Genomic DNA, 128,554 nt, shown 5'->3' on the forward strand with positions numbered 1-128,554 from the left:
CATCCGAACGTCTACACGTTGTCCCATGCCAGGCTATCTATCCTGCACAAATTGCAAGTGGAAGGGGGGGGGGACCACGCCGGAAAATCCAGATGACCATTCTCAGCTTAAGCCAGAATCGAACATGGTACTATCAGATTGTGTGTGTGTGTGTGTGTGTGTGTGGCTGGGGGGTGGTAAAAAATATGGCCTTTGAATTGACTGCACACTAAAATATGGCCTTGGATTTGACTGCACATTTAATACCTTCATCACGAAGAGCATTATATACATAATACTTAATCCTAAATGATTCCAGTTGCATATACAAATCACTGTAAGAATAAGTACCACTGTTTGTATTAGGTAATTTGAATGTAAACAATACTATAAATACGTGTTGATATACAGTAAATGGCGACAATAGATCTATGTTTCCTATCAATGCCGTGTTTTGATTGTAATTTTAATTGTCTTATTAAAGTCATTCTCTTCTTATTTTATCTTTGGGAAGCGGCGTGCTTGCGTCACGGTTTTTGCTTCAATGCGTCTTAAATAAGAATTGTGACATGTCGTGACCTTTGGTCGATGATATCTGCGTATGTAAATAGCCGTAAAGCCAAACTCGGGCCATTCTGAAAGGGTATATATAGATGAGAGGCCTGTCATTTACTTTAAAACAGAATCAGAAGGATACATAACTTGTTTTTTACGAATAATTCTAGCAAGGTAGGATACTTATTTTAATTTTTATTACAAATGTTCGTTTTCATTCGATTTTACAAAATATAAACTTTCCTAACAATCCTCGTAATTTTTTTCAATGGCATTTAGTAACTGAACTGGTGTATACAGGTCACAATTCTATGCATTGCTTGATAAAGACTAGATAAGCCTAGTCGAAACGTCACTTAGTAATAAGCAGTATTGTGACCTGTATATTTCTCGTAATCTGAATCATCCAAAGTTATAAGACGTCAAATGTTGCTTTCAGCGCGGTTTCGTGTTTTTGATTATATGTGTTATTATGTTTGTTTGGCGTAGGGTTTTCCTTTCCATCCGCATCGGCTCCACAATTGCTATTCAGAAAAAGAATAAATAAATAAAATACCTACGATCTATAAAATACCACTGAAAGTATTTTGAGGACATGATCTACATATAAAATGAAGCCCGGCCAAAGCCAAAGCCCGTGTATTTAGGTTGTTATATTCAAACTTCACTTTTTATATAGTTTCTATGGAGGTTCGTCGTTGACCCTTTTTCGGCATTCATGTTTGATGTGACTCCCATTTTTGTGTCAATATTTTATTGCTGTTGAAGATTTTGTCTTACTCATTGGTTTAAATCTTAAACCCCTAACTCTGAATTTATAGGTTTTAATCTTAAATACCTGACCCTGACCCTAACCCTAAAATGTAAAAGTGATGGAAATAGAAAAGGGAGTCGGATCAAACATGATCGCCCCTCTTTCTTCATAATAATATTGCTAACCTAACCCTATTAAAGATTCATTCTGTAAGAGCTAAATCTGTCAGTTTCGGGTCTGTTTTTTCTGACTTCAAATGGTATATAAATTATTTATTCACATGTCAAGCCCATAATCAACCCTGTAGTCCATCGAATTGAATGGATTAGACCAACTACACGATATAATCGGTTATCGTTAAATGGACGTCACTCAATAAAATGACTGACAATCCAGACATCGTTTATTATCGTGGCAACATCACTTGACAATCGGTAATTCTTGTCATAACTTCGCTAAGAATAATGAAATTTGACTGAAAACTTTAATATATTCATTTTTCATTGAACTATTATAGCAAGAACGACAATCTCTTTATCCAAATCTTACATAATGCATCTTTAATATATATATTTTCACATTTCATATATGTCGGTCGTCTTCCTACATGTCATCACATTTCCGAAGCAGTGCATGTCAAAGAGCATTATCACCTCCTTTGACAACACATTTCATATTTGCCATGCATACTAATCACAATAGTCGTTGGGATTAAAAACCTTTGGTCCCGAGTCCACAAAGCATTCTCAAACTTAAGTTAAGAATTTACTCAAAATTGTTCACTTATTTTATCTGCAATATAACCCTTTATAAAACTTTTGCTGTTTTAATGTATCAAATACATCAAAAAGAAACTATGTGCAAAGTTTTGTGTTTCTGGATGAAAGATATTCCTTATAAACAGTGATTGAAAATTGAGTAAATTCTCAACTTAAGTCTGAGAATGCTTTGTGAACTTGGGGCCTGGTGTATTAATTGACAATAAACCAATAAATATCACATATCCCTCAAATGGGCATCGACTAAGGTGAATATTAGTAATCGGACACACCACTGTTCTAGTATTTAGCAATGGTTAATAAGCTGAAAATGCTCGTAGCCCTTCCTTCGGGTATGAGGCAGGTCATCGACATTTTTTTTATTTTCTATAATAAATTGACACCTAATTAATTAACCCAATTAAATAATACTTATTATTACCTATATATATCTGTCCTGTCAATCATTGATTGATGGGTGTAACATTACAGGTACTTATTACACATCGTGAATATAGAAAAAACCTGGCGGCCATTCGTCAGATTTGCATGACAACGTATCACAGATTGATCGGCTCATTAAAGGATCAATATAATATACGATCAGGTAATAGTTATCTGTTTGTTTACAGGTAATGATAATGAAGAATGTGTTAATAGTTAGTGTATTATCTATATGGGTATCTACAGTAACTGCTCAAGGTAAGTAGACTTCAGTTGAAACATTATTATAATAAGACGTGAATTGCGTTTCGGTTTATATTTGATGTCTCATTACCTTGTGTAAAAATCAGAAAACGAAACAAAATTATCTAATAAAAATCAGATGTGAATTGCGTTTCGTTTCATATTTGATGTTTCACTATGTTAAAATTTGTAGACTAAGAACAAACAGTCAACGGAACGAAATCGTCCAATTAGAATCTTTAAGTTTCGTTTTATTTTTGATGTATTATTACATCGAGGTGTAAAAATCAGAATAACGAAATCAAATTGTAATTTAATTTTAATTAGATTGCTTATTAGTCTTAAAAATTAGAGACTTGATACGGAATGTAGAAACTTTAAACCTACTAATTTGTGAGCCCCTTTAATCTATCTATGTATAAATTGGAATCAAAACGATTATGAATGTTAGAAAAATGGAGGGCTTTCACCATTGCGACGCGGTATGATGAGACTGAATTATCTTTATTACTTATATTCACTATTATTGAAATGAAATGAATTTGGTTTAACGTCCGACTGTTCTGCTCCGACTGGGGCTAATAAAGAGGGGCATGTGCCAGGCAGTGTGCTATGAGGGAGAGAAGGCGCTATAATATGGCTTACTCAAGGCTTCTTTTACGTACACGCTATTGTGAACACGAGATCTCGGTTTTTCGTCTCATCCGACTATTCGTTGTCACTTGCCAGACTCTAAATCCTACACCACTGACACTTTCACGACCAATACCGGGATCTAACCTCCTTGTTAGCGAGCCAACGTCTTACTCACTGAACCACCGTGACTCCCTTCACAATTACTTTAAATTGCTCACCACCAACGGCAATCTGTTTCACAGAGGATTACGAAAGTCGTCTAATATCTCTGTAAAAGATAACTGCCTTTAAATAGCACGTGACGTCACACCACGCGGCGTCAACCATTGGTTCAATTCCGCGTGCATTGTTTACATAAGACGTTACTGGTTCGGGCAGAATGGTGCCTTTTACTCATATTAATGCCCATTTACACTGAATAGGAAATAATGTTTACTTACAAATACTTCAAACGTCTTATTTTTCTAATACATGTACATAAAAATAAAAATGTTTTAGAATTAAATTTGTCGGAGGAAAAAAGTTAATATTTGGGGCTCATTAAGTCGCATCGATGTAATTCTTATCAGTGATTGTAGCGGCCTAGCGAATATTCACCGCTGATCAGTGTGCACCAACGGTAACCTGAACGTGTGAATGTTAAAATGGAACTGGGACATGAGTATAGTTAAAACAACGATATAAGTATAAAAATGTTTACATTACAAACATATTTTCTGAACTAAAACACAAAATATGAGATAGATTTTGGAAAGTTTAATTGAATTTGCAAATTTACATTATACCCGGTATGTATGAAAATATGGAAAGCCTTCTGAATTTTAAAAAGTTTTGATGATTCCCATTTTTCTTTCAGTTCGAGATATCGGATGTTTGTCACAATGTCAATATGGGCGAATGCCTGGGTCCTGTAATTGTAACCCCCCACCACCTAACGCTGATAGACTTGCTTGTATGATTGATTGTCCTAATAATGAACTGGTTCCAGGAATGTGCCAATGTAAACTTCCTGTTAGTAACATACAACAACAGGGTGAAATCAGTTGTATGCTAGACTGTGGAATCAATGGCGTAGTACCCGGACAATGTAAATGCGCAGAACCATCATCTTTAATTCAACAAAATTATCCATCAAGCAACCCGTGTTCAGTAAGTTTAAGAATATTCTTATAGTGTATATGTACATACAGGAAACGTTTTCCCTTTCCAAGCGCATTCATTCTTCATATTATTCCCCTGGGGCCTAGCTGTTTCACGAAATTTTAACTAAGATAAAATCCATTTGATTGGATAATATTAGATTGATTTTAGTGCTTAGCCAATCAAAATTGAAGTATCTACTAAAATTTGGATTTTATCTTTAGTTATGATTTCGAGAAACAGGGCCCAGATACATAATTACATTTTATCTACTGGTTCACTGAGCAGATACAGGTTGGCGTAATGATTAAAATATATACCTTATGAAAATGTTTAGTTTCATTAGGATAATAAATTCAATCGATTATGGTTTACAAAGCAAGAATCACTCGTTTAATAAAGATGCATTATGTAAAATTACACGAAGAGCTACCGGTCCTAATTTACTAGTTCAAAAATAGATAATGAAAAATAAATGAATATATTAAAATGAATATATTAAAAATTTCTTTCAAATTGCTTTCTTCTGAGCGAAAGTTATCATTAGTGTTTGAAGTTGTGACAAAATGTAGCATATATAGTTGATGATCGTGGCTACGGTAATTGACAATCGAGACTAGGTCTCGTTTTTCCAAATTATTAAATGGTGATTGTGTTTCAATCCAAATCCCGGCGATGCGATGGACTAGAGAGTTTATTATAGATTTACCATGTGAATAAATGTCTTAATAATGGAGACGCATAGTTTGTATAATATTTGCGGACAGAGTAAAAACCCGCAATAGTCATATTTAGCTCTTACATGCATTATGCATCTTTAATCCGTATATCTATAAAGTTAATATAAGATATGACGGTATACGTGGGTTTAATTAAATGAAATTTAACCAATAAACAAAATCAGTTAAAGGTTGTAATTCATGACTCCCCGAGGCTATTTTGAAATAAAATGCCTATACGTGCCACTTAACGCAAGGATGTAACGAACACGTTGTAAATTTGTATAGCAATTAATATAATTTACGGAATACTTTAATGTTGCTACTAACGGATTGTCGGGTTTGGAGTATCAATAATTGAGGGGCCTTGCCGGTCAAATACCAATTGATCCCAAAGGAAAAAGAAACCAACCCCAGCAGTCAGGGCCGAATAAGGCTTTCCGAGGACCAATTTCCACTGTGGTCTCTATTTACGGTAATATTTGGTACCCTTGGCTTCATTCCATGCATCCAGTACCACGTCCTTAATGCCGGTCGTGCCAACAGTAGCCTAGTTTATACCAATGCCTGGTTTTATTTTATGTTATTGTATAACTGAAGTATTTTCAGTACAATTTAATGTATTTTTCAGTATATGTTACACGATTTAATGTATTTTTCAGTATATGTTACACAATTTAATGTATTTTTCAGTATATGTTACACAATTTAATGTATTTTTCAGTATATGTTATACAATTTAATGTATTTTTCAGTATATGTTACACAATTTAATGTATTTTTCAGTATATGTTATACAATTTAATGTATTTTTCAGTACATGTTATTTTATATATTTTGATGTATTTTTCAGTATATGAAATGTGCAACGTTTCAAAAGTGTCATCTAATAAATGGTCGTGGTTTGTGTATACTCTCTCTATTCCCTTCTCTAAATAACTGGGTTCGCGATAACGCCAATACTAATGGTTCGTATGTTAATTTCACTTTTTAAATTGGGTGGATGGGCATTCTTGTCTTCATATGGGGAGGGACAATGCGTTGGGAGGGACAACATATAGTCGATTGGATGGGACAAAAATCCGAATTTCTGTGCACATTGGTATGCATGTAAAAGAACCCTTGATATTTGGAATTCGAAATAAGCGTACATTATAGCGCCGCTGTTCGGCAAAATTTCCCTCATAGCACACTGCATGGCGTATATGCCCGTCTTCATTTGTTCAGTCGGTGCAGAAAAGTAGGACGTTAAAGTCCATTTCATTTCTGTTTTCATTGCTACAAGATGTGGTGGGTGACGCATCGATCTTCTGCTGAAACGTCCTATAGCTGCTATCCACGTGTATGTACCCGTAACTAACGGTCCGGATTTAGTGTTGGCAGTACCCTGACTGTTCTCTGTTATGCCGTCTTCCTGCACTGACTATTTTAGTTGACATGTTTAGCTATTTTATCGACACGCAGCTAACTATTCAATGTATATGTGGGGCTTTCCTTTTATTTTAAAAGACAGATTTATTTGATCGTTTTGGGCGATTTTTTTAATTTCAGTAATTACAAGACAATGCGATCAACCTAGAATTAGTGGTAACTGCAAGGCATTCTTTAATAGATATTATTACGATTCACGGACAGGAAGATGTAACCGCTTTGTGTATAGTGGATGTGGTGCCAACCAAAATAATTTCCGTACTTTAAGAGCTTGTTTAACATCGTGCAGTGGACATTGAGCGAACTCCTAATGGCAGGATAACAATTATTACAATGTAATTTAAGGGTTTAAAAGGTATAACGTAATATGAAAATAGAGTGTTTCATGGCACATGGACCAAGAATTTCAAGACATGGTGATTAATCAACGCAGACGGTTTAAAAGTTCAAATGAATCAATGTGGGGTCAAATATTTATTATAACAACTTAAAGTAACGAGGCGATTTGGATTTTTCGACAAATATCAAATTTCTCACGGTTGGTGATACGGGCTAAAAACAATAGAGTCGATCGGTTAACCGGAAACACGGGCATTTGTGTTTTTTGTAATTTGGCCTTAAATAATTCAACAACTGAGAAGCTGTTTAATGGCGGGAAATGAGATTTTTGAATATCACTGCTTTTAACGCTTTATCACCACTTTATTATCTTTTACACGTATTTGTTAATGATGTAACCTCTCAGGTTCTATGTTTGTAAATCTTGTTTTATATATATTTTAATTCGAATATGTATATTGTTTGTTCTTTTGTTTTATAATACAATTATATAAACATTATTGAATTAAAATAATTGGATTTTGAATTATTCAAAGTGTGTTGGGGGTTTATTAAAAGTTGTATAATTTTCCAAGGAACCACGGTTACTGGTAAATAAGACGCTACATCATTACCAAGAGGTCTTGGGCTCGTTCCCGCTGTGTCGACCGAGAAAGTTGTTCTGGAATTGTTGGGGTGTTTGCCCCTTGCCTGGCAAGGATAGTGTCTAGTCATTCAGGTGGTAAGAAAAACCGAGGTGCTTTTACACATCGGCGTGCACCTAAAAGAACCTTTGACAGTTGGAATTCGATTCAAAAGTAGGCCGTATCTGCCGTGTCCGGGTAAAATGTCCCTCATAGCCTATTGTATTTAGTATGCTCGTCTTCGTCAGCACACATTGGCGTGCACGTAAAAGATCCCTTGACAGTTAGAATTCGATATAAGAGTAGGCCGTAGTGCCGCTGTCCGGGCAAAATTTCCCTCATGGCACACTGTATGGCGTATGCCCGTCTTCATTAGCCCAGTTCCGAGCAGAACAGTAGGACGTTAAACCCCATTTCATTTCATTTTCATTTTGTCTTCGTTAGCCCAGTCGTTGCAGAAAAGTAACATGTTAAACCCCATTTCCTTTCATTTCATATTGTTTCAAGGATAAAACTTCTTCCACGAAGTATAAATCATGCAGATAGGCCAATTTGATGTACCTACCACGAATTTCCCCTAGCTCTGAAAACAAACTAATTCGTGGTTCAACAAAATAGTCGAATAACGTTTCTAGCGATGACTGAAACTGTATCCATCAATAAATTAAAAACATAAAGCCCAAACCCACCCAACCATTCCAATCGAGTTTCGTGTCGGTAAATTAATATTTGGTTACGTTAGTGAGTTAAGAAACCAACCCAATTCTCACAGTTTTCCACACACAATGCAAATTTCAGGCGGCCAAGGGTTAACATTTGGTGATCGTCTTTAAAACATTACAAACAGGACGTCTTGATCTTTATCTTGTTTTGTAATTAGCGCACACAGGAAATTATTGTGTGCACAAAATAAAAGGTCATACAAAACAATTAGTCTGGTTCTTGAATACCGTCTCGTCAATTAAAAATGGCCTAATGCCCTCTTATTACTATCCAGTACAGTTTTATTATTCATAAGAGATACGCTGTGCCAAAATTATCTTTCAAGTTTACATTTTTTTTTTACAAATTTTGACATCTTGTGCACATGCTATAGCCACAGTAATAGAATTTACATACCATAAATATTTTGTACATATTGACTTTTAAAAATTGAAATATGCATTTTTTAAAAATTGTTCTATAGCATCAGTGTTGTGGACAATCTCAACACCCGTGAAATATATAATCATGGTGTAGTTAGACTCCCATCACCCGTGAAATACGTATATATTCATGATATAGTTAGGCTTACGTGTGTGTCCTATGTCTCGGCTGTGTAAATGTAATGTGTCACCGTGCCTATCAAAAGTATTGTTAATGACAACCTGTCAACTGATAATCGTGACTGACAGATGACAGGTGTTGACGTATGCACAGGGGGGAAGAACACATAAATTTTTAGATGTTGTCAGCTATGATTAATACTGTACACTAGATGTACTACAGCATGTTTTTAATACAGCATACATCTATGCAATAAAATTAATCCCCAAAGGAGCAATTATTATATTTTCAAACACGTACTATTTGTTTATCCAGTAATTACCTATACGGAGTTTTATACTATTCTTACTTAAAGGGCACGTGATTCTAATTCTTTGGAGCCTTGAAAAAGACGAAAATGAGTCTAAAAGCACATATTAATGTAATATGAATATAAAGTGATTTACCAAAAAATACGTTCGCTGAAATGAACAGTCCAAACTGAACGACAGTCGCGTGTGTCTACTTAGTCCATTATACGCGTTTTTTAATTATTATTTTAGCCATTTGTAATTACTTCCGCATTGTCTTGTAGGATATGTTATTCTTTGTTCATTACAAATTGCTTCCGAAACCACAGAATACAGCCATGACCCGTTTGCTGATTATATATGCTCATCGTGTCTTAAAAATTGGATATTACGATCCCATATTTTCACGATAGCAATATCAATATTGATTGAAATTGACCCATGTTGAATTCTAATTCGTGTATTTAAATTCGAAGATTATGGAAAATACGGAGTTCGAGATTTAGCTCCTTTATTTCTAGATTTATTATATCTACAATCTATCTATAGGGTCTATAACCCACAATTCGTATACAATTCACACCATATTCTCTATTCATATAGCAATTTTTGTAGAAAAGTGCTTATTTTTAAGCATAACAAACACAAATAGACATCCATGAGCTTCACACATTGGGGGGTCGAGGGGGGGGGAGGTCTGAATATACTTGGATCCCCCCCCCTCACCCCCAAATTTACACAGTAGGCCCTAACTCCTATTTATTTACAACAATTATTAGGATTAGTTAAGATTCTATCTGTATAAAACCTGTACATATCCCAATATGTTGGTGTGATGTTTTAGTTTAACCCCGTAAAATATGCCAAAAAACAGTGTTTACAGAAGACTGAAACTTTAAAAAATAATTTATGGGGATGGCCCCCATACCCTCCCAGTGGCCACACTCTTTCTATCGCGATACATCGGCTGCTGCGCAGCCTCGTGCCTCCAGCGCCACAGATTGTCAACATTTCATACAATTTCATTAGCGGACCCCCCCCCCCCCCTCCAAAATATATATCACGGCTACGCCCCTGTAAACATCTCTAAAAATGCCCCCAAAAAGTTGATAATTATAGAAAAATACCATTCCTTAAAAACTTGTATAATGTTTATCATTTACTCTCCAAAGAAAGCCTCTCAATCGGGTTGTGATTTCGTAGAGGTTTCACGTTGGGAGTTTTCCATCAAAGTATCCCGCCTCAATCTGGTTTAAAGTGTCATACTCAAGAAATCATGTACACCGGAAGTACACTTGGAATTGGAAGGTTTTTTAATTGATATCTATAACCTTTTTACGACCTTTATTTCATTCTTTTCATAATCAATATTGGTCAAACGAGATTTAAAAAGAAAACTAAAAAGCTGCGTTTGACAAGATATATGATCTTTCTTCCGGAAAAGGTTGAAAGGTTACAATATTTTTTTGTGAAACAAGAAGCTGGTGTCATTAATTTTTACAATAGTAATATATATCGTTCACTAATTATCATAAACTTTATAGGTTTTTTTGTTTGTTTTTTTCAAGACAATAAATTATATTTTTAGTCATTTTATATGAGAAATGAAATGAAATGAAATGGAGTTTAACGTCCTACTGTTCTGCTCCTAACCTGGGCTAATGAAGACGGGCATACGCCATACAGTGTGCTATGAGGGAAATTTTGCCCGGACAGCGGCACTACGGCCTACTCTTATATCGAATTCCAACTGCCAAGGGATCTTTTACGTGCACGCCAATGTGTACACGGGACCTCGGTTTTTCGTCCCATCCGAACGACTAGACAGCTTTCCTTGTCAGCCGGAAAATCTGAATGAACTTTCTCGGCTAATGCAGGGATCGAACACCCGACCTCCAGGCTAGCGAGCTAGCGTCTTACCCACTTAGCCACGTGATCCCATATGAGAGGAGAATGCCTAACATAGAGAAAGATTCGACTGTGACTTCCGGTTTACTTCTAGATGTAAATAAACCTTGTATTCAAGAACAGGGCCGGATTTGGCCTTGGACCGTGGGACATGTCTGATGACCCAAGAGGGATTAGGGGCCCTTTAGCCTCGATTGGAAAAAAATTGACATATATTTTTTTGCAAATAAATAAAATTCATCTTCACATACGCAGAAAAATGTAAGGCCTAAATCCGAGGAGAAAAGGTGAATCAAGCTATACAGTTGTTTCGTTACATCCCATTCAGATGTATCGTTTCGTTACATCCCGTAAAGATGTTTCGCCACATCCGATACAAATGTTCCGTCACATCCATAAATCGACACAAATTAGGTCATTTCTGGACTAACTTATGGTTCAATATTATTTCAATAATTCGCTTGTCTGTAGGGGCATATTTAGTGGGGGGAAACTTGGGGATCTGGAGAAAACCAGGCAGCCCTACTCCCTGTCACATACAACCGATAAATCGAAACCACACCACTTGACTCAATGACAGACCTTATGGCTTTATAGTTGTTTCAATGCATCCCAAACAGATATTTCGGTAAATTCCATATAGATGTTCGTCACACCCGATCGCTTAGACACATATCACATATTCCGATTTGACCATTCCTTTATATTCGATAGAAGATTTTATTACAAACGAATTATTTTATAAAATCTCATCAATAAAACGACAGCAGTAGAAAACCAATTAATATATAATCTAAACAAACAACGTAAATATCTATAAATGGAGAATATGACACGAAGTAGCCGGGTTATAAAAAGTTAAATTGGAGGGTGCTTGGTGACTTTCGGGCGTGTAAAAAATAACTGCTTTGTCATTGGGTTGGAGAGAGAGAGAGAGAGAGAGAGAGATATGGGGTTTAACGCCCACTCGACACAAACTAGGTCATTCGGGACTAACACATGCGCGTAGAGATCTTTAGCAGTGGGAGGTAGCTGGAGGACCCGGAGAAAACACACGAGGTTGGACTGGCGACCCTACTCCTTGTCACGTTCAACTGGGGATTCGAAACCACGCCAGTTGATTCAATGGCAGACCTTATAATACAGCGCGCACGCACTAACCATTCGGCTATCCAACCCTCCTCATTGGGTTGGCAAAACTGAAATGAAATGACATGGAGTTTAACGTCCTACTGTTCTGCTCAGAACTGGGCTAATGAAGACGGGCGTACGCCATACACTGTGCTATGGGGGAAAATTTGCCTGGACAGCGGCACTACGGCCTACTCTTATATCGAATTCCAACTGTCAAGGGATCTTTTACGTGCACGCCAATGTGTACTCGAGATCTCGTTTTTTCGTCCCATTCGAAAGACTAGACGGCTGTCATTGTCAGCCCCCTCCCCCCCCCCCCCCCCGGTTGGCATATATAAGTCGACAGAATCAAAAAAAGAAATCCCCGAACTGTACAACAACTAAATGAGAAAAGTCCAATCTGTGGAAAGTTTTGAGCTCAAAGGTATGCCGGAAGCCTCATCCTGGTTGCACAATATGAAAGACAGTCTTGTATAGTGAGAAAATTATTTTTCGTTCCACCACATCCTGAGTATGAAAAAGGAAGACATCTTCCGTTAGTTGTGTCAAAATAGAATCTTGTGACGACATCTTTGCATGATCCATAATCAATGTCCTGATCACAGGCTGAAATAAAAAGTACGGGCATAAAATTTATCATTAGGCATGAATAATTAATTCGTTACAAACAATCTTTTGTGTGTATTCCATTCACAGTTAATGAAAAAAACAATGTCAATTTACGTCCATGAAGGTGGCAACCCAGTGCAACTTACAACCTTCAGTGGTGTAAACTGATGAGCTATAGTCGGATCAGTGTTATTCCCAACATGGTGTAATATTACACCGAAATGCAGGTTTATTAGTTTAAGCCCGTCGTACACAAGCAAAGAAAATTTGACAAATTTCTTTGACGGTCTCTTCAAATTTTCTTTGACCGTGTGCGAAGCCAGCAAATAAATTTGACGATCACAACGCCACTTCACATGGCTGGTCGGAAATGTGAAGGAACCGCATTCATAGAACAAAAAGAAAGCCAACTTCTGTACAAAAAATTCAGAATAGTGATTTTAATTCCGAAAGAGCGCTTTTTTTCTTGTTCTCCTTACTTGAAGTGTTCCATAAGTTCTCGCGACTTCGCAGTCCATCTAGCAGGATTTCTACCGTTCGACCAGTCAAATTAATAGGCATATTTGCAATTTAATCAACGAGACGATAATCGAAAGTTCAACTACTTTTTCTTTGCACTTATCCGCCCCTGCGTCGAAAAATGAAAGTGAAATCATTAGATGCGTGCGCAGATTTGTGGCAAATTTATTTGGCGGCCTATCGTACACGAGCATAAAATCCAAATCTTTGACACATTTTTTTGACGAAAAGCTATGTATGCCAGCTTTTGTCAAATCTCATATGGCAAATGAAAATGTGGGAAATTTCCTCTCGTACACGACGGGCTTTTACTCTTACGAGTGTACATTAAAGGTGCATTATGTAAGAACTAAATCTTCTTATTGCAAGTCTCTCGTTTGGCCTCAAATATTATATAAATTATTAGACATTTTTCGAATGACAAACCCACAATCAATTCTCTAGATGATCGATTTTTAATGAATTGAATCACGATCGCCATTTAATAATTTAATTCAAAACTGGATAATCGAGACTTTGTTTATAATTACAGCAATGGTAGCAATGGCTACGCAATTCTTGTTAAAACTTCAAACACCGATAACAACGCTCAGAATAAAGTAATTTGACTGAAATTTTCAAATATTCCTTTCTTATTATCAATTTCTAATCTATAATACCGAGAAATTTCAGCTCTTTATCTAAATCATTCATAATGCATTTTTAACTATTACACCAATAGACAAGTTTTGATAATTCACATCTCTTTACACTTTAAGAAGGGGGTTGGATGGCCGAAAGGTTAGCACGTGCGTTCTGTATCATAAGGGTCGCCTGTCCAACCTCGTGGGTTTTCTCCGGGTCCTTCGGTTCCTCCCACTGCTAAAGACCCCAACGCGCAAGTTAATTACTGAAATAAAATTAAACCATATGTTAGTCCCGAAATGATCTAGTTTGTGTCGAGTGGACGTTAAAGCCTCTCTCTCTCTCTCTCTCTCTCTCTCTCTCTCTCTCTCTCACTTTAAGAAATATTTTGCTTGTAATAAATATACTCAAGTCTGTGTAGAATCGTATTAGAACAATGTTGTTACAATTGATGGAAGATTAGCCCCACCCAAATTACACACAGACCCTCGGGACTGTCTCGATTCTACTCAATTTTATAATCTTTGAGTTGCATTTAGCGATTGACCACAGTAAAACACAAGAAACACTGGTATGAAATACAATCACATATTTGTTATAGAAACTGTATTCTCTTGACAACTTGAGTACCCGAAGAAAACCCATGAGGTTGGACAGGCGACCCTACTCCTTGTCACGTCCAAGTGGGGAATCGAAACCACGCCACTTGGTTCAATGACAGACCTTATGGCATCACCCGCAGGCTTTAAGCCATTAGACCGACCAATCCAACATATAAATGTTACATAATATGAGGGGGATCACGTGGCTAAGTGGTAAGACGCTGGTTCGCTAGCCTGGAGGTCGGGTGTTCGATCCCTGTATTGGCCGAGAAAGTTCATCCAGATTTTCCGGCGTGGTTCCACTTGTCAGTGATGCAGGGCGAAGGGCCTGACAAGGACAGCTGTCTAGTCGTTCGGATGGGACGAAAAACCGAGGTCCCGTGTACACATTGGCGTGCACGTAAAAGATCCCTTGACAGTTGGAATTCAATATAAGAGTAGGCCGTAGTGCCGCTGTCCGCCCAAAACTTCCCTCATAGCACACTGTATGACGTATGCCCGTCTTCATTAGCCCAGTTAGGAGCAGAACAGTAGGACGTTAAACCCCATTTCATTTCATTTCATTTACATAATATGAGAGACAGTGGTAGTTAAAGTATAATTATATAGTTATCCAGTGACAGTACGTATAATTATCCCTCACACAAGTTACTTGTTAACTTTGTCTTAAGAAGAATAAATTGGCTGTTCCAGTTATAGGACAGAAGAATTCAATGGAATATTGGACGTTTTTGTGTAAACCATGTGACAATAATTTTGTGCATCCTCATGTTGTTGCTGTGGTGTATTTTTTAGTTAATTACAGCGCCATAGATAATTAGCGTGTAATATGAACTATTACTGTGCTAGAATTGAACCAACATTATGACAGTTTTACAGACGAACTTTTCAAATATGCCTTTCTTTTCATATCAATAATATTCATTAAGAACTGGGCGATTATAGTGTTGTTAGGTAGATGAACTCTTGAAGCTTTTTTGAGAAGGAATTGTCGTATATCTAGTACTTTAGTACTGTTTGTTATGCTAGAATAAAATGTTGAATCCAGCTTGTATTTTATTGCCGTCACCGCAAACTATGGTATATAAATATGTTGGTTCTGCTTTTAACTTACTTTTACTAATATCCACGAGATGTTTCCGCAATTAAACAACTTTATAGATACACACGAGACATAATCTTGATATACAATCACTTAAAATATAGTTGTATAATGTGGTTTATTTATCCATGCATGTCATAGGAATTCAGAATGATTGATTACGACAATACACGATACACTTCCTTAAACGTAAAAACACTAAAAATCGGTAATACTTGTGGTGTGATAACCGTTGCATCATATTGAAATTTTTAAAATAATAAATTGAGTACACAAAGACTTTTCAACACAATATTCGGTGTAAAATTGACACTGTTTTCCCTGGTAGAATATTAAGATAGACTGGCGCAGATGAGACCCCCTTTCAGTGAGAAAGTGGAACCGTTGACTATATTGTAGACTGACCTTTCAAGTTATGAGGCTGAAACTTGTTTGATCTATTTGTATACATGTTAATAGGATCAGACACAAAAAACAATACATGGCTGAAATATGACTCACTGAAAAGTACTAATGATTGAGCTATGCCTTGCAATATCTTCACAAATAGCTTCACAAATTTTATTCTTCTATATTTTCGCCAAATAACCATACTTACGGTCACGTTTGTTTTTCGGGATACACATCGGCTTCATTTTAAATTCCATGCAAAATTCATTCGACTTACACATCTTTTTCTGAAATTATTTAAAGACACATAATATAACATGTGATTGTTGTATTTTTTTGCTATATCTGCATGTTAAAAAGCAGCAGGGGAGGAGTGTTCGGACAAATGCGCTTCTGCATTGTCTTTTTTTTTAATTCCAACTGCTTCCTTACATGTATACTAAGCAGCAAAAGAAACGTCAGGTTGGTATGTTACTCTGAATAGACGCATTGCATAAAACCTGCCAAATGTTTTTATTGTATATTTGTGACCACCTCTCCAACTTTACCTGAGCAATAAGGCTCCTTCCCAAACACAGAATTGAACCCAGGAAATGTTCTCAAAAACGCAACCTGACTTCTGAGATAGTAATGTGTTCTCCATGATTTTCATGTAACGCATGCTGCACGTGCTGTTCACCGGGACCAGCCCTATGAAATGCACCTCCATACCTGTTTGAATCATTCACACTACAACGTCAGCAGCATGGCACGACTCACGACAGCTCAGAGGAACCAGGCACTTGGAAGACTCAACGCTGGCCACACTGTCCAAGCCGTTGCCAATCACTTCCAGGTCAATTTTTGGACCATCTACAGGTTTCAGCCGCGCTTTCGGGCCACCAACACCACGGATGATCGCCCCGAACTGGCAGACCAAGGGTACAGAATTCCTTCACAAAGGCATCCGAGACAGCACGTCAGACCGTGGGATCACACGGAAGACCCATCAGTACCGATACAGTGCGCCGACGTCTCACCATAGAGAACATCCATTGCCGTAGACCTTACCGTGGACCTATCCTCACCGCTCGCCATCGACGTGAACGTCTATATAGTTTGCCCAACAACACCAGAACTGGCGACACCGGCAATGGAGAACTGTTCTATTCACAGATGAGAGTCGGTATTGCGTATTAACTGCAGATGGCAGGACCAGAATATGGCGTCGACTTGACCAGCGTACTAAACTCTTTAAGTGCTTAGGGCCTCTGTGGGTTTTAATCCGGTACAAGTTCAGTAGGACACTGACCTCTCGTCATGAATATCCTGGAGAACAAGAACCTTGGGATTTGTCAACCCCGATTTTGACTTGTCAGAGGTGGCACTTGCGAGGCCGAGAACGAGACCCATGGGGAGGTCCAGGCATAATGGTTTGGGGTGGAATCAGAGAGTGGTTCCTGTGGTGTTCCAAAATCTTGGTCCAGGGAGAGGAGACGGCATCGGAGCAGTGCGCTACATCGATCAAGCTCTCAGACCCCACGTCATCCCACATTTCGCACGTCATCGAAACAACGTTTTCCAGCATGACAACGCCCATGCTCACACCGCCAGAGTTACCTGGGACTTTCGACAGCAGAACGGTGCCAACGTTATGCACTGGTCAGCCCTTAGTCCGGACTTAAACCCGATGAACATCTTTGGCATGAAATTCAGAGGAGACTTAATAACGTCGTACGGAGACCAAACACAGCCGATGGATCGCGCCAGGTTCTGAGGGTGTGGTTCCAGGTGCCAATGGCGTTCATCAATCGTTATTGACACTCGTGGTAGACACACCAGATACTGATGTATAAACTGTGTACAGACTCTAAACCTTCTCGTAATGTCGTGGAATTTCGATGAATTAATCACTAATGTGTCAACATACTGTTCACAAAAAATTGCTTTGATCCATTTAGTACGTCGTTTTCTAGAATTATTTGATTAAAGAGCCTCCCTGATTTTGAAATCGCACTGAAAGCACCGGAATTTACTGGAGAATGTCAATAGCGCTGCATCCTTTATGTTTTACTGGACAGTTACGTTTTATCGTCTTTTAGCTACTTCTAATATCATTTATGGATATAGAAAATAACAACATACCCTTTAAATAGAGATATTCATTATTAAAGCCTTACCAAAATGAAATGGGGTTTAACATCCTACTTTTTTGCACCGATTGGGCTAAGGAATGCGTGAAAACGCCATACAGTGTGCTATGAGTAATATTTTGCCCGGACAGCGGAACTACGACCTATTCTTATTTCAAATTCCAACTGTAAAGGGTTCTTTTCGTGCACACCAATATGTATACGGGGCCTAGCCTTTGCGATTTACCCGAAAGACTATAGATATTGTTCCTTGTCAGGGTCGCCGTCCTGCACCTCCAACAAGTGAAAACACACCTGAAAATCCGACAGAGAAAAGTCTTACCAAACAGGGTCTCTCTTTACTGGGATTCGGTAACCATGACATGTTACACCTGCATGTACTTCTAATACGTCCCCATGGACACCATTCTTTACACAATACGTCTATAGGTATCCTCCTAGATACACTCATTCCTGAAAACCAAACGGACCAGATATATTAAAATCGTCAAGGGAAACAAAATTATCATGCGGCAGTAAACGTTAAAATTTGTACTAACTGCCTACGTTACCAGCAGCGTGGCTGCTCTGAAAATAGTGGGGAAGGGTAGGGCCAGAGAAGATAATATTAAATTGCTGATGATGGATGTGCCTTAGAATTATTAAAATTATATGTGGATAAATATGTTTCAGACTACTGGAAGAAAATATGTTTCAAAGAAAGCTCACATAAAAATACTCATTACTTATCATCACTTTAGCCAGACCTGCATTTACTGCAAAAAATACTGGGCGCATCATCCATAATATTAAAAAATATATCAAAAACAAAGGACAATAACTTACTAATCTGACTTGACAAACACGTTGATATAACGCATGAAAGAATCAAAATTACAGCAAATCTGTCCATTTCTATTTTAAATCTGAAATCACAAGAAAATCACTCCATTGAGGGGAGTAAACATTTTCGAGGACCACGTTTGTCAAACATCAATATAAACGACACACATTTATGTATTTCTGCATGATACGACGAGAAACTTTTTTGTCATTTACCTGAAGACATCCAAGATTGAAGGTTCACGAAAAATGTCAGCCACACTATTGGCTATATTGTTATACTTCCGACATAAGTTTTTGATTTAAAATCATACACAAATGACAAGATTGTAATATTCGAATTAATGACGCATGGGCCTGGTTCCATAATTCCAAGAAATTTACCTGCCTGAGCGGAATGACCTACCTGTTACGTTACCTTGCAATACAATGCGACACAGAATACTGTTTTTATTTAGAATTTACTTTTGTTATAAGATAAATCATTTGATGATGTCATGAAATGTATGATCATAATGAAACAAATATTTATTCAATTTTTTTTATTTTTTTTTGCCTAAGGGGAGAATTTAGTCATTAAAACAAAAATAACGTCATCGGAGTAGATTCATCACTATCACAAATTACCAATCCTCACCAGGAAAAAAATCTCTGATCGAGTCTAGGAAGGTAGCCGAATAATGACTGTTAACGTCATTACGTTTTTTTTAAAAATAAAACAGGTATGGAACGTGGTGTTTAGCCCCCGTTAAAAACAGTTAAAGGTTTTCTTTCTTTCTAAATTAACTTGGGAACGACTACAGAATATTCTTTTCGCTTTTCTGACATGGAGTGTGAAAGTGATATCTAAAACAGTCTATGGCCGACTATTTATTCCTTCATTTTATTGCTGTGTCCTCGCCTGAAACTTTACCATAGTTACTATGATTCCCTCATTTTATTGGTGTGTCTCACCTGAAACTTTACAATAGTTACTATCGATTCCTTCATTTTATTGGTGTGGCTCACCTGAAACTTTACCATAGTTACTATGGTTCCTTCATTTTATTGATGTGTCCTTACCTGAAACTTTACCATAGTTACTATGGTTCCTTCATTTTATTGGTGTGTTTTTACCGGAAACTGTACCATAGTTACTACTGTTCCTTCATTTTATTGGTGTGTCCTTACCTGAAACTTTACCATAGTTACTATGGTTCCTTCATTTTATTGGTGTGTCTCACCTGAAACTTTACAATAGTTACTATGGTTCCTTCATTTCATTAGTGTGTCCTCACGTGAAACTTTACCATAGTTACTATGGTTCCCTCATTTTATTGGTGTGTCTCACCTGAAACTTTACAATAGTTACTATTGATTCCTTCATTTTATTGATGTGTCCTTACCTGAAACTTTACCATAGTTACTATGGTTCCCTCGTTTTATTGTTGTGTCTCGCCTGAATCTTTACAATAGTTACGATTGATTCCTTCATTTTATTGGTGTGCCCTCACCTGAAAATTTACTATAGTTACTACTGATTCCCGAAACTTTACCATAGTTACTATTGATTCATTCGTTTTATTTGTGAGTCCTCCCCTGAAACTTTTCGATAATTACTATTGATTCCTTGAATTTCCAATAAAACAGACGGATTACAGTTGCTATGGTTATGAGGTTATTCATAATTTTCAATATCTCGTGCCTATCTCATTAAGGTGCGATTTTAAGATTAATGAGTAATGGTTGTTTATATCTTGTGATTTACTACGCCACGTGATCCATTATACAACCTTCTATAATACGTCATGTTAAGTGTTTTAGAGGAGTCTATTCTGAACACAAGAAACAGCTATTTTATCTTTCCACAAATGCGTTCAATCGATTTTATAACACCAATGACAGTTATATTTAGAAAGTTAGAATCGTCATCCCTAATTGATCATAGTTCTATTGTTTAGTGATGGTTTGTAGCGTAGATACAGTAGGTTGAATGTGTGAAAAATCCAATATGGCGGCGGCAATGACTACGATATAATAGGCCTTCAGATATAATTTTTAGTGGTAACCATCTGAAATACTCTATGGGATGTCTGCGATAAGGAGGAAATGACCTTTCATATATCGAAACAATGGCGGGATCGATCTAAAGGGTACAAATCAAATCAAAGGGAGATAGACCCAAGAACTTTTCTTTCCTGCGTTCATTGGTTATGAAGTGTGCTATCAAATGTTTTATGTGAATTTATTATTTACATCAATGAGAGAAATGGGGTTTAACGTCCACTAAACACATAATGCACCTTTATGTTTGTTTTTGTTTAACTGTGCGCGCGCGCGTGCGTGTGTTTGTGTGTCTGTGTGTGTGGGGGGGGGGGGGGCGTGTGGTGTATACTGGATTCGGGGCCACATAACGTGGCAGACCTTACGACACCATCACCATCTTTTGAGAAAGATATCCTTGTGTATCGGGGCTCTTTAGTTTTGGGGCTTGCCTCTTTTTGAACTGGGCCCTGTGTCTCGAAATCTTAACTGAAGATAAAATCCAAATTTTAGTAGATAATTCAATTTTGATTGGCTAAGCACTAAAATTAATCAAATATTATCCAATCAAATGACTAAAATTTTGATTTTATCTTAGTTAAAATTTCGTGAAACAGGCCCCTGGTCTTTTTTTAACGAGGGTTCTTTTAGTTATTATCCGTAGATATCTAACAACAGGCTTCGAGGCTTTGTTTTCATTTCATTTATAAAATCCCAAATAACAGTTTTTCGTAATTACATTTAAAGTCCAAATTTTATTTTTATTTTTCTAAAGCTATCTTATGGACTTCGTTCCATTTACAAAATCCCAGATAACAGTTTTTCGTAATTACATTTAAAGTAGCTAAGTCTCTAACTCAATACCATCCAAAGTCTTGGACATTGAAAACACGATTTATTTTTCGGTTTAAATCAACATTGATGTTGTGATCTTACCGGGAAAAGATGGCCTTCTGATATCCAATATTTAAGACAAAATAAACATTTTACAATTGGTACGCAAATCGTGTACCATCATGCTTTTCAGCGCTATTTGTAATAAGGGACTCGAAACACGAGGCTAGGCATATTCCACAAGTCATGTCAAACGGTGACGCTATATTCTTATCTGGAGAGCATGCCCAATAAATACTATCGGCGTAGACTGGAATAACCAGACGCTAGAGATTGAAATTCGATTGAGAATACTGGCGTATTTCGCCGAACCTTACTGATTAGAAATTACAGTAAAAACAGAAACGATTGAATGTAAATCAATTTATATACATTTATATTACATTATTATATGCGTTGTGACCTATTTCTAGGCCCCAAATATTAGCGACTTAGCTCCTTTAAAGTTAAAATTTTATTTTTCTAAAGCTAACTTATAGACTTGATGTCATTAGAAGCTAATGTACGCTTTAGATTATAAGATTCCATGGCTTCCAGACAGGAAGCAGGATCGCCTGTCTAACTGCATGGGTTCTTCGTTAGTATGTTCTAATCATCCCGGCTGATGGGTTGATCATTTGTCATTAAACCCCATGGTGCTTTCAACGGGAAAATATCTACAATTAATTTGATATAAAAACATTGACCCAAAACACTGACCTGCTTATAATAAAATTGAACACATTATAAATCTCTATAGTCTACAAACCAACAAAGATCATTAAAACGCTGATGAGATGCATCTTTAAAAGTTATTTAAATTTTTAATCTGGCCAACTTCGTCACCTACTTTACGTGGATAGATAGATATTTCAAAGGAACATTACCCCCAAGCGGAATTTTTCCCATCCGTATCACGTATCCGTATCGTCACGACACGGTTAAATACCTATGTTGCGTCAATGGTGGTCGTTATCTACCAAGATCACCAGTAGTACTAGTCTAGTGCCCAGCTTATAAATTGGCGATTGGTGAGAGATAGAGTTAACGTCCACTCGACACAAACTAGGTCATATCGGGACTAACATATGGTTCAATTTTATTTCAATAATTCGCTTTTGGGTAGGAGTCTTTAGCAGTGGGAGGAAACCAGAGGACCCGGAGAAAACCCACGGTTTGACAGGCGTCCCTACTCCTTGTCACGTACAGTCGGGGAATCGAAATCACGCCAATTGACTCATTGACATACCTAATGATACAGCGCGCACGCGCTAACCATTCGACCCCACCCCAAACCCCTGAGTTTGATGAGAGCACCCGACACCCAACCCCCTGCTCCTCCATTCACACTTCCAATATTTGGTATTAATACTTATAACTAAAGTATGCTAGCTATCCAAATGATGACTACATGTACATTTTAAGTATAATATTGTGCTATGATCATGCTTGTGGCGCATACAAAACTTAGGCTGTCCACATGAGAACAGACACTAAGCTAGTTGACCGACGTTTTAAGTCATAAATCGATTATTTTAGTCGAAAAAACTCACATAAGTTAATTATCCTTCGAGAATTTGTTTAAGTGTTTAGGCTATTCTGTTTCCATTTCATAAAATTGAAAAAGTTTCTTCGGCCTTTGTATGACAGATGTGAAACGGAGTAGAACCACATTACAAAACAGTATACTAACTTTGGGAAATGGCGGCCATTTCAAGCAGAGATTTATTCCCGAAGTGTGAAATGAAATGAAATGAAATGAAATGGAGTTTAACGTCCTACTGTTTTGCTCCGAACTGGGCTAATGAAGACGGGCATACGCCATACAGTGTGCTATGAGGGAAATTTTGCCCGGACAGCGGCACTACGGCCTACTCTTATATCGAATTCCAACTGTCAAGGGATCTTTTACGTGCACGCCAATGTGTACACGGGACCTCGGTTTTTCGTCTCATCCGAATGACTAGACAGCTGTCCTTGTCAGGCCCTCCGTCCTGCATCACTGAAAAGGGGGAACCACGCCGGAAAATCTGGATGAACTTTCTCGGCCAATGCAGGGATCGAACACCCGACCTCCAGGGTAGCGAGCCAGCGCCTTACCCACTTAGCCACCGTGATCCCCCCCCCCCCACCGAAGTGTGAAGTAGATGGCTTGTATCAATATAGTATGGGGGATTCTGGATTGGGGAGAGCATCAGATACCCATTCCATTCAAACTTCCAATAACTGTTAATGAGGCAAACATATTTCTAAAATTAGTAAGCTGTCAAAATGGTAATTAAATATTACATTATGATTATAATATTGTCATATTAACAGATATAATATTATGATAGATAACATGACAGTGTTAATTAACTTGTTTACATACCAAAACCTGTAAATACGGACTATATACATTAATCATAATTGTACATAATTTTGCTCATATATCACTCTTTCGTTTGTAAATATCCTTGCCATGAAAATAATTACGCTGTTGGACGCCGTGTATATCAGCAGCACTTTTAAGGGTGGATTTGAAGTTGTCGGGCGAAAGGTAATGCTATTTGATGGGTGGGAGTTATTTTGGACACCGTTCTTCCTTATGATTTCTCGATTAATCCAATTAAATTTTAAATCAGTAAAGATGTACAACTTTGTAAAGTTTCAGTAAAAGGGGCAGCAACTCTGCGAAAATTTGCTTTCGATGGGACTCGATTTATCTAACAATTCCAGCGAATCGAAACAAAAAGGAAATTCATGTTTCGAAGAGGTGAAATAAAATAGAGCATCCGCCGTTCAGTGTACTACGAGGGAAATTATTTCCAGTTAGCGGCGCTACGGCCTACTCTTTATTCGACTTCCAATTGTCAAGGATACTTTAACGTGCACGTCCGTGTGTATATGGGAACTGGGGGTTTCGTCCAATTAGAACAAGTAGACACTGGTTTACCCCCACCCCACCCCCTCCTGCACCACTGACAAGGGAAAAAACATTGCGGAAGGCCCCGAAGAAATATCTCGGCCAACACTGGTTATGTAGAGAACGTCTTACTCACTGAGCCACCGTGAGTCCATTTTTATAGACATATATATATATTGGTCATAAACATGTGAAGGACGACGGCGAGACAAAACCCCTATGGAAAAGTACATATTTGGACGTCATGTCAAAAAGGTTTATGGGTTGATTTTGGCCATATCTTTTAATAAAGGCAGGGGCGGGTCCAGGAATTTTTGCAGGAGGGGGTTTGCCAGGTTCCCGAGACAATGTATCCCCCCCCCCTCCCGCATGGTCTCTATCGTCATTTTGGCGTACATACATATACATTGAGCTTTTTAAACAGAGAAATTGAACACCTGGTTTGACGTTAATTTTTATTATGAATTAATACAATGACATTGTGATTCAATTTGATGGATACAAAGCATTAATTGTGATATCACATAATGTCTATATCATTATCTCGTGCTTTGGGTGCCCATCCTGTTCCACATCTGACGATAAGCACACGGCCGAGAAACTTTTCTCAAAAAATGTATTGATTTACAATATTTTTTATGTAGCTGAGCATGGGGGGGGGGGGATCCGCCCCTGTAAGCGAAAATGTTTCTTTTCTGGAATAATGAGAACCGGTTTCCATATTCAGGGAAAAGTGTATTGGTTTGCATCAAACACAAAGCATTGCTGTTGTTAATCGTTTCGAGGCTGCCCAGGTTAGTTTCAAGACGCGGTGACTAACGACAACCAGTAAATTGGAATGAATGGCCCAGTCGACCCTTCCCAGCAACCAATAAGTAGCCATAGGTCCATAGGCTAACCATATAAAAGTCCATTTTTATATTAAGAAGAGCATCTTTGCCACGATAGAAGTCCAAGAGCTGTTGTGTACAAATATCTCAGCGAGTTAAAATAAGCATCATATTCTAGAAAATGCAGTATCCCGGGCGTGTCAAAGTCAACTACTACAGGTCATACAAACTTCGTGAAACATTTGTAACACAACGTGGTGATGGTTCTTGACCTATTATCTATGTTGAATCGAAGACTGAACAGACACGCAATTCTTTCCATTCTGTAAAATGAATCATAGACGTCCCTGCTATCTAGTTTCCCATCCTGCAGCAAACACAGCGTCACGTCTCTAACAGTGTTAAGAAATGATGTTCGAATCTTTCCACATATATTTGGGCGTGGTTTGACCTTTGTACTAATGAGAAGACACGATGGTTATTAGTTGTATACTTTATTAGTAGAAAAAAATGTTTCATACAAAAACAAACAATAAATAATTATATATTTTACAACAGTTTAATCCACGTATGATACACAAAATATTGAAATGCGAAATTACTCATCGTTCGTTGTCAATACCGATATATTTAATATACATTATTATATACACATGGTTACACCAGCTGAAACCTATGTATAATTCCCTTTTGTAACAACTTAAAAGGGGCATTTTATTTATTAAACCATAGAGAAATTGGAATTTCGATGAATAAAAGGTTTATTTCTGTTATTTATAATAATTGAAAATTATGCATAAAATCCGTCTGTAACAACTTTGAAAAAGACATTTTTTTAAAATTAAATTTGATATAATTTCGAATATTAGTGAGTAAATTTGGGGTTTTCCTGTTAGTTAAAATCCATGATCGTAAATTAATACCCGGTTTAATTAAGGGCTTGAAAGGTTTTTCTCGTTTGTACCAGTGTTAGTGGTGCGCCTATAACTTGGTCGCCTTCTGCGTCGATACCTTTGCCTACCAAACAAGTTACGGATCAAGGGCTGGAACAAACCCTGTAAACTGGTACTACCTTGGCCTGTGCGAGCTACCGGTAACTGAAATATGCTGGGCCCTGGGGTAATAGATGTCGTGTGACCGTGGCCATCAGAACCAAAAATCTTCGTTCGTCTAGGACCACGTCTGTATCCTTTATTAATGGCATATGTTCCTGATGTTTCAGCGAGTCCAGACCGGGGAGCGTTATGGCGTAGAACTGCACCATCAGTTATCCTTGTTTCTAAACAAAATGTCTCGCATCTTCTTCGGGTCATAAAACGGTTAGCATTCCCACCACAACCACTGAAACTAAATGATGTACAGCTCTGAGTTTCAGCATCAAAATAGTACCTGGGGCCCTCTCGACGTCGTTGTCGTTGTCGACGTCGTCGTCGTAAACAGCTTCCTATATCCTTGGGTAATCCACAAGCTGAAAATAAACACCAGTCGTTATATTTACTCTTTCTAATATTTTAATAAATTTTTGGAAAAAATGTTGCGCTCTCAACATGACATGCTCATTCTTTCCAGGTAACGTGATACCTCTTCACGATTCCCCTTCCTGGCGTAAAGAAGTATTGCTTCATTTAGATGTTAGCATTGGGCGCAATGCAGAATAGACCTAATATCTTGAAGGTTAGTAATAGAAAGTTAACAATAAACAGGTAGGCTCTACAGACAGGTATCTAGAAAGTTAGCCATAAACAGTGAAGCTCTATCGATATAACGGCAGGTATATCTAGAAAGTTAGCTATAAACATTGAAGCTCTATCGATATAACGGCAGGTATATCTAGAAAGTTAGCTATAAACAGTGAAGCTCTATCGATATAACGACAGGTATATCTAGAAAGTTAGCTATAAACAGTGAGCTTTATCGATATAACGGCAGGTATATCTAGAAAGTTAGCTATAAACAGTGAAGCTCTATCGATACAACGGCAGGTATATCTAGAAAGTTAGAAATAAACAACGGGGCTCTAAACAGAGTACGCCACCAGGTATCTAGAAAGTTAGCTATAAGCAGTAAGGAGCTATGGCGACCACGCTAGATATCTAGAAAGTTAGTAAGGAGCTATGGCCAATACCCCATTTATTTAAGCACCGAGGAGCTATGGCGAATATACCCGGTATTTAGAAAGTTAACTATAAACAGTGAAGAGCTATGGCGACTAAGCCAGGTGTCTATAAAGTTAGCTACAAACAGCGAGTACGCCAGGTGTTTGAAAGTAACTATCCCATGTTATAAATGTACATGGGGAAAATTGCCTTTGTCCTATTCGCGACACATGGCTTCATTCTCGGTTCATTAAAGCATACTGTACTTTAACTATACTGTGAAACAATGCTTTATCATTAAAGGTGCATTATGTAGGAGCTAAATCTGCCCATTTAAGGTCTTTTTTTCTCGCTTATTATAAAATACTTATTCACACGACAAGAACATAATCAACTTTCTAGATGGATTGGATATGAACTGGATTAGTTCATATGTGTCATTTAATCTATATGACAATCGAGAGAACATTATTCCTGTCAAAATATTCATAACTTATCTATTACAGCTCTTTATTCAAATCTTACATAATGCATCTTTGAAGTACACAGTGCATGAAATTATATTGTTTTTAGCCGTGAAACGTTGTCTTACCATTGCTTGGACGACCGCTATTTGGGCCGGAAACTGTGGTAGGAGGGACACACATAGCTTCAGCGAACCCTCCTGATCTCATCAACTTACAAACAGTATTACCTTCACATGTCTTATGCTAAAATGCAAGAAAAAAACATTTATAAACAAAAGAGGAATTTGAATCGGATATTTTCACTCTTGAACATACTGACTGAAGATACCTGATGGCTTAATCCAAACTTATATGTAGGCCTACGGCATATAGGGAATCTAACTCCTTGGCGATAGTCGCGTCACTAATTTCGTTTCAGGTACACTTTTAAATAAATTTTACGACTTACTTCACATAAGTAATCACTACATTGGCATCTTTCTGGGACGAGAGATTTCGTGCACAATAAAGTACAATCTGATGGATCATTGTTGGTCACTGGTAGTGGTGGGGGCGACATTACAACACCAACTGAAAGATAAATACATTACACCCATAGATTGATTCCAATGCTACTAGAACATCGTAGACGAATTCATAAGAAATCGTATTGGGTCGTTACAAAAGCGGACTATAGAAATCCAAGAAAATGAAATGGGATTTAACGTCCTACTGTTCTGGTCGAACAGGGCTAATAAAGAGGGACATACAAGGGAAAATGTGCCCGCACTGCGGCGCTACCATCTACTCTTATATTGAATTCCAACTGCCAAGGGATCTTGTATATGCACGCCAATGTTTACACGGGACCTCGATTTTTCCTCCCATCCGAACGACTAGACACCTGTCCTTGTCAGGCCCTAAGTCCTGCACCACTGACAAAGAGAAACCACGTCGGAAAATTCCGATGAACCTCCTTGGCCAGCACCGGGATCGAACCCGCGACTTCCAGGTTAGTAAGCCGTGTCTTACTCACTTAGCAACCGTGACTCAAGAAATCCACGAAAAACTCATTTGTCCGAGAATACAAAAAAGTCATTATTCAGCAAACACAAATACAACGTTGGTGGTTAGTAAACATACCGAATATAAGGTAACTGCGTTCGTATTTTATAAATAGGATAATTTAAGTTTTGCATACCCGAGATTGGTTCTATATGATCAACTACACCAGTACCATGAGATACTGTAGGAGCATTATGATGATCTATAATACCAGGTGTTATATGCTGCTGTGAACAAGTTTCTTCACATTCGTGTAGTGTTTTAAAATTATTACTATTTCCACCACAACCATTATAAACAAAGCTATCACACATATGTGTCATAACATCAAAATAGTACGCAGTAGTCGAAGGTCCTCCACATGGTATACCTTCATCCATTGCTAATCCACATCCTAGAAAGACAAGACATTTTAGTGTACTTAATACTATAATTTTTTCAACTACAGGAAATATTAGTTCTGCCAACTGTAAATTAGTTATGCCATCAAGGACTTAAGCGTTCATCTATGCGAACTGTGAAGTAATTATGGAATCAAATATTTAAGTGTGCATCTATGCCACATGGAATGTTTTGGCCAGCGATGATTTATGTGTAAAGTATAGCATAATAATAGCTAAACGCAGTAAGAACAACTAGATTTTCAAAATATTTTATATTAAAGTATTCACTGGTAAGCTGATACCGTTGACTTATGAATGGCAATATTTGTCATTAATTCATACAGGTGATCATTATTCTAAACTAATGTTTAGTTTTGTTTTGTTTGTTAGTTGTATTTTACGTCCGCTTCCACATACTAATGTTTAGTTCGTTCGTTCGTTGTTTCTGGAGTTTTACGTCCACTTCCACCTAAGGTGATATCGTAGACAATGTTTAGTGATGATGAGTTAGTTGTATTTTACGTCCGCTTCCACCGAGGTGATATCGCAGACAACAATGTTTAGTTAGTTAGTTAGTTGTTAGTTGTGTTTTACGTCCGCTTCCACCGAGGTGATATCGCAGACAAGCGAAAGTATGAAGCGAAAGTATTTATACAGTAGTCATTAATTATAGGTGTGTAACTAACTGTAGATGATGTCACTACTGGTGTAAAAGCATGACTAATTTATAACCGTCATCACTATTGAATAATACTCACCTGAACAATAGTGGTGTATATCATTCAATAGTCACGGATTTAACACCTTAGGGAATAACACCTATATATGACTTCTGATTGACTACTAACAATTTTAACTAACTAATAAACATTATGTATATAAAATGACGTCTTTGATCTGTTAGTGCCACATATTTTCATTTAAAAAAGTTATTTGTTGCTTAGTCAACTTTACGGTGAATAATAACAATATTTCATGTATTCGTACGTAAACAAGTACACGTACATCTTGGGTTTTGTTATATTGTTATATTTGTTATATCTCACATCAAATTGAAATCTCTGATATAAACAGCTTTTATCTTATCACCATTACTACCCAAATTAATATTTTGTGTATTAATGATATTTAATAAAATTCGGATTTTTTGATTGTATTAAAATGTATATATTTATGATACCATGTGACATTATCCCACTGCAAATATTGTACCATGGTATCAGTAATCTTACAGAAAAATCAGATGAAATAAATATATTACCTGTCGTGTGATGGATTCCATGACTTTGACCAGCAGCTTGACCAGTAACTGCATCAACAGGTAAACATAAAGCTTCCACCATACCTCTCTCCCTAACTAAACGACATACTTCAACACCATGACACTGTTGGATCTGAAAATAGTAGCACATAATATAATATCCAACCCTTTAAGGGACAATAAGTCAAATGATTCACAAGTAAAAAAACAAAAACAGTATTACGTTACTGTATAAGGGTTGTTATTGTAAGCATACTGTTATTATAAAGATTGTTATTATAATTATAAATATAAAGATTGTTACAATAATTATAAAGTTTGTTACAATAATTATAAAGATTGTTATTATAATTATAAAGATTGTTATTATAAGTATAAAGAGTGTTGCTATCAGAGTAAAAACTGTTGCTATAAGCATCACGAATATTACTATACCTAAAAAGAATATTCAAAAGTATAAAGACTGTTTTTCTAAGTATTATTGCAGTTACTATAATTATATCAACTAGAAAGAGTGGTACTATAATTATAAAAACTGCTATTATAAGTATAAAGTATGTTACTAAAAGTATAAAGAATGTTATTAAAAACTAAGCATGGGATATAAAACCTAGATATAGAATGTGGTTCCTCACTTACACCACTTATCATTAATTTAATTTTCTTCCAGTGCTCGGGCTTTAAATTAATGTAAATTCAAACGACAATAACTAAAGTTGGATTTATTCGTTTTAAAAAATCTTTTGGGTAATGTGTTATTTGAGAAGTGTACTTACATTTTGTACATTATGTGTGTTTTTTGTTGTAATTCATAAGAAAACAGTTTTCCATTTTCTTATTGTATCGAGTTATACGAGAAATTAAAATTTGACAACAATGATAATTTGTACTTACATCACATAAATGTTCAGCACAGTGACATTTTTCAGGTGCTATGTTGGTCTGACACATTTCTATACATTGTGGATCACTTTCTGCTGGTACTCCTGGAGAGGGACCGCCGGTGATTATAGCAGGTGGTTCAGGTTGTGGTAATGGACCTGTTAAACAATCAATATCATAAGGTACACGTGCTTCTGTGGTAGGTTCTGTGGAGCCCATCAGACATTGGGTGTTATACACAACCAATGTGCTTAGAGATATTCATATAATCAAAGCTGGTCAAAAAGGGAAAAGCTCTTTTCGAGTGTTCGCTAGCAGAACTGTGCTGTACCTAAGGGGCTCATATCTGGTAGTTAAATATACAATATGAAAAAAACAGAGTGGTGTGACTTTGTACACAGATCCACCTCTACGCACTGGGATATCTTATAAATGGCGAGATAACCGACAGAGTATCTAATCAAGTATTTCCAAGTGCAACCAATATTTGGTAGCTAAGTGAAATCCTTGAGTTGCATCATGTCTTTGGGAAAGAATAATTATTTAAATATTCGAGCATACATCAAATTGCCAGTTCCGTAATGTACAAGCATGTTATGTGAATGAGACTATAAGCTCGACTTGGATTAAGAAAACTCGTGCTAATGGATAATCCTCGTGCCATAGACAGCCCCATATACAGTAAAATGATACTGATTTTGTACTTGTGAACCATCTGATCATGACTTATAATCCCTTTGACGAGTTGGCTATTATATATTATGTGGTGCTATTTTCAGATACAACGGGGGCTACCGTAGCTAAGCAGGTAAGACGCTGGTTCGCTAGCCTGGAAGTCGGGTGCTAGATCCCTGCACTGGCCGAGGAAGTTCATCCGGATTTTCCGGCGTGATTCCCCCTTGTCATTGATGCAGGACGGAGGGCCTGACAAGGACAGCTGTCTAGTCGTTCGGATGGAACGAAAAACCGAGATCCCGTGTATACACGTAAAAGATCCCCTGGCAGTTGGAAATCGATATAAGAGTAGGCCGTAGCTCCGCTATCCGGGCAAAATTTCCCTCATAGCACACTGTATGGCGTATGCCCGTCTTCATTAGCCCAGTTCGGAGCAGAACAGTAGGACGTTTCATTTCATTTTCAGATACAACAGTGTCGTGATGTGGGAGTATGTCGTTTAGTTAGGGAGAGGAGTTTGGTAGAAGCTTTATGTTTACCTTTGTTATCAATATGGAATCCTCAAGGAGTATCCAGTCAGAATGTGTAAGGATTCGAATATCGCAATCGGGATACGTTACAAAATACACACATACTAGCACCGATGTGTATGGGGTTCAACGAATAAGTATAATCACCTGTATTTGTTGTTCCTATTGGTTCTATATGATCAACTACACCAGTACCATGAGAAATTGTAGGAGCATTATGATGATCTATAATACCAGGTGTTATATGCTGCTGTGAACATGTTTCTTCACATTCGTGTAGTGTTTTAAATTTATTACTATTTCCACCACAACCATTATAAACAAAACTATCACACATTTGGGTCATTACATCAAAATAGTACGCAGTAGTCGAAGGTCCTCCACATGGTATACCTACATCCATTGTTAATCCACAACCTAGAAAGACAAGACCTTGTATATGATAACAGGAAATACCAACTACTATGTCTAAAGTACAAGATAATAATATCTAGACGCAGTAAGAGCGACTATATTTTCTAAATCAACTATTTGATATTATGTGAACTGGCAAAACATGGTACCGGTAATCTTACAGAAAAATCAGATGAAATAAATATATTACCTGTCGTGTGATGGATTCCATGACTTTGACCAGCAGCTTGACCAGTAACTGCATCAACAGGTAAACACAAAGCTTCTACCATACCTCTCTCCCTAACTAAACGACATACTTCAACACCAAGACACTGTTGTACCTGAAAATAGTAGCACATAATATAATATCCAACCCTTTAAAGGGACAATAAGTCATAATCAGGTTGTTTATAACGTACAGAATCAGCATCACTTTACTGTATAAGAGCTGTCATTATACATATATTTGAGTAAAAAGAAATGAAATGAAATGGAGTTTAATGTCCTACTGTTCTGCTCCTAACCTGGGCTAATGACGACGGGTTGAGTAAAAAGACTTTTACATTAATTATAAAGACTGTGGCCATAAATATAAAGACTGTTAATGCATAATGAAGAGTTGATATATTTTATGCGCCATTATGAAAGAGCTAATTCTGCTTATTACTCCAAGTCTTTCCTTAGGTCTTAATTGGTACATAAATTACTAATATAACATTTTTAAATATTATGATAAGACCATAATCAACTCTCGATGTCATCTGATGGCTCCGATTTTAAGTATATTACAACCGTTCGGACATTTAATGATTTAATTTAAAAATGGAGATGCGAGGCTTAGTATCAAAATTACAAACATTGATAACTTAGCACAGAGTAGAGTAATTTGAATGAATGTTCGATATATTCATTTTGCATTATCTTTTTATGAACTATTACACCAAGAACGGCCAGTTCTTTATCTAATTCTTACACAATGCGCCTTTAACTAAGCACCCATAGGACATAAACCGAGATACAGAATATGGTTCCTCACATAGAACAATTATCATTAATTTAGGCTTGTTCCAGTGCATAAAGACTTACTACAGCTTTAAATTTATGTAAAATTCAAACGACAATAGCTCGAGTTAGATTTACTCGTTTTAAAAAGATCGTGATGTGATAAGTGTAATCTTGTTTAGCATATATTTAAAAATAACATGAACTACAACAAAAAACAGTTTTCCATTCTCTTATTGTATCGTTATGGACACAATTAAATCTTTTGTTTCGAGTTAAAATTAAAATTTGACACCAATGATAATCTATACTTACATCACATAAATGTTCAGCACAGTGACATTTTTCAGGTGCTATGTTAGTCTGACACATTTCTATACACTGTGGGTCAGTTTCTGCTGGTACTCCATGAGATGATCCACCGACGACTAGAACAGATGATACAGGGTTTTTAAAGAACGTTTTGAACAATCAATTTCATGATGTACGCGGGCTTTTCGGTAGGTTCTATGGACATCATCACACATTGTTTGTCAAACACGTCCAATGTGCTTAGAGATATACAAATACTAATGTCCAAAAGAAAGTATACACTGTGCATTTTGTGCTGCATCAACCAAAGTCGTTTTTCCATGGTATACTGTATTTGGGTAGAATGTCAGTTTGTTTCACATTTTTATTTTGCTTAGAAATGTTGAGTTTGGACGCAAGAGACAAACCCAGTAATGCTTCATCAAATGTTTTTAATCTAAACAAAACTTAGTCATACTTTTAGTGTGTATACTTTCTTTTGGACATCAGTAATCAAACCTGGTCAAAAAGAGAGACGTTGTTTTCGACTGTTCAATTTGGGCAGTGATCAGCTAGATCAGCGTTACTACAGCTATGGATAGTTTGTATCATATAGTTAATGCCTACTGTAGAATTCCAATTTAATATATAATATGATGGAACAGACAGAGGGTTATAACTTTGTACACTGATCAACCTACTCGCCATTCCCTTAATATATGTTATCCCCAGATCAGAGACAACCGACAGTATCAAGTCACTAACCCAGTGATTTAAAAATACAAACAACATTTGACAGCCATGTGAAATCCTTAAGTGGAATCATGTCTTCTAGAAAGAGTAACCAGTTCCTTAATATACAAGCATGAATGAGGCGATGGGTTCGATTTAGATTTAAGAAACTCAAGCCACCATAGACATAAGACATAATGTACAACCAACCTCTGTTAGCTATATAGAATCCTTAAAGAAAAAAACTACACCAATACTAGCATTGGTGTTGGGTTTAACGCATAGTATAATTACCAGCATTTGGTGTTCCTATTGGTTCTATATGATCAACTACACCAGTACCATGAGATACTGTAGGAGCATTATGATGATCTATAATACCAGGTGTTATATGCTGCTGTGAACAAGTTTCTTCACATTCATGTAGTGTTTTAAATTTATTATTATTTCCACCACAACCATTATAAACAAAACTATCACACATTTGGGTCATTACATCAAAATAGTACGCAGTAGTCGAAGGTCCTCCACATGGTATACCTTCATCCATTGGTAATCCACAGCCTAGAAAGACAAGACCTTGTATATGATAACTATGTCTAAGGTGTAAGATAATAATATCTAGACGCAATAAGAACGACTATATTTTCTAAATCATAACTATCTGATATTATGTGAACTGGCAAAACATGGTATCAGTAATCTTACAGAAAAATCAGATGAAATAAATATATTACCTGTCGTGTGATGGATTCCATGACTTTGACCAGCAGCTTGACCAGTAACTGCATCAACAGGTAAACACAAAGCTTCTACCATACCTCTCTCCCTAACTAAACGACATACTTCAACACCAAGACACTGTTGTATCTGAAAATAGTAGCACATAATATAATATCCAACCCTTTAAAGGGACAATAAGTCATAATCACGTTATAAACAAGTACAAAATCAGCAGCACTTTACTGTATAAGAACTGTTATTATATATATATTTGAGTACAAAGACTGTTACCATAATTATAAAGACTGTGACCATAAATATGAAAACTGTTAATGCATGATGTCTGTTTTTATGATTCAAGCAGGCATTATGAAAGAGCTAAATCTGCCTATTACAGGTATTTCTTTAGACAATAAATGTTATATAAATTATAAATTTGACATATATTAACATGACAATGCCATAATAAACGCTCAATGGCATCTGATGGCTCCGATTTAAAGTAAATTTAAACGGTTTGGCCATTTAATGATTTAATTTAAAAATAGAGAAGCAAGGCCATGCATTGAATGACTAGCACCGTAGTTACGATAATAAACAACCAATGCACACATCTTGTCAAAATTAAAAACATTGATAACTTCGCACAGAATAAAGTAATTTGAATGAATTTTCAATATATTAATTTTGCATATATTAAATTAATTTAAAATAGAGAAGCAACGCCATGCATTGGATAACTAACATCGTAGTTACCATAATAAACAATCAATGCACACATCTTTTAAAAATTAACTTCGCACAAAATACAGTAATTTGAATGAATTAAATTTGCATTATCCATTTTTAAACTGTTATAGCAAGAACAGCCAGTTCTATATCTAAATCGTAATGCCCATTTAACTAAGCACCCATAGGACATAAAATCGAGATATAGAATATGGTTCCTCACATAGAACAATTATCATTAATTTAGGCTTGTTCCAGTGCATAAAGACTACTCACTACAGCTTTAAATTAATGTAAAATTCAAACGACAATATATTAAGTTAGATTTAATCGTGATGTGTGATTCGATAAGTGTACTCTTGTACAGCATATAATAAAACATAACATGAATTATAACAAAATAGTTTTCCATTCTCTTATTGTATCGTTATGGACACAATTAAATCTTCTGTGCCGAGTTATACAAGAAATTAAAATTCGACATCAATGATAATTTGTACTTACATCACATAAATGTTCAGCACAGTGACATTTTTCAGGTGCTATGTTGGTCTGACACATTTCTATACATTGTGGATCAGTTTCTGTTGGTGCTCCTGGAGAGGGACCGCCGGTGATTATAGCAGGTGGTTCAGGTTGTGGTAATGGACCTGTTAAACAACCAATATCATGATGTACTCGGACTTCTTTTAGAAAGAGTAAAAATCTAAATATTCGACCATACAGCGAATTGTCAAGTCCTTAATGTACGAGCATGCCATGTTAATCAAATGATGGGTTCGACATCGATTTAAGAAGTACATGCTACTGGACAACATTCATGCCATAGACAAACCAGTGGTTTAAAAACTACAGCCTTTGATAGCTATATATAATCCTCAAGAGGTATTCATGCTTCTAGAAAGTGTAAGGATTCAAATAGTGCAAATGGGATACGTTACCAAAAAAGAAAATACACCAATACTGGCATTAATGTTTATGGGGTTCAATTACCTGCATTTGGTGTTCCTATTGGATCTATATGATCAACTACACCAGTACCATGAGATACTGTAGGAGCATTATGATGATCTATAATACCAGGTGTTATATGCTGCTGTGAACAAGTTTCTTCACATTCGTGTAGTGTTCTAAATTTATTACTATTTCCCCCACAACCATTAAAAACAAAACTATCACACATTTGGGTCATAACATCAAAATAGTACGCAGTAGTCGAAGGTCCTCCACATGGTATACCTACATCCATTGGTAATCCACAACCTAGAAAGACAAGACCTTGTATATGATAACAGGAAATACCAACTTCTATGTCTAAAATACAAGATAATAATATCTAGACGCAGTAAGAACGACTATATCTTCTAAATCATAACTATCTGATATTATGTGAACTGGCAAAACATGGTACTGGTAATCTTACAGAAAAATCAGATATTACCTGTCGTGTGATGGATTCCATGACTTTGGCCAGCAGCTTGACCAGTACCGGAATCAACTGGTAAACATAAAGCTTCCACCATACCTCTCTCCCTAACTAAACGGCATACTTCAACACCAAGACACTGTTGTATCTGAAAGTATGGGAATTTAACACCATTCGATCATTTACACTGAGATCAATATGAGACAATTATATATAGTTCGTTTTGTAAAATAAATTCCAAAACGGCAATACTATATACCGGAAAACACCGGAAAACACCGGAAAACAACCGGAAAACACCCGGAAAACAGCATTTTATACTGAATACCGGAAAACACCGGAAAAACACTAAATACCGGAAAACACACTAAATACCGGAAAACACCCTAAATAGGTAACCCGGAGCCTGGTCCTCTGTGTGCGGTTTTTGACCAAGTGAGCGGCGATGAAGGAAGGTCAAGGTCATTACGATGTTCGTTTTACAAATAGCCCCCCACCCCACCCCACCCCCCCAAAAAATTCCGATTTTTTTTCTCCAAAATTTTTTTGACGAAAAAAATTTTCTGTCACAAAACAAAAATTCGAAGTTTTCCGAAAAATTGGTTTTACAAAAAAACATTCCGTAGAAAATAATTTTACAGAGAAAAATACTGGAAACAAATTTGAATTTTTTTTTGAGAGAAATTTGGGAGAAGAAATTGTTAAAAAAAATCTGAAAAGGAATTTTTCTTTGACCGTAGGCGATCGCTCGCTTGTATGTTAATGAACTTATTTCATCAGCGCTTACCTGGTCCAAAACCACACACGAGGGCCAAACTCCGGGTTACTAAATAGCTACCGGAAAACTTAGAAGAGTAAACTGTGCCCGAGATTGTTTTAGAGAGCGCGCCGCGCCGCTCCGGGAGGGATCATCGTCAGGGTGGGACGGGGGTGGAATTTCCAGTCACGTGACGAACATAGATCTTCCGTTCCTCAACCTATATTATTTCCACAGTCATTGTCATTAATCACAAATTACGGGATGATATACGAAAATGCAGGTTTACTTTGAAATAGTGCAAATGATACTTTCCATCTACAATCTTCAGATAAAAGGATGCAAGTTCTTACACAGTGCAGCATAATTTGTGCAACAGAAGACATCTCGAATATCGATTGCCTGAAAAAAATTTTTCTCGGGGACATTTTTTTCCGAATACGCATTCTGTGTAAGTCTTCAGCCACCAGGATGTGGTTAACATAGTAATGTTTTATTACGATAGTAGTACATAAAACAAATTGGTTGCCTGAGGTTCTCGGGGGGAAAGTAGCCTCATCGGCTAGAGTCCTCTATTTCACAAACAAAAACAACAATTGCTTCCTTGAAAATTTATCGATCAACCCTTTTCAGAGACGTCCAGCTTACCACTTCCCGTCAGTGCAGTAAGATAGAATATGTAGTTTTCTCATGGACAATTGGGCAAAAGTTGGGGTTTTCTCAAGGAAAACTGGTCAACAAGTTGGGAAAAAAGATCGAAAAGTAATCCAGAAAAAAATCCTGTGTGTGGCCCTCGGAATATGATGGAATATGTTGAATATTATTATAGTTCAAGTGATTACTTAAAACACCTGTTAGAATCACAATTTCTGCATGTCCCTTACACGCTTCTGTACAATCGAAATCTTAATTCGTTCAAACGAGATACTAATTCGTTCAAACGAGATAATTAATTCGTTCAAACGAGATATTAATTCGTTCAAACGAGATACTAATTCGTTCAAACGAGATAATTAATTCGTTCAAACGAGATACTAATTCGTTCAAACGAGATACCAATTCGTTCAAACGAGATACTAATTCGTTCAAACGAGATAATTAATTCGTTTAAACGAGATACTAATTCGTTCAAACGAGATTCTAACTCGTTCAAACGGATTAATATTTTTTTTTTGTTTGGCACTAATGGGCGCCTTCGTAGATATCTGACAATTCATAAAAAGAATTGACTGCCACTAGATAAGAGAACACGTAATAAAAACAGAAAAAGTCCGTGCATTACCATGTTTTTATAAGGTATAGAATGAATACAAGCATTGAAATGTACGGACTATTTCTATTTTTCTCGTGTTCTCTTATCTAATGACATTCAATTACTTTATTGAATTGTCAGATATCCTCTTACAGTCCCATATAACAACTTTTGGTCTTGGAAGGAATTATTAGTGAGTAGAAATTCGGCCGTGTGTCTGTTATCACTCGTCGCTTCAGTCATTTATATAGAGCAGCGACTTGTGTTTTCCTTTGGCGTTCGTCACTTCCGATACGGGAAACCTGTATTACTCAGCTATCGTAGCAATGATCGCTCATCCCAAACTTAGGCTGCCTATTTACAGCTAGCTCCAGCTGAGAATAGGCCCTAAGCTAATTAACCGACATTTAAATTCCTACATCGACGATTTTAGTCGAAAACACTAAGTATGCTTTTAGAAATTTTTAAAAGTATTTATTTCTCTTCTATTGCCATATTGAATGAAATTAAATATGTTTATTTAGCCGCTGTGTATATGAAAAATGTCAAACTAATCAAAGCCGAATCACAAAATAGTCCTCTAATTATTCAATATGGCAGCGCCCATGAAACATAATTTCACAGAGGCGGTTTTATTTGCGAAAACAAATTTAGGAGTATCTAACCTTGTTTTGAAAGATAAACAGATTGAAACTCTAAAGACAGTTTACAATGGTAAAAAATTTATTGCAATATTACCAATAGCACATATTATATATCGCTTTTACGTGAGTGTCAGCGACATGCCGTGTTTACATAAAAAAAAACACGTGCGTGGGTTATTTTTACTCTGTTGTCTAAACAAAGCGGTCTCGAGTCGATAAGTCCCGCCCCAAAATGATCACATGAGCGTTTTAAATGGCGGATAATCAGTGCAGTGTCACATTCTGGGAAGTATGACGTAGATGGGTCGCTGCGTGCAGTATGTGATCTCTGTGTTAAAAATATATTTGGAATGTGTTTAACCAGCTCTAACACATATGTGATAATGACTGGCACCAATATTGTCCTTTAAAATGGCAATCCCTATATATTCCGATGAAAGCTACGAAGGTTTTCATCTTCTGGTTATATTCAGGATGCAGGGCCAAGGCTATGGTGACAAAAATGATTCCGATTTATAAAGTTTCGGAGCAAAATAACACCGACAGGAAGGTTCACAACCGTAACTCGAAAAATAATTGTAGAAACTGTGAATATATTTATAGTTATTTCACATAAATGTTACAACAATGATAATTTATACTTACATCACATAAATGTTCAGCACAGTGACATTTTTCAGGTGCTATGTTAGTCTGACACATTTCTATACATTGTGGATCAGTTTCTGCTGGTTGCAGTTCTACTGGATTTACTGGATGTGCCGGATGTATGGGATGTGCTGGATGTACAGGTAGAGATGGGAGTTCAGGACCAGCTACCAGAATGGGTGGGTTGTGTACATCAACTACTGGCGATGGAAGTCCCACAGTACCATGAAGATCTAAGATAAACAAATAGTGGGTTTTTGTTTTTATTTTTTTTTTAACATTGGTAGAATATTGAATGTTAAAATGGATCAGTACACATACGATGACGAGCTGCGACAAAACACATTTTTTAAACTAATAGTTCTCTATCGATAAGGTTTATATCTGTAAATTATTAATATACATATTTTTAAATGCGATATTTACACCGATGACTTTTCAAAAATACTTGATACTACTTCCCATTTGAGGAGTTCACATAGCTATAACAGTTTGGTTGCACTTTTGCATGTCCAGTCAAAGTGCTGCTTTGGATACCTATCCTATTCTATAAAGACTTGACAATGTCCACCAGTTTACTTTTCCTGGGTTAAGGAGAGAACACAGAGAGAGAGAGAGAGAGAGTTTAACGTCCACTCGACACAAACTAGGTCATTTCGGGACTAACATATGGTTTAATTTTATTTCAATAATTCGTTTGCGCGTAGGGGTCTTTAACAGTGGGAGGAAACCGGAGGACCCGGAGAAAACCCACGAGGTTGAACGGGCGACCCTACTCCTTGTCACGTACAACCGGGGATTCGAAACCACGCCAGTTGACTTAATGACAGGCCTTATGATACATTCGGCCATCCAACACGCCAAGAGAACACAGACAATGTCCAATAGGTATACTGTTAACGGGTTAGGAAGAGAACTTGGACAATGTCCACTAGTTTACTGTACCTGGGCTAAGAAGAGAACTTGGACCACCGACTGGATTTATTAAAGAATCTACAGGTCTAGTTCGTGGTCTCTGAGGCCGTCCGTATAATCTGTATCGATATTGTCTGTTACTGACAGGTAATGGTGCGGGATTTTGTGGTACTTGAATTTGTCGTGTAAAAGATGCATAAAGATTACTCAGCAGTGATTGTGGTTGCTGTTGTTGGTTAGTATTTGTGGCGCCATCATATCGGTTTCTTGTAAAACTTGAATCTGGCTGTGTACGGACTAAAACTGTGAACACAAAATACAAATATATACTATACATGTAGTATCTCGCTACTAATCAACTCTACAATCATTTCACAATAAATGAATTAGATATCTTTAAAGATAATAATCCATATATGTGTATGCTATATATACTATTTAAATGTAAAGAAGCACATTTATATTCACTGACAAATAAAGATGTTGGTTAGGAGACAATACAAATAAAAGAAGTCTTTAAATAACTCCATGTAAGAATTGGTCGATTTGGACCAAAATGTATTTTTTAAAATATAAGTACTTTTGATTGTGTATACCATTAATTTCTATATTTAACCTTTATTCCGAGATGTACGGTGAAATCACGGCCATGGAAAAAATTATTTGTAAACTGATACATCGAATTATTGTCAACTGATTTTAATAGCCTAGATTTAGATGTTATCTTTTCAGAGCTAAGGATATTCCGCGGTGTAGCTATTGAATAACACATGAAATTGTATATATTACGACTTTATCGCAACCGTAAGGCCACACCAGGTTGATTTTTTGTTCTTCGGGTAGAGAGAGAGAAATGGGGTTTAACGTCCACTCGACACAAACTAGGTCATTTCGGGACTAACATATGGTTTAATTTTATTTCAGTAATTAACTTGCGCGTTGGGGTCTTTAGCAGTGGGAGGAAACCGGAGGACCAGGAGAAAACCCACGAGGTTGGACAGGCGACCCTTATGACACAAACTAGGTCATTTCGGGACTAACATATGGTTTATTTTTTATTTCAATAATTCGCTTGCGCGTAGTGGTCTTTAGCAGTGGGAGGAAACTGGAGGACCCGGAGAAAACCCACGAGGTTGGGCAGGCGACCCTACTCCTTGTCACGTACAACCGGGGAATCGAAACCCCGCCAGTTGACCCAATGACAGACCGTATGATACAGCGCGTGCATGCTAACCATTCGGCCATCCACCCCCACCCTCCTTGTTCTTCGGGAACACCTGTATTGTTTCTTATTGCTTCGGGGAAAAGACTAATTTAAAAACCAAAAGTACCTGGTTGCACTGTTCAAAAGGTTTTCAAGTTTTAAACAAGAAGAAGAAGTGAAAATTAACTTGATTAATTACTTACATTGATGAGAATAATGGAAAGCAGCTGTTAAAGTGACTAATCCAAGAAAGAGATTCATTTCCTATGTAAAATAAAAGCAATATACTATTATACAAGACACACGATCTACATTCAAATAAATATCCTAGCTTTTAATCTTTCTTAATGGGGATATATAACCCATTTCTGTGATTGACGTCACGCTAATGCTAATGCGTATAACGTCATTATACTACTGTCAATATACTATTATACAAGACATACGATTTACATTCAAATAAATATCCTAGCTTTTAATATTTCTTAATGGGGATATATAACCCATTTCTGTGATTGACGTCACGCTAATGCTAATGCGTATAACGTCATCAAATCAGCTGCCCCCATCTTTTACTGTCAGCGTATCTTCGTCTAAGATGATCTATCATGTGTGAAAGCATACATTACATCTGCATAAAAATATGATCACTATGAGTTTCATTTGACGAATTTTCATTCCCCGAGATTTGATTTATAAATTCCTCGAAACAAATGTAATGGGGCTGCTAACACAATACTTCCGGTAATTTTAGACAAAATATACGTGTACAATACTAGAAGAGAATGTAAGCCTGCTAGGGGCGTTTCCGTCTATACTGTTTGCAAAGAATGTAAGAACACAATCTTTCTAATTACTGACTAGGTCCTCAAATGATTTTTCAATCAGGCTAACTCAATAATACACATTTTGTTCTCATTCCACGAAATCCCTACATTAAATTATGATACGATGAAAAAAATAATAATAATAATTGTTCCAATTAAAACTCTTCAAACAACCATTTCCTTCCATCTTGAATAATCTGTGATGGTCAATATATATATATCCCATTAATTTAAGAGACATTTAATTTTTCTAATTGAAAATATTTATAAAATATTTTGTGTAAGTTGCAATGTATTACTGTATACTTACTTAAGCTTTACAAAGCCCCAACACAGAAGGTCTTTGATTATATATTACCCAACCTGCAGTACAAGTATTGACTGAGATATTAATGTTATTGCTTCTAAGTTTATGTTTAAACCTATCGCTATGATTGATCGGCGATGACAAAATACCTACATTTATGGAAAGAAAACCCCATATCGAAGATGGATTATAATAGGCTTGTCATTTTCTTTCTGCATCCTAAAAGTTGTCGCTGATAAATATAATTAATCTCCCATGACCAATCAGATCATGGGATTGTTATTTTTCATATGTTTCCTATGACATATGAGGATTCACATTGCAATTCATCATAACAGTTATGTGAAGTATGAAGTCAATTGGATATTTTGACGTTAGTTGTTATGTGAACACCAACCTCAGCGGTTGAAGAAACTCCAAATAAATTAGAAATTAATCTGCATGGACTTTTTTTTTGTAAATACGTTTTGTTTTTACATCATTGAGAATACATATCACCTTTTCATAAAAATATATATGCACATTGCATTTATATTTAGAATACATTACAGCTTTAACATTATGCGGGTGTCAGACTGTCCTGAGGGCTGGCAAAAACATTGGCATGCCAAATATTTGCCGACAGACCTTGCAAAGGTTCATTTTCGTGTTGAATTCGTGTATCCATTTTGCCCTTCATAAGGCAATCATTGAGGGGGCATCGTGTCAAATCGTAACATCTTCGTCTTTACTTCGTGTGATCATCGGTGCTAATGTGCATTTTTCCCCTCACGAAGATAATACGAAGTAACCAAAGATTCTGCCCGATTGTCTTAGGGAGGCAACACATCGTAGTACTATGACATCAAGATGATGGGGCCACGGTGACGGCGAAGACAGCCGAATTTCAGTTGCTCAAGCGTGTCCCATATAAGGCTGGGCATATAAGGCTGAATTAATCTAATTTGAAATAATGTTGAAATGTACTGTGTTTTCTGTTCCCAATAATCTCCGATCAGCAATTGAATTTCCCACGGTCGGCCGAAGGTTTTTTACCATCCGGAAGTCAGGCGCGCGACGCCTTCGTGACCTACTTCGAACGCATCATAATCTCAATACGACGTCGTGTAGCCATCGTGTTATCTTCGTGTGTGGTTCGGAGCAAGCATGTGACATCCTGTAGGTATCGTCAAGGTCGCGAGATGTAAATAGGGTTAGGGTACGTGATTGTTGACATGATTGTGGGTTAGGTTTAGGTCTCCACATAAGCACTGACCTAGGATGATGAAAATTTAGTTCGTGATATTCCCTAGTTTTATATAAAACAAAAACATACGATGCGTTAGATTTGTATACAAAGTTGATTTGATGTTTGTTTGCTTTTGGTGGCACCGAAGTGCGTCCTTAGGTGGTACTTGTGGTATTCTGGTATTTTTGTTTCTGAAGAAAATTATATTTCTATAGGATCTGTTTGATGTGGCAGATCTTGGCTCCAGAATAGCTTTGTATCTTCCAAAGGATTAGAGGATCCAATAACTAGGGTCTTGGCCATCACAGGTGGTAGGTACTATGAACCCTTCTCATCTTTAACTTTGTAGCTGTGTGGTCTCTTCGTGGAAAGTCTGCAGCTGGTAGGAATGGTGGGCGATCTAGGCGACCACACAGTGGAGACATGGAAACCGAGAACGAAAGTGAGCGAGGCAAAACCTGGGGCGGACATCGTCATGAAGTTACTTTATATAGTACGCGGATGTACTTTTAAAAAACATTAAAATATTACATATTTTTAGGGCATATACCAAATATCTGGCTATTTGTGTCTTTAATGTTTCCGGTGTAATCTGACTACAGTAATAACTCCTTTATCGGTTCGGGGCCACGATGCCTCGCTAATCTGAATGTTCCGTGTTCGATCCCCGTGTTGGCCGGGAAAGTTCATTAGAATTGTCTGCCGTGTTCCCACCCTGTCAGTGGTGCCGCCTTAACGGAGGGCCTAGCAGGGAACAATATATACCCGTTCGGGTGGTATGTAAAAGAACTCTTGACAGCTGGAATTCGAAATGCCCGGATGGAACAGACAAGTAGGACTTTAACCCCATTTCATTTCCTGCACTGCTACAAACTTGAAATCTAACTCTGACTATTGGTGGTAATTCATGTGAACACCAGCCCAAATAAAATGGATATTGTTCATCGCAATATTTTTCTGAGACGGTAAAATAGAGTGCTTTTATTACTTCAGATCTTTCAAAATTATATTCTCAGTAACTAACAACTAACATTTAACATTAATAATTGATATTTAAAAATCGCCATTCCTTACAAATAGAGGAAGTTCCACCACTCACTCATTCAGCCATGTGCCACTCCAGTGATCCAATTATCCAGTCAACCAGAAAGCTTGTAACTTTGAGCTTTTTTGGATAGGGTGATGTAGCTTTTGGAATCAAATGTTATAATCGTGTCCAGTTATGTGTCAGAAATCACGCTTGACACCCCCCCCCCCGCTAAGCCAAATAACCAGGCATTTAAGATCATGATATTGAAGTGTTTTAGTGAAAATTCGCGACGCCGCCCACGAGAAGGGATTCAGGAGGTGTTTTCCACAAGATTTGAAAACATGGAACGCTGTAGATGCAACGCCCTGAACCCCTCCCCGTTCTCTTTATCCGCGGCTGTACATGATTATTGTTTGTTTTCGAAATACATAGCGGAAGTCGACTTGTTTGCTAATTTTAGTTTCTATTGTTGACTAATGTGTCAAAACTTGACTATTTAACGCTTGTCTCATCCCATAAGTTAGATATATTTATGGATATAATCCATTTAGCAAAGAATGAAAGAGATATATTTTTATAAGATGCCCTTTCATTTGGAGGTGAAATCTGTTTACGTCAAACTTAGCAATTCATCAAACACAGCGGTTATGGTACACGGAAGAACAACCGGAAGAACAAGCTCCGCTTGAGATCTAGCTCTCGAAGTAAATAGGTTTATGTATGAGGTATGACGGAAGAACTCACATTAAGATGCACGACCAGCTGGATGTTAGAAGGAAGATGATTTGTACTATTATAAAAGAAGGGGCAGACAAGGCAAAACATCAGTTTTTATTTGGCATAAATATTGTGCGGTTGGTTATATGTTTTCATTAATAACTTTTGGCCGGTATCTTGTCAAAGAATTTCCGTCGTAAAGACACAATGATGAGGCCACACCAATGTGAAATTTTGATGTTCGGGAACGTACATGTATATTAAAACTGTTGGTTCGATTTCTAGGGGAACCCATATTATTAAAATAAGAAAACACTTGATTGCTCTTCTTAAACGCTCTTTGTACCAATTCTAAATAAATACCTTGTCAAGAGACCCCGAAATGATTCGGCTTTAAAACCATGCCCGAGTTACGTAAGTACGCTTTCAGAGAAAGAAACCCAATGAAAGCTCTAATATCCGTACTGCATAACTGGTTTTGAGTTAGAAGTTTGGATAATAAGGAAGGTGGCGAATTCAAGGTTTTCTACTTGAAAAAATATTTTTTTTTGTTGGTTACGGATTCGCACCACATAACCGATCCAGGAGCCGACGGGGCTAGACTGACTGCTCTGTAGCGTTTTACAATGTAAATATGACTATTAAAAACATACATGTATGTATAACTAAACAAAAGACGACAATATAACTAAGTTTGGACTATTTTGAACTTCCAGTGGCAATTTGTTCCATTCTCTCACCATATTTTGACTTCTGTACTGGACATACAAGTTGGGGGTTTTTATGAGATGAACGGAAGGAACAAGAAGGTGCCTGTTGTTTAATCAAATCGGATAAATAGGATGGTGCCAAAGGATCGTTTAAACAATTGAAAGTGATTGTGTTAATTTTGAAAATGATGCGTTGATTAACCGGTGGTCAGTGTAACTGTTTTAGAACAGGTGTAATATGGTCAGATGGTTTAGTGAGTGATACAATTCAAGCTGCTGTATTCTGGATTTTATGTAGCTGACTTACAGGAGATTTAGGATTATAATGCAATAATGAATTACAATAATCTAAAGATGTTGTAGTATTTGGTAGTATGTGGTGATATTGGAGTGGTATTCGGGTGGTATTCGGGTGGTATTGGGTAGTATTGGGTAAATCGTCCCGCCGCATAATAAAAGCATTTATTAATATTTTAGTGGCTTTACGGTCAATACCGGGACGAATTTTGCCAATGTTATGCAGGTAAAAGTTCGCCTTTTTGCACAGCCTGGATACATGAGTTTTCATATCAAAGGAAGAGTAAAAGATCACACCAAGATTCCTGACACAGTTGGATGGAGTTTTATTCCCGATTGTTATATTTTCTGTTTATTCATCGTTCAATTTCAAACAGTTGCAGTGCATCCAGATTCTTATTTGTTCAAGGGGGGTTGGGTGGCCGAATAGTTAGCACTCGCGCGCTGTGTCATACGGTCGGTCATTGAGTCAACTGGCGTGGTTTCGATTCCCCGGTTGTACGTGACAAGGAGTTGGGTCGCCTGTCCAACCTCGTGGGTTTTCTCCGGGTCCTCCGCTTTCCTCCCACTGCTAAAGACCCCTACGCACAAGCGAATTATTGAAATATAGAAATTAAACCATATGTTAGTCCCTAAATGACCTAGTTTGTGTCGAGTGGACGTTAAACCCCATTTCTCTCTCTCTCTGTTTGTTTAATGCATACCTCAAGTTCTGATGTATTGGTATCAGGTAAAGGATCAAATTCAACATATAACTGGGTATCATCCGCATAGAGGTGGTAAATAAGACCCACCTCACAGATGATATCTCCAATTTGCGCAGTATATGCTGTGAAAAAACGGTCCAAATACATATCCCTGGGGAACACCAAAATCAAGAAATGAAATGAAATGGGGTTTAACGTCCTACTAACCAAAAACAAGAACTTTAGGCATTGATTGAGATACACCAATAGCAATACTCTGTTGTCTTCCACTCAGATAGGACGCAAACCACTTGAGTACGTCTCTTGACATACCGTATCTAGTTACTGTAAACACAACAGAGACCCACTTCCACTCGTTGAAAAGTCTACTTTTGATTTCTAATCTATAGTCTGTTGTCTTCCACTCAGATAGGACGCAAACCACTTGAGTACGTCTCTTGACATACCGTATCTAGTTACTGTAAACACAACAGAGACCCACTTCCACTCGTGGAAAAGTCTACTTTTGATTTCTAATCTACAGTCTGTATCAAAGTTGTACACATACGCTAACGCCCTCTGGTGTAATAATGTTGATTATTCGTTATATTTTTCTGGACATTTTCATTTCAAGATTTTAACTTCAAGACTTTTTGAAACGTAGAAAATATTTTCATAAGAGTTCAAATTCCAGATATTTTTTTAGATGCTTTCAGAAACCAATGAATTGATTTCTTTGTCGTGTAAAATTTAGAAATTATTTTTTAATTTTAATATTTAATAATATATATATAAAAGTTACCGATAAAACGCCGAAAATGAAACATAAAGTCAAATGTTGATTTTGTTCATGAAATGTTGACATAAGAATGTAGAAACAAGAATCATTAGTTTAGAATGTTGCGTTCATGTCTAAAATATTCAAACTGGAATGTAGAAACAAGAATCATGAATATTGTCCCATTTGGTCTTCCATAGGAATGTGCTTAAGCAGTTCTATGTAATATAGGTGAACATCAACATCATCGTTTAAACAGATTGTTGCTTATGAAAAAAAAACCGCTGTCTTCTAGGTTTCGAATCCCCGGTTGTACGTGACAAGGAGTTGGGTCGCCTGTCCAACCTCGTGGGTTTTCTCCGGGTCCTTCGGTTTCCTCCCACTGCTAAAGACCCCTACGCGCAAGCGAATTATGGAAATAAAATTGAACCACAAGTTAGTCCCGAAATGACCTAGTTTGTGTCGAGTGGACGTTAAACCCCATCTCTCTCTCTCTCTCTCTCTCTCTCTCTCTTGCTGTCTTCTAATGTTAAGTGTTTGAATGGATTAATATACTGATATATACTCGTATTAGAATTTGGGGTTGAACATTGTCCTCCTAGGAATTTGGATGGGCAAAACTCAGTCGGGGTGATCCCGGGCATCAAGTTATTAATTAGCTGATTGGTTGAATATACCCAATGACGCAAAGAATTAGTTAAACTGGGCTCGACGTGGCATTTTATTCACAATTTCTGTTGGTGGTCGCAGCGTCTACAAAACATCCTGTCTTAAATATAATTTGAAAACAAAGCAATTATGCTTTAAATAGACATGTATCGTAACAGATATCTATTTAGCTCTGACTCTTATCACATTCATATAACATTATACTTCAATGTAGTATAAATTTCCAATTATATTGCTCTTCAATAATATGACTATAATTAAAACCCATGTATTCGGTCGTACTCGATAAGATCCATTATTATAATACATTCATAACAAACAAGCTTCGAGTCTAGTAGTTTATACCTTGCTATCATGTTATGCATATATTTTAATAAGGTTAAAAGGTCCGCATCCAGGGTTGTTTTTTTTGGGGGGGGGGGGGCAAGAAAATCGCCAGATCTAAGGCAATAAGGACATGCGAAGTGTCATGGAACCATTGTTCCATGTTCAACCAGGTAACTACTATGTTACAATTATATGTATATTTACAGTTTCATGTATAAATATACTGTCGGGTTTGTCAGATCACGTGTAAGTACATATGAATACAAGGCTAATGCACGATTACATAAAACGTAATGTAGAAATACAACCATATTTGAGCTGTATATTAAATGCCATTTGAAATATTATTTTTAAAGAAAATTGTAAATTTACTATCAAATAGTGGTCACATCGGTTATTCCCCCTTTGACCACATGTCGAAATTTTGCTAATCTTTCAGTCAGTTTAGTCTATTTTTAGAGTAATGCGGTTATTGAAAATCTAGCTAATGAAGACAGGCATTATGCCATTCATTGTCTTGAGTGGGACATTTTATTCGGACAGTGTCATCCTACCTACCCTTTCCGTTGTCTAATGTTGTTTTACATATTCACCAAGATCGAACCCAGGACCACTTAGCCAAATGACAACAGCCACATTCCCTTTACTAATATTATATCTCGGCACATTACATAATAATTATGTAAATCCACACTAGAATGGTAAATTTACATGTAGAAACATTGCCATTTGTAACGAGGTATAATTACATAACATGTTTTGTTTTACAATGTTATTTTACCAACCTATGTAAATAAACTTCATAGTAATTTTACATGTCCTCCATTTACAGATAATATGTAAATTTACCTTGGATGTATAATAGCTAGAGGTAAAGTTACATTACAGACAGTGAAGTAACATTTAATGTTAAATTACAATATAATGAAGGCAACAGTTCTACCAGCTTAAAAGAGTATCCCCAGTGATCCCGTTCCGTTCTAACACTTAGAATGTATGGTCTCACATACGTCTACCAAAATGTGTAATATAAGTAGGGAAACGGAGGGAAATGGAGTTTAACGTCCACTCGACACAGACTAGGTCATTTCGTGACTAACATATGGTTTAATTTTATTTCAATAATTCGCTTGCGTGTAGGGGTCTTTAGCAGTAGGAGAAAACCCACGAGGTTGTACAGGCAACCCTACTCCTTGTCACGTGCAACCGGGGATTCGAAACCACACCAGCTGACTCAATGACAGGCCTTATGATACAGTGCGCACGTGCTAACCATTCGGCCATCCAACCCCCTTGTAATATAAGTAATTGTACAGCAATATGAAATATATTCGGGCATGTGATGCGGTCACGGATCAGATACATTAATGTATATTGATCAATGTGTGTGTTGACGATCTAAAGCTATCAAAGTGGGCGTGGTTCCATACAGAGGCATTATGCAAGAGCTAACTCTGCCAAATTGCAGGTCAATTCATTTGACAATGTCTGTTATAACAAGAACGATCATCTCTGTATCTAAATTTTGAATAATGTATCTTTGATATCTTTATATTACTGTTTGAAAAATATAATTACATGTACCACATAAGAAGAAAATAGTTAAACAGGCATTATGCAAGGGCTAAATCTGCCTATTGCGGGTCTTCTTTAGGCCTGGAATGTAATATTAATTAACTTACCAAAACCATAATCAACTCTTGATCCATCGGATCGCTGGGATATAACATATTGTAACGATCCCGTACGATGTCGGATGTGACAGAGTGCACTGTAGATTTAAATACGTTTTGTGGTCGTTGCGATTAGCGCAAAATAGACTTTGTTTATTATCGTAACAACGGTAGTAATGATAATCGAGGCTTGGATATAATTGTAACGCCGATATCTCGGCTTGGAGTGAAGTAATTTGACTGAAAGTTTCAGCATATTCTCTTTTCTCTTTTCATTATCTATGTTATCAACTATTGTAGAGAGAACTGAACTGTCAGCCATTTGTCTACTTTTACCTTATCCCACTTTAACAGATAAAATTAATGAATAAAATGAATATAAATAACTTTATTCCATTACCGTGTTTTCTTTCGTTCCAGATAAGTGAATTGAACTAACAAATTAGCGTTAGTATTGTTGTTATTCATTGTAAGTAATGAGTTATTTACGAAAATATTTTACTTGATTCACCGTAATTAAGATAATGGGCTCCCACACAAAGCTGTTAGATGGAGGAAGTTTTATTGTCAATGGTATTAAAGTGGTAACGTCCATTCGACACAAAGTAGGTCATTTCGGGACTAACATATGATTCAATTTTATTTCAATAATTCGCTTGCGCGTAAGGGGGTCATAACAGTGGGAGGAAACCGGAGGACCCGGAGAAAACCCACCAAGTTAGACTGGCGTCCCTACTCCTTGTTACATACAACCGGGGACGGGGAATCAAAACCACGACAGTTGACTCAATGTTAGATCTTATGATTAACCAATATAAAGATGAAAACAAAACTGTCCGCTGTGGCAAGTGGTTATATAATGTGTTTCAGGACATACCCACCTTGTGTATTACACCCATCCACCGCAACTTGCAGCCAGTTTATTAATGCACAATGTCCAATTAAATTTATAAATCAGTAGCATCGTACGTGTTTAAGAGTATTAGTTTTTAATTATATTTAAAGAGAGAGAGATGTTTAAGAGTATTAGTTTGTAATAACATTTAAAGAGAGATGTTTCTAGAACATCTGATATCACTTAAGATTCATTTTGGAATGCTGCATAGCTTCAGACGGTCCTATGTTGAACTTTTGTATCATTATATATTATGTATTGCAGGGCAGTAGCCTTTTGTATTATTAAAAGTCAATTAACCTGTGATGACCGTCCACACAGTAAGTCGCATCTAATTAAAAGAATAAAGAACAAACAAAATTCCATGTGGTTTTAATCGAAAGCGGGTAGGCTACCTCCTTTATGCAACTATTTTACAAGTATGGTTAAGGAAAACATTAGTCTCCAATATTACGGTCTCATATTTTACAAGGAAGGTTAAGGAATACATTAGTTTCCAATATTACGGTCTCTGTTAAAATTGGTTTATGGACAAGCGGCATTACACGAGTTTCTGGTTGTGAATCTGTTCTGGTTTCCACCACAACCACTGTAAAAAAATCTCACACAGGCTTGCCTTTTAGTATCATAGCCGTAACGAGCATAAATTCTAGAAGAACAGCTTCCTGGATCAAGTGTCTGAGCACATCCTTTAAAGAAATTAACATTAATTGGTTAGAAACATATTCAAGATTTCATCCGATGGACTTTTATTGTCGGTATCGTGCGTTCCGTGAATTTCAACCGTTTCCAGGAATATGTTTTACCGAAACATCAGTCTGAATATAAAGGAAATTTAATTCCTTGCCATAAATATGGCAATATGTCGTGTTAATTATAACCCTTGCCCCTAGACGTCATCAGTGGTGAACAGGCCCATGAAGCCCCGGGGCCCCATAAATAGATTGAATTGTATTAATCTCGGTATGGCCAGTATTCGTGCCGCAAAACCCCCGATCTCACCTCTGAGAGGAAGGGGGTAGTCCAAATTTGCTCCGGTACATACAAATTCGCTCGACAGTGGGTCTATATATCGTCTCTGATCGTCATTTGTGTGATTTCTAATTCCTTAGAAACTACAATATTATGATAAAAATATCAGTCCAACAATGATTCAATTCCGTTCAATATTTTCAAAGATATTTATCAACATTCGACATCATGTGCATGCGATATCAACGGAGTATGTTCAAAACCAGCAAGCGCCACCTATAATTAATATGATGCACGCACGTTGATACTTTGATTAAATGTTAAATTTGAGGGAGCCACGGTGGCTAAGCGGGTAATTTGGCCGAGGAAGTTCATCGGGATTTTCCGGCGTGGTTTCTCCTTGTCAGTGGTGCAGAGGTTCGGATGGTACGAAAAACCGAGGACCCCCTTATACATTAGTGTGCACATAAAAGATCTCTTGGCAGATGGAATTCGATATAAGAGTAGGTCATAGTGCCGCTGCCCGGGCAAAATTTCTCTCACAGCACACTGTATGACGGATGCTCGCCTTCATTAGCCCAGTAGGAGCAGAACAGTGGAACGTTAAACCCCATTTCGTTTCATTTCGTTAAATTTGAGTACATTATAGTGTATCTAGGTAATATTACAGACTAAACCAAATAAACATCTTTATAACAATATGTGTGAAATAGGCCATTCTGTTAATTGTCTATTAAATCTGTGAAAACCAACAAATGATTCTTACTTGGTAAAGCATTAGATGTCGTTTTGGGCATATGATACGGCCCACCTACAAACTGTTTACATGATGCTCGTATAAATTCACCTTCCCTTAATAATGTACAATTTGCTGAACATCCTTGATACTGAAACGAAACAACACATTTTCTATTGTATAATTATTAGTATACAATTATTAAGTACATAAATTAACTATAATTTATATTGTATTACCATAAGTATATAAGTATTAGTTGTATAAATTAAGTACAATTTATATTGATATTATACAAGTATTAAGGATATTGTATTATTATAAGTATTAAGTTGATGAATTAAATATATTAATTAAGTATATTATTGTACAAGTATTAAGTGTATAAATCAAGTATATTTTATATTGTATATTATTAGGTGTACAAGTATTAAATTAAATGTCGCACCTGTGTCTGATTGCATAAAAAGGCGTTGCGCATTTTTCGAACGAGATATCACTTTTGCCAGTGGTCCCTGGTATTTTAGATTTGTGAATCTCGCCAATAAGTTAAAAGTAATGACGTTTGAGATGCACGAACATATAGTTGAAAATCTTTATTCTTTTATTTTCACACCAAATGTAGACATATAATATTATTTATTTTTCTTAAAAATTAAACTTCAAACTTACAAGGCACAGATATCTTGCACAAAAACAAGAACGGGCTGCCCTACCGCTATGACATTGACTGTTACAGCTGGCACCTCCAGCCAGAGAATAGTTTGGAACCCGTTGGCGTCTTTGTGGTGAAGGTGGTGGTTGTGGGTCTCGGAATGTTTGCGATGGACGGCCTTGATTGGCCATATTTGTCTGCATTCGAGCGCCATTCACTGGTATAGGGCTTCTAAGTCTGTTTCCTTGAGATGGGGTCCTGACTATGTTCGGCGTTGGTGGGTTCTTAAATATATTTCTAAGATAAGGCGGAAGCTGCATAAATATGTTTGTTGCAGATGCCGGTGGAGCAACGGGAGCACCTCTGTTTGTCTGGGGCGGCATCCTAACACTGTCTGATGTTAACGTACCCCTGAATCGATTCACTTGTGGTGGTGCGGCGTCCCTATTAAAAGCCAAGCGGTTCCTGGGTCTATTTGCGTCTGGTGTTGAAGAAATAGTTGCACCCCCTATGTCTGTCCGGGGTGGTATCCTGGAACCGTTTGGCGTTAAATGGTCCCCAGTACGTCTCTGGTTCGTTATTTGGCGTACTATAAGTAGAGTTGCAAAAGAAAATATAGTTACGCTATGCTATCATAAATTAACATTCTTATGAGATCTTTGCAAACACGGACACTGGGATTTAAATCCTTAGAGATATTTAATGTCCATGGGTATTAGTCAAATGTTAATAATATCTTGGATTCAGTTTGAAATTTTTTAGAAAAAATTATAATCGAATTATTATCATGAAATGAATTCCAGATACATCATCGGTTCTTACCTGGTATTAGCCCACGAGGAAGACCAGGTTGGGATCCAGTGTGTGATATAGTACTTGGTACTGAAATAAACAAATTGAAATACTTATCTTAAAGTAGCTAAGTCTCTAAATCAATATCATCCAAACTTATTTGTCAATTCAAATCAACATTGATGTTGTTATCTTACCGGGAAAAGGTGGGCTTCTGATATCCAATATTTAAGACAAAATAAACATTTTACCATTGGTACACGAATCGTGTACCATAGTGCGTTTCATCGTCATTTGTAACAAGTTACCAGATAGAACAAGGCTAGACATAATCTACAACTCATGTCAAACGGCGAAGCCTTAACTTATCTGGAGAGCATGCGCAATAGACTGGAATAACCAGACGCCAGAAATTTCTATTCGGTTGAGACTCATGCCGTATTTCGCTGGACATAACTGATTTGAAACTAGAGTCAAAACGGAAACAATTGAATGTAAATCAGTTCATATATAATCAGATTGCATTATTATATGCGTTGCGACCCATTTGGGTCAATTTCTAGGTCCCAAATATTAGCGATTTAGCTCCTTTAAACACTCCCAAGCAACTGCGTGGCAGCAATCTGTAATTAATATCTTGGTCCACTAGAGAAAAACATAAGATGTAACATAATTTGTTTCAAGATGTCTACTTAAGTAATGAAATATAATTCTGCCATATACTTTCAGTTTAATTTTTGATACCATGTCAGATATAATATGAGTTTATTTAATGACCTGTAGTGTTGTACCCACTAATGTTAAATTTGCCAAAAACCTACTGATATATCCTGTTGAAATATTGACATAATTATTAAATTGTCCAAATTCTAAGATATTATTTTTTTTTCGTATACGTTTAGAGAAATAGCAGCATTTGAGCACAAGTAGTTTTGGAATGGTGGACAGGACACAGCTCACAAAAAAATCCCCCGCGTACTGCATTTCTCATTGTGTACGATAATTACACGAAGGCAAGCACCACCCGACTACGCCACTGCGGAGATTGTGGAGGGTATATCTAGTTAAGAGTTAACTAAAATAACATTTAGAATGCAGAAAGGAAAATATGTAAAAGCTGAATAGATCGCTCAGTGAGATATTTTGCATTAACTTATATTTCTAGCATCAAACATAGACGATAATAAATATTGTTACCAAGGTCAGAAACCTCTGCCAGATTATGGTGGGAGTGAACAGAAGAGCCAGAATGTGAATGACGTACATTACCTTGCCTATGGAAACCTCGTCTTCCTGGTACTAAAATAATAATAAAAGCAAAATGAAAACTCATTAAACGTATAAAGAAATATTAAATATACTGTCTGTCTATTACCGGTATATGTTGAATATCAATATCTGATCACATTTTCTTGGAATCACGCCATTTCCGATACATCGTTTGGTCTTTTCAGGAGGTCTTCAAATTACAAAAGTCTATCTATTTATCGAATTCCTTTTGTCTTTGTATTCAAATTAACTTAATCGGCCTCAAAACATTTCAAATATTTCCCGTTCACCGTGCAACCGTTCTAAAAAAACAAACGACTAAAAATACAAATGGCCAGCAGATCATATGTGATTTAGTGAACAGGCAATATTTGTATCTGGATAAACCCTAGTAGTACACACGCCAGAGCTATCTTTACTATTGGTCACAGTCATTTATTTAAAGCCTGGGCCCTTATTCACGAAAACCTAAACTAAGATACAATTGAAATTTTGAGAAATACTGCAATTCGATTGGCTGACCAGTAAAATCAATTTGATATATCCAATGAAGTTGCAGTATTTCTTAAAATTTCGGTTGTAACTTAGTTTAAGTTTTCGTGAATAAGGGCCCAGGTTCACAAACCTCCGTAAGTGTTACTACGGGCAGTCTACAGGGGCAATTTTAGTAAACCCATGCGTGAGACTTACGCGTCGCTTGCGTGTATTCGGCATCGTAGAAGATCGCGGACTGGCCGATGAGATTTTTGGTCCTGCTCATACAAAATTTTTACCCGGTTTCTTGCGATTGTTCTGCTAGCTACCAAATCCTTCGACCCGCGCGTGTCAAAACACGTACGACGGGTTCTGAGCTACGCTTTAATCAATCGCGAAACCATATGAGAGAGAGAGAGAGAGAGAGTAATTTCGGGACTAACATATAGTTCAATTTTATTTCAATAATTCGCTTACGCGTAGGGGTCTTAAGCAGTGGGAGGAAACCAGAGGACCCGGAGAAGACCCACGAGGTTGGACAGGCTACCTTACTCCTTGCCACGTACAACCGGGGAATCGAAATCACGCCAGTTGACTCAATGGCAGACCTTATGATACAGCGCGCACGCGCTAACCATTCGCCCCCCCCCCCCCGTCACGGAACAGTGTAACGAAATTTAATTGATCTTTAATAAACCAAGCTCTGATATTTCTAAAACAAATAAAGATATAAACTGTTACCACGATTTGAATTGGAAGGAAGATTTGGATGATGGTGAAGAGATGTACCAGAATGGGAATGGGTTAGAGAACCGTGACTATGGTGATTGGGATTAGTTCCATGTTGGGCACCACCAGTATTTAGACTCATCACGTCGCTTGCACCTACATAATAAAAACACATGTTTAATTAAAGGGGTATTATGAAGGATTTGATAAAGAGTTGATAGTTATCGCTATAATAGTTAAAACAAAGAGAACGTAAATAGAATATGCTGAAAATTTCAGTCAAATTGATCCACTCTGAACCGAGATATTAGCTTTTGAATTTTAGGCTAGCTTCGATCATCATTATTAAAGTCGGTACGATAAAAAAAAATAAAATAAAATAGATAACGTAAATAGAATATGCTGATAATTTCGGTCAAATTTCTCCACTATATTAGCTTTTGAATTTTAGGCTAGCTTCGAACATCATTACTAAAGTCGGTACGATAAAAAAATTCAATTATCCATTTTACGTTTAATTATTTTTCCAAAAATGTAATCCAATCGCAGGCTAGTTGATTATGGTCTTATCATGTTAATAAATGTCTAATCATTAGTTTATAATATATAACATTTCAGGCCCAAAGAAAGACCTGCAATGGACAGACTTAGCTCTTGCATAATGTAAGGTTGAAATGGAAGCGCTGTATGGAGTAAACTTAATGCCACTCATTATACGACACAATGCAAGAGTGAGTGAAATTATATATACAATGCCGAAACTGTTGTTCATATATATCATATGATAGTCTACAGGAATCGTCCTTTGAAAGCAAAGATGAAATTACTTCAAATGATCCTAGATTTTATTTTGGGAAAACCCAAAATCAGAGGGAGAGAGGAGGGGGCGTGGGACGAGGGGTGTATACGAGTATTGATTATACTGATTATGTCACCTGGTCCAGGAGGTTGATGAGAATGACTTGAAATGCTAGAGTGGGAATGTGTTACAGAACCATGGCTGTGAACATCTGGACTTCCTGCAGCTGAAAATAAAGGTAGATCTTTACGACTTGGGTAATTTGTTTCTTAATTTTGTTAATACAGAGGTGAGAGTATAACGTAGACCGGTAGATTTGCTATTAGAACGGAGAATACGTACTTCATCGTGATCATTATAAGGCCCTGTTTTAAAGTCTTCATTAGTGTATACATCTTGAACATCGCTAAAATCAGTAAGGATTCTGATGTGAGTATGCACAGTATAGGTGACTCCTAAGTGACCATTATGTAACTTCAAAAGACTTCGCTTAAGGCCTTGTTGATGTATGCATCTTAAGCACAACACTAAAATGATTACTGTTATAATCCGAATTCTTTTTTGATTATTCATAAAATCTACATAGATACGTATACATATTGTACATCACTAAAATGATGGCTGATAATTTATGTCCTGGGGGAGGGGGATCTCTCAAATTCTAATCAAAGGGACGTATGCGAGGTCTGATTACATTGTAGGTGTCACCTGGTTGAGAATCTAGAGGAAAGGATTGATGGGAATGACTGGAATTGCTGGAATTGGAATGTGAGAGTGAACCATGACTTGGATAGATGTGGTACTGGACTATATACAAAGCTACTCGATGCTGTCAATTCACAAGAGAGAGAGAGAGAGAGAGAGAGAGAGGGTGTCATTTCGGGACTAACATGTGGTTCAATAATTATGTATCACTGGGACGAAATTGGAAGACCCAGCGAGAAAACCGATGAGATTGTACAAGCTGAGAATCGAACCCACACCACATGACTCAATGACAGACCTTAAAGAGCACGCATTAGACCATTCGGCCTGTCAACTAACCCTAACTTTCTTGCTTTAAGCGTAAAAATACTATTAACGTTTTATTTTACATATTTCCTGAAAAGCTTTATAATTGTCATGGTAACGCGACATTTTAATTTCAATTAAGGGTTACGACAATTACATCCCACGCTATCATTAAAGCAGAAGATTAATTTTCAGCAATGCACAGTTAAATAGATCAGCGCCGAAAGAAGATTGAAATGGGGCAAGTGGGAGGACTTTCAATTCAGTATGTCCATAAACCAGGTTCACTATGGAGCAGTGTCGTTGTCAAATAAAGCAAAATAGTGCTTAGCACGAACACGAACGAAACGGTTAACCAGGTTCAGTATGGAGCAGTGTCGTTGTCACATAAAGTTAAATATTGCTTAGCACGAAAACGAACGAAACGTTTTTTTTTTCTGAAATGCTGTTACTCCAAAATAGTGATAATCAAACATCCACACATTCTACTGTTTCAAATCCAACATGGTTTCTTCAGATTGTGTAGCTGATATTCTAATAATAATAATAATAATAATAGTTGTATTGTATTACGTAACTATTCGGTCCATTAGGAATGCTCTATTCGCCATTTTATTCCATTTAAATAATTTAGGGAGTAAATATAACATACCTTAATAATTATCCCTAGAAAACATTGACTACATTTTCTTATAGGTTCTGAAATATCTAATTTTGGGATATCACCATCTTTGGTGTTTTTATTTGCAATCTTACTCTTATAAACTCAATTTTGTCTAATATGTTTAGAAACTCATTTTCACTTCAGTGGTATTTCAACAGTTGGTGGTTAATGTGGCTGACCAAAAGAGACAGTTGCGGTTTTGAATATATTTGAGAAAATTGGCTCATCAGAAATGGGTGGATACGTCATCCGAACAGTGTTTCATCATAAATGGACGAGTAAGTCATATGAATATTATTAGTGGTTAATTGATAATATAAAGATTAGAGACTATATATAAATACCGGAGTCACATATATGCCGGTCGAAATATTTTTTTTTTCTGATTAAGCGATTCGGCTATGTTCACATTAGAGTATTTGCTAAATGTTGTCCAGCCGTTGATAAGATAATATAGATTACACTCAATGGTGGTTTTCATCTAGTTCATAGGGTGCTCGTGCAAAATGGTTTGCTTCAGGTAGGTAAGCGCTTTGATTCTCGATCATCAAGTGATCTGTTAATAAGGGTATTCTCGATCATCAAGTGATCTGTTAATAAGGGTATTTTGAATTGTTAATGAATATATAACCAATTAGTAAATTAAATCATTATTATACAGAGCAGTATTATACATAAATAAAATGTAGACATTGGTTAGAGCTACTCGAATGTTTACCTGGACCGGAAGCTTGAGAAGGATCTGGATGAGAATGTGGTAATGGTTGACCAGTATGTGAATGTGTTCCGGAACCCTGACCATGAGGATCGAGACCTGCCACAACTAAAATGCAAAAAATTAAGAAAGAAAAACAATCAGCTGTCTGACTTTTTCATACATTCGTTACGATGGATATTTAATTGATGTGAATCCTCAATTTGGAAAAAAGACAGTTGCCTATCTATTTGTTTAACAGAACCAGCTGTTTGTAGAATAGGATCACTGGACACAGGAAAACAATGTTGTTTCATTGTTAAAACTATTTAAATCCATATGGTCAAACAGTTTGTATTAATTCAGTTCTGGCTTGGGGCGGGTGGTCCAGGGGTACTTGACGGAAGTCAGAGAAGGGCCGCAGGGAGGTACTTCTAGTTAACCGTGAACGGATGCTTGACAAGCATAGAAAGGCAGAGGGGGGGGGGGGCTTTTTTAAGTTGTGGCTTACCTGGACCGGGAACTTGAGAAGGATCTGGATGCGAATGTAGTGATGATTGACTTGTATGTGAATGTGTCACAGATCCATGGCCATGAGGATCGGCACCTGTTACAACAAGAATTTAAAAATAATCAATGTTCTGTTTGTTTGGTTTTTTTGGGGGGGTTTTGGGTTTTTTTTGTACGGCTATTTTCATGTACGGGTTAGTATCTAGAACTGTCCCACCTAAAATTAAAAAAAGAGCAACCAGTTATTTTGCCTATTTTCATATACACGTTAAGAGAGTCAAATTTAAACTCTAGTTATTTAACGATACATTATGGAAGATTAGATATATGTAACACTACCCTGTGTCACGGTACCAAAAAGACTAAACTGTGACACTACGGTGTGTTGTTAAATAGTTAAATTATGAATTACTGCTACTTTGTGATACGGCACGTGATACTAGGGTGACACTATCGTCTAGGACTTTCTTCGACTTCACGTTGTGATAACTATTTCCAATGATCAATTAAGTCTGAAACACTGTTTACGTTGTTACTATGTTTATATATCAAATACAGCAAACTACAAAGGTTAGATACAGGAAACTACAATATCTATGATAGTAATTTTCGAGTTATTAAAATATCCATGGTCTGAGTTTAATATCCTTTCTAACTCAGACCTAATGGCTTAAACGTGGCAAGAGCCACATACTTCTAGATAGTTCTACATAACGCTCGCGCTAGGATGATATGTTCACCCCAGCTTCCAAGCCGAGGAGACTATGGGTGTAATGTTCCCCTGAGCTCTGAATGATGGTCTGAGTGTAAATCAAACCAGCTCTCACCTATGTAGAAAGTAAAATGCGTCATCTATTAGGGCGGGACAATTGCATTTTTGGGTAAGTGTTTCGTATAGGTACCGTTTTACGTCAACACTATTCTAGTTAATTGTACTAATCCGTGCACGAGATGACTGTACTATAGTACCCCACTTCCAGCAATGGATACTGGCATAGCTGTCGGTGAGTTAGTCTAAGATAGTAGTAGAATAATGCAAGCTACTTCTTTATTACCCCAGTTTTCGTCACACATCATGTCGGTAACGAATTATTCTATATTAAACAGAACACCTTTCTTAGAACTAAAATAACCCATATAGTATTAACAACAAGTCCCTTTTCAATGCGTTAAATAAGAACTGTTGCTTTAATAACGCCTACTTTGTCACATGCGATAAATACAATACAATATCAATATCAATACTTTCGGAATGACATTTTAAAATTGCCATTTCATGTCGCTAACAATCTTTAAAATAATCACTAATAGTAACTAAACACTTCTAGCGTGTTCTTTAAATATCTCAAGTCCTACTTCTAAATTAATATCATTACACTGATAAACATGCTACAATGATATCAGTTCAGTGATTCACTGTCAATAACGTCAAGTTTCTAACACTAAATAAATTTCATTGTTCTATTCAGAATTGTTATGTTTCGTGCACTGTAAATTTGGTGATCCGTTAAGTAAACACTTCTTCAAACTCCGCTCCAGAACCATATCTTCTTGTATGCCTGAATTCCTCTGTCTGGTTCAGCGTTGCTGTGCGTTAAGATAGGGTACAATAAATCCCATAAATGACCAGTGTACTTGTTCAATTAGACCAATTACAATTACATTACCCTTAATTTATAACATTTATTTTAATTGGATGTGATTATATCTTAATCATATTTTTACACTTAAGTTTATTTAAAATTAAAATTGTATTTACTTCATTGGGATTAAACCTATACTAATCCTTAATTCCATTTGCTGTTCATCACGTGCATTTTGCATATGGATAGTCCATTGGCCAATGACGCTATTTTGCCGAGATTTCGTCTTATGACTTGGATGTACCTATGGCGGGTGTGGCGCCAGGCAGGGTAAGCTTACTCTTCCGGGCCACTGTTTGTCGTGTATTTTGTACACGGTGAACAGTCCATTTGCTGATTACACCATTTTGCCTATACCGTTTTTTTAGAACTTCGAATTTTGTCTAATGGTTTGGATTGTTCGTACTTGGTGGTTTTATTTTATTAACAATAGAACTTAATCTGTCCCATTAATAAAAAATACCAGTATTAATTAGTACTTATCACCTACAGTAATTAAAAACTCATTACTTTGGCTCCCAATTCCAGCTCGCATCAACTTTAAGGTTCTGTGCCTCACATATCAATGTCTACGAAATCTTGCATCCAGCTATTTATCAGAACTACTAACAGTGTATCAACCAAATCGGTTCTTGAGATCTTATTACCAGAACACTCTTGTCGTTCCACACTCAAAACTGAAACATTTTAGTGACAGAAGTTTTAGTGTAGTTGCTCCTAAATTGTGGAATGATTTACCACCGAAAATCCGAAACAGTGAAACTCTGACTACTTTCAAATCACAGCTGAAGACTCACTTATTTCGAGAATGCTACGAGAATTAGACTTTCTATTCAGAGTGTATATAACTATTGTCTCATTGCGCTTTGAGCATGCTTTTGGATGGATTTGGCGCTCTACAAATGTACATTATTATTATTATTATTATTATTACTTTACTAACGTTTTCTACCTATTAGAATAACCTGTTAACAGTGAACAGTTTCATCTCATTAACAAATCATCTTCAATTAATTATGCTAACCGTATCTGGTTATTGTTTAAGACATTCCACCTGCGCTATAAACACTGCCGTTTACCATTGTGTATATACGTGTAAGATATTCTACGACCCACGATAGGTTCTCATAACGTTAATAAATCAAATTAGACAGGTACACCCCTTTTCTAATTTTCATATAGTTACTCCCAATAATCACCTTAAATGTGTTTTCCCCGTGAATTCATTGCTTTTAAAAATGTGATCCATATTTATTTCAAGACCTGATTGTACTCTACTCCTGGTTGTAATAACAAATCAACCACAACCAGTAAGTTAATATATTCCTCATGTTTAACACATATAACAGATAACAAATTACAGATATGTTCTTGACGTGTTCGTTGACATTAGTATGGTTTAGTATACACTACGCATGACATATCGGGGAATTCAAAATCTATTCGACAGCTAACCGCACATTCGAATCCAAATTTAAATTACCCATTTTACCATGGTATGTTTTCCCACTTTTAACACATACGTTGAACTTATTATCTCCTGTTTACAACATGAATAATCCGGAAACAGTTGTATTGCATAAGCTACTCGCTATATTGCAAGGCGCACTGTTTCATTTTAAACCGTTTATTTAGAAGCTAATACCGACCCACACGCAACTCGTGAATTTACAAAAGGGCCATTCAGTTTTAAATTTACCTGGGGCAAGCCTTTGGCCTGAATCTAAACGCATTTACCGCGATTTTACACAGGTCCCATACCTTAACCTTACCCGATTAAACACATGTACACATTACATGAACAGAACAGTACATTACATTCATTTACAAAATTCAAGTTTTAAACACCCCTCTAGACTTTCAAAATGTGATTACGATCTATGCATATAGTATTACATAAAGAGCTGGCAGTTCTCACTATAATAGTTAAAAAATATATAATGAACCGAATATGCTGAAAATTTCAGTTAAATTGCTGCACTCTGAACTAAGATATTAGCGATAGAATTTTAGGCTAGCCTTGATCATCATTATTAAAGTCGGTACGATAAAAAAAAACATAGTCACAATTATCAATTTTTGGATTTAATCATCAATGAGCGTTGAGCAGCAGATCGGATTGAAATCCAGTGAAAATCCAACACATAAGATGACATCAAGAGTTGATTAAGATCTTTTCATTTTAATAAATGTCTAATTAATTGTTTATATAAACAGTAGGCAGATTAGCTCTTGCATAATGTATGTTCAATTTATGTAAATTCTTACGACTCCATAAAAAGGAGAGCAGATTATAGCCTAATTGTTAGACGAAGAAGAACGACAGTAGCATACCTATTGCTTTTACAGAACCAGGTGCTTCTAGAAGAGGTTCATTGGGAACTGAAAGAAAATCAAGAGTAGTGTTCATTAAGTTAAAATATTTAACGGTAAAATCCTAGCTGTGGCTGCAAATATGTCTTTTCTATAGAATTTTGGAAATATTTTATTTAAAGTCTAATTCTTAGGACTTCTCTTATTGGTAGTTATTAGGACGTCTCTTGTTGATAATAATTATTATTAGGACGTCTCTTATTGGTAATTGTTAGGACGTTTCTTATTGATAATATTTATTGTTAGGTCTTGTTGATAATTGTTAGGACTTCTCTTGTTGATAATTGTTTGGACTTCTCTTGTTGACGCTATATAGGCATTTTTAAAAAGGATCATAGGCGTAGGAGTCTGTGTGGGTGGGGTTGCAACGCCCCAGAACCGGTGAGCAGTTCAATTTTTGGGCAAGGTATTTCCGTTTTCTGGCACAAACATAAGGAAATGGGGAACATTAAGTTGTTTTTTGCTTAACATATTGTGAATTTATATTGTTGTGTAATTGTGTAATTAATTAAAAATAAATAACCATCATAGCTTTGTGGAGAATTCGTTTTAGTTAATGATTGATTCATTCTTAAAATTCGGGTGACAAAGAAAATTTTCGGTCAAATAGCCTCAGCCCCCAACTGAAACTTGTCCCCTATGCCTATGAATAGGCTTAATCGTGGTTTTGTTGTTTTTGTATAGGGTGTCAATATTTCATTTATGTAAGTTATAGATAAAAGACTTAGTCTCTGTGTTGTGATGATTTTGATCATATATAATTACTATTTACAAAAAATAAAATCACCTGGTTTGGAGCCTTCTGGTAGATTATGGTGATTATGTATAGTCCCAGGATGATGTGAATGAATTATAGTACCATGTCGATGAAGATGGGGTCTACCCGGTACTGAAAGAAACAGGTAGTTTAGTGGACTTAAACCTTTCGAGATGCTTGCAATAAGCTGACTTTACATGTAAGAATGACAACACCTTAGACAACCAAATTATGAGTATTAGTTACATTTCCACGACGGAACACCGCGATGTTTCTAAAAAAAGTAACAGATTTGCACAGAGAGAGGGAGCGAGAAATGGGGTTTAACGTCCACTCGACACAAACTAGGTCATTTCGGGACTAACACATGGTTTAATTTTATTTGAATAATTCGCTTGCGCGTAGGGGTCTTTAGCAGTGGGAGGAAACCGGAGGACCCGGAGAAAACCCACGAGGTTGGACAGATTTGCACAGATGCCACCCATTACGTAAAGCTAACAAATTGTTGTTGTACTTTTTTATATTTTATCATTAGCGCATCAATGATCCGATAGGTTAAACTACTCTAAAATGGCAGCGTTGTTGGCGATATCACTTTAAACTCAAGATTATAATTAGACAGTGCTTGTTATTGTTGTTATTAGTGTTTAACGTCCGCGTCCATCGAAGGTGAGATCGCAGACAAGTCTTATTTTTCATTTGTATTATTTGTATAGGGGTCTTTCCTGTGGGAGGAAATCGGAGTACCCGGAGTAAACCCACAAGGTTGAGAAGGCGCCCCTATCTCCAAGCCACATACGCTCACACCAGGGATCGATACCACAGTCGCAAGCCAGAGGTGACCGGCCAGCTAAAGGTCGAAGCCCGGCACTCTAGACCACTAGGCCATCTCAACCCCAGTATCTTCGGTACCATGTCGTTTATATTAACACCAAGGTAAGGTCTAACAACGTCTTCAAGAAATTTGTGTTCAGCTGAGCTGTCTTGATACCTCATGTAACCAATGAAAATATGTTTTTCATTTGACAATAACAATTTTAGCCAATCACACTCCCTCAACTCAGAGTCCAAGTGGAACAGCTAACGGTAAGGGACGTAGGGACTGACATGTGGTTCAATTTTATTTCACTAATACGCTTGCGCATGGGGGTCTTTAGCAGTGGAAAGGTTGGACGATTATACTCCTTGTCATGTTCAAGTGTGGAATCGAAACCACGCCACTGGACTCGATGACAGATCTTAAGATATACAGTGCACACATTCGGCCACCCAACCCCCGACATTGGAGATTGTTCATGATGATAGTAATGATTAAAGTTACGTTACCTGGTCGTGAACCTGTACCAGGGGGCATATTAGGATGCGTGTGAAATGTTGTGTCAGTGTGAGAATGCCTGATCGTACCATGACTGTGAAGATTGTTCTGACCTAAAATAAAAACATAGATATTATTAATTGTAGCATTTGTAGCATATAGTAAGAGGTTATATTATAGTGGTCTTTACTATAATGCACCGTATTTATATACAATTTACAAATAAAGGAGTTTTACGCACCATTTGAAACACTCCATTCCACCGCGTTAACCAATACATTTGATTATTTATCTTATCTTAGAAATGAAATGAAATGGGGTTTCACATCCTACTTTTCTACACCAACTGGGCTAATGAAGACGGGCATACGCAATGCAATATGATCGATATTTTGCCAGAGTAGCGACGCCACGACCTATTCTTCTATCAAATTCCAAATGTCAAGGTTCTTTTAATTGCACGCCAATGTGTATACAGAACCTCGTTTTTGTACCATCCGAACGACTAGACAGCTGTCTTTGTCAGGTCACCCGTCCTGCACCACTGACAATAGGAAACCACACCGGGAGCGAACCCTAGATCTCTGGTTTAGCCAACGCGGCTCCGTGTTATCTTGGATAATAGACTCTGTAGAATTATTCTGTTAAGGCGCCTTATGTAATCAGTCGACAGGGGCTAATGGTCGATTTGCTTTGGTACTCTTCGGTCGTCCCCCAAATGAGAAGTTTCCATTTGTCACAATGGGTGTCTTTCTTATTGAAAGCTTTGGATCTGCTGGTGTGATGGCCAGCATCGAATGCCTTTCTGACTGTGTGGTGTGTAGTTTAATATTGTCGCCCTGTTTGTCTTTTAATGTTTTGGGCGTCGATACGCCATACTATGGATGACCCTGGGCATTATATAAATACATTATTACATAACATAACAGTCTGAAACTTACCTAAAATACTAAGAACATGAACACCTAGAATTTTCAGCAAGATAATACTTCGATAAATCTTCAGGTTCATCTGTTGTGGGTGTATAATTTTTTATGAAAAAAAAATAATTAAATAATAAATTAAAGTAGTACAGTTCCAATAAACATTTTATGATTTATTAATTTATTAGCTATTTATTCGGAAATATTGAGCTCTTTATTATTCTATTTTATTTGAATATATTTTTTTATTGTTGAAATAATGACAAAGGGGTGAGACTCTAGTGGTCTAATGCCCGTGCTTTAGATTATAAAGTTTGTCAGTGGCGTGGATTTGAGCTCAAGGTTGTGCGTGATCGACAGAGAGTGGGGTCACCTGTCTAACCTCGTGGGTATCTCTGGGTCACCCGATGTTCCTACCGCGACTAAAGATTCCTAAGCGCATGCGAATTATTGAAAAAATTGAACATTAAGTTAGCCCTGAATGTTTTGTCCAGTGGAAGTTACCCCGCCCACAGTAGGACGCTAAACCCCATTTCATTTCATTTCATTTCATTTAGTTACCCCGCTCTGCCTCACTCCTCCCACCTCTCTCTCTCTCTCTCTCTCTTTCTCTCTCTGTTATCGATATTACATAATATTCATGTTTCAGTGGTATTATAATAGATAAATAAGCTGTTATATTTGTATAATTCAATGATATAACATGCTTTCACCCGAGATGTCATTAGTATTAATCCGATATTTGTAATTCAAATTCCCTAATTTGCAACGTAAAGGTGATCCTTGACAAAATTAATTAGAAATATATATTATGTCATGAAGCAAGGTGTAAGTAATAGTTTAACAACACCACGAGCAAGCTGTCATATAATCACTGTAATTATAGGTTACGTGACGTTCGCTCCCATTCGCTCCCTCTCTTATGAGAGGGGTGAACACGTTATTGCCAACGACAAAAGTCTGTGCAAGATGGGTTCCAAAGCTCTTGACTGCGGATCAGAAACATGTCAGATTCCTGACATCTAGTCACAATCTGCGCCGTTTTAAAGCAGATCCTGGTGATATGTTGACCAGATTTGTAACCATGGATGAGATCGGTTTCCAAAAGGAACTAACCAGTCGTCATTTTCCAATAGTAATGGTGATACCATGTCAGTTGTGAACGATTTTTTAGGGTGCTGAAGAAAATTTCTTCCGGACTGACATCTAGGCCTTGCAACATCGTTTTGGCAAATGTGGCTAGACCTCGAAGGGAACTATGTAGAAAAATAGATGTAAACCATTCACTTTGTACGGGTCCTTGACAGATAGGCTTAAAACTTTTCAGACAACTCTCGTAGACACATCACGTCAAAAATGGCACCCAGAATTTTAGATTTTGAAATCATGCATGGCGCATGTTGCGTTCTGAGGTACATTTTACCTTTATAGATGTAATTATTGCCGCCTGTAGATTTCTCGGCATAGGTTGGCTTAGAAGTTTTAAACTTCAGATCAAATAAAGGATATTTCACAAATACGGTAAGGGGGTGCGTACTTCCCGACTTCTAACATCCCTTTGCCGTGACCTATATTGAAAGGTTTCATAGTCATTCGGGTGGGACGAAAACCGAGGTTCCGTGTACACATTGACGTGCACATAAAAGACCCCTTGACAGTTGAAATTCAATATAAGAGTGGGCAAAGTGTCCCTCATAACACACTGTATGGCGTATGCCCGTCTTCATTAGCCAAGTCGGAGCACAACAGTAGAACGTTAAACCCTTTTTCATTTCATTTAAAAGTTTCAAATTTATCTATTTTGTTATTAGTCAATAAGATCTATAATAGTTGAAGAAACACATGATATGCCCCAGAAAATTAATCTAAAATGACTACCTGAAGCTATTACAGGAATTGTAATGGATATTAGATCAAAAGCAACAAATAAATCTATTTTTAGCGTCGTGTGACTCACAGCACTCGGCAGAGGATTGTTGTACGTCGACAATAAAAAAAAACATCCATATTTTCTGGGTATCGTTGTGTTCGTGGGGTCATTATCTACAACATAGACAAAGTTCTCTGATCAATTCTCTCCAACAAAATGGCCTACATCGATCTATTTATGTATACTAAACAGCAAAAAAAAAACCAACAAAAAAACGTCGTCAGTACTATTTCAAAATTAGAGAGGTACTTTAATCAAATCATTCTAGAAAACGACTTACTAAATGGATCAAAGCAATTTTTTAAACAGTATGTTGACACATTAGTAATTAATGCATCACAATTCCAAGATATAACAAGAAGGTTTAGAGTCATTGGCACCTGGAACCACACTCTTAGAAAAGCCTGGCGCAATCCATCAGATGTGTTTGCTGTCGGTACGACGTTATTAAGTCTCCTCTGAATTTCATCCTAAAGATGTTCAATCGGGTTTATGTCCGGACTAAGGGCTGGCCAGTGCATAACGTTGGCGGGTAATTCCGGCGTTCCCAATGTCTGACGTGCTGTCTTAGATGCCTGTGTGAAGGGATTCTGCACGTGCTGTCGCACAACATGGTGGTCTTCGGGGGCGATTATCCGTGGTGTTGGTGGCCCGAAAGCTGAAACCTGTAGATGGTCTGGACATTGACTTGGAAGTGATTGGCAACGGCTTAGGCAGTGTGGCCAGAGTCGAGTCTTCCAAGCGCCTGGCATGCTGCTGACGTTGTAGTGTGAATGATTCAACCAGGTAAAGGGGTGCATTTTATAGGGCTGGTCCCGGTAAACAGCACGTGCATCATGAGTTACATTAAAATCATGGAGAACACATTACCATCTCAAAAGTCAGGTTGCGTTTTTGAGAACATTTCCTGAGTTCAATTCTGTGTTTGGGAAGGAGCCCTATTGCGCAGGTAAAGTTGGAAATTGATCACAAATAAACAATTAAAACATTTGTAAAGTTTTACGAAATGCGTCTATTTAGAGTAACATACCAACCTGCCGTCTCTTTTGTTGCTTAGTATATGTTTGTTCTAATGTGATTTTTCTTTCATTTTGTAATTGTATGCTGCTCTCCGTGAGCGTTTTTATGCAATAAACTTACTTGCTGATTTTCGGACCGGTGAAACGGCTTAATTTCCATAAATTTAAAATGACCACCACTATTGCGCCTCATAATTACTTTATAATTGATTTTTCGGCCTGGAAATTTACAAGTATTACAAACGGATATAAACATGACCCCTGCTAGTCAGAATATTTAGTAAGAAATATCATAAAATGACCTATGTTACATAGTGTGAGAGACAGTAGCATGTGTAACAACAAAATTGTTTTGCATTTCACAATGGTCAAACTGCTGTCATATAGAAATGGTAAAGTTAGAGAATCCGCTAACCGCCAATTACAATTACCAGTGTTCAACTGTCACCAAAATCAATATGATTATAGTGAGAGAATCTATCAATGACAGCTGATTCATTGTGTAGTTCTTTTATTCACTATCAATAATATATGTAAACGTATACTTAAGCCTGACAAGGACAGCTGTCTAGTCGTTCGGATGGAACGAAAAAGCGAGGTCCCGCGTACATATTGGCGTGCACGTAAAAGAACCCTTGGCATATAATCCTTTGATGGCATTTAGCAATTGGAAACATAACAAAACTGACACAGTTATATGGGACAACAATCACTGGTTTATTATACACAAGCACAATTTCGAACTCTTCTAATGATTAGTAATAAGAATGGTTTCACATTGTACATATATATAGACCCTCAAGTTTACTAAATGTCATTGTGCTTGATAACGATAAGAGAATACTTATCGAAACGTTGTGCTTGTGTATAATAAACCAGTGATTGTTGTCCCATATAACTGTGTCAGTTTTGTTTTGGAACCCTTGGCAGTTGGAATTCGATATAAGAGTAGGCCTTAGCGCCGCTGTCCGGGCTAAATTTCCCCATAGCACACTGTATGGCGTATGCCCGTCTTCATTAGCCCAGTTTAGGGGCAGAACAGTAGGACGTTAAACCCCATTCCATTTCATTTCATTTACGTATACTTAATTAACTTTATACGAATTTACTATAAATTAGCTGAGGTTTTTGATACAAATCAGTTGAGCTTGGAAGCTCACCAGAGAAGGGTCTCTCTATTTCTAGTATTTTAATTCTGTTGTATATATGCTAGAATGAATTAATGTTGATTCCAGATCGTGTTCTACTTCTGTAAACACGAAGTTATGTTATACCTTATCACTTCTTATTTTGAAGTTAAATGATGATGTCATCATAAAATTATCAAAGACTGACTCCTTAGAAGAAGTTAACTGATAGAAATTGAATGTAATTAATCACATGCGCATTAGATTGCAGGGCAGTCCTTAAATGAGTTCCTATCACTTGATTGAAACATGAACAAAATTCACCGAATTGGATCCTTATTATAAATTGAAAATGCATTTCCGAATCTTTCCATACAAATATCAACATGGCCGATTCTCAGATACAACCCTAAATCATTCCTACTAACAGATAGGCTCCTGGTATTTGGCATGCGATAGATTTGTGTATCAAAGCAGTAGGGAGCATCCTTTGCCCACTTAGATTAAAGATACTTTAAAGCTAATCATTGTTGAATTTTATGTGTGCTTATCCTTTCATTTCAATTACTTCGACACATTTTGAATCTGTTATGGCCTATAAAAACAATGTCGAGGTCCTGAGCATAAACCGGCTAGAGAACTTTCTTATCTGAGAGAGAATTATTAATCCAACCAATGCTATTACGTCAGATATAATCTAGACTACATAGATGCATTGACGTCCAACAATAGCGGGGTTAACAACTGGTCATTGACCAAACTCTTTACAAAACAACTATTGTTTTGGCCCTCAAAGCAATGTTTCATAGTTTAATTGTTAATAATTAAGAGTGGGCTACGATTGAGAACAGGTCGGATCTCCCTCATTACATATGTTATATAATTGTATATTCACAAAGAAGATAAAACGGATGCTATTATATGGGATGAGTATATGTTATATAATTGTATATTCACCAAAACGATAAGAAATATGACTTTATTATCAACATAGATATACAAACCCACACCAAGAAACATTCAGTTCTTCAGTTACATTATTATAAACATATTAGAAACCTAACCAGTTGTTCTCGTTTTCTTATGATTATTGTTTAATTTCATTGTAACTTTATTTCATAACGAGCGAGAAGGGGGGGGGGGTGGTTTAACGTCCACTCGACACAAACTATGTCATTTCGGGACTAACACATGGTTCAATTTTATTTCAATAATTCGCTTGCGCGTAAGGGTCTTTAACAGGAAACCGAAGGGCCCGGAGAAAACCCACGAGGTTGGACAGGCGGCTCTACTCATTGTCACCTACAAACGGGGAAACGAAACCACGCCAGTTGACTGAATGACAGACCTTATGATACAACGCGCACTTTCTAACCATTCGGCCATCCAACCCCCCTTATTTCATAAACGATTAGCATATTAAATATTATTTTGTAATACTTAATGTATTTTTATTATTGATAGTTTGGGTAACATTTACTATGAACAAATTAGGAACCTGACCGGTTGTTTTCGTAATTAGTCTTTCGCAACTCTCTATATCCCCCTTTATCTTAGCTTGGTTTGAATCCTCCAGAATGTTTTTTAAACAATCCGGATGTTGTGTAACACCCAGCTATGGCAAGCACAAACTAAAGGTGTCGTTTGACCTCTTCACCCAAATGATCTGGGACTCTTTTTTTTTTTTATCAAATTTTGTATGTTTGTCAGGCCTAAAACAGGTTGTGCATATTTCATTTAAAAAACCCAGTGTTCCTAGAATACTTGGGTGGGGAGATCTGGATCAAACGATACATTCCATTTGTACATGCCATAGGTGGATGTGACACAACATCTAGATTGTTTGGAAATTGCAAAGGTTTCCCTTTAAAAAAGATTCAAAGGGATTCGAACTTCCGCTTATATCTTTGTCTGCAAACAATCCACAAATTAAGAAATTAAAGCTGTGGGTAGACAAGGGCCCTGTTCTGTTTGTCTGGTGGCTGATAGAGAACTGCGAAGAACAAAAATCAGAGCCTAAAACAATGGATTTGGCACTCATGTAGCGAATGTAAAGATGTCGCATGTGTTGTGCAAGAGCAAGTTGAGTTTGAACTTGAATAAGATCAAGCCTATTGTGGTTGAAATGTTATATAAATTATTATCTGAACATTTATTCACATAATCAACTCTCTGGGGCCATCGGATAGCTTCGATTTTAAGTAGATTAGACTGCATCGGCCATTTAAGAGTTTAACGATAATCGAGACTCCGCTATTCTCTACATTTTGTCAAAAGTTCAACACTTAGTAATATAATTTAAATGAAATTTTCAATACATTCATTGTTCATCTCTATTATACCAAGAACGACCAGCTCTTTATCTAATTCTTACATAAGATAAGACGAGATAAGATTTTTATTGATTCACCTTAAATAGATAACTCATAATATAAATATGCATTGCAAACAATAACATCACTTACAGCAATATTTATAATTGTAACATGGACTGGAAAACTTCCTTTGTTCTTTTCGTTGAATAAGCAGATTGTTTCTCCTCTAGTAGATTGGGAGGAGCTTAACCGTGCAATAACTAGACATGTTCAATGCTATTGCACTCTTTTGCTGGTTTACACTAATTTTAGTAGAAATCATATAGAGAAGTGCGGTGGGTTTTCTGTACAATAACAACAAGGATGTTGAGCAGGTGTCAATGTTACAAGTCATTTATAGCATGCTAAATTCGGTAACAGGTTTGGCCTACGGCCTCGATGTTTAAACCTGTTAACCCATGAAAGCCGTGCTATAAATATAACATATTTAGATTGCAATAACTTACACATTTAATAAATAAATGAATGAATAAATAAACAAAACAAAACAAACAAACAAATAAACAAACAAAATAAAATAAAATAAAATAAACAAAATATTATAAAATAAATAAAATATCTTATTTACATAACATTACACATTCCATTGTTACATCTGGTCATGACGAATTAAGGACGGCATCAAAATGCACCATCCGTGATGGTCCTTGAACATGTCATGACCACATGACCAACAGCAGACATTAATATACTGAAAAACAATGACAATAAAAGATCTCTTATTGCTTTTTTATAATTAACTATTTGGTCAATACATTTCATAGTATAAGGTAAACTGTTCCAAAGCTTCAGACCAGAATAGTGAAAAGTTTGTGTTTTTCCCCAGAGTTCCAAAATTGGTTACTTTTATTGACAACTGACTAGGTCTAGTAAAGTATTTATGAACATCATTGGTGAAAGTTAAATTATCTGTCAAGTACTTGAGGCGTTTTTAACACGGCCAGCTTGAGACTGTTGGCGCTACAACTTCGAGTGTGCCATTTACATTCTAATAGAATTCTTATATCCATGTTACTAAAATATACATATGTATTTCACTATCTGCTCAACCCAAGTCAGCAGTTTATATTGCCCTGATGCAAGAATGACCCGTTCCTTTAAAATAACATGTTTTAGTATTCCGCACTACCTTTAATTGGCCAATGTTAAAAATTCCAGTAGAGATATAAGAGAAAAAAAATGCTGTATATATTTAAAATATTTTGTGAATAAGAATACCCTTCAAGCTCCTCAAAGTACTATAGGCATTGCTATGACATCCGTAGAGACTCTCTCTCTCTCTCTCTCTCTCTCTCCCTCTCTCTATCTCTCTCTCTCTCTTGCTATATATATACAAAATGGGGATGTTGATGTTCCGGTATACATTAGCGTCGTCGGAACCGGGTGGGGTTGGTCTCAGGGTCAGTAATTCGTAAATATGTGCTTCGCTACTCTGACAGCAACCCCACCGTGCAGTATGAATATTTCGTCCCAACGGACCTGTATAATACTAATCTGGATGAACAGTCATAGCCAGATTTATTAAACTTTGAAATATGAAATAACAAAAGCAAAACAAAAAATGGTTTCGTGACTGGATATTTGACCTCCGGAAGTAAATGATATTGGTATTATTTCAGGGATGTAAAAAGAGAAAAAGGGGAGGGGGGATTCCCTTTTCATGTATTGTGCTGTATAATGTAAACGCAAACATTATTATTCCGTTAAACAAGGAACACACATGGACGATTACATTGTTTTTATCGGTAATCTACTGTGTCGTTTGTTTCAGTTGAAATCGAAATATATAAATTACAAATATATACAATTTGTAGCAGTTCTACTAGGATATTACAATACTTAATAAGAACTTTGACCTACCTTATAAATCCTTGTGTTACGAATCTTAAGTTAAAATATCTCTACTCGTGGTTATAAATAGCCTGAGGCCGTAGACGTTAATTATACCTGCTTCGTACGTCTTTTAACACGGTATCCCCCCATCAATAATACACCCCTGTAAGGGCGTCATAAATTTGACAACTATATGACAAAGCGTTGTTATAATTTCCTCTTTATTACTATTATATACAATGGTCCGGGTTGTCTTTCTTAGGTCGTATTTGTTTTATTGCTGTTTATTTTTTTAAAAATAAAAATGAGTGTCAAAGATTTATTCTTCGTATCCTCCCACAAAAACCAAGATAGCGTACAGCGTTAAGTACATTTCCGTTAGGCCACAATCACGTGCCCTATCCCTATTTACATCTCGCGACCTGGACCAAATCTGCAGGCGGGGCCTTAATATTGAGATCTGACCGTACATTTCCAAACGGCTGAGGTTTGACCCTGTTTCCGCTTCGGTTAGGTTTGCTGTTGATGGGTCGCATCTTTTTATATGGAACACTGTTTTTTAGCAGTCAATAATTAATTGATCAAATTTCGTAACTTTTGTCATTGTCTGTCTGTAACTGTATAATTTTATAAACAGTATGCTTTTCAACAAACCAACAGTTTATTATTAAAATAGATATTTTATTCGAGGTTGTTTCTTTCCTTTTTATTTACACATTTTGTTCGGATGGTGCGAAAAACCGAGGTCCCATTTTACAGGTAAAAGAACCCTATTTGACAGTGTTGGAATTCGACGAAGATCAAGCGGAGACCCGGTAGGTGCATCGTTTTAGATTGAATTTGTTCACTCCTGAGTATCTTTTCCTCTAAATTTCTAAATTAACTGTAAGAATCGTTCAAATCTGTATACAAGCACTCAAATTTGCATAGGTGTCATCAGGGGCGTAGTGACCCATGATTTTACACGAGGAGCAAGATCCCGTCCGAACCCCAAAAAACAATATTTATATGTGTGTGCGGAGGAGATGGGGGGGGGGGGGGGTCAGTGCCGCTGAGTAATATTGGGCCCTCCCAGTGCCACCGAGTAATATTGGGATGTGTGGAACATGCTAGAGTCGATTAGTAGCATATCTGAACCACGGTAATATGTTTGACACTCTTTTGGCATTATGATTATGATTATAATGTTGAAAGCCGCATTGCAACCGCGTGATTTTTTGGCCATTTGTGTAGTACAATGCAGTGCTATGAGTCGCTGGTTACATGTGGAAAACCCATAAGCAAAACATTCCCCACATCCAACGTGTGGCGCATACCCTCTCTTCTGCTTCATATTTTATTAGCGTTGTCATCATCTATTATTGTGTCTGGTTATTTTTGTAATTCTCTTTGTTGGGACTTCATTTACGTTGTAATACGTGGTTATCTACCAGGAATAACAATGCAACAGTACGTTTCTACATTTTATATAAAGCACTGGATAATAGGTTACAAGGTTATAGGTTACATTACAATACTTAAAATTAACATGCCTTTCTGTCTACCCCTAATTCGCAGATCGACTTTACTGATGGAACACACTACATCATATGACTCCTACAAATCAATGGGGTCTACTCAATCCAGATGGTGTCTCTTGAACTTCAGCGGTCTCTCCAACGAATCTACACGACCCTCTCGAAGAATCTAGCGGCTGTCTGTTGATCGCCTAGAGCTCTGGTGGTTTTTTAATCCTGGTGTTTCGGCTTTCAAGTATCTAATTGATCAGAGTTACTAAGCCAAATGATGCAATAGTAATTTCCTATCATTAGTGGTCAGATGATATTTTGTTTTCACACAGAACCAGCTATGTTTACCAAATTATAAATATTTTTATTATGTGTCAACCAATCCCTCATTCAATTCGAGTGTGTGAGATATGACTTCTCTAACAAAATAATGCTATTATTTATTTAAAGAGCAAAGTTTTTACCAATTTTACTACATTTAAGAGGGGAGGGGGCGCAAAAACTCAAAATCATTGTGTTCATGCCATTTATTCCCTGGTGTCCATTTAGGGCCATTTATAAAGAAAATCACGCTTGCCACTTGTATTTTCAAAATAGCGGTCATTTTCCAACATTGTTGGACTGTTCGACTTTTCGTTCACATAACATTAGCCAGTGGGACGATTGAGAGAACAGTTTTACGTGGACGTTTTATGTCGTCGCCTTCACTTTTATGCAGAATGTTTGTATGATGTAGATGAAACTTCAATTATATGATAAGGGTCTACAAAATAGGACAATTTGGTGCGAAAAAATGATACTTCATAATCGTTTTCCAAAAGTCGACCATCATGAAAATGAATGCCATCGTGGATTTTCGAATGGCTAATGGGCTTTTTCAAAAGAGTATGCCCCAAAGGTGTATCTGTTCCAATGTTGATACTTTTATCCACATTTGAAAGATTTCCCTAATACTATGCAGTGCTGCACTAGATAATTTTAAAAATAAATATAGCACATATATACCAAGGTATTCTTAAAACTGTTCAATTTAAACAATATTTTAACACACAGAAGTGCTGGGGTATACTTCGAACTGTAATATCTGTCAAATTATCTTTTAAAGTATCTGTATTTCATCGGAAAAAATCGTTTGAATCACAAATAAGTCGATACATTTTTGACACTATTTACCTACACAAATTTTTAAAATCACAAATGAGTTAATTAATATAGCACTGGAAACTATTTGATCATCAAAACAATCTTTAAACGCACAGGTACATACTGGGTATTCCCAGTGGTATCATTCCGTTCTACATCACTAAAACCTGGGTACATTCACGGGATTTTCATGAATACAAATTATCTGCTCTTGATAATTTCTTGGTCACGTAGGTTGATACTACGAACCAATCAAAAACAGCTTACATGCCAATCTTAGCGTCAGTGTTTACGGTCAGCAAAATAAAGAAGCCTGTACGCTCGATTATGAGAAGGGTTGCAAGAAATTTAATGTCCTAAGTGACATGCACACAAAACGATGTCCTACAATATTTTCAGAAAGGTTCGGCGACCGTAGTTGCAATAAAATACTTCCCTCTGCCCACTCAATTGGTCGATAAAATTAGTAAAAGTATCAAGAGAAGGTAATTTGAATACGTGCCTCCACTGTAAATGGATCTAGGGGTTAGTGGTGTAAAACGGAACGATACCATTGGGTATACCGAGAGCGAGATGGGTTAAGACATTTTTAAACATTTTTCATCTAAACAATCTTTCAAGGCACAGACGAGTCAAGATATTATTACAACATTCTTTTGAATCACAAATGAGTCGATATATTTTTAAATCCTTTTTTTTTCTAAACAATCTTTCAGGGCACAGATGAGTAAAGATATTTTTAAAACAATCGTATGAATCACAAATGAGTCGATACATTTTTAAAACGTCTTCATCAAAACAATCTTTTGAATCACAAATGAGTCGATATATTTCTAAAGTTTTTTCATCTAATGAGTCGATAATTTTTTATCTGGACGGATTTTTTTATTTATTTATGTATATATATTATTTTTAAATCTTGTGCATCTAAACAATCTTTTGAATCAAAAGAACTGTATATATTTTTGAAACTGTTTCATCCAAACATATGGTATTTTTGAAACATTTACTTCTTATTTTACAGCATAGAAAATACTTTACGAAGTACATCGGTGAACTGCGGTAATTGTGGAATTGTCACATCTAAACATCATTTGTCCCAATAATCACATTTAAACAGTAATCATATTTGTCCCAATAATAACATCCAAACAATATATGTCACAATATTCACATCTAAACATTATTTGTTGCAATATTCACATTAATGGTTTGTGGATCTCCTTCTATGGCGTTTTCTGACTTCCCTTTAAAAAAATTAAACACTCTTTTCCGAAATTCCTCACGTTTACAAAAATACACAATCCAGTTATTAATAGAATTAGAACTTCCTAGTAGGATAAATAGCTTAGAGCCCTGAAAAAACGATGACTGTCTCGTGACGATCAAATACAAAAAATAAATAACTAGGGGGCTCCAGAGTAAAACAAATCCAAAAAACACGACAGCCATTGTTTTCGTCTTCTTAATGTGACTTCCCCGAGATCTCATAGCAGCACTGCCAAACGGAAATATTGAGGGTTTTGATATGGCAGCGAAAATTCTAAAATATATGATAACAGATGCCAGCACAAAGAAGCATAGAAAACAAGCATTAATAACAGTCATACTACTTGGTCTGTATGAACAGTGGACACTGGTTTCCCAGTTTTTATGAATGAGTAAACTACACACAGCAAGACTCAGAGATGTTACCCAACTCACGATGCCCGCACACACTGCTTTTTTATTTGTAGCACGGGCTAAGTGTTTCAGTGGATGAATTATCGCAAAATATTTTTCAACTGCAATGAAAAATAAACACTGGACGGCGCTGATTAGAGTCAATGTCCAAAGAAAAGCAGTTATATAACAGGGCATTGCCACCATAAAATATTTCTTGGATACGAGATCATACAAATCATGCGGTAATACAACTAGTCCAACCATTAGATCGGCAGTGGCTAAGTTAGTGACAAGAATATCTCCTGGTTTACGAAGTTTTTTGTAAGTCAGAACTATTAGAATAATAGCAATGTTTCCAACTAATATTAAAGGTATAAATAATACCTCTACTGCAATAACCATTGCATCCCAGTTGTTTGGTGCTGCACTCATTGTTTCGTTCTGTGAGTCGCAAAGATTTTAAATTTGCAACAAATCGAACAGAATTTCTGAACGTCTTGTTGGCTGCACACGTGGTCTTGTATATTCGGCAAATCATAGGTTAATATAATTGAACTGATTGGCTGTCTTATTTTAATCAGTACCAGATAATAAATCGATAACACGAAGAACGGGCAGCTTTGTATATTTACAATACATAAATAAACGGACGTTAGATATATATGGAAGACCAGACAGTTCTTTGTACCTAATTCTTAGTTCTGAATTCACAGTCCTTAATTCTTATTTCTTCATTTGTTGTCGTATTCCGACATTGGTACGTTATAATTAATATTTTTATCTTAAAATCAAAATTTGTTTTACAAATCAGACATTTGTCATATCAGATTTGTAAATTTTATTTTTTGTGAATTTAATTGTACTTTTTAATATAAAGATAAAATCTATTTTAGAAAATCAAAAAATTAGTCTACATTTACATTTCATCATAGACAAACAACGAAAAACAAATCTCGGACAACAAATTTCCAAATACCAATCTCCAAATACAAATCATGCAAGACATTTCTCGAAATTCAACGAACCGGAACATTATGACGACATGAGTGGAAATCAAAATGGCATACAAAAAGTGAGCAAGCATATATACAATAAAAAAACTCGCTCGACGATCGTGACTTTAGTGAAACCATGTGCGTAGTATGGCTAAACGGGCCGAGCTTTCGATAAAGAAAATAAATTTGAAGTAGTCTTTTTCAGGAATTAGGTTATTGTCTGATAGCGACATTCTTCTAAACTAAAGAGTGTTTTATCACTTCTAAATCATGTAATCATGAATGTGTCAGGGAACAACTAATATACTGAGATAGGAATACAAAAATACTTTCCAGTCATGGATTACACGATAACCCGTATTTTACCCCCCCTCCCCCCAAACACACACTAACTTAAAGATACATTAGTTAAGAGTTTTATAGAGAGTTGGCCATTCTTGCTATAATAATTCAAAAAAAGATGATAAAAGTGAAAATGTTGAAAATTTCAGTCAAATTCCTTTGTTCTGAACGGAATTGTCACTGTTAGAAGTTTGGACTAGAAATAGACATCAATTGATTGACAAACGATAACTCCACCCACATATTCTCGATTATCAAGTAACATGCTCAATGGCTATGGTAGCCTCGCTTGGCAGGCTTTTCATCACCAGTTTCAGGTTGTGACATCAGCGAGTAACGGTAAACGTTAGCTTTGTCCGCCATTTATTGATTTAATTTTAAATGGACGAGGCTGTTTAAATCCAAACTGTATCCAAGCCATCCGTGGGTCTACAAAGTTGATTTTAAGCTTGTTGTGTAAATAAAGGTCTAATTAATAATTTCTGTAACATCTGAAGCCTAAATAAAGACTTGCAATAGGCAGATTTAATGATACAGCGCGCACGTGCTAATCATTCAGCCATCCAACCCCCCTGTACGATTATAATAATTTACTTATGTATGGAACTTAGTTTCATATGGTTCAAACTTCCAATGCTTATACAAGAACATCTTGTAATTTAATGCTAGTATAAAATGCTACGTCCAGTCTGTTATTTCTGTGAACTGAAATTTTGGAGTACATAGAGAATCTCCTACCAGTCTTTTTTGAGTTTTTTTTTACTTTATCAACGAATGTTGATATTTTTTTATATCAAAAAAGACGAGTAGGAGATTTTATTTATCACCCAATCCCTTCTTACATGCACAAATAGATAAATATAATTCTTTGCTGTAGATTACACTTTTACTGAACATTACGGCGTAGTGATACATCATTTTTTGACAGCATTTCAACCATTGCAAAATCCTTTATATTGACCCAGTTAGACCGGGAGCCCAGGGGGTCAACCTAGCTGAAAAGTGTACCAATTTTCTCCTATTTGGTATCAATGTATGTATATCTGGTATCATCAGAATGTAAGTCTGCCGGGTTTCTGGTGGTGGATGTGGTATTCCACGCACTAAATGCCATGATCGCCAACTAGGCTACATTAGCTCAAAAGTGTACCACACGAAAATCTTACTACAGTGTACCGTACATCTTCAGGTATTACAAAAACACTCTGACAGACATTTCTAGTGGTGGGGTACCCCTGACAGAGCTATGTAATTGCCAGACATTTATAGTGGTGGAGTATCCCTGACAAGAGTTATCTAGAGCTAGGCTAGATTAGCTGAAATCTGTACCACCTAAAACAGCTTTGGAGTTGTTCAGTACCACCACAGGAGTCAGGAATGACCACTGCCAGACAGTTTGTGCGGTGGGTTACCCCTAACAGACACGCACCAAAATGCCACGCCCCCAACTAGGCTAGCTTCGCAGGCACTGTTCCCGTGTTCTAAAAAATTAGATTTTTAGCCAAGATGCGTAGGATACTAATACCTAGCACGTATAGAAGAGGCGATAAACTGCGATTGATTTTATGGCAAAAAACATTTTATGGGGCTAAAAATGCGTTTTTGAAAAATATAATTGTTCCTACAACCGCAGAATACAACACCCACCATCAGAAACCCGGCAGACTTACATTCTGATGATACCAGATATACATACATTGATACCATATAGGAGAAAATTGGTACACTTTTCATTTTCAGCTAGGTTAACCCCCTGGGCTCCTGTTCTAAGTGTTTCCATCAAGGCCAATTGAATAACAATAGTTCATTTTTAATTTAAAAAAAGGGTTACTTTTAATAAGAAATGAACTATTCTTTGAAAATAAAAAAAAGCAGTTCCTTTTCAACTGACCAATCAAATTAATGTAAATGTATATTATGATATATATTACACAAGCGATATCTACTGTAGAATGTATTATTGGGTAATAAAATAGTGTTAGATGGCACTGGATGATTTGTTTCATTAGCTGAACGTCAACGAAGACACAAATTAAAATTATTCTGTAAGTTAATCAATGGTCTAGCCCCTTCTTTTATTTCTAACCTTATTTTAAAGAAAAAATCGCCATATCGTCTAAGAAATTGTACTTTTGTAGAACAAATATTTTTTTAGATGCATTTATTCCGTCGACGATCAGAGAATGGAATACATTGGTACCCGAAGTACAAAATTCAGATTCTTTCTCATCATGTGTTACAAACTTGATTAAAACGACCATGATAATATTCCACCGTATTATTATATTGGAGATAGAAAATATCAAATAATACATAGTAAACTGAGATTAGACTGCAGCGATTTAAATGATCATAAGTTTTTGAGACATAGCTCCGCCTGCGCGTGTGGACACCATTTTGAAGATTGTTACCATTGCATTATATATTAATATGCTACATCCATTCGGGTGCCCGTGGACAAACTACTGATTTCCTTGACCAGCAATTTCAAGATATTGGTATTTTATTAAATGATCAGAATGCCCTCTCGGTTAACCAAAATCAGTTGTTAACACTGTTCATTATAACTCTTTAAAATTGTCGAAACGTTTCTAAGGTCCAAATCATCCCGTCTGTTATCGATGTATTTACTCTATAATTCATATACATGTATATATACATATACCAAATAATACTTCACGTTTTAGTAGTATTATATGGTGGGGGCGGGAGTACTACTACATTAGTACCATATAAAAAAATAAAAATAAAACTGATATGAAGTAACGGAACGGACAACTGTATATTTTGTATAATGTTTAGTTTATATTTAAGTCTCAAATAATTTTTATATTTTGTAATTTTATATGTTCTTGTTGTATATACATGTATGTTCTGTTAACAGTAGGACGTTAAACCCCATTTCATTTCATTTCATATATGTTGTGTTTGTATATAAATTAAAAAAAATTTTGTCAATTCTGGAGAGGAGTCAATATAGGCCCAGCCGGTTCTCCAATCCATTTTCAAATGAAATAAAATATTGTTTACAAAAAAGAAAAAAAAAGAACCACACGTTGGTCAACTTTTGAGTAGTCGTAAGACAGATAACTACCTACCTAGGGTTATGGGGGTTCGGGGGCCATATCCCCAAAATTTGAAAATTACATTGCAGTAGATGAGATTTAGATCACATTTCTGTTGGTTCCGATACAAACTGCAACCGATGATTGCGTAGCCCAAATCTGGCAAAAACAATGAAGATGCGCATACAGCGTGCAGTGTGTGAGGGAAAATTTGCCCGGACATTACCGCCTGTTTTTCTTCGAGATACGTGTTCTATCCCGCTGTTCACGGAGACAGATCCTAGGGATTTTCCGGCGTGGTTTCCCATTGGCAATGGGACGACAAGACGTGTGGGCTGGCAAGGGACTGCATCGAGTCGTTCGGGTGGTACATAAACCTGGTAAATAATAACACAAAAGTATGCAGAGGTGATATACACGAAGATAATAATTAGTCGGGTGGCTGAAGATGGGATTGGGGAGGGTGAATCGCCACCCAATCTTCGCCAAGTTTTTCTAGACCAGTTTTTTTGCGTAGATTCCGAATCTGGTTGGTGATCAGGTGTGTTAGGGGGCGTTTTCGAGATATGGAGGGTCCAATGTCTACAAATGGGGGAAAATGTGATTGACATAAAGGATGATCATGTTATATATCAGTAAAACATAAATTTCTACATGTAGGACTGTCCATCTCTAAAGAAGTGTATATGATGCCCCTGGCATACTGTTTTGATTTGTGACGAGGTGGGGTGGGGGTAGCAGGTGTGCGTGTGTGGATGGTGGGGGGGGGTGTAAATTGGCGGGAAATGAGTTCACATTACTTTAAATGATGATTTTCTTAGAGCTTTATGAAACATTTCTAAATATGCTTATAAGATTCCCATTGTGTGGGGGTGGCCGCCGGGTGGGTGCCCGTGGGTTGTGGGGTTGTGGGGGCAACATGTATTTTTGTGGACAGAAATCATTTGGTTCAAAATTTACCTGAAAAGTGGTTTGTCGTTAGCTTTTTCGTTCAGTATCTATTTCGTCATTCAAAATATTAAATTATATTGGTACTTTTCAAGAGATCTGGGTTAATGAAGACGGGGGCTAAGATAGACCTCTCAACTCCATATATTTTAATGAACTGATTATCTTATAATTTCATTTGATTGACACTAATGGACTTCTCCGGATATTGAAATTAAAAGATAGTTAGGCCTATCTTGTAATTACGAGATAGTTATCTTTGAATACCGAGGTGGTTATTCTGTTATAACGGTATAGTTATCTTGTAATAAGGACATGGTTATCTTGTAATAACGAGATAATCATTTTTTTTTTTCATTTGATTGACCGTAATGGTCTTCCGTATAGAACGGCCTTGCATTGTAACTTCAAGTTTCAGAGACAACATAGCCAATTAAGGGGAGGTAACTACATTTACGACTACTGAATTGGGTTAAGGTCACACTAATTTCGAAATCTATCGCCCATGACGACATTGTTCGACGTATTGCTAAATAATAAAAGGCGTGGCATAGTTGGCTGAAGTAGGATTGAACGTATTTTATACAGGTTTAGTTGTGCTCTACTGTCTTTAAGCTAAGGCGGGTGTATGTCGAACTATTTATGACCGTTCTAAACACCCCAAGTCAGAGACGTGTTTTAACAAACCATTAAGAACAGTTATTTAAGCAGCCTACGTGCATGTCATAAGGTTGTTGACATTTTTTAGGGCCATAAAACCTGCCTTATCATGTCTGAAGTGGACGGTGTTGTGTTAGATTCAAGCCTAACGGAAACAAGCCCGGATTTCAACACAAAAAAGGGAAACATGGAGATGACATACTTAATCGACGAGAAAGGGTCAGTGACTATTGACGATGATAAGGTTAACGATGGAGAGGGATTAAGGCGGTCTGAAAGTTCTGGAATTATTAATTTAACTCTTCATCAATGTGCTAGAGATGGCGACGAAAAAAATCTAAACATACTTATACGGCACATGCAACATCATTTAAAACGGAAGATTAATCAACATGACGATGATGAGTTAAGCCCTCTTCATTACGCAGCACGATATAATCATTTGAGTGTTGTTAAATTACTGGTAGAAAACGGTGCCGATCCAAATAATAGAGGGGAAGATGGCATCACACCTCTCCATTACGCGGCCAGGTATCGACGTGAACGGAAAAAAAGGCGAGAAACTTCGGAAGAAGAGGAACAAAGTGATGAAAATTTAGAAGAAACTGTTGAATCAGTGGTTACATATCTGATTACAAAAGGTGCTAGTATCAATGCCACTGATATTTATGGTCAGACAGCTCTAAGTTTTGCTGCTATGCGTGGTAATGAACAAGCTGCTCAAGATCTGCTCAGCTTTAGAAAAAGCAATAATCGCTATATTCGTGAAGAAATAAATATTGAAGCTGAAGATCTCCAGGGAATAACAGCTTTACATTTGGTAGCGATTCATAACCAGGTAGAAATTGCTCGTATGTTGATTGAAAGTGGAGCCAATCTACGGTGCTGTGATAAAGAACAAAGCACTCCCCTCCATCATGCTTGTTCTGAAGGAAATATTGAGATCGTTAAAATGTTGTTTGAAGCAGGAGCTAGAACACCAGAAGGCTGGGTAATGATATCCAATATGGTGACTGATACAGACATTGAACAGAGCACATGTTTACATTTGGCCGTTGATAATGGACATTACGATGTTTCTAGGTTATGTTTGGAGAAAAGGGCAGATGTTAATGTACCAAGAAAACATTATATGCACCCACTTCACTTGGCAGCAGTTTCCGGTGACATCAGAATTGTTCGATTGTTGGTGGACAACAACGCGCGGATCGACGTCCTCAACGACGAACAAGCCACACCTCTGCATAAAGCTGCTCAATTTAACCATTGTGAAGTAGTCAAGTTTCTGGTAGACAGGAAAGCTAAAATTAATTGTCGAGATAAAGATAACTACACTCCACTGCTTTTAGCTGCTACATATGGTAGAACCGAATGTGTTGAGTTACTGCTAGAGAAAAATGCTGATTATACAGTTGTAGATAAAGATGATAAAACAGCCATTTATTTAGCTGCTGAGGAAAACCGCCTTCAGACTCTGCGGACACTGCTGTCAGATTCACGTGTGAAGGAATTGATTAATGCAAGTGATAAATACAGCAATGATCCTCTCCATGTTGCTGCTAGGGAGGGTTTTTTAGACATTGTTAAGTGTCTTTTGGAAAATGGAGCGGATTTGGATTCAAAGAACGAAGAAGAACAAACACCTGTTCATTTGGCTGCAAGATATGGTCGAACCATTATTGTCAAGGAACTAGTTAAACATGACAAATCAGTAGTCTATGATGAAGATGAAGATTCAAACACTGCTCTACATCTTGCAGCAATGTATGGACATGATAAGGTGGTGGAAATATTGATAGAATTTGGAAGCGATGTTGCAGCAAGAAACTACAATCAGTGGACACCATTAGATCTGGCAGCCTCAAAAGGTTGGTCAAAAACCAGTAAAATCTTACTGGAGCAAGATGCACCTATTGATCCCATGGATAAATCAAACACCACACCACTACATCTTGCATCACGAGCAGGTCATGCACCTGTTGTTGAACTTTTATTAGAGTGGGATGCCAATGTCGCGCAACGTGACGCCGAAGGGAATAATAGTCTGGATTTAGCCATTGAACACCACAACATGGACGTTGCCTTCACAATAATTGCATCCCCTGTGTGGGAAGACGCTCTGCGGAATGCAACTTTAGACATTACTACAGGGATACTAGACACCCCAATGAGACGACTTATTAGAAAAATGCCAGACGTTGCTGAAAAGGTATTTGACAAGTGTTTGAGTTATGGTGCTGAAAAGAACCCCGAAAGACCAAACTATGAAATTACATTCAACTATGAATTTCTAGATGATGCATATGCACCGTGGATGGACATCAAGCCAGATTCAAGTGAATATGGATCAGCATCAGACAGCGTGTTTGAGGATGAAAATAAAGTTAGTGATACTGCAAGAGCTTATACTTCAGATTCTAATTTATTGAAGAAGAATCATCCTATTATGGTTATGGTGTCATCAAACCGAGAAGATTTGTTGGGACATCCTTTAGTGACCTCTCTTTTGAATCATAAATGGAAGTCATTTGGAAGATTCATTTACTATCTCCTGCTCTTCATTTTTGCGATCTTTCTTGTTTTTCTAACTGGCTATATTACGACAACTGTGGCACCGTACCAATACAATAAAACTGATGCTGATCTTATTATTAGCAACAACTGTACCAATTTAACAGTAAAGATAGAGAAACATATTTTTGCTAAAATAGGAAAATGGGTAATTTTGGGACTTGCTGCGTTTAACCTGCTTAAAGAGTTACTTCAGATATTTCAAGCAAAGTTGAGCTATCTTGGTTGGACTAATCTTATTGAATGGGTAACTTACGTGACTGCTTTACTACTGGTTATAGATTTTAATGAATGCCAGGATATAACGGGTTATAGGTATGACTGGCAATGGTCTCTTGGAGCTGTGTCTATTTTTTTGGCTTGGATGGATCTAGTATCATTTATTCAGAAATTCCCAAGATTTGGAATTTATGTGGTCATGTTGACAGATGTATTAAAAACATTTGCTCAGTTTTTTTTAGTGTTCTTCCTGTTCATAGTTGCATTTGCTCTCGCCTTTTTCACCCTGTTTCAAAATCAAATTGCCTTCAGATCTGTAGGTAATTCACTGATAAAAACATCAGTAATGATGATTGGAGAATTTGAATTTGATGCAATTTTCAACGAAGAAGTCGCAAATCCTATGGCAGATAACCGGGTCAACATGCCAGAGGTGTCATACCTTTTGTTTGTAGTCTTCATGATATTGATGTCAATCCTTATCATGAACTTGTTGGTTGGTTTAGCTGTTGATGATATTAAAGCTGTCCAGGAGCAAGCTATCCTCAAGAGAATGGCCATGCAGGTTGAACTGGCGCTGGATGTGGAGAGGATTCTACCTGATGTCTTGAAGAAAAAGTTTTACATTAAAAGAAATACCATTAAACCAAACATGCTTTTTAACAACACAGTCGCCAAGATCTTTAAGGTGGAATCATCTCTATCAGCTCATACTATTCAAAAGGCTTTGAATCCAGAGCTTGATGATATAGAAAAGGTACAGGAAGCCCAGGAGAAGATGCAAACTGATTTAAAGAAAATGAAGAAAAATATGAAGAGTATGAGAGAACAGAATTCAAGAATAGAGAGTATGTTGAAAGCTTTAGTCACTCAGTCTGCGGATATTAACTGGCAAGAAGAAGATTTCCAGGATGACAATGAACAAATAGTTATGTGAAAATACTTTTGATGATAGAACATAAATCAAGCATTACGTTAGTTTTCGAAGAAATCCAAAAATCGTGGGCATTTTCTTAATTGATCTTCCCGATTGTGAACATTAATATACAGGATGTATACTTACTACTTACACAAGCATGTGTCCTTTTTGTTCCTTTGCTTATTATTAAACGATCTTCTTATTTGTGAACAATGACATTCAAGAATGTATTAAGTGCTACTTATAACATGTGTCCTTTTTGAACATTTTATTAAAATGATCTTCCTGTTTCTGAACCACAATATACAAGGATGTACAAGTGCTACTTATATACGTACCGGGTATGTGTCTTTTTGTGATTTTGTTTTTAATACATCTGAATTATTGGCTGTGTTTTGTGTGTTTTTCTCAACTTTGAGATCAGAAACGTTGATAATGTGTGTTGCAGTGAAACAAATGGTTATTCATAATTATCTCAGGTAGTTTTATTTCAGCGTATCCTTATGTCAAAATATTTGAATAGTATAATCAAACCATACATAAGGGCTTTTGTTTTATTGTTGCTCAAATTGAGTTTTTATTAGACTGAAGTTTGGTTACGGTATATTTGAAAACTATATAATTTGCATATATAAGTGTATATATGGGATATATTTAATAATCCTTTTGTTTTATATTTATTTATGTTAATCTTCAGATGTAATCGAACCCCTGGCTCCAATTTATTTTGAATTATTTCCCCATAATTTCAGTAGAAGTTTTCTATTGTCTAGACGTAATCGAACCTGGCTCCAATTTATTTTGAATTATTCCCCCATAATTTCAATAGACGTTTTCTATTGTCTAGACCTCTGTTTCGTAAACCCAGTAGAAACAATTGCTTATTCCTACTTTTCGAATTTATGTCAAACTTGTTTTATTCCTGACCATTTTCAGATTATGTATTCCCTTTTTAGTAGGGTAATAATTGTAAATGTAATTTTGGGACCATTTTGGGAAGACCACGTTCTTCTTAGTAATATGACGCATGGACGGAAAAGGTGTTTTTATTTTTTCTATTTGTTTTATATATTTAAATATTTTTACGAATTTTTATATACTTTTTACATATTTAATATACGTTTTGGAGTTCTACGTTTGTTATTTGCTAGTTAAAGTCTCGACATGCTCTAATGATCATTAATGATATACATTATGGGTTGCAAAATGGGTTGTAACGCATATACTAATCTAATATGAATGTATATAAACTGATTTACATTCAATCGTTTCTGTTTTTACTGTAATTTCTAATCAGTTATGTTCGGCGAAATACGACAGAAGTCTCATGTGAATGGCAATCTTTAGCGTCTGGTTTTTCCAGTCCACACCGATGGTATTTATTGCGCATGCTCTCCAGATAAGAATATAGCGTCACCATTTGACATGACTTGTGGAATATGTCTAGCCCTGTTCTTTGAGTCTCTTGTTTCAAATGGCGCTGAAACGCATTATGGTACACGATTCGTGTACCAATGGTAAAATGTTTATTTTGTCTTGAATATTGGATATCAGAAGCCCATCTTTTCCCTGTAAGATCACAAGACCAATGTTGATTTGAATTGACAAATAATTCGTGTTTTCAATGTCGAAGATTTTGGATGATATTGAGTTAGAGACTTAGCTACTTTAAATCGACCAATTCATTTTGAATGCGTATCACTACAGCATACAAGCCTGTACAGCGCCTTGAACGCATACGACTGACCCCGGAATCCATTCATTATTTATAAATAGCTCCAAGACGGGCGAAAGGTGCTTTAAAATGTTATTAAACCAGTGTTGAAACCAGTTTGTGTCGACATACCTTTTAGCTTTTCATCATTTACCGTGAAGAAAAGTGGTACAGCTGTACGTTTGTTTATTGCTAGAAATGTCTGTGTATATTATGTCCTGTCGTAGGTTTGTCTTGTTTACATGTAATTGTTTATGTTTAGTGCGGTTTTCCTGCAGTTACTATATTTTGTTATGATTTCTTATGACTTCTGTTCATTATACATCGCCATCATAATGTGTCTTACACAAATACAGTAATAATAATTCTGATATATTTGGTACACATCAGCCCATTCTTCCTGAAGATACTCGGATGTGCGTACTTGCAGAAGTATATACATTAGAGTAGAACATATTTTATTTGCATTTGAGAAATATGGGAACGATCTAGCTTGTTCTGCCTTTTAAAGTCTTTTGTATAAAGGAACTTATATGTATTGTAGTATCAAATCTGTGGATGTTGTTATATTGTATTAACTTTATATAAAGTTTGAACCCATATTCTGAATATACTAATAAATTAAATATGAACTTAAATTCATGAAAACTTCAGAGTTTTTATTGACTATTGACTTGCGACATTTTGATCTTGACTGTCAAATGTAGGTTGTACTTTTACTTATAATGTGGTATGGTGACCTGTGTCTTCACTGAGGCGTAAACTATATATATGTGTATAAGCGTATATCATGTTTGGTTTACATACATATATAGAACAGATAGGTTCTCCCCACCCCTACCCCCAACCCTACACCGTCTACACATTTATAGAAAACTGTCTAGCAAGATTTTTGTAAACTTGGTTACATTACCTACGATATGGCTGAAAAAAAACATAAGTATTTTAAAAGCCATATTGCGAAATAAATATCAGTGAATTTATTTACCGTTATTTACTTATATACCTGACCCAATGAATAAGTTATCTATATGTAATTTATAATTTGAAGTAGGGTAGACAGCTGTTCATCAGAGAATTTAATTTTGTTGTTCATCATTTTATGTATAAAATAACATTATGTAAATTGTGGGTATGTTTCCTATTTATATTCATTCATATAAAAGATGTAATTGTATGACGTGTTTTATTATCTTAGACCGGTTGCAGCTGAGCATTTTGTTGGTCATTAGTTTTTTTTTAATTTAAACAATATTTATTCACGGGATACCGAAACAAGGCAATGGCTTATATAAATCGGCTTCCCAAAAGCAAGATACATAAATGATATAAACATATATTATAATTATCAATATATATATGGATATGGGGTTAAATTACATATATAATAAGATTAGAGAAAGAAGAATATATAGTATCAGGACCAAGAAAGGGTCGACACTCGATTGCTGGGCTTAAATTCATTACTACAAAATCTTGGGTATCTATTGTGTAACTTGTAACCGCTGTGAGTGTGTATGTGGGGAGGGGGGGGGGGGGAAATGGTTAGCACGTGCGCTGTATCATAAGGTCTGTCATTGAGTCAGCTGGCTTGGTTTCGATTCCCCGGTTGTACGTGACAAGGAGTAGGGTCGCCTGTCCAACCTCGTGGTTTTTTTCCGGGTCCTACGGTTTCCTCCCACTGCTAAAGACCCCTATGCGCAAGCGAATTATTGAAATAAAAATTAACATGTGTTTGTCCCGAAATGACCTAGTTTGTGTCGAGTGGACGTTAAACACGATCTCTCTCTCCCTCTCCCATCTCTCTCTCTCTGTAATAGATCCAAGGTACGACTCCAATAGTTTAAAGCTGAAATAAGTGATCATAAAAGGTTAACCCCGTGGATAAGCACCCCCCCCCCACACACACACACCACACCCACTTTGTCGTAAACATTGTGAACGAGATACAAGCTATATTCTATCTTTTTCATATTTGGTGAGCAGTACGCTTGACTTGCAGTCACGATATGAACCCCTACCGATATTCAGCGTTCCATGACTTTCCGTTCCTAAGCCTTGGGAACGCGATAGTAGCTTAACTGATCTTGTTGTGTAATACTTACCACAATAGTGTTTAGCCTACGCTTAAATGCCCATTATTTTAATTTGTTGATGTAACTGCATATAAAGCCAACACATAAACATAACCATTCCACTAATTATTTTTGTCGTTCATGCACGAACTACTGTAAATAAAATTTCTGTAGCTGATTCCTCTCTTCACTTTTTGCTAAAACAGCTAGGGCGGCCATTGAGACCAGTGGTTGAGGTTATATTCCCCGCCTACAACGTGTCAGTGACGTGACAAGGAATATAGGGATAATCAGCAGTCCAACTTCGCGGGTGTTGACACCCCCCCCCCCCCCCTTTGCGAAAAAAAAGCCCTACGAGCAAGCGAATTATTGAAATAAAATTAAACCATATTATGTTAGTCCGGAAATGACCCAGTTTGTGTTGCGAGGACGTTAAACCCCGCTTATATTTGGGGCTGATATCTTGCACATGAATAGGCATAATGCTAAGCCTCATTAATTTTATTTTTGGAAGACATATATATATTCTTCCATGTGAAAAGCACCTGCATGTGCTTTGAATAGGTTTATCATACCAGGATACATGTGTAATTTCTTTGTGGTAGAAGGCTCGCTGTGCAACGATAATTATTTGGGAAATGTTAGAGCCGGTGAAAGAGATTATAACTAACATTCAATCAATGGGCAATTCTTAGGGTATCTGCATCCTGTATTCATCGCGATGGATTTTTAGTCGATCGATTACTTCCCTTGTCTTAGGCTTTTCTTGTTATTGGTACAAATTAAATAGATTTATTTCTGTTGAACTGCCACAGTCTCAACTCAGTACATGTATAATACAGGATTAAAAAAATATACATAGTGTTCGCTGTTCAGGCTGTTTTCACATCCCAAACCTTCAAGGTGAAGGTCGTTCGATTATTTCTCAACATCAATATCGTGCTCCCTTACTTAACTACGTATACCGATCGACGTGTTGCAATTGCAATACAAAAAAGGGCGTGGCATGGTTGCTGGAAGAGCGATCAGCAGTATTTACAAATGTTTTGTTGTGCTCAAGTGTAGGAGTTGTGCAGAAGAAGTAGTGTATGTAAGCCGAGGCTGTGTTACCATGTCGTACTAAGAGTATTACGAAGGGACGTGTTTTAACATAGTGGTAGCTAGATCTGTTATAGTTAATTAGCACGTAATACGAGATTATTGACTGTTACAGTGTTATATATCATATAAAGGCTGTAGTAAATAACTAACGGCCTTATCATGTCTGAAGACGACGGCATTGTGTTAGACTCGTATCGTACGGGAACAAACCCTGATTTCAATACTAGTAATAGCGGAAACATGGAGTTGTCAAATTTAATAGATGAAAGAGGGTCAGTATCTGATAATAAAGAAGGTAGGGGTGCCAATGGAGAGGGATTAAGACGGTCTGAGAGTGCTGAAATTATTAATTTAACTCTTCATCAATGTGCTAGAGATGGCGACGAAAAAAATCTGAAAATACTTATACGGCACATGCAACATCATTTAAAACGGAAGATTAATCAACATGACGATGATGAGTTAAGCCCCCTTCATTACGCAGCACGATATAATCATTTGAGTGTTGTTAAATTACTGGTAGAAAACAATGCAGATCCAAATGATAGAGGAGAAGATGGCATCACACCTCTCCATTACGCGGCTCGATATCGACGTGAACGAAAAAAAAAGCGAGAAGCTTCGGAAGAAGAGGAACAAAGTGATGAAAATTTAGAAGAAACTGGTGAATCAGTGGTCACATATCTGATTACAAAAGGTGCTAGTATCAATGCCACTGATATTTATGGTCAGACCGCTCTAAGTTTTGCTGCTATGCGTGGTAATGAACAAGCTGCTCAAGATCTGCTCAGCTTTAGAAAAAGTACACACCCCAACATTCGTGAAGAAATAAATATTGAAGCTCAAGATCTCCAGGGAATAACAGCTTTACATTTGGTAGCGATTCATAACCAGGTAGAAATTGCTCGTATGTTGATTGAAAGTGGAGCCAATCTACGGTGCTGTGATAAAGAACAAAGTACTCCCCTCCATCATGCTTGTTCTGAAGGAAATATTGAGATCGTTAAAATGTTGTTTGAAGCAGGAGCCAAAACACCAGAAGGCTGGGTAATGATATCCAATATGGTGACTGATACAGACATTGAACAGAGCACATGTTTACATTTGGCCGTTGATAATGGACATTATGATGTTTGTAGGTTATGTTTGGAGAAAAGGGCAGATGTAAATGTTCCAAGAAAACATTATATGCACCCACTTCACTTGGCAGCAGTTTCTGGTGAAATCAGAATTGTTCAGTTGTTAGTAGACAATAAGGCAAGAATTGATGTCCTCAATGACGAACAAGCCACACCTCTGCATAAAGCTGCTCAATTTAACCATTGTGAAGTAGTCAAGTTTCTGGTAGACAGGAAAGCTAAAATTAATTGTCGAGATAAAGATAACTACACTCCACTGCTTTTAGCTGCTACGTATGGTAGAACCGAATGTGTTGAGTTGCTGCTAGAGAAAAATGCTGATTATACAGTTGTAGATAAAGATGATAAAACAGCCATTTATTTAGCTGCTGAGGAAAACCGCCTTCAGACTCTGCGGACACTGCTGTCAGATTCACGTATGAAGGAATTGATTAATACAGGTGATAAATACAGCAATGATCCTCTCCATGTTGCTGCTAAGGAAGGCTTTTTAGACATTGTTAAGTGTCTTTTGGAAAATGGAGCAGATTTGGATTCAAAGAACGAAGAAGAACAAACACCTGTTCATTTGGCTGCAAGATATGGTCGAACCATTATTGTCAAGGAACTAGTTAAACATGACAAATCAGTAGTCTATGATGAAGATGAAGATTCAAACACTGCTCTACATCTTGCAGCAATGTATGGACATGATAAGGTGGTGGAAATATTGATAGAATTTGGAAGCGATGTTGCAGCAAGAAACTACAATCAGTGGACACCATTAGATCTGGCAGCCTCAAAAGGTTGGTCAAAAACCAGTAAAATTTTACTGGAGCAAGATGCACCTATTGATCCAATGGATAAATCAAACACCACACCACTACATCTTGCATCACGAGCAGGTCATGCACAAGTTGTTGAACTTTTATTAGACTGGGATGCCAATGTCGCGCAACGTGACGCAGAAGGAAATAATAGTCTCGATTTAGCCATTGAACACCACAACATGGACGTTGCCTTCACAATAATTGCATCCCCTGTGTGGGAAGACGCTCTGCGGAATGCAGCATTAGACCTTACTACAGGAATACTAGACACCCCAATGAGACGACTTATTAGAAAAATGCCAGAAGTTGCTGAAAAAGTATTTGACAAGTGTTTGAGTTATGGTGCTGAAAAGAACCCCGAAAGACCTAACTATGAAATTACGTTCAACTATGAATTTCTCGATGATGCATATGCACCATGGATGGACATCAAGCCAGATTCAAGTGAATATGGATCAGCATCAGACAGCGTGTTTGAGGATGAAAATAAAGTTAGTGATACTGCAAGAGCTTATACTTCAGATTCTAATTTATTGAAGACGAATCATCCTATTATGATTATGGTATCATCAAACCGAGAAGATCTGTTGGGACATCCTTTAGTGACCTCTCTTTTGAATCATAAATGGAAGTCATTTGGAAGATTCATTTACTATCTCCTGCTCTTCATTTTTGCGATCTTTCTTGTTTTTCTAACTGGCTATATTACGACAACTGTGGCACCGTACCAGTACAAAAGAACTGATGCTGATCTTATTATTAGCAACAACTGTACCAATTTAACAGATAAGAGAGAAAAACATACTTTTGCTAAGATAGGAAAATGGGTAATTTTGGGGCTTGCTGTGTTTAATCTGCTTAAAGAGTTACTTCAGATATTTCAAGCAAAGTTGAGCTATCTTGGTTGGACTAATCTTATTGAATGGGTAACTTACGTGACTGCTTTACTACTGGTTATAGATTTTAATGAATGCCAGGATATAACGGGTTATAGGTATGACTGGCAATGGTCTCTTGGAGCTGTGTCTATTTTTTTGGCTTGGATGGATCTAGTATCATTTATTCAGAAATTCCCAAGATTTGGAATTTATGTGGTCATGTTGACAGATGTATTAAAAACATTCGCTCAGTTTTTCATAGTGTTTTTCCTGTTCATAGTTGCATTTGCTCTCGCCTTTTTCACCCTGTTTCAAAATCAAATTGCCTTCAGATCTGTAGGTAATTCACTGATGAAAACATCAGTAATGATGATTGGAGAATTTGAATTTGGTGATGTTTTCAACACAGAAGTCACATCAAATGATGCAGCTGATCAGGTCTACATGCCAGAGGTGTCATACCTTTTGTTTGTAGTCTTCATGATATTGATGTCAATTATTATCATGAACTTGTTGGTTGGTTTAGCTGTTGATGATATTAAAGCTGTCCAGGAGCAAGCTATCCTCAAGAGAATGGCCATGCAGGTTGAACTGGCGCTGGATGTGGAGAGGATTCTACCTGATGTCTTGAAGAAAAAGTTTTACATTAAACGAAATACCATTAAACCAAACATGCTTTTTAACAACACGGTCGCCAAGATCTTTAAGGTGGAATCATCTCTATCAGCTCATACTATCCAAAAGGCTTTGAATCCAGAGCTTGATGATATAGAAAAGGTACAAGAAGCCCAGGAGAAGATGCAAACTGATTTAAAGAAAATAAAGAAAAATATGAAGAGTATGAGAGAACAGAATTCAAGAATAGAGAGTATGTTGAAAGCTTTAGTCACTCAGTCTGCGGATATTAACTGGCAAGAAGAAGATTTCCAGGATGACAATGAACAAATAGTTATGTGAAAATAGATTCTTTAGACAATAGAACATGAATTTTTCACCAGGATTATTTTAGTTTTCAAAAGAAATCCAGAAAGTGCTTCTTATCCATGTTTGTGTCTTTTTTGTGATTCAATGTTTTAGCACTTATAAAAAATTGTAACTGATTCTTCTTTTGAATTATTAGCTGGATTTAGTGTATTTATATAAACTTGGAGATCAGAAATGTGTATAATTTGTCCCCATAAAAGGAAAAAAAGAGGGTTTATTTGTAATTTTCTCAGGTAGTTTAACAGTGTATCCTTATATTAAAAAAAAATATTTACAGTTTAAGAAGATAATCAAAATTAAAGGGAATTTTTTTTTATTTTTGATGTGAAATCAATTTACAGTGGCACGTTCAAATCAAATTTTATAGCAATGGTTTTTGTTTTAAAATATGTAAATTGATTTCATTCTACATCCAGGCCTGCAGATAACAGTTTGTGCTGGACATGTGTTTGAAATATCACTGAAAACACTGCAAATAGATATATCTGTTCAAGACAAAATGACAGGCAGCAGAGAAACGGTACCTGACAAAGTCTGAATTCATACCTTACAATGTCTGTGACAGGTGCCTTATTTCCAGGCTTGTCTACATGTGATGTGTGATATATGAATTTTCATCACATTGCTCAAGTTGGATTTTCATTGGACTCTATATTTTATATCACGTATGTGTTAATAGTTTTGTTGAATTTTCTAATATTTTTACAGTGTGCTCAATTATACAATTACACAATTACACTTTTTTTCATCTTCGTTATTTAGACATAATAAATTAACTACTGTATTAAGGTGTTTGCACTCAGTGTTGGCCGAAAAATTCCTGATGATTTTCCAGCACAGTTGCCCCCATGTCAGTGGTACAGGATGGACCATTATTTTTAAATGGAAATGAAATGAAATGGTGTTTAACGTCCTACTATTCAACACCATTTCATTTCCATTTAAATCTAACGGTCCATCCTGATTTAAATAGATTAGAAAACTTGTGAGATTTTAAAATTTACGATAAAATGGTTAATTGGACTTAGTTGGCAATTACTGTTGTTACGATTATCAGAAATCTACACTACACCTCAAACACCCATAACATCGCTCAGAAAAATGTGATTTGACTGCAATTTTCAATATATTCATTTTTCATTATCTATATATTTTTTAAAACTATTATATATAGCAAAAATGGCCAATTCTTTATTGAAATTTTACATAATGTTTTGTTCTTATCTTGATTCATTGAACTTATAGATTGTGTAAGATAATGGCGACCATGACTATAGTTGGGTTTCTTTATATGTGGCTTGATCTGTTTCTGACCATTCTCTTATCTTATTAATTTTTCCACTTTTCAGTAGGGTAACAATTGTAAATAATGTAGGGATCATTTTGAAGAGACCAGTTTGCATGAAATATTCTTCTTGATGTTTTGTTTTCATATTTCATATATTTCATATTTTGATATTTTTTTATGTATTTAAAACTGTTTGGTTGTTTTACATATTATAACTGTTTGTTTTGGAGTTCTATAATTGTTGGGGATCACGTGGCTAAGTGGGTAAGACGCTGGCTCGCTTGTCTGGAGGTCGGGTGTCCGATCCCTGCATTGGCAGAGAAAGTTCATCCAGATTTTCCGGCGTGGTTTCCCCTTGTCAGTGATGCAGGACGGAGGGCCTAACCAGGATAGCTGTTTAGTCCTTTGGATGATATGAAAAACCGAGGTCCCGTGTATATATTGGAATGCACGTAAAAGATCCCCTGGCAGTTGGAATTCGATATAAGAGTAGGCGATAGTGCTGCTGCCTGGGCAAAATTTCCCTCATAGCACACTGTATGGCGTATGCCCGTCTTCATGAGCCCAGTATAGGAGCAGAACAGTAGGACGTTAAACCCCATTTCATTTCATTTCATTTCTATAATTGTCATATTGTTAACAAAGTCCTTCAGTGAAAATGTTAGTCAGTATAACTTATATATTTGGTCATTTATTCTATAAGCCAGATTTATCTAATATTTAAATGTGTATTTGATATACTTGATGTTATTATGATATTAATTATCTAAAATAACAGTCATTAATAAGCATAGAAATCAGAGACTTTGGATATTAATTGTATACAGAATGTCTCTTTAAATCTTACAACTAAGCTCATTTATCAATAATCTCAAGGTATTCATTATTGATTAATGAATAATCTCGAATACTTATTTGAAATACACATCGTATCACTTGGATAAATTTAACTAATCGTACCAGTTGTGATATTAATATACATATTTTGTGTGGGTTATTGTAAATGTAGTAGACATAAAACCTACATGTAATCTCAGCTGTTTATAGACAGACATTGTTGGGGTCCACAGACTATGCTTAGTTTATGGCCAGATCTATATATGCATATACATTGTACATAAGTTATTTTTTTTTACTGTTGTTGGTAGTTATAACGACACCTGTATTGGTGGGATGTTTAGAAAGTGGGGAGTAACCATTGGACAAGGAACACCTAACTATTTCACCGTTAAGGGTATTTTTTTGATAGGTCTAAAAACCAAAATTCCTCAAATCCTGCATATATAACTACTGTATAGTAAGCCTTTCTATTGTAACCAAGTTTTGAAACTTTAATCCAGAAATTAAGTTCAAATTTGATTACACAGATTTTTTTTTGTTAAAGTACAAATCCGATAACAGGTTTAGTGGGTTATACTGTATATACATGTAGCAGTATTGTATAGGGGTATAATATTTTTGGAATGTGTTTACATATTTATATTGGTTGAGTGAACACATATAATATAGTAGGGTATACCACAAAACCCCTTTAACTCTTGACCTTGGTTCAAAATGATCAACTGCTGTTTAATAATATGAAGGATATAAATTTAGATTTATGAACTTTTAAGAATATTGATTTATCATTTTTTTTTTGTCTACTTAACCTCTGTACAATACAGTTATGAACTTCTACTTATAATGTAATTACAGTGTATCTGTACTGAAGCGTATAATATATGTTTATATATATAATATAAGTCAAGGTGACAATTTTATATGTACTTATAGAATATACATGTTTAGGTTAATATATTGGCCAATAATATATATACATTTATTGTACTTTATAGTCATTTATATACATTATCTTGTTCAGCAAGTTTTTGTAAATATTGTAATGTACAATAGGGGTTAAAAACCTTGCATTTCGAAATACTGTTCTATGTACATATTGCGCAATGAGTATCAGTGAATATATGAATATATTTACCAATTTGAACTTATCCACCTAATGTGTGCAATGATTAAGTAATATTAGATTTAAATAAGAACTGGAATAGATATGTCAGTTTTGTTTGATCAACCTATTTGGTCTTGTTATATATTCACTAGATTTATATGTAGGGAAGGTCATTTTTACTGGATATTACCATGACATGATCGAATATTACAGAGTAATACTTCATTATGTGGTTCCACTATTATGTCATCAAAATGCATGATCTTAAAATGATTTTATGTTGCAATAAAGTAAATTCATTAACTAAGTTATGCATTCATAATTTGAAGTAGGGTAAACAAAAATTCAGGAAATTAAAATTTGGGTAGCTTTAAATGTATACATTTTATACATAAAGTAGTGTCAATTTTGTAAATCTTCCCCTTTTAATAAAGTAAAAATAGGGTAGTAACTTAAGAGAATTTAAATATTTAGTTTAACATTGTTGAAATGTAATAATCTAAATTGTTGCAACGATTCCCTTTACTGCGTAAAGTGTATTTGTATAAATGTTGTGTATATTTAGAATTGTTAAAGATGCATTATGTAAGAGTTAAATCTGCCCATGGCCTCAAATGCTAAATAAATTATTAATAAGACAAGACATTTATTCATATGACAAGCCCATAATCAAGTCTCTAGAATTGGATGGTTGTAATTTTCAATGGATTTAAACACAGTCGCTATTTTATAATTTAATTGAAAAATAGATAATCAAGACTTTGTTTATTATCATAACAACCAGGGTATATATTATTCCATTTCTGCCAATAAATATTGTTGGCTGTGAGGGAGGCTATTGTCATTGGTTTATAAAAAAAAAAAATATTTCATCATTGAATGAGTAATGATATTTTTCTACTTTGGTGTGGCAAAGCATATTTCTGACTTAATTGTGAGCTGAGGAAGAACAGAAGGCATATTGAGGACAAAAAGTGAGAAAAGTTCAATTCATGGGGGCAGGGTGAGGAAAAACAGAAAGCATATTGAGGGAAAAAAAAAACATTGTTGGAGTAATATACACCCCTGCGTAACAATGGTACTTGACAATTAAGATTATTGTGAACTCTGATTAATTCGCTCAGAAATAGGTAATTTGACTAAAATATTCAATATACCGGTATTCCTTTTTCAACATCTATTTTTGAACTATTAAAGCAAGAAGGTCAGCTTTTATCTAAATCTTACATAATGCATATTTAACTGAATGAATATGTATCTTGGACTAGTAGCTTAACTTTTACCTTGTTAGTGTGATAATATTTGTGATAATAATGTTAAAGTTGTGATCGATAACCTTTGTAAAATGCTTACTGCTTGATATATTTTGCCTTGAATCTCAGTGTAAATTTTCATATTTTCAATTTCTCCATCCTGAACAGAGGTGCTGGAACCAAAGGAACCAAAGGGCCCATTTATCACACAGCTGCTATTTGGTTTGCATAGATCTAATTAAATAGATATAAAACCATGATAAATGTCTCCAGACCTATACTGGTAACACTTGTCAGACTTTCATCATTTTTTGAGTAAAATCACATTAGTTACATGTATGTATCAATTTCGTTCCCAGTGTTCATTTAAAATAAGTTTTATTTTTGTTTATATATCTTTATTAAACACAGCTGTAAAAACCTTTAAATTTGCGTTGTACTCTTATTTATTTACATAATCTTCTTTTTCTACTTAATATTAGGCACTGCCTACCATTTTGCTTACAAAAATGTCATAGTTAAGTTTGTGAGTCAAGCTGCCACACTAGGTGTTGTACATGAGACTGTGTATGCTTACATTCTTTAGGACACCTGATACAAGTTCATATGGCAAACAATTTTTGTTGTACTATTGCATATAGGCACTTGTAATATAGAAAATCAAGATAAAATATAACATATCTGAATGTGATGCAGTTGTAGACAAGTTTTTGTCCATGAGTTTTATTATTTTGCTAATATGAATTTGAATGTAATAGGCATTATAGGTATTATACTTATGTTACAATAATGTTATTTTTTAAATATATTTTCAATGTTCTGAGCTTCGTCTTCTACCGGATTTTTAATGTAGTGATATCCCAGACAAAGATGTACGATATTGTACATATATGTTCCATTAGTTTCTCTTCTAAGTGAAGTTTTCTTCTTCCATTTACAACTTTAAATCTTACCTCACATTGATCTGTCTGCTGATATTGTGAATTATCTTGATTGTTAAAAATATCAATAATATTTGTTCTTTTATTGGTATTTTTAAATATAGGGAATAATTTGTTGGAAATGTCATTTTGTGTTTGATGTCCTGATCAGTAAAAATCTCAGTAATATATATCCTTTAATTTGTTAGAAATGTTATTTGTCTTTAATGTTTTAAAAGCGTGTGTTGGGGTGATAGAATAATCTTCACATCGATACAGTAGATTAAGTGTATGGTACACTGGGTTAATTTATTTTTGTTCTGGGCATTAGGGTGGTCACTCCATTAACATTTAAAAAGTGCAATAACAGTTAATAATGAAAGCCTGTCAAAAAGTTTTTAGAATTTGTTGTATGACCGGTTTGGATTGTTAGGTACATTTTGAGAAGGCCAATCACTATTTGCAGTAGATGAAGCCGATTAAATGCACAAGACCCCGCCCCCCACAAAGAATTAATGATACAGGTAACCTTAATTTGACCCAGTCAATTAGTTCAGGTCCCGAGTCAGTATTACCATAACCATTGTTATTTTGATACAATTTGTACTAATTACAGATAATGATAAGCTTATATAATTGGTATATATTGGTGTTTATGAGATTTTCTATTTAAAGATTCCGGTTTCCTCCAACTGCTAAAGACCCCTACGCACAAGCAAATTATTGAAATAAAATTAAACCATATGTTAGTCCCAAAATGACCTAGTTTGTGTCGAGTGGACGTTAAACCCCATTTCTCTCTCTCTCTCTGTTTAAAGATGCATTATGTAACAGCTAAATCGGCCTATTGCAGGTCTATTTACATACTTCAAGTGATAAATAAATCATTACTTAGACATTTGTCCATAATCAACTCTTTAGCTAATCAGATCATTAAGATATTGAGTGGATTAGACAATGTCTGCTATATCTTTGTTAAAAAACATTGATAGGGGCGTCACTCACAAAGACCAGCGATTGATGGTCTGAAAATCAAGACTTGGTTATTATTGTAGCAATGGAACTTGATAATCAAGTCTTGTTCTTGTCAAATATACATAACTTTGCTCAGAATAAAGTAATTTGACTGAAATTTTCAATATATTCATAAACTATCATAGCAAGAACAGCAAGCTTTTTATCTCAAACTTACATATTGCATCTTGAATATTTTTTGTGTATGTTGACCTATCAACTAATTATTGGAGAATATTTCTGAACAACTTGCAAAAGTTTAATTGCTGATCTTATTAGATTTGGAAGGGAAGTGGTGAGGCTGTCTTCAGTATTTTAAATTGGATGTTTTATAGGTATTTACAGCCAATATTACCTTCCCCATTCATAGGCTTAAAATTTCAAATAATTAGTATAGAGTGATGAAGATAAACAAGTTTAAAATTTGTCATAAATTAGTATTTGTATATTGTTTGATTATACTAAAATTTTTTCAAGACTTTTGATGTTATATTAGAAGTATGTTATTTCTGTATTTGACTGCTGTTCTACACTTATAATGTTTATTTTTTATGGTATTATTATTAAATATTAAACAAACAGAATATTGTGGGTTTTCCTCTCATTATAATTTCCTTCACGGGGACATTCTGGTGATGATAAATTCTAAAAAGAATAACAGTTCGGTTGAAATGAAATGAGGTTTAACATATTACTGTTCTACTCCAACTGGACTTATGAAGACAGGGAAGCGCCTTGCGGTGTGCTATGAGGGAAATTTTGCCTGTACACGGCGCTACGGCATACTCATAGTTCAAATTCCAACTGTCAAGGGTTCTTTTACCTGCACACCAATATCTTAAGTCTCATCCGAATGGCTCACTGAATGAGTTAGAGGTTCAGCCCCTTTAATTGTTGCCTCTAGAAACAAAATAATACACTGGATACATAATCATACTTTATTACCTAATTATGAAGCACTTGACTAAAACAAAGCCTTCAAGCAATCAATATATAAGATAAGACTGTCTATCTTGACCTGGTTATCTTGGCGGTCAGTGACTAGTTTCGTTCCTATTGAGCTCTTCATACTGACTGGACTCATGTCGCAGGCTTTTTTATTTATACTATTCTGAAACTCCGGAAGGGTTTCTATGGTTATCAGAGTTGGCCTCTTGGCGGGGTTTGCGAATTTATCACCTTGGTCGGTTTCTCGCTTACCGGGTTTGTATATATAGAGATTTGACAACTGATCGTTTAGATTGAAGTAACAGTGTCCATAATCTTGCTAATTAGGATGCCGTTTGTTGGATTGTAACATTGTTACTTCTTGTCATAACAATAAAGGGATAGTATATAGACAGGGGTATTGAGGTAACACCCATGAGAGGGATATAAGGCTAAATATGAATCTAAAGTTGGAAAACCCAGAGGTAGAGTTGTATAACAAAACTAGAAAGGTTTGGGGTACCCAAGTTTAGATTTGACGTTGATTCCATAATGTAGTAAGATTACATAAACAGACAGTTTTATGGATAACATTCACTAGATTTATTAACTGCAAGTTTCAATGAGGATACTCTCACCATTATCAAGTGAATGTTATCCATAAAACTGTCTGTTTATTATATATCGCTTTCACTAAATGCCTTTCAAAGATTACAAAATGTAAAATTACATGTATAAGAGTCAAGGGTTGGACTAAAATGACTTGGAAATAGGAAGTGGGAGGTGACAATATAAGGTTAACATAGTCTATTTGATTTGATCTTCCTAAGTGTGCCGCCAAATTTTGAACGACACACTTAAAAAATTTTGCACTGAAGAAGTCAGCTATTTGACTGAATGAAATTTGAAACACTGCAATAAAGTAAGTTCTTAGCCGTGTTTTTCTTTATTTAGTTGAGTCATTCTATGTGTCTATGTCGAGTCATTCTATTTGTCTATGACTAGTCTGTGACTGTGTCTACGGTTGTATGCCCCTCCATGCAAAATTCATATATTTTTCATATACATTTATCCTGGTGTGCCACTAATTTTTCATGCGTTCAAAGGTGTGCTGTAACTGCCGTTGGCAAAAAAAAGGTTAAGAACCACTGATATAGATAAAGAGCTGGCCATCCTTGCTATTAAACATGCATTATGCAAGAGCTAATATCTGCCTATAGCAAGGTCTTTCTTTCGGCCTTAAATGTTATCTAAATTATAAATTAGACATTAATTAACTTATCAAGATCATAATCAGCTCTCGATGCCATAGTTAGCCTGCGATATTTAGTGGATTTGAATAAGTTTGCAATGGATGAAATAAACGTAAATATGGATAATCAAAACTAATGACGATCGTGGCCAGCCTAAAATTGAATCGCAAATATCTGGGTTCAGACTGAGAGTGAAGCAATTTGACTGAAATCTTCAACATATTCTCTTTTCATTATCTATTTTTTAAACTATTATAGTAAGAACTGTCAGCTCTTTATCTAATGTTACCTAATGCCCCTTTAATGTATTGAAAATTTGGGTCAAATTAATTTATTCTGATCAAAGTTATAAGTGTTTGAAGATGTAGCATAGATTGTTTATTATCATACTTGACAACCAAGACTAAATCTCCATTATCAATTTCATCGTTAAATTTCTAAATCTAATGGGTGTTCAAATCCATTTAAATCTCGGACATCTGATATTCTAGAGAGTGGATTATAGGCTTGTCATGTGAATAAATGACTAAATAATAATTTATCTAAGAAATAAGGTTTGAAGCCATAACAAAAGTCAGCAATAGGCAGATTTAGCTCTTATATAACAGGCCCGGCGGAGTACTCTTTTCTCCAGGTTATTGCGGCCCCTGGACCCTTGCCTATAAGGACCTAGGATGGAAGCCCCCCCCCCCCAATCAAGAATTGCTTCCGCCAGCCCTGTATAATGCATCTTTAAGCATTAAAACATTTTCATTTAACTTCATCCCTAAAAATATAAAACAAGCTTGCAGGGATGAAAGATGTGATGGCTACTGTTAAAATTTTCGACCAATTTCTGTGATGTGTATAGAAATTAGAATTTGTTCTAAAGATTCCTTAGAAGATAGTATTGAACAGTAGGTTGCAAACCAGAACCCATCCCTCCTTGTTTTAGAATAATTAAAATCTCTACTTTCTGACAACGAACATGCATCAGTGTTTTAAGCTCTACTTTCTAACTCCCAACATGCACTGGTGTTTTTGAGCACCACATTTAAACTCCCCATATGCATTGGTGCTTTTAAGCTCTATCTAATTTTCTAACTACTAACACTTGGTAAAGGACAGTTCTTCAAAAAAAGAAAGATGAAAAAACTATCATTCTGTTCTTTAACTTCCTTGGCATTGAGATGAAACTTTTTTTTATCCTGTTGTTCACAATATAAAATATAAATGATTATTGATATACGACATTATATTACCCATTGAACCAAAAATCAATGTCTTTTGTCCTTGTATCCATGGGTGACAACAAATATAAACTTTATGAATTAATCCTGAGCAATAATAATGGCATCTGTTCAAAGGAATTTAAAGCCAGTCATTTGTATTTTAATCAATATCTCACAGCCTTTTAAACGGTTAAAGGCAGGGGACTGCTGAAATTGGGTTGTTTGTCTGTCAGTCACATTATTTGGAACAGAATAACTGTGCTTTTAATGGAAGTATAATGTTCAAATTTGGTGTAGATGTTCATTAGGTGAATGTCTTGATTGAGTTCGGTGATGAGTATTTTCTGTTTAGGCTAAGCAGACGTAAGCAATTTGATTTGTCAAGAATTTAGAATAAGATAATTTGATTTAAATGAGTGAGAGATATGAAACATGGTGTATAGCTTTAATTCATTACATCAATACCTTGACTATGTTTAATAATAAGCATTTGGAGCTCTCAGATAATTACACTTTATGGAACAAAATAAATATAATTGAAAAAAAAATGTTGAAATCACATGTAAATGTTAATTTGGTGAATGTCTTTAGCAAGTTCAGTGAGCATTTGATTGGTCGAGGGCATAGTTATATGTAGAAAAGTTTGTATATATAACTCTGTGGTTGAGGGCTTGGAACACAATAACTTTAATTGAAGTATAAAGCTCAAACCTTTTGTAGAAGTTCATTTGGTGAATGTCTTTACTGAGTTCAATGAACAGTTGTAAACTGGTGTGGGATTTAAACTTGTCTATATCAAAATTCTCCCTACTCCTGAGCAATTAATAATCTAAAGAAGGGCTGGATTAATTCTTTTTTTTTAAAACTTGTATCAACATCAATCTGATGTAACCTGACCACTTGACTTTTGTAGCAATGGAAACATAATCACTGCAAATATGTTAAATAGGGAACCACCTAATTATTCAAGCACATTCTCTTGAGCATGGCCACAAAAAAAATCCATACAGACATAAGATGACAAAATATGCCCACTTTTAGACTTATTCTATCGCAAACATTGCGTAACAACATTTAACAAAAATTTAAAAATAAAGGATTTCACCATCTCCATTTCTCAGTAAACAGATTTGAGTTGCTCGATTCATTCCTTGCAACGGTTGCTACAACATACAATATGACCTGAAAGAAGTACATGTATGTGTTAATATTTACTTTTCATTCAGCAGGGAGAAATATATATGGGACATTTACCAATAGTTTGGCTTGTTTTTTTTATTTATTTTTTGTTTTGAGAGAGAATTAAGGCTGCATCATCACAAAATATCTGGGTAGTATCCCATTCTGAAATCTGTGCCCCCTCCCTTCTTCCCATAATTGTCAATGGTCCTGCGAAAAAATAACATATTTTAAGGCAAAGGATATTTTATTTTCTTTCCTCTTCCTTTTCAGAACGTAATAAATAACTGAAATCAAAATGTTCCTGAGAATAAACGAACTGATGTATGTATTGGCAAAAGAAAAAAACCCCAACATCATCTATGTACAATTTATTTTTTATTACCAGTACATACATGTGTGACATTATCATAGTGTTATATTTACAATCATATTAAAAGACAGAAAAACATGTTATATACACCCCTATGTCCTGTACACTGGAAAATAAGGTATATCAAATATATATTCAGATGCTCTGTGAGTGTAAGAATGGACGAAAACTTAATAATGCATACTTCTATAATCTATAAGATAAACTAATCCAATTTTATTAACATATTTATATCGATGTCATGGAAAGCTTAAAGATACATTATTCAAGATCTAAATTTGCCTATTGCAGGTTTTTCTTCAGACCTTAAATGTTATATAAATGATTAATTAGACATTTATTAACATAATCAACTCTTAATGCCATCGGATGCACAAGAATTTAACTAGATTAGAGTTTAGAGTGGTTCGGCCATTTAATGATTTAATTTTAAAATGGAGGAGCGAGTTTAAGTCTTGAATAACCGTGGTTACGACAATGCACACATCTTGTCAAAACAACAAACAGTTTTTTAAATGAAATCTTCAATATATTTATTCATTCTGCATTATCTATTTTTTAACTATTTTAGCAAGTCGGCCACCTCTTTATCTAAATCATACATAATCATAATGTATCTGTAAACTAAAATATTTTAGTGATGTAGACATTTCACTGATCAAGTTGAAACTTTAGCCCTTAATCAATGAATGGGCTGCATTCTTAAAATATTTAAAATTTAAATTGAAGTTTTTCTGAATATATGGCCCCTTTACTAAAAAAAAAACCCAATCATTTATTTCATACTACATCCTATTTAAAACTTAAAATTCAACTAAACTTAAAAAAAATACTATGAAATACAAACATATCTCATCTGTTTGTACAGTCAAATCACATTTCATCAATAAACAGGTCAAGAGTATAACAATCGGCTCTTCTTAGACTTAGAGGCAAATTATTTGGTTGGCCCATAGTAATCTTAATCCACCTCCCTTATCAATATCTCTTTGTATAAGCCTAAAGGTACATGAAATAAAAACAGTCATCCTATAAACCAAACATAATAATTAGGTTCTTGTATTTAAATAAATATCTAAATTTTAACGTTTGATGAGTTAACCAATGACAAAAAAACTTAGTCCTGTTCAAGAAGTTCTGTTCTCAAATTTTGATTTCCAATATCTTCAGTAAATATCAGAACTACTGGTAATGAAAATAACAGATTTAAGGTGATATTGGCCTGCATGGTAGAGCAGATATATAGATAGTGGCAAGTTAAAACCTTATGTCATCTTCAAAAGAAATACGCTTCCCAAGGATATTGTATTTCCGAAGGGCATAATAAAACACAAGACAAGAGCTGGATGGAAGAAACTCACATTGTCTATATTATAATAAAACAAGCAACTAACATGGTGTCAGAAGCTGGTTCTGAAGATAGTTAGAGATTAGTGGTTGACTAAGTTTGGTATTCTCAAAAGTCAGATTAGCTAATCATTGACTATAATTTTTTGTAATCAACGATTAAAATGCACCTTTAAACTTTGATTATAAATAAAAACAACTTTGATTATAAATAAAAACAACTTTGATTATAAATAAAAAAAACTTTGATTATAAATAAAAAAAACTTTGATTATAAATCAAACATTTAATCAATGATTTAATATAACCAGTGATCAATTAGAGAGGTTTTTGTCATGATCAAGGGGCCCAATTACAGGAAGTAGAGAAAAGCACATGGTAAGATCTTTAGAAGACATATTCTTTCAAATTCACAACTCATTTGACATAGCTATCGACGGTCTATTTTAGTTATACAAGATAATTTGATATCAGCCAACCTAAATATTAGAAACATATGCAACTAGTTTTGAGTCACAGTAGGAGGGGTCATGGTATGGCACATGTGTTTATTAAAATTACATTTCAGAATTTGAAATTATTTGGTGAAAAACCTAAAAGCCTCCTTTCTTTACAGGTCACACTGCTGCAGGAATCACATTTAAATCCATATGGAAAAGACTGCCCCCACATCGTAAAAACAAAGCCTATGTCAGATCTCTGTTTTGAGTGTCAGAAAAACAACTATGCCGTCTACAGAAGTGCAAATTTCTCTGACATTGTTAAATCTTCAAGGTTAAGGAAGCAGGAAAAACACCTGATGACTGTCACGATGGAACATTCTGTGTACCAGGAGATGGTGAGAACATCAAAAGAGACTGTTCTGTTCGTTCTCTTGGCATTAATCAACTCGGTCAGAATAACCATGCAGTAGAGAAATGCACATGCATTATAGTTTTGACTTCGCACAACAAGTTCACTATCCATCCGAGCCTTATCAACCTGGCCCTATATATTTTCTTACCCCAAGGAAGTGTGTAGTATTTGGTGTTTGCTATGAGGCACTGCCACAGCAAATGACTTACTTGATAGATGAGGGCATGTCTGGTAATAAAGGATCTAATGCCATTATTTGATATTTGCACCATTTCCTCGAGAATTTTGGACTTGGGGAAACAGATCTAGATCTACACTTCGACAACTGCTCCGGGCAGAATAAAAATCAGTTTCTTCTTTGGTACCTTCAACATACTATCACTATAATTAAACTTTTTAATAACTGGGCACACTAAGATCGCATCAGACTGGTGCTTTGGGTTGTTCAAACAGAAATTTCTCAGAACATATGTAGATACCCTAGAGGATATTAAAAAACTGTGGAAGACAGCACAGTGTCTGGAATTAATAGAGCCCAGCTAGTTGGCGATGAAAAGGGTAATGTGATGGTGCCATCCTATGATTGGCACACCTACCTCGAGGATTTTTTCAAGCCACTCCCTGGAATCAACACTTTACGCCGATTGAGGTAAGTAACCATGTCTAACCGAATGAAAGTATTTTTGAAATAGATAGTGATTACCAGATGTCACTCAGAAATGTAACAAATTACCAGTTTTGATGACTGATCAACTGCAAGATACAGGAAAATAAAGCACAAATGGAAATGAACATAAAGATAATCCTCTTCCCGTTTCAGCCCACCACCACACGGTTCAATTCAGTGATTTAAAATATTGCCTACAAAATGGTGTAAGCTACAACATGGTGGAAAAGCTGTTTTTTTGTTTTAATTTATTTCAGAGTTTATCATCACACTAGAGTGATAAACAATACAATAGTAAATTACTCTACTCTTTAAATATATAATTAAGATTTTTTTGTCTTATCCCTTTTAGGTTTGACAGCAGAAATCCTGGCAAGGTGTTCACCATAGATAGACTGTCATAAGGGAATTCCTTTTTAGAGATGCCTTGTCATTTGATGATATAGTTGGACTGTTAATATATACAAGCTGATTTATCTATCAAAAGTTTGTTTCAAATACCTCTCAAAAGATTTTAATCTAAAAATAACTACCTCAAATGGCCCAAGTGGTGAAAGTCTATAAAGTGCCTGCCCTTTGTGCAAGTTGTGACTGTGTCCCACATGACTTGATCAACTTAGAACACAATTTTACTTTTAGGGGGTAGGCCTGTGATTGTTCACTGTCCATTTTGATCATACTCATTGTGAAATATGGATACTGATAAACAGTTTTTAAACTCTTCTTGAATAATGCATATTTTTTCTATCTTTCTATGATGTCAGAGAGGGGTGGGGGGTGAATGGTTAACATCTATGCATTTTATCATAAGGTCTGTCAATGAGTCAAGTGACAGGGTTTCGCTTCCTTGCTTGTAAGTGACAAGGAGTAGGGTTGCCTGTCCAACCTCTTGGGTTAGTAGAAGCTGTACAAAGAGGTAAAGAATTACAGAAATTAAAGAAATTAGTTTATAATGGTTGGCCAGAAAGACGAAATCAGCTTGATCCTGAAGTAAGACGTTACTTTGATTCGAAAAATGAAATTGGTGTGGTTGAAGGTATTCTGTTTAAAGGTGATAGAGTTATAATTCCAGCTAGTATGAGATAAGAGATGTTAAAAATAATTCATGAAAGTCATCTTGACAAATCGGCCCCGTTTGTCGCGATGCAGGAGAGCCATCACGTAGTGATCTCTAAAACTATTATGGCCACTTCCGCCTTCATTTCTATCGGGTTTGGAGCTCAAAGTACGGCAATAAACTCACACTAACTTGACTGAATGAAAAATCTAACATACCTTTCGACTTTGTGGAATAACAATCTATAATTCTACTGATCTTTTTTTTGAAAATCTTATCGGATTCCTGAGAACAGATGTAGGCCTATTTTCTTCATGATCACCATCAAAACATTGAAGAATCCATTATGTCGTAAATTTTATGTTAATTAGATTGCCATTACTTAGATTTTCCTTTTTCTCACTGTTTTATTGTCGATTTGGGATGATACGAATATTTAGTATATATTAAAGACGTCTCTATTCATTTGACCTCATTTGACGTTTTAAACCTATATAATGTACATGAATTTTAGGTACTATTTTTTTTTGCGGATGAATACAGCTGTTCTGTATTGTATTCTGTTGTAGACTGTGAAAATTTTGGATCCATGTGTCGACGCTTTAAATCACATGGATCCATTAAACCTTCTAACTGTTTAATTCCATTTTTTTCATTGAAGATTCTTATATTACAAATCTTTCCTTACACTAGAAACGTAATCACTGGATATGGTTAGATGTAAACAGAATCTGGATCGCCAGTCCAAAGATTATTTGGAAGCCGTACTTTGTACCAAGTTACCTACAAATGAAAAATTATTAAGACCTAGCACCACTGATCCTAAAACTATTCAGCAAACATTGGAGGATAATAGATTGCTTGCTAAAAAAACCCCCAAAAAACGATCCAGGTTCAAAACAGTTAGAATCTTTACATCCTGGAGATACAGTTAGAGTGAGAGTAGGAAAGCATTGGAAACCAGCTGAACTCCTAGCACCAGAACAGCAACCCAGACAGCCAAGATCTTATAATGTTCAAATGGAAACTGGTAATATATGGAGATGTAGTAGACATGATTTGCTGAAGACTAAAGAAGATGATACATACTGTCGACAACCAGATGATATTACATGTACACATCTAGAGGGATATGATACACCACAACAAAGAACCAAACTGTTGTAAATCCTCGCCAAAATACTAGTCCTTTGCAAATTGACAAATACCTTATCCTCCTAATCCAAAATATTCTCCACCCAGACCCCCAAATTCTCAACCTTATAAAACCAGGTCAGGTCAAGTATCATCAGTTATGCCAAAACGTTTTAGAGATTATGAAACTTAGTAAACTTTATTCAATTCAATTTTTTTTATCAGTATTATGTTTTTATTATATTTTTTTTTGTAAAAAAGGAAGATGTTATATCCGTGCCAATATAATATATTGTTCTTATAATAAAGTAGTCTTAGTTCTGGTCAGCTTGTGTTGTATATCATGTCCACCTGCTGTACATAGAAGTCCACTGTGGCCCATCAAGACATAACAGATTTAACCCTATTTGGGCTGGGGAGTGGAGGAGGCTCTTGGAGACCCCACCCTCCAATTTTTTTCTGGTAACTTCTGAACTATGCAATATTTTCATAAATTTTGTGAGTTTTAGAATTTTATAAACCATTTCATAGCAAACATTTTTTTTTTAGCATGCCTGGTTACCATAGTTACCAAAAATTTAGTTTTAGCAAACATGACAAATTTTTTCTTACTTTACACTCATTTAAAATACTTTTTTGTTTTTGCTCTATAATTTCTAAAAAAAATTCTCCTGCAAAGTTTCATTGCTGTAGAATTTTTTGTGAAAACAATATTTTATTCATAAAGAAAAGGATTTGGGAAAGGCAAACTGTCTATCTAGCCCTTATCCAGGGCTGTTTAGGAGTCCTTGAAAAGCCCAGCCTTAATAGGGTTAAATGTACTGAAATATAAATCATTATATTTAAGAATTTAGTCAAGGGCATCAACAGGTGTGGTACCAGAAGATTAGGAAAGGGTGACTGTAAAATGCCCTAATGCCCCTGCTGAATTTAGTCTTGTTTTTCACTTCTCGTTTTCTCATAGAGTTACATTGTCTCCCTTGTCGAAATAATTCCTAACACTTACAAAATCCTAGGACTTTTCTAGGATTTATTGTACAAGCACTTTGGACACATATACAGAGTTGGAAAAAGCCTGGGAATGCTAGGAATTTTGGTAAGTCACTGTTCCTAGGTATTCCTACTATCTAGGATTATTAGGAAATTCCTAGGAATTCCTTGGATTTTTTTGTTAATTGTAGTCCTAGAAATCCCAAGTCTTAGGAATTTGTTTTTATTCTATGGGAATATCCTAGGAATGCTAGGAATTGCTGAAAATGAAAAAGGCCAAAGAATCCCAAGTCTTAGGAATTTGTTTTTTATCTATGGGAATATCCTAGGAATGCTAGGAATTGCTGAAAATGAAAAAGTCCAAAGAATCCCAAGTCTTAGGAATTTGTTTTTTATCTATGGGAATATCCTAGGAATGCTAGGAATTGCTGAAAATGAAAAAGTCTAAGGAATCCCAAGTCTTAGGAATTTTTAAAAGGTGACAGGACAAAATGCCATTGGACAAAATGCCAGTGGACAAAATCATATTATAAAAAGAAACAAAATTGAAATTTAAAGAACTTTTAATCAAAATATCCAACATATAGTGATGATATACACTAATAATAATATCCAATATATACACTTAGTCTTCTATCCAATATATACACTTATTCTAATATACAATATAAGGAAACTTTCAAATATAATATCAAATATATATACCCCCATTCTAATATGCAATATATACACTTATTTTAATTTTCAATATATACACTTGTTCTAGCACTTATTGCAACACCCTGCAGGAATAATATCTAATTTTTAATATATGATAACAGGTGAATGCCCTTTATACTTAGTCTTGTTTTTTATCACCCGCTAACAAAGTTGGGCGGGAGATCTACAAACGAGCAGCGTCTGTCTGTCCTTCACAAATCGTTTCCAGAGGATAACTCCAAAACTATTCAAGATATTTTCATCAAACTTGGTATACACATTAATAAGATACTATAAATGTGCCTTTCAGCAAAGGTTTCATCTTCCGATAATTATTTTTTGAGTTATTGACCTTGTTTATGTACTCATACACTGCATGGAAGTATAACCTTGCGCTTGATTGGTTGATGAATGGGGTCATATGCAAATTAGGCCACATCATTGGATAATGGACTGTGTATCATAACAGTCATTATAGTTTCAAGACACCTGGCAGTTAAGTCTTATATCAAAGGTCATTAGAGTTTAACGTCTTATCAACAGTCATTAGAGCTTAACGTCTCATCAACAGTCATTAGAGCTTAACATCTTATCAAGACACCTTGACAGTTACCGTCTTATATCAAAGGTCATAACAGTTTAACGTCTTATCAACAGTCATGAGACAGTTTAACATCCTATCAACAGCCATTAGAGTTTAACGTCTTATCAACAGTCATTAGAGTTTAACATCTTATCAACAGCCATTAGAGTTTAACGTTTTAGATTAGAGTTTAACATCTTATCAACAGTCATTAGTGTTTAACATCTTATCACAGCGTCTCATCAACACTCATTAGAGTTTAACATCTTATCAACAGCCATTAGAGTTTAATGTTTTAGATTAGAGTTTAACATCTTATCAACAGTCATTAGTGTTTAACATCTTATCACAGCGTCTCATCAACACTCATTAGAGTTTAACGTCGTATCAAGAGTGAGAGTTTACTCCAAATCATTACAGTTTAACGTCTTATTAACAGTCATTAGAGTTTAACGTCTTATCAACAGCCATTAGAGTTTAACGTCTTAGATAAGAGTTTAACGCCTTAGAGAGTTTAACATTATATCAAGAAAGACACCTCATCAGTTAACGTCTTATATCAAAGGTCATTAGAATTTAACGCCTAATCAACAGTCATTAGACAGCTTAATGTCTTATCAACAGCCATTAGAGTTTAACGTCTTAGATAAGAGTCTTAGATAAGACTATTGTAGTCACATTTTCGAGGTTCAGAGTGCTCAAATCGTAGTTCTTCACAGGAAAGGATATTCAGAACGAGTGATTAGTGAACGTGTAAAGTGTAGCAAGACTGTCGAAAAACATGTGACGGAAATTTACGATTGCATCATTTGGCTTGTTTGACCAATTATTTACATCATATTTGACCAATTAGATAATTGAAAATTCAAAGCCAAAAGCTACAAAACTATCATATTTGTGAGAATTCGTTAGACAGCAGCTTGGTTCGAGAAGGGAAAAGATGTAGAAGTTTCTATTCAGCAGACTCGCCCAAATCGAGTCTGGCTGGCTAATGTTTGAGAATGACTTAGTTAGTATTGTAATTGGTACTATGCTTGTATCCATGTATGCTATATAAAATGTAAAAACGAACTGTTGCATTGTTATAACTACTGAGAAGACAAACGTTTTAAGAAAACAGGAAGAAGTAAATACACAACGTGAAGCAGAAGCAAAGACAGCTAGAGACAAATTCTAGACGATCACAAGGCTACTAAGATATGTAGTAAGAAAAGATGCATGGGTCGTACGTAGGATGTGGCGACCGGAATAAATGGCCTGCTTTCCATGTCTGACAGAAGGCCCATGGTGCTACATATTTGAATTGGTGCCGTAACGCAGTTTCAACCTTTGGGGTAAGAAGTCACTTTAGAAGAAGAAACATATTTGATTTGGTGCACGTGACTACGAGAACGAGTACCCTGGAAGAAATTTGGAAGAAAACCTGTACAATCCAGCAGCAAAAAAAATTTTGGTGGAAAAAAGAAAACTGGTGAAGTTATTTAAAAAATTGGGTAAATACATTTTTTTCTGGATATAACTAAGGAATAATAATGATAAGGAAACGGAATAGGGAATGAAATAAGGAACAAATGTTGTCTCTGGATCGCAGTAGAAGGACGACAGATCTAAGGATGACGTTTGAGTGATTAACTCTAGTTTCCAAGTTGGCCGTGGTTTCTACTGAGATTCGTTAATTTATGTTTTTGTGTCGTTCGTATATGTGGTTAATTAGCTATATATAGCTAATGGTAAATTGGGTAATTTAACTTTTGAATAAAAAGTTGGGTTATGTTAAAAATCCCATGTAATTAATTATAGGGATGTAGGTAATAGTTTTTCCTGGGAAAACTAAAATTAACGGCTCGTTAAATTGTGAGATTATCACAAAGTCATTAATTATCTAATATTTGACCAATTAGATAATTGAAAATCCAAAGCCAAAAGCTACAAAACTATCATATCTGTGAGAATTTGTTAGACAGCAGCTTGGTTCTAGAAGGGAAAAGATGTAGAAGTTTCTATTCAGCAGACTCGCCCAAATCGAGTCTATCTGGCTAGTGTTTCAGAATGACTTTAGTTAGTATTGTAATCGGTACTATGAGTAGTTATGGTGCCTGTTCAGCCATTTTTTTTGCGCGTGCGTGGGCGCATGCGCGTGCATGCATGTGCGTGCACGTGACCTTGCACGTGCATGACCCCGTGACCTTGCAGGTGTGTGACCTTGCACTGAATGACCCCGTGACCTAATTCGTCATGACCTTGCACTGAGTGACCCCTTGCACGTGCAGTGACCTAGTTTGAGAAAGAGAGGGCGCGCGCGCGCGGGAAGAGAGAGAGAGAGAGAGAGAGAGAGAGAGCAGAAGAAGAAGAGAGCAGAAGGGAGAAGAAGGGGAGAGGAGGGGAAGGAAGACCAAAAGAAGGGGAGACAACTCTTTTGCATTGATTAAGTTGGCCCTGAAAAGGGCCGTTGGCCTCACTAGAACGTGAGGGTGCGACGCACTTTATGTCGGTTGTGTCTGATGGTCTCCACTAATTCGGGAGGGGGTCTTTTCCTGGGAGGTGTTTTTAATACCTCGTCAGGTAAGACAAAGATATCGTCAGGGGTAATCACGGCAAGAGTATTCCCTCTGAGATACAAGAGCGTATCTACATTGAGGTTTTCCTCGAGGCGAATGATGGGATCGCCGTCAGCCATTCTGATACTGAGAGAGGGATGGTCCGTCGTTTTATTACCGTAAGGACGAATCCATTTGACGGACGAGTCCATTCATGGAGTGACGTCATAGGACGAATCCATTTGAGGGTATGACGTCACAGACGAGTCCATGCATAGAGCGACGTCACAGCGCTTAGCATAACGTGATGCAACGTTATACATCGTAGATTGTACGTTGGAGGCTAAATATAGACGTGATGTAACGTTATACAACGCATGTGCAACGTTATATCACGTGGGGTGTACGATATCGAACGTTTGATGACGTCACGGCATATGGGGGATAAAAGGGAGAGACGCGATAGGTTTGAACACTTTCACGCTATCATCGAGCCGCGCAAGATGAGTTTTTCATTACGACCCGTCGATAGAAGATACAGTAGATTGTTCCGAACCGAATCGTTATGTGTGGACATAGACTTTTTGGAGGATTGGTCCCACGTTCTGGCCATAGATGTACCACAGCAATTACACGACACCTTTGAGGCCATCATTGAGGAAATTCGTCGAACCTTGGACGCTAGAGAAAGTGACTATGTTAGAATCGCCATCAGTCACCCAGGACTCAAATCACCTATCTGGTTACCGTTTCGTGAGCATCGTTTGTTAAAAGCCGAAGACCTTTTACAGAAAGTGGCTGCCGTATTACAGAGTAATGAAGAATTTCGACTGGATCAGCGCATGTCTATGAATATATGTCACGTGTCTCTTCCGGATGGCAGGGGTAGCGGAACAATACAAAGACGTGTTACCGATGTCATCGTGTGTTTATGAGCCGGCAGTGTTTCGACAACCATCTCGCTACCCGTTCCAGAGCCAGCTGTAGTGTATGTCATCGGTGGAAGAAATGTGAAAAATGTCAAAAGGAGTGGGACGTCATCAAAGCCAAGCGAAATTTAGAAGAACATCGATGCGGAGAATACCAGTGCTCCATCTGCCGAGAGTGGCACACGGCCGCAAAACAGTTTTGTTACATTCAACCGCTGAAATCACCCATCGACATGAATGAAGACAGAAAGACCCAAATCGACAAACAGCAGAAAGCAACGCTGACCCGCTTTGTCTTCTTTGACTTTGAATGCCAGCAAGATTCCGGTGAGCACATACCCAACTTATGTGTCCTGCAAACCTGTTGTCACTTTTGCCTCGATAATCAAGAACCCTGCGAGAACTGCGACATGTACTGGAATCACCAACGGGAAATTGTTTTTAAAGGTCAAGACACGCTGGATGATGTGGGAAAATGGTTTTTGCAACTCGCTGCTCACGGTACGGTGGTAGATGGTCGGAAACATGACAGTCACGAATCGAGTCCCGTGATCGCCGTGGCGCACAATTTCAAAGGTTACGACGGACTGCTGATTTTACAGACGCTGCACAAACATTCCGTGGCGCAACCCGAAGTGATTATGAACGGAGGTAAAGCGATGACGATCACTGTCGGTACGGTAAAATTCATCGATTCCCTCAACTTTTTACCGATGGCTTTAAAGGACATGCCCAAGACTTTTGGCCTGCAAGAACTCAAGAAAGGTTACTTCCCTCACCACTTTAACAGACCGGAGAATGAAGATTACGTGGGCGCCTATCCTCCCGACACCGATTACGATCCAGATGGTATGAGTGTATCGGAACGAGAGAAGTTTCACAAGTGGTACGAACAACACAGTCACGACGTCTTTGATTTTCGTCAGGAAATTTTGGCTTACTGCCGCAGCGATGTAGATGTCTTGCGCCGATGTTGTGGTGTATTTCGCGAGATATTTCTCATGGACACGGGCATCGATCCCTTCGAAAAAAGCCTGACCCTGGCCTCTGCCTGCAGTCGCGTACTACGCACACACTACCTGAAGAAAGACACCCTCGTCGTCATTCCTCGAGCCCTGATGCAAGAACCGAAACCGGGTCAAGACTGGCATCGCTTCCAGCCTCGACAACAGTCCAACAAAGCCCTTCGATGGTTGGAATGGGAACAACATCGACAGACCATGACCGCTTTCCGAAACCAGACCCCACTACCCAACATTCGACACGCCCGCAACGGTAGTGAATGCCGAGTCGGCCCTTACAGTTTGGATGGTATGGACACGACCACCGGTACAGTGTACGAATTTCACGGGTGTGAATTTCACGGTTGTCCCAAATGTTTTCCGGGCCCCGTCCAAGACGTTCAACACAAACATCCCTACGACCCCTCTCGTAGTATGAGAGACTTGTACCAGAAGACCCAAGAACGTCACCGCCGACTCCAGGAACAGTACGGTATGCAGACCATCCGTGTCATGTGGGAGTGTGGGATGGAGGAAGAACGACGCCAAGATCCCGAGATGAACGAATTTCTGAGCGGATTGGAAGATCAGCAATGGCCGGCCCCCGAACCTTTGTTGCCCCGTAACGCTTTCTTCGGCGGGAGAACCAATGCCATTCAACTGATGGTCAACGAGTCGGCCGAAGACATGCGCTACATCGACGTAGTGTCTCTCTACCTCTACATTTGCAAGTACGGCACGTTTCCCATCAAGGAACCCACGATCGTCACACAGCCCGATCAAGACCAGTGGCAGCAGTACGAAGGGTTGATCCAGTGTTCGGTTTTGCCGCCTCGTGGCCTGTACCACCCGGTGCTTCCTTTTCGACGCAAACAGAAATTGGTGTTTGCCCTGTGTCGAAGCTGCGTCGACGAACACATGCAACAAGGAGAGATTGCCGAATACCAACCTTGTGATCACACCGATGAACAGCGAGCCTGGGTGGGTACGTTTGTCACCCTAGAACTGAAGAAAGCGGTGGCCCTGGGATACCAAGTATTGAAAGTGTACGAAGTCTGGCACTGGAATGAATTCAGCACCTACGATCCCGAGGCCAAAACAGGAGGTTTATTTACTGGGTACATCAATCACTACCTAAAGAAGAAGATGGAAAGTAGCGGTTATCCCGACACTTGTCACACCGAAGAAGATAAGACCCGCTTCGTGAACGACGTGTACGACACCGAAGGTATTCGCCTGGATCCCGCCTCCATAAAACCCAACAAAGGTATGCGGGCGTTTAGTAAGCTCCAATTGAACACAGCGTGGGGGAAATTCGAGAAAATGTTGGACGTGACCCAGACCGTGCGAGATGTCCAGTTGGTCAACGACAATATGGTATTGGTAGAAACACTGAAAAAAGATGAACACGTCGCACCCTGTCCCATCACCAACGTAGTGATCGCGGCCTTTGTCACCGCCCAGGCCCGCTTGAAACTCTATTCCGTCTTGGAAAAGTTGGGAGAACGTGTTTGTTATTTTGACACGGACAGCGTCATCTACCAATACCACTCCACCTCATGGAATCCCCCGGAAGGTTCGAGTTTGGGTCAATGGAAGAACGAGTTGCCCGAGAATGTAACCATTCGGGAATTTGTCAGCGGAGGGCCAAAGAATTACGCGTACAGGCAAAGTGATGGAAAAACTGTCTGCAAAGTCCGGGGATTCACCCTGAATTATCGTGCCTCCCAACAACTCAATTACAACATCATGAAAGAGAATGTACGGCACGTCAATCAAAACGAATCGCTTGTCATCGCCAATCCGTTCAAGATTTTCAGATCACGTGACCGACGTCTCTGGACACGCCCCGAGAACAAAAGATATAAAATCGTGTACGACAAACGTTTTGTTCAATTTAACGACGATGGCCAACCGATCAACACTTACCCCTATGGATACTGACTTTCGTGTGTCAGGGCGATGGCGACCAAACAGGGAAGATGACGAACCGGCGGAAAATACAGATTTGATCGAGAAACTAAGACGACGATGGCTCAACTTTCGGGTCTGCAACTGTTACTTACCCATCATAGAGGAAAAGCAACGCGAGGAGTGTATCGGCTGCAAGTACGAGCATCCCAGTCAGAGATACCATTCGTGTCTGGGATTGGGCGTGTGTTCCATAACGGGCGTACCCTCACATCCCGTCGACGATTACAGTCACTACCTCTGGGTGGACGAGCCGAAACCAGAAGACATCGATAGCGTGCTCGGCAGTATGATGGACGATCCACGGGACCGAGTCAAGAAGTGGGAGGATGAACAACGATGGCGAGAAGACGTCGACGAAGCCTTGAAAAAGTTTTGGCGTGTGGTTCCGGGATTTAAGACGGTGTTGATCAAACGCAAAGACGAGTTTCTCGAACCCAAAGACGAAGAGAATCCCATACGACGGTGGATAGACGAGTTACCGAAGAAAAAGAAACGATGGTCCCTGGATCAAATGGATATCAACGTCATGTCCGGCAAGCTGGGAGAAGGTTGGGAATGTATTGGCAGACATCTAGGAATCAGAGAAGCGCGGATCAGTCAAGCCAAGATGAGTCATCCTAACAACGCGCGCATGCAGATTTTCACCGTCTTTAATCAGTGGCGACAAAAACACGGTAATCGAGCCGACCTGGTGACGTTGTTGGAGGCCTGTCACGTGAGTGAAGCCGTCATCGATTGGGAAGAAGTGCAAAAGTACGTGGAAAGCCTGGAAATCATAGACTAGAAACGAACCAATAGAAACGAAGGAAAAGAAAGAACCAATCAAAAGAGAGTGACGTCACGGCCAAGACTATAAGAAGCGAAGTGTCAGAATCAAATTTCATTCTGCTCTCGATGGCTAGTCAAGCTTGTTTCTCTTGTAACAATGTCGGACACTGGTATAGAGACTGCCCTACTCGTTCCCAACAACAGCAACGAAAACCAAGACAAGACAGACCAGCTTATGGCTCCTATGTTACCTCTGTGGAGAACCAGGACACTGGGCACCCCAGTGTGGAAAACGAGCCGAAGCCCAAAAAGCGAAGAGTGACGAAGAAAGAAAAGACACTGTCAAAAGAAAGTGTTACGGAGTCAAGAGACCCACCGACGACAATCACAAGTGCCTCAACTGTGGACAGCTCGGCCACGGCCTGCTCGAGTGCCAAGAAGAAATCCAAACAGAAAACAACTTCGAAGCCATCGCCAGTCGCATGTTCGACAACAACATCGATGTGCCCAGAGACAACACCCGCAGTCAGCGATACTGGTACTGGTGTGGAGAAGCGTTCGAACTCTACAGACGCTACAAAGAGAAAAAGAAAACAGCCGGCGAAGCTTTCCAGTCCACCAGTTATTTCCCCGACTACCAGTGAAACCAGTGAAACCAGTGAAACCCCGAAGCCGACCGTTCTCTTGTTGGCGGAGAAGGAAGCAGACAGTTTTTCCCGAGCACTTATCCAATATGCGGGTCCGAGAGATATGACCGAAGTCTTGTCCTATCCCCCCTGTTTCGATATGAGCGAATGGGTACCCGTCGTCGTCACGTTTGCCGAATTGGAAGACTGGCACACACACGATACGATGCAGAAGCTTTTGGGACATGTGTATTGGATTCCTCGCGTCCTGCGAAACGTACCCTGGCTGCGACAAGAGATCCTGAAGAGACAACGTGATAACTAACATTTTTTCTTTTCCTTTGTACTATAGGCCATGTTTTTTGTATTTGTATTGAATGCCATGCTATGTTTGTATTTTTTGTAAAATAAATTCTGTTCTTGTTTCACTCCATGTCTGTTGTTCTGTGGTGGGCGCGAAGGTATAAAAGGCAGGGGAAAAGGGTAGGGGGGAAACAGTGCAAGATGGATGTGGCGTTCAAACACCCCTTTACCATGTTAGTCAGCGGTCCAACGGGTGTTGGAAAGACGGTCTTTGTACAGAAATTTCTCCAAGCGTCCCTGTTCGACATCCCTCCCCAGCGCATCGTGTGGGCCTATGGGGAATGGCAAGGGAGTTAAAAGGGGGACCTGTCACTCGACTTGATTCTGTTAGTCACGATGGCTCGTACGAAGAATACGCAGCGGAAACATCCGCCTCCGACCCTTCCCAGAGCGACGTTCCCGACCCTGGCACCGGACCTTCGTGATCCCACGGTACGAAGGCAGACTCGTCCGAGAATGAGGGCACCCACAACACA

General features: G+C 36.7%; 4 protein-coding genes and 2 long non-coding RNA genes across 6 annotated transcripts; 3 read left to right on the forward strand and 3 right to left on the reverse strand.

Annotated features, from left to right (window-relative positions):
- Positions 1-18,634: 18,634 nt before the first annotated feature.
- LOC126821457 (papilin) lies at positions 18,635-33,718 on the reverse strand. The gene is made up of 9 exons (XM_056100932.1): positions 33,592-33,718; positions 33,135-33,404; positions 31,795-31,940; positions 30,901-31,033; positions 29,393-29,650; positions 28,661-28,782; positions 28,338-28,455; positions 26,590-27,072; positions 18,635-18,702 (listed from the first exon to the last, which is right to left on the reverse strand). The coding sequence occupies exons 1-9, from the start codon at positions 33,671-33,673 to the stop codon at positions 18,635-18,637; spliced, it is 1,680 nt and encodes a 559-aa protein (XP_055956907.1). The 5' UTR covers positions 33,674-33,718.
- A 4,328-nt stretch (positions 33,719-38,046) lies between these two features.
- On the reverse strand, positions 38,047-41,711 carry LOC130012987 (uncharacterized). Its single transcript, XR_008788250.1, has 3 exons — positions 41,585-41,711; positions 38,302-38,434; positions 38,047-38,123 (listed from the first exon to the last, which is right to left on the reverse strand). It is a non-coding gene; the product is annotated as an uncharacterized LOC130012987 (long non-coding RNA).
- Positions 41,712-54,166: 12,455 nt separating this feature from the next.
- On the reverse strand, positions 54,167-78,495 carry LOC126821458 (protein pygopus). The gene is made up of 14 exons (XM_050549890.1): positions 78,478-78,495; positions 70,185-70,254; positions 69,255-69,356; positions 67,959-68,060; positions 67,133-67,180; positions 63,157-63,252; positions 62,670-62,774; positions 60,413-60,502; positions 59,490-59,633; positions 58,275-58,304; positions 57,036-57,095; positions 56,231-56,802; positions 55,589-55,709; positions 54,167-54,539 (listed from the first exon to the last, which is right to left on the reverse strand). The coding sequence occupies exons 2-14, from the start codon at positions 70,252-70,254 to the stop codon at positions 54,376-54,378; spliced, it is 1,704 nt and encodes a 567-aa protein (XP_050405847.1). The 5' UTR covers positions 78,478-78,495; the 3' UTR covers positions 54,167-54,375.
- A 10,143-nt stretch (positions 78,496-88,638) lies between these two features.
- Positions 88,639-95,376, forward strand: LOC126821453 (transient receptor potential cation channel subfamily A member 1 homolog). Its single transcript, XM_050549875.2, has one exon. The coding sequence runs from the start codon at positions 88,886-88,888 to the stop codon at positions 92,501-92,503; it is 3,618 nt and encodes a 1,205-aa protein (XP_050405832.1). The 5' UTR covers positions 88,639-88,885; the 3' UTR covers positions 92,504-95,376.
- A 1,770-nt stretch (positions 95,377-97,146) lies between these two features.
- On the forward strand, positions 97,147-108,183 carry LOC126821452 (transient receptor potential cation channel subfamily A member 1 homolog). Its single transcript, XM_050549874.2, has one exon. It carries the CDS (start codon positions 97,535-97,537, stop codon positions 101,156-101,158), a length of 3,624 nt encoding a protein of 1,207 aa, XP_050405831.1. The 5' UTR covers positions 97,147-97,534; the 3' UTR covers positions 101,159-108,183.
- Positions 108,184-115,121: 6,938 nt separating this feature from the next.
- LOC130012995 (uncharacterized) lies at positions 115,122-117,935 on the forward strand. The gene is made up of 2 exons (XR_008788264.1): positions 115,122-115,399; positions 115,770-117,935. It is a non-coding gene; the product is annotated as an uncharacterized LOC130012995 (long non-coding RNA).
- The last annotated feature ends 10,619 nt before the right edge of the window (positions 117,936-128,554 follow it).

Source organism: Patella vulgata, chromosome 5 (assembly GCF_932274485.2).
Source record: "Patella vulgata chromosome 5, xgPatVulg1.2, whole genome shotgun sequence".
Taxonomy (NCBI): Eukaryota; Metazoa; Mollusca; class Gastropoda; family Patellidae; genus Patella; species Patella vulgata.

Bases quoted from the DNA above. Each gene is read 5' to 3' on its own strand.
- LOC126821452 (XM_050549874.2), top strand. From the start codon at position 97,535: ATGTCTGAAGACGACGGCATTGTGTTAGACTCGTATCGTACGGGAACA.
- LOC126821458 (XM_050549890.1), bottom strand. From the start codon at position 70,254: ATGAACCTGAAGATTTATCGAAGTATTATCTTGCTGAAAATTCTAGGT. The intron at 60,503-62,669 runs GTAAACATTCGA...CTTTATTTTCAG, and splicing joins TTCTCAAGCTTCCGGTCCAG to CTGCAGGAAGTCCAGATGTT. The intron at 55,710-56,230 runs GTAAGTTTGAAG...GTTTCGTTTCAG, and splicing joins GTGCAAGATATCTGTGCCTT to TATCAAGGATGTTCAGCAAA.
- LOC126821453 (XM_050549875.2), top strand. From the start codon at position 88,886: ATGTCTGAAGTGGACGGTGTTGTGTTAGATTCAAGCCTAACGGAAACA.
- LOC126821457 (XM_056100932.1), bottom strand. From the start codon at position 33,673: ATGGTAGAAGCTTTGTGTTTACCTGTTGATGCAGTTACTGGTCAAGCT. The intron at 29,651-30,900 runs GTAATATATTTA...TTGTCTTTCTAG, and splicing joins TGGAATCCATCACACGACAG to GATGTGGATTAGCAATGGAT. The intron at 27,073-28,337 runs GTAAGACAACGT...TACGACGACGAC, and splicing joins TAGCGGTCGTCCAAGCAATG to GTCGACAACGACAACGACGT.